This window comes from Argopecten irradians, chromosome 7 (assembly GCF_041381155.1).
Source record: "Argopecten irradians isolate NY chromosome 7, Ai_NY, whole genome shotgun sequence".
Taxonomy (NCBI): Eukaryota; Metazoa; Mollusca; class Bivalvia; order Pectinida; family Pectinidae; genus Argopecten; species Argopecten irradians.
The window spans coordinates 38,061,835-38,206,013 of record NC_091140.1 but is presented as its reverse complement, the minus strand read 5'-3'; the positions used below and the strand labels follow the sequence as shown (position 1 = coordinate 38,206,013).

General features: G+C 34.0%; 5 protein-coding genes and 2 pseudogenes across 21 annotated transcripts in view; 3 read left to right on the top strand and 4 right to left on the bottom strand.

Annotated features, from left to right (window-relative positions):
• Nucleotides 1-7,090: 7,090 nt before the first annotated feature.
• LOC138328356 (uncharacterized) lies at nucleotides 7,091-19,303 on the bottom strand. 2 transcript variants are annotated; one of them, XM_069275131.1, is made up of 13 exons: nucleotides 18,800-19,303; nucleotides 16,911-17,417; nucleotides 16,309-16,555; nucleotides 15,693-15,855; nucleotides 14,235-14,584; nucleotides 13,761-13,914; nucleotides 12,961-13,088; nucleotides 11,693-11,852; nucleotides 10,602-10,939; nucleotides 10,115-10,194; nucleotides 9,349-9,412; nucleotides 9,006-9,113; nucleotides 7,091-7,601 (listed from the first exon to the last, which is right to left on the bottom strand). In XM_069275131.1, exons 2-12 carry the CDS (start codon nucleotides 17,405-17,407, stop codon nucleotides 9,006-9,008), a joined length of 2,289 nt encoding a protein of 762 aa, XP_069131232.1. In that variant the 5' UTR covers nucleotides 17,408-17,417; nucleotides 18,800-19,303; the 3' UTR covers nucleotides 7,091-7,601. The 2 variants fall into 2 exon arrangements, with proteins under 2 accessions (XP_069131232.1, XP_069131231.1); XM_069275130.1 differs by having other exon boundaries at nucleotides 7,091-9,113; nucleotides 18,980-19,303.
• A 5,502-nt stretch (nucleotides 19,304-24,805) lies between these two features.
• Nucleotides 24,806-31,181, top strand: LOC138328354 (heat shock 70 kDa protein 12B-like; annotated as a pseudogene).
• Nucleotides 31,182-36,795: 5,614 nt separating this feature from the next.
• Nucleotides 36,796-62,662, top strand: LOC138328349 (uncharacterized). 2 transcript variants are annotated; one of them, XM_069275110.1, is made up of 12 exons: nucleotides 36,796-36,947; nucleotides 41,850-42,359; nucleotides 42,865-43,111; nucleotides 43,846-44,008; nucleotides 45,599-45,948; nucleotides 46,807-46,960; nucleotides 49,515-49,579; nucleotides 50,762-50,921; nucleotides 53,807-54,144; nucleotides 58,164-58,243; nucleotides 58,652-58,715; nucleotides 58,964-62,662. In XM_069275110.1, exons 2-12 carry the CDS (start codon nucleotides 41,860-41,862, stop codon nucleotides 59,069-59,071), a joined length of 2,229 nt encoding a protein of 742 aa, XP_069131211.1. In that variant the 5' UTR covers nucleotides 36,796-36,947; nucleotides 41,850-41,859; the 3' UTR covers nucleotides 59,072-62,662. The 2 variants fall into 2 exon arrangements, with proteins under 2 accessions (XP_069131211.1, XP_069131210.1); XM_069275109.1 differs by having other exon boundaries at nucleotides 36,796-36,972.
• A 3,516-nt stretch (nucleotides 62,663-66,178) lies between these two features.
• LOC138327205 (uncharacterized) lies at nucleotides 66,179-77,310 on the top strand (annotated as a pseudogene).
• A 15,383-nt stretch (nucleotides 77,311-92,693) lies between these two features.
• On the bottom strand, nucleotides 92,694-124,302 carry LOC138328351 (heat shock 70 kDa protein 12B-like). 15 transcript variants are annotated; one of them, XM_069275113.1, is made up of 12 exons: nucleotides 117,499-117,841; nucleotides 114,935-115,004; nucleotides 109,176-113,466; nucleotides 107,571-107,886; nucleotides 106,874-107,092; nucleotides 106,482-106,632; nucleotides 105,166-105,810; nucleotides 100,643-100,773; nucleotides 98,178-98,337; nucleotides 93,883-94,220; nucleotides 93,558-93,621; nucleotides 92,694-93,319 (listed from the first exon to the last, which is right to left on the bottom strand). In XM_069275113.1, exons 4-11 carry the CDS (start codon nucleotides 107,874-107,876, stop codon nucleotides 93,592-93,594), a joined length of 1,980 nt encoding a protein of 659 aa, XP_069131214.1. In that variant the 5' UTR covers nucleotides 107,877-107,886; nucleotides 109,176-113,466; nucleotides 114,935-115,004; nucleotides 117,499-117,841; the 3' UTR covers nucleotides 92,694-93,319; nucleotides 93,558-93,591. The 15 variants fall into 15 exon arrangements, 14 of the variants coding, with proteins under 14 accessions (XP_069131214.1, XP_069131215.1, XP_069131219.1 ...); XM_069275114.1 differs by lacking the exon at nucleotides 114,935-115,004 and having other exon boundaries at nucleotides 109,176-110,837; nucleotides 112,142-113,466; XM_069275118.1 differs by lacking the exon at nucleotides 114,935-115,004 and having other exon boundaries at nucleotides 110,775-110,837; nucleotides 112,142-113,466.
• A 1,500-nt stretch (nucleotides 124,303-125,802) lies between these two features.
• Nucleotides 125,803-133,175, bottom strand: LOC138328350 (uncharacterized). The gene is made up of 3 exons (XM_069275112.1): nucleotides 132,828-133,175; nucleotides 130,439-130,565; nucleotides 125,803-128,881 (listed from the first exon to the last, which is right to left on the bottom strand). The coding sequence occupies exon 3, from the start codon at nucleotides 128,855-128,857 to the stop codon at nucleotides 126,812-126,814; it is 2,046 nt and encodes a 681-aa protein (XP_069131213.1). The 5' UTR covers nucleotides 128,858-128,881; nucleotides 130,439-130,565; nucleotides 132,828-133,175; the 3' UTR covers nucleotides 125,803-126,811.
• An 8,478-nt stretch (nucleotides 133,176-141,653) lies between these two features.
• Nucleotides 141,654-144,179, bottom strand: part of LOC138328355 (uncharacterized) — a 3,007-nt gene continuing 481 nt past the window's right edge. The window contains exons 2-3 of the mRNA XM_069275129.1: nucleotides 143,367-143,694; nucleotides 141,654-142,208 (exon numbers count right to left, since the gene is read on the bottom strand). Of these exons, the coding sequence (XP_069131230.1) occupies nucleotides 141,883-142,208; nucleotides 143,367-143,673 (633 nt within the window). The 5' untranslated portion in view covers nucleotides 143,674-143,694 and the 3' untranslated portion in view covers nucleotides 141,654-141,882. The remainder of the gene's footprint in view (nucleotides 142,209-143,366; nucleotides 143,695-144,179) is intronic.

The window sequence follows — 144,179 nt, the reverse complement described above, 5'->3', positions numbered from 1 at the left end:
TCGTTTCACCATAGTGGGTGAACGATTATTATTTTTTTTTCATATTTTTCAAATATTAATGAATAAAGAAATATTTACAATTCATTCCACCAGTATTATAAGCATAAATTACGAATGCAGGCGGAGGCGCGCGGAGCCTGATCAATTGCACAGAGAGCCAAAATTTCCGTGTTGGTCGTATCAAATCTGTACAGTTGACCAGGCCTTTTGATTGGCCAAAATTAAGATATGGAAACCTTTGTGGTTTTGGTATTCTTTATAACTTAAACATATTTCATCAAAAAATTATTTGATTTTTGATATTAAAAAAGAAACTACTTGTTTCACCAAAGAACATATCTAGTTGTTAGTCATTTTTGTTCGGTTAGGAAAAATGCAAGAATAAGATTTTATCAATGCACTAATTTTATAGTACTGTATATATTTTAGTCTACAGCATTCTATAACTAGTTGTTGTTTTATTATGGTACCTATAATCAATTTTGAATTCACAGTAACCTAGGCCAAATCTTGATTGTTTAGAAACTTCTCTCTGACTAGATTTCAGCCTTTGAAATGCTATTTTCCTGGATTCATATTTTGAAGTATTTGTTATAAGATTATACCTATGTTTTAAAAATGGTTTAAAAACGTGGACAAAATCAATAGCATGTTAGATATTTGCAGCAAACCAAATACCCTTAATTCTTATCTCAGCAAACATTTGAAATTTTCCGATTGAAAAATGAATTTGTAGTCGAAATAATGATTCAATTTTTTATAAATTGGAAAAAAATAAAGAATGGTGTCTTTCATTAAAAATATAATTAAAAAAAAAAAAAAACATGTTCAAAAGTTGACTACAAGGGGTCTCCTTGGGACATACCCAAAATATTGTTACAAAATATCATTATAGACTCTTTATGCCTTTTTTGAAAAGGCAAAATAGATAAAACGCATATTTAATCTAGTAATGTACCTAGACCTTTAACACTGCAAAAAGGAGCGTGGGCGGATTTTTGGATTTTGCAACCCTACCTTTGGTTAAATTAAGACCAGCGGTTATGATGAAGTTTTTTTTGACAGACGGATACCAGGCGCCACCATTTATAAGATCACATTCTTTCCATTCATTAACAACGTTTCAAACAAAGCAAATCAAACTTTAGATTAGATAATTAGTCCAATTTGATGATGATATCAAAATGTTGTTCTGATCAGTCTCATATCGGATACGATATACCAACTGACAAAACCTTAGAATGATATCATTGATAGATATTTTATTCATTTAGTGCTACTGTGCTATTCCTTATAGTCATCCGGATTTACCTTCTGATTTAACTCTTATGAAAACATTAATGACTTGGGTTGATTCATCTTCTAAAACAGAAATAAATAACTTTATTTTTTATATATCTTTATGTGTATGATAACTCGAATATCACGGTTTTTTTATAAAAAGTGTTTGTTATACATAAAACTTGACATACACTGGTAGACACTTACTAACATTGCATGACGGAGTCAACGTAAATGATAAAAGCTAAAACAAAATTATCTTTACTACTACAGAAGAGACATGAAAAGACCTGTACAATTTACAAATATAGTTTTTCTTACCTTATTCGGTATTTGTCGATAGATGTAGATATATTTGCGGTACAACAAAGTCCACGTGTTACAATGTTTGAAAAACGCGTCCTTGGTTGTCAGTTATGTACTAGACGGCCACCTCCTATGATTGAATAGACCTAGTATCGAGCTGTGGTTTAGTCATGATTAAATGCGGTTAATAGTCAAGTATAAAAGATGCAACGATTTAGAAACCTTTTATCCACAAATTTATCTACACTTATTTATCTACATCTATCGATAAATACCGAATAAGGTAAGAAAAACATCATTTGTAAAACATACAAAAGGCTATATTAATTTTGCCATTTCTGTAGTATCAGAAGATAATTTTGTTTTAGCTTTTAACATTGAGGTTGACTCATTAATGTAAAATAACAAAGATGCATTATGAGTTTGTTTCAATCTTTCCTTTTATAGTAAAAACCAACCCAAGTCATACGTAAATTCGAAATAACAACAAAGTTAAATGAATACAATTTCTTTAAATTTGTATCCTTTTATGGTTTTGACATATTGGTACATTGTATCATATATTATATTTTAAGTCTGTTATAGCGAAAAGTAGGATGTTCTGGGCCCAGTTTAAGGAATCCCTTAACTTAAAATTATCAATAGGAAAGCATTACAGAAGTTAAGAAAAATCTGAAGTTAAGGAGCGCTTCCTTAAAATATGTAATGTTTTCCTACGGATAATTTCAAGTTAAGGAATTCCTTACAGTTAAGGAATGTTCATAAAACTGAGCCCTGATACGAGACATTTACGATTAACACACATTATTGTATTCACGGTAGCATGTGCTGATATGTTAGCAGTAAAACAAATGGCAAATATCACTTGACCAAATTAAGTTTATTGTCTAAAACAAACACGTACATGTATATGTTTAGGTCGCGTTCGCTAGGCTGCAGTCTCTGCCTGAAACCCTATCCTTTTTGATTGAACAGGTATAGTATAAATTTGACCCTTGCTGTAAATCCGTAATAATTAGGGGAATAGTTGCTCGAAACAAAATACGGAATTATATCTCTTTAATGATAATTCATAGCATCATAATTTTCCACCTCGCCATTGTCTCCCTTGCGAGTGGACAGGTGGAGCCGCCATTTTGCAATATTACACAAATATACCATTTAAAATTTTACCTAAGTAGTTAAAAGTAGTATGCTGCAGCACTGCGGATGTTTCGTAACGCATTATTTTAAACATCACTTTACCATGTTACATGCCTCAAAATGAATACTCTGTCCAGATAATGTTAATACCAATGATATTTAGGGTGATATTGATTAGCCAATCAAATGTTCAATTCCAAGTTTCTGGATGCGGACGAAATAGTTAGAAGAACTGTCATAATCATTTCTGTGTATATAGTCATTACGTTTAGAGAGCTCAAGGTTGCTACTTTTATGTCTGCACATCTTCGATACCGATCACTTACGATCTCTACACCCCTAGACTATCTCATAGAAAAACTGAAGGCAGCTCAGAGGAAAGAATCTGAGCCAATCAAAGGCAAAAAATTCCTTTATACGGCTCTTTTGATGTGCATCAAAGGACTAAATTACCTCTTCTGTTCTGTTTCCTCCAGTTTTTCTTTGAGATAGTCCAGGGGTGTAGAGATCGAAAGTGATTGGAACCCCCATGGAGTATCGAGGATGATGTTTGCAATAACGAAATGTTGTTTGCAGTCGATATAGCAGGATTGATATTAAATAATTTTCAGGTTACTATTGACATTGAACAAAAGTGTTTGATTTCAACTTTTATGAAAACAAAATATATATCGTACCTTGGTCATTTTAAATAGTAAATTGTTTAATCGTTGAAGAAGAATATTATAAATAAAGGTAAAAAAATATGTATTTGTTACAGAAACACGATGAGAACGGCACTAGTTGTCATTTTACTCTGCCTGGTTGTCACATCCATGACTGATAGTTCTGCGAGGATCAAAACAGATGAAATAAGTAACAGACTTGGAGATAGATTCCGTCGTAGTGTTAATGATATGCTAGATGAGAAGCTTAATGAGAAGATAAAGGCTCCCCCAGGCAGGCTCCAAAAGGGATGAAGACAAGTTGAAATAAACACAATGACAGAAAGCTGGAGAGGAGTATATATATTGTACTTTCAAGTACTTGATTAAAAGCCTAATTTGCCTTATTAGTTGCTTTAAAAAAAAAAACATTTTTGAGCTTTTGCCAATAACGGCATTATTTGTGCATCAAATCTTCCTGATATTTGCTACAGTGAATATGTTTTACTAGTAGTTTGAGTATACAGCATCATATACAGATTGTATCAATAATAATATTCACTTACTATTACATGAATAATAGACAATGACAAATTTTCTTTGCATGGAAAAGAAAGTCACAAAATACACATTTGTTTAGTTCAACGTCCGAAATCGCGTATTGTAGGCTAATTATCATTTTTTAATGTCCTGTGTCTTTTGTAAAACTTTTTGAGATATCGTGTGGTATACCAACTGCTGGGCTATGCCCATGGTAAATCATCACTGATAGCGGTTGGTAGTTATAAAGGACGTAGCGTGAGATTTCATTCTTTTACATCACCTTTTTATCCCCTCTTCATTAAAGTGATTGATCTGGTGCAACTATCACAGAACACAGTAAAAATATTCTGTGAAATAGGTAAGCGACTTTTCATGTCAATATGTTTGCAAAACAATAAAGCTAACAATTATTTTAATGGATTACAAACATATTGATTTACTCTCATTTCAAGCAAAACTGTTTAATTATGTAAAAAGAGAGAGGGGTGAGTTTAGCAATTCTGACAGCAATGCATTCTTTGTCAGTTTTACATTGAGAATGAAGTTCAGGAAGTAGAGAATTTCGTGAGGAAAAAAATGCGATTTTTTCTTTTATACTTTATACTTTTATGAGTAGGAATTTTCGCATATTCTTAAGGATATGTTCTGGTTTTTTAATATATAGATTTTTTGGAAAGAGGAATTCATACCAAAGTTAAACATGAAATATAAATAATATTGTGGTGTGCTTGATTTTGAGCTAAACTATGAATCAAATATGGCTATTTGGGCATACACACGACAAACTAAAGCGATATTTTGCAAAAAAGTTGTCCGATATGTATAGTTATTCACAAAATTGACAAAGCCAATGTTTTCTTGAAGAAAATGATAATACCACACAATCAACTCATTATTTTTACATAGAACAGCTGTATATGTTACCCCTACCCTCTATATTGTGAAGATAAATATGCCCCGTTTTATACAATTTGTGGCAGATTCAACGGTTCAAAGAAAAAGAATTTTTTCTTACATTTCGCATGTCAAAAGAAAATAAGTTACTGTTTCTAAAACCATCATTAAAATAGAGATCAGTGTGCTTGATTTTTTTATTCCAATATAAAATTTTAATTTTCAGCATTTTTTCCTAAAAATTCAAGAAACTCTATTTTCACTAAAATGTAAAAATAATAAACCTAATTAGTTATGATTCCACACTTAAATCCCCAACTCTTTCACCTCAGTAAGCATAAAAAAAGATTAACAGCAAACATTAACTTGATATAACTAAAAATGTTGTTGCAACGACGAGCTAAGTAAAAATATTGAATTTAAAAAGTGTGAAATTTCACTTCTTGCAAAATGTAAGAAATTCACCTTTTTAAAATAGCCGCCAAAATAGCCAGTGCTTAAAATTTGTATAAAAAATTATAAAAGCAATTACAACTATACAATGCATTTACAATAATTATCTTAAAAGAAATTCAAATTTTGTTAATTTTGCAATGAAATAGATACAGGAAATAATACAGTGACGTTTTAACGAGATCATAGTTAAACAAAATAGATAATCATATTTAGAACTTTTATCATTTCTCCAAATTACATTTCCTCTTTCTAAACAAATTTACATGCTTTGATTTAACCTAAAACCTTTATTAAATCATTTCGAAATTCTTCAATTATTTTTGTTGCATTTTTCTCTAGAAGAATAGATAGATTGGCTTTTTACCTTTATGCTGCATAGTTCAATTCTACATTTTGCCAAATTGAAGTATTTCTTCCTATCGCAAATTGAACAATGAACAAATAAAAAAAATCGGAAATGACTCAATTCACAATTTTTAGCTGGAAGAGGGAAGCCTACACCGTTGATAAAATTATCTTACATTTACCAACTTAAATGCACAGATTATACCCGATTCTCAGGGAAAAGAGAGTAAATTCTTGGTCCTGTTTCCTCGGAAAATTTCTTCGGTTTTCATGACCAAATGTAGAAATATAGCACATATGTACCAGTAGACAAACTCCAAAATACAACAAATTCCAAGTGCAGAAGTCCTTGGGTGGTATGAACTGTGTGTCATAGTGTCTGCTAAAGAAAACCTATCCCCTATGATCGAAATGATATGCTGTGACATTTGACTTTGGTGGTTAATTCTTCATGTGATGGTTTTGGGTCTGAGAGAAATACGGAAGTTAATTTTATACTGTAAACTTTCAGATAGAATTTATGGAATTGACTTCATTGACTTCTATGAGAGAATGCAGACGGTGCACGTGGCTCCATATTTGTCGCTCTGTTGAATATAATATTTACATTCACTTGCCACTTCTGTGTAAACTAACCATTTGAGTTTGGGTTTAGTTAGTTTAACATCCTATTTACATCAAGGGTCATGTAAGGATGTGCCAGGTTTGTTAATGGAGGAAAACTGGAGCATCCGGAGAAAAACAACCGTCCAGCGGTCATTACCTGGCAACTGCCATACTTGGGGTTGGAACTCGCGAACCAGATGTTGAGGGCTTATGGTCATATGTCGGGGCATTTAATTAAACTACTGGTTTAGCGCGGCTCGCGTAAACTAGTCAATCCAAAATTAAGTATATGATAGTTTAACACCCAAAACGTGACCATTATCACGTCACTAGTGTTGCATTGTCACTGTCGACATGGCTATTTTGTAGAGTATATAAGAGAGACAGTTTTCCTTGTCCACCTTCGAAATGAGATAGCAATGCAAAGATAAGCATGGAACTATCTTCCTAAGGAATCTATTGTCTATACATAGATGCCAGAGCTTTGAAAAACCACTTCATAATGTCTTCAAAGCTCTGGTATTTTAGATACTGTAGTAAGATATTTCAATGCTTACAAATAATACAACTTTTAACATTCCACGTTTAGCTCGCTTTCCATTTTCAAAAGACAAATGGAATGTGATATCGTCAGTCTAGAACATCCTTGTAAAAAGAAGATGACATTGCATATACGTGTATGCTATATATAGCTTGTGCAACACTAGCTTTTCCCGCTAATTTCTCATCTTATACATGTATGTACCGACCTATATGCCGTTATTTTTTTTCATGAAGTGATATCAAATCAGGTAATTATTACCTCTGTCAAGTAGACAAAATAAGTGATTTTTTACAACAGCAATACATGTTCATGTATTACAAAAACACAATTTAATATTTTAAAATTTAATATCAACTATAAAAATACATTGCATCTCACAATAGGTGCAAATTTTGATATTCGTCTCGTCTTTGAGGAATCTATTGCATTAGTAAAAAATATTATACATTTACATAAATATCTAGAATGTTGACAAAATACATTGTATCACAGGTTGGCACGTACGTATAAGAAAACTAAATACTAATCAGATAGTAATGATATCTATCACTTTGATCTACTCAAAACAAGAGCCATAGGTAAATTAATGAGAAGTAAACAAATAATCATTGAAAGAACAACATATTTAAATGTAAATGTACACAAACAATATGACAAAAATGAGCAGATACACTGACCCTCGATAATCCGGACACTTGCATCCCAAGTTCAAACCGACGACCGGATTGCTTTTTTTCCGGACTGCCGAATTCCGTTTTCTCAGTCAATAATCAGATCTAGTATTTATGTCCGGATTCCGACTTTTCCGGACTATCTGCGTCCGGATTATCGCGAATTCTCTGCAAAGGCACAACAACTGATAAAAGTCTGATCCATAGATGATTGTCTTCTATTGAAATGTAATAATCATAATTTAATGTAATAAAAAATGTATTTGTCATAATGAATTATTTAACAGTTTAATGTGATAACAATACTTTAATGCAATGATCCAGTTAACATTTTATTCCTACTATTTGAACCATATACTTAAATGAAAAATTATATATTTCACAATATTAGTATCCCAGTCTGGTTTTAAGACGCACGCTCGGGCTAACCAGGTTTAACGATAATTTTATGATTCAATAGGAGCAAACTCAAACCTCTTCCGAAATTCAGTTTTTACAGAAATTCTTAATAATACTGCACATCTATGTAATGAATTTAGGAAAGTTTTGATTTCGGTAACACAGCATTACCACTAATTGATTTAATGAAAAGTTAATTAACTGTGTAGGAAATAGATATGAGAGATCTGCTCTTGTTATTTGTATTATTAATAATGACAAATTAAACTTTAAATGTATACAAAATTTAAAACGGGAGCATGTCCATTGACAATGATAAATACTTGTGCTAAGATTGTCTGTCATAAGTTTGCGCATACTAACATTTTGCGTAATACTTTGCAAATTATCACACAAAGAAATAAGAAATATATGAATTAAGTAATATAAAAATAGAATTTAAAAAATACTAAAATACAGTATAAATGTATATAACATATGTTCTCGGTACGCATGGTGTCTCATGACTGGACGGTAAAATTCATCACTACAATGTTTAACATAAAGAGCAATCAGCACTATCATTACATTTTCATGAAAACGTATTATTATATTTTCAAATTACTTTACTATTAACTTATTTCTGTCCAAAATAAGAAAATCCTCGATAATCCAGAGGTTGTTATCACTGTCGTTATATCGTCCCTTGGACTACATCATAGCAAAACTGAAGGTTCTGTGTGCGAAAACAGATCAGACAGGTAGATTGGTCCTTTGGTGTACAATAAAGGAATCTAATGACTGCATGTTGTATGGTTCTGACGTTTATCGTCGTATCTCTGTAATCTCCAACTGAAGTCTTTGTAAGTCAAATATTTTCTCTCCTGAAACGACTTTAGTTCTACTATAACCTAGTCCAGAGGTTGAAGATATACACTGGAATATCGCGAATGAACTGAGACATGAAAATATTCAATAATGGAATTTCCGACACACAGAAAAAATAATTCTTTAGTTAAACACCAACGAACAGGCCGCGATAATTGCATTATGCATGGTACTATAGGACATTATCATGGTGTCAAAAGTAGTTCCAGGTTCTATTTGATAGTATTAGATCCTCATCTCTGGCTTTCATAGTAAATATCACCACTGGCTAAACTGATTGTGTCACTCTCTCCTTGAATCACATACCTACTCTGCTTCAGCCAGTTTTTCTATGGCGTTGCTGACCCTCATCAGTTGTTCCAGACCTTTCAGTCCAACTTCCTCTTTTAGGGATCTATAGAAAAACTCTGGGGCCTGTAGAACATATCGTGAAAAAACCTGTCAACTAATTGTTTTATTGTAATTCAAAACGCATCAAATGGGTACAGTGTAAATACTCAAAATTTCGTTAAATACAAATCGATGATATAACAAAGAGATGATTGAGGAGCCGCTAAAGAAATTTACATATTATGATGACAAGTGTAAATTTCTACTTTTGTATACTATTTGCTTATGGACGGAATAATATCACTTTAGCATTACATACCTTGACAGATATCTTGACTAGGAATTGTAGCTGTTCACACGTGATTTGGTTCATCCCTGCATAGCTGTATAAAAATATAAGATCTGGCTTCAATAAAAACACCCAATATAATCTTAGATTATGAGACCACCATCTTCAATGCTATAATTATCGTACTTATAAGTGTAGCGAAGCGTATTACAGTCAGTGGTCTCCGATATGAAGGGACCAGATATTAATCCTGAGAACTGAAAATGAAATCGCATAGGTCTATATATGGCTTTCTATTGTATTCCATGCTAAAGAAATTACTTCAGTTATTCGTATTCTTCAAACATACGTTGTATGTTAAGTTCTATCTGGAATATCATCTTTGGTGTTAGTTCTTTGATAAATAGGGAATTACTTCTTAACCTAAAATTGAACATTTATTGCATAGTAGATTACATTTAAAAATGTCATCGTAAGAAGGAAATAATTCTCGATACTTTTGGCCTATATCATAGTAAAATTGGAGGCAACAGAACAGGTAATTTAGCCGTTTGATGTTCATGAAAAAAAGAGCCGTTTGACGGTACACTATGGTTGGCTGTGTGGCTTTGATGTTGGGGCGTCGTTCTCTCTGTAGTTTTCAATGAAAATCTTTGCAGGACTGTGATTGGTTCAGATGTTTTCCACTGAGCTGCCTCCAATGTTACTATGAGATAGTCCAGGGGTGTAGAGATCGTAAGTGATAGGAACGCCTGGAGTATCAATGATGCAGGCAGATATAAAACGCAGTACTTACGTTGTCAACCTATTGTCGTTAAGCCATTTATCTTTATCATCCTCTGTCCACGACTTCAACGGACTGGCATTCTTTTTGCCCTGAAAACACATTATTTATATTTAGGAAAGATAATCTACTTATATGACAATACACTGTATCTGGTTGAAAGACTAGTGTTTTCCTCTCCTTACACCCTATCATTTTACTATGTCATACATATTTTCAAAATAAAAATGTGATAATATTCGTTGAAGTAGCCTGCAAGTAGCCCAATATATAACACATTCCATTAAAGGGTATATATAATGATAACTTCAAAAGACCCTACATAATAATGGACCCACCTGATTCTACACCACCGTACTTTAGGTGAACATTTTTTGCGCTGTTTTTTGTTTTTTTTGTTTGCTTTCCTCATTGTCAGTTAATTTCCACGAAAATTACCACGCATTTCAGTTCTCTGGTTATACGCTAGTTTAAGCAATAGGCAGATGATAATGTTTACCTGTTTAGGCTTCTTCTCTTTTGGCTGTTTTGTAGTAGTATCTTGTTCTGTTGTTGGTTTCGCTGTCGTCGTTACTGATTGGTCAGTTTTTCTGTCTACAGGTGGCGCTGTCACTGCGGGTAACGCACTCGGTGGACCAGGTTCTATGTGGTGGGATATTGCTTTGATAACCTCTTCCATACGTTTTTCGAATGCTGGCTGGTCATCTAATCCAAAATCATAAAATTTGTAATACAGGTCTTCCCCAATCATCATGTCCAACCAGCCCGGTAAGTTCGGATTTCTTTGCATCATAAACGGAATGATGATTTTGTCCTTCTTCCGTGCGTACTGTGCCTCTGTTAAATTTAAACCAGCTTTGAATTATCCCTTTGATTTATTTTTGAAAATTGCATTCATATAATACATCGTGTACATCCAATAATGATTTTCGATTTTTTTTTTCATTTTAAATGGAACAATAAAAAGACATTTATTTCATACTTTACAAAGAAGGTCATATTATTAAGTGAAAAAAAGTCAACCGCAACATCTCGGAGAGATTTCCGACATTCCCGGATCTTCCGAGAATGATATGCTTCCAAAGATTGCCAGAAATTTCGTTCGAGGTGATATAAAGATTCCATACTTTTTCAATATGTATCTTTGATTAGAAGGAGAAGAAAAGTATAATTCGTATAAAAATGAATTAATTGAGAAGATGTGGCTCTAAGGAATTCAATGTTAAATGTATTCCTTGTATTCAAAATCAATTAAACCACTCAGTTCCATACCATCTTAAATTTAATGGAACATACACTATAACAAAAACAGGTGTTACAAAAATATATCTGTTTTCGAATAGATTAAATACATTTTGTAATTACTTAGATTTCGCAAATAGTAAATAACTTCGAAATAATTTCACTTTCAATTTGAAAAAAACCCAAAATCGACAGAATCGCTAAATCAAGTCATCACAAATAAAATAAATATTGTCTGTCATGGTCAAGATCCCAGTGATCTTGTAAATTTAATTCTTATTTTCGTGTTTTGAGCTTTGCTCGTATTTTAGCACCTTCTTTAAGATGATATTAACCCATTAAACTGACCTGTTCGGCAATTTTTACTTTCGCCATATTGCTCCGAGACACACATGATGACGACCTTTGACTCCTTGATAGCTTGAGACATTGCATCAAGGAGGTTACCCTTCATGTGATAAACATCCATCCATACTGGGAAACCACGTGTTGTCAGCTTGTCATAAACCTGCAGTGATATTTTCTATCTATAAAATACATACATATGAAAGAAATATATTGAACATCGATAAGCAATTCCTGAACACACATCTAAAACAGATAAAAGCCCATGTAATATTTTCCTAATAAGTCTTTTTCTATCATTTGTCATATAGATTTAATATATATAACGAAAAAATGGAGTTCTCGAATAACTTTTAGAGATGTTTGCGCTTGAACTATACCATCTGAAAATAGAATCATTGATCAGATTATATTTTCTGTAGTATTAAGAAGATTTTAGTTTTGAACTTCTTACGATAGAACAAATTACAAAACTACCCGGGTAATGTTATTTTTCAAATACTAATTTACTTGTTGTTCTTTTCCTGGACAATTTCATTACGCAAAAATAATGTTTTTGCATATGTTTGCCTCTAAATGAATGAGGAAAATTGAAATAGAAAAACTCATGTCAATGTCACAATATTTTGTAAGCTTGCATCCCGGGCTATGATGGGTCATATTTCATTATTTTGAAACGCATGGAATGTCGCGGTGTAACGGAAGCGACCTCCGTAGCTTCCTCTTTATCATCTGTGATACTCCAGGGGTTACTAGCACTTATAGAACATGCATTTTATCTATCCCTGGACTATCTCATATCAAAACTGAAGGCAGTTCAGGAGAAAATGACTGACCAATCACAGGCCTGTAGATACTTGATTTGAAGATTACAAAAAGAGCGACTCCAAACTTCAAAGCAACACAGTCAACCACATTGTACTGTTATACAATCCGTTTAGTATACATCAAAAGATCAAATTACCTATGTCGTTTGGTGCCTTCAATTTTACTAGGAGATAGCCAATCGATGTATATAAAGTCAGTGATAGAAACCTCTGGAGCATCAAGAATGCCTGTTTATCGCCTTACAAATCGGTGTCACTAACTATTAATAGGCGTTGCTTATAAACAAGAGAGACAAAGCGGACGCCCCGGAAGTGATAGCGCTGCTGCTTTATATGCTAATTAACCTACCGAATAAACCAGACCATATGAGAGGAACAAAACGGAGAGTAATCTAAAGAAAAAACCTATTATATTAAAAATGGAAAATACCGTCCGATTTCTACCTTCAGTAGCATCTTTTGATGTGTCCAGTTGTAACTCAGCATGATTTGTTCAGTTATCGGTTTTATTGTAGACAGGGGAGCAGCAGGTGGAGTTTTCTTCTTCTTCTTCTTCGAGACTTTCGAGGAATCTGTTCAATTTGAAATAGCTTTATATAAGTATCATCAGATATCATTTTTTTGTAAATAATTGACTTACATTTTGATTGGGATATCAATATAAAAACGTCGAGTTATAAGAGAAAAAACTTTTTATGCTTTTATATATGAATATAACGGGTAGTGATATTCTACTCTCGGGATCACAATGTGTTGTAATACCCTCGACAATCTACATTATGTGACTATCGGTAAAAAATATCTGTTTTAACCAAGGATTCATTTGTGCATGTATATGTAAATTTCCAATTGTTAATTAGACATTGATAGGTATTATAAAATCATAATAACAACAACTTTATCAAAATCCCTTAACTATGAAAAATCCCGAACTTAAACTTTAATTACGTTAAGCTACTAAACATCTTTAAAAACTTTATATCACTAATAAAATAAGTTAAATACACCATAACAAATTTTGGGTAAAACGTGAAAAAGTTGAAAGTGATGATCAAAAGTTGAGAGAGGGACATCCTGTGTAAGGCTATATGTTGTGACAGGGCTGATCCAAGGGCTTCCAACCCTGGCAGCTATCCGGAAACTTCTAAGATAATAAAATTGTGTTTATTTTGGAAAAAAAAGAAACTTTCTTAAAGTTCAAGAAAATTGATGAAACTAGGATTGTGCGAACAATGGCTACTAACCTGCAATATTTTGTCCTAATTCATCATCTTCAGACTCCGTGTCTTCGTCAGAGTCATTGATCACAAAGTAAGTGTATGAGGCTGCATTGGCAAGGTCGGCATTTCCAGGATGTCTTCTTAGCTCTCTTAACCTCTTCATTAAATCCGTACTGGCCTATAGGTGGGTGAAAATACCAAATATAAATTCCATATGAAAAACAGCTATAAATGTAGTTTCGAGAAACACATTGATATATCAAATGTACAAATTATACAAATGCAGCATAAAAATAGCCAATAAAAAACGGACGACATTTTGTTTTCTCTGCACAGCAACATACCTTAACAAACGACGTACGATGTAAAATCATGTATATTGAAAACTTACCATGTATAGTAGAACATCTAGTTATTGACATGCCATATGGCCACTAAGATAAACTTCAGATATATCCCAAAGATTACGGGATCCATTGTTAGTGCATAAAAACCTACCTTGATCTTGCCACAATTGGTTTTGTCGAATGCAAGTTCCCAGATGATTTTCACTCCAGCCAAGATTTCTGTTTCGACTTTGCTACCTATAATAATTTCTTTGAGCAGCCCAAAAGCATCTGGAATTTCCATGATTTTTGTTTTGTTGCTATCGTTTCTAGCTATTCGGGATAGCCCATCTAAAAGTTCCTCAACTGAAAATCCTTGCTGTCGTCTATTTTCTGATTTTGTAGCTGCCCTGATCATTTCCAGGAGGAAGTTTAATATCGCTTTGTCAGTTTCCAGTAACGCCTTGCTCTCTTTATCGTCCATCATATGCGCCAGAGCCAGCAATGTAAGAAGTTTCACAACTGAAATATCACATAACTATACATTATTTTAGAGCCATTTGAAATGCGGATTTTAAAACAAATGAAGGATAAGACTAACGTCAAAGCTGAACAAACATTATATATACCTACACATATGATATGTATTTGAATCCTTGATTTGATATAATATTAAATTGAATAGTCGGGCAATGAAACCAGTCCCAATGTGTTCATTAGCCTTTCAAATGTCATTTTATATTAAAACAATGGCCAGGTTTAGCTTACATTGACCAGTTTTATGGAAAAGCCACGTGAAAATTTAGCACAGTTCTAAAAATAAATTCTGAAAGCGAGGCTGCGTGGGAATATCAACACGGACATAGCCAGCCGGGAGGACGTTTTAGGGTTCCTATAATATAAATTTATTTCTTTGCATGCTTAGCAATTTAGACAGGAAATTTAATTTTTCTATTTCATAAGAAATTATACTGATATATCAAAATAATTTCTACCGACTTTAGCCTCCCTTTGTCCGACTATTCATTTTAAATATTATATATATGTAAATTATAATTATAGTATATGAATATAGTGATAACAATTAAACTTCTTTTGTATGCACCCATTGCAGTTTCATCAACGTTTCTTAACTTATTAACTTAAAGGAACTTCTTAAAAGTAAGGAACTTTGATAAAATAGAGACATGATACATGGTGTATATCGTAATTGAGGCATGACAGTCAACAAGATTTCATCAATCTTGAACATCAATCTACGTTCGTAACATGCATCTTCTGTCGAAACAGTTACAAAATTTGTATTTGAAAATACGAAGATATAGTCTGATCGTTCATGTGTATGTCATGACAGTTCTTTTAACCTATGTATATGTAAAATTGCCCACAAAAACAGGTAGTCTATGGCTGAATTGCTAATGATCTAGATTAAGTTAAAATAAAAAGTAAAAAGATCATAAAATAATATAACCTCGGAATAAATAGCAATATTACCGTTAAAATAACAATTGATTTTGGTAGGCTTTTAGGACTATTTCAAATTAAGATTAAGATTATTATAATGGAACAGTTAGAAACATCACCACAGATGCATAAACTAGTCTGGTAAAAAGATGTTTGATATACGCACATGTATCGTCTGAGCGGAGAAAGGGCTTAAGACACGTCAGGAGAGATACCGTCTGACCTCCGCCAGGCTGCGGTTCCACCAAATACATATCCTTTGTGATATTGGCACTTCTGGCACAGTTGTGGATGATACTCACAGCTGATTCGAAAGGATATGACCTTCCCTTGAATACGAAATAATAATAATATTCAACAAAGCATTAAGTAGATCTATGATTGAGACACAAATTGTTCCACTGGAGATATATTTCACAACAGCCACTGATCATTCTGTATTACCAAATGCTTTGTTTGAATTTCAAAACTCAATATTTATATTTTCACTGCAACCCGCTATGTAACCTTACCAAACGCATTTGACGTTGATCAGCGCATGCATTGTCACACGGACGATGGCTGTTGCAACGGCTTTTACTTTTACGTCCTTGACATTAATGAATTATTTTATCGTTTTTTCACTAATTAAATGTAAATATAAGCATTGAACTGCCAGTCGGATGTTTAAGAATACTAAATTTATTTCACGTCTTAGTAAGATAAAATTGTACATAATTTTTATTCTACACATTCTTATTATTATACTAACAAGCGGAACAATGTTATAATATTTACCATACCTTGATTTGATCAAATTCGTTTTTCTCCATTTCCATTAAATCTTTGGCCAAGAAACCAAACATAAGTCGTGTTTTGGCAATGGCATCTTTAAACTTGGAACTCTGATCTGAGAAATTCCATAGAATTCTTCGGATTTCTTTAAGTAGGTGTTTTTCAATGCCTTCGTCATTTAATGTATCCAGAGTGAAGGCCTCATACATGTCGTCTATAATGTACTTGTACAATTCCACCAGAGTTCTCACCAAACTGCAACAATATAAGTACAAGTATGTTGGTATTGGCATACAATTGTAGTTTATAATATATTGCAGTCAGGTTCTTCTGTTAAATAACCTATACACTATTCAAACGCAAACCCTTTAACCACTGTATGGCACCATCTCTTTAAATATTTCTTAAATTCCTGTTTGTTTAAGTGAACTTTTGAACAGTTTAAACAGTTTTACAGGTAAATTGTTCTGAACTGTAAGCATTGTAGTTGGACCATCTCTTGCTGAAGTTTTTGGAATAAAAATGATTACAAGGCGATAATATGGTATCTATTGCTGCATGTTTTCTTCCTTGGGAATAAACACTATAAATTATTATTGTGCATTCTTACCCAATCTCGGCCATAAAATTCCCAATTGTTTCTCTGTCCGGTGGAGTTGTATATTCTTCAAACACGTCAGAGATATCTCTTTTTAGGACTTTCCGAATCGGATCAAAATTAGTCTCCGAAGTTTTATTTTCAATTTCCGTAACAAATAATTTCTTGGCAGTTTTCATATTGGTGAATGTTATATCCATTTGTGGATTTCCCGGTTTTGTTGTGGACATTTCGTCACCAGTTTCTATGGGAACCGTCACATTTGCCGTGGGCAATCTGGCCGGCATTTTGGAATCCGTTGTATCAGGTAGAATACTATTGGTTTCTTGAAGTGATGCTTCGCTAGTGCTGATGTACCCAACTCGTCCTTTCACGTCTGTAGGCGTTTGTTCTCTTGGAGTAGTGTCGTGTTTCGCGTACAACTGTACTACACTATCACACTGATCAATGGCAGAAGGTGGATGCGAATCTACGGCTGTACTAGCTTTACTGCTGCATATTGCACCCATGTCATTTTAGCTGAAATCATATTAGATTCATTAAATAACGTATAGTTATGAAATATAGATCAAAATCTCTAACAAAAAACCTTGTTTTCCGTTTTTCCAGATTCGTGGACATTCACGTAACATTCGATAAATATGACCCGAAAATATAGAGAATCAAACTAAGAAAGGTCTAATTTGGTAAAAATGTCAATGAGACTGTATTGGTGGAAAAGTTTATGGCTTATATCATACAGATATATGAGGTTACATAATAATATACATGAGCAACAGTTGAAAGAGTAATGCTATATGTTGTGAGAGTGTTGACCCTAGGTACTATCAATACATATTTTTAGTGTCCTTGGTGTTGAAATGTAATAAGACATTACTTACTGCTATGTCATTTAATGTTACAACAGTACATCAAAATGTTTTATAATAATAGGTTTATTGCTTTATAAATTGCATTTTTGATCTTTTATATTATATAAATACTGAATAGAACACAACCATGCATCAAAGTTTGAATTGTATCTCAGCTAGAATCAAGAATTAAAAATAAAGAAACGAAAAAAATTAGGCTATGTACCAAACTTTTGCAATAAAATTAATCATAAATGATAAAAACCAAATTAAATATGCTACTACCATATAATATTGATATATTAATGCTGAATTATAGAAAACAAAATTTGTTGATAAATAAAGGCGATTTTTTTCGCCATTTTTTAAAAAACGACAAAGATAATTTTATCGGTATACCATTTTCGCGATCTTCCTTAATGGTTCAACTATTTATCAATATATCGTGGATCAACTTTTCGTGATTATAGCGATGTCGCGCGACAGTGGGTAAAAATATTATCACCGCAAAAGTACCGGCTTAACGAGTATACGGTATTACATGTATGCTGGTTCATGTATTCGTATGGAATATACATGTCCTTATGTGAATAAAGTCACTGTTGCTCTTCTGTGCTAATATATAGCACTTCAAAGTATTTATCAAAACATCTCGGTGACGATTTAATTCTTTCCTCGCGCATGCGTAGTTTACTTGTTAGAAAATTAATTTCATGCAGGGCAAGAAATTGATTTATCAATCAACAGTCAGCGAGTCTTTACAGACCACAATAAAATACGTCAATATTCTGATTATATTATTTATACGTAAATGTATAAGGCTTTATATGTATACTTTAAGAGGGTCGAATTATTTAATGTGAAGAAGCATATACAATGTACCGCTATTTTTGGAATCAAAATAGACATAGGTAATACACACTGTCTTTGACAAACACCACGATATGCCGTTAAATATTATACACAATGCCCTTAACGGATAATCAAACATTATCACAAACGTATAACTGAGGTATATAAATACCTGTACCGACCGAGACAGTCGCTTACCCGTGAAACCTAATCCTAGCGAGGTCCGCTATTTTACCACTTATAGTATTATCCGCTTCCTTCCTTCTTTTTCACAGTCCATACTATATACTGTCATATTATACTTTGTTTGTCAGTATTACTCTACTAACACCGTGTGTGTCCAAATTTTGAATATTATCCTGTCCTTCTGAATCATACCTAACTCCGAGTTCCCTTAAAAACCCTTAGATTTTCCAGCAGGGCCTTGCTAGGTGATCCACTTGTCTTGTGAGACTACACACGGGGAATACCCCGATACATAGTAACGTTAAGTTGTCACCGACGCTCTGTCTGGTCATAACAGCGTAGAAGTTCGAAGGTCTGGAAATCCAAATATTTGCTAAAAAGCAGGGTTTTCTTTGACCACGTAGTAGTGCGTCCTCTGTAATCCAAGGAATAGTTTCTAGTTTACTAGTCGTAATTTAAATGTCTTTAGGAATTGTCAGGTGTATGCATATGTAAACATGTACCTTTTATCGGGTGGATGTCGATCGATAAGTTTTATACATGTGTGGGGAGTCTAATATAGACGCGTAAGGCATTTAAATGTCTCTGGGACGTTATAGTTCATCCTGTTACCGGAGGTACGCGAGTAGACAAGTACACAAATGCTCGTGTGTGGTGAAGTTTATAACAGAGAAATGAGGCTTCCAAATGTGGCTTTGCATAATGATACCTTGCATGGATAATGAAATTGGACATTTCACAGAAATAACTATTATTTTTTAAATGTTTTTCCCATCTTTATACATAGAAACTTAAAATAATGTGGAAGCTTATGCTGCTTCGAATTTTTTTCTTTTGTCAAATTGAATTGAACAAATAACGTGTCTTAAAATGAAGAAAAACCGATTATCCAGTTTTTTTTTACAATTGATTAAAGCGCAAGGATGATCACTGTAATTAGTAGTAAAGTAAAATAAGTCTAAAATATATTAATTAGGTATTGCTATTTGTTTTCTATATGTATAAAAACACAAAATGACAACAACAAAAAGCTCAGGTTAAATGTATTGTTCTGAACAAATTAAATATTAAAAGTTATATGTGCCGTATTGTTCATGCTCATGAATCAAGATGAGCTTTTAACATGTTATTAATTACCAAAGGTTACCAACATTTTGAGAATTAAATACTTTCAATGCATAGGTTTTAATTTTACAAGTACAAATAAGGGCTGAAAATGAATTTTGGCAGTACTGCCAAAATCATTATATTTACATATATAGTGAAGGTTATTGGGTACATACGGTCAGACCATGAAACCAAATTGTAGTCCACAATTATTTTTACAGTGTTATTAGTAATTGTAAAGTGATTTCTGCATGTATGTTTCCATTTAAACATACATAAGGTATAAAAACAACAATTTTACAGCACATAATTTCTGTGTTGTAACTAATGTTTATAAGGCATCTGAAGCAATTTTGGTGGTTTCTACAGCTTAATTCATCAAACCTTAGGGTTTTTAAAAGATTTATCAAGAAAACATAGCATGTCAAAATTTTCACCAAGTTACGGCATATATAACTTTAATGAGCGGGAATTCACATGCTGTAGTATGCCGCTTCTTGTCATGGTTGTTCAGAACGTTCATCGGATATAATGACAAGAATATGTCAGTGTCATTGGACTATCAATGATGAGAATTAATATGTAGTATTTCATGGTTACCGACTAATACTTGATTGATTACTTAGGTATACAGGTATTTGTGAAGACGAGCAATCATGGTAGGTTTTTATATAATTTAAATCCTTTTGTATCCAATTAAAATCTACTCACTATTTTCCTACCTACAAAGCATACCACCTTTCAGCCACTATAATCGGAAATAGGATATAACAGGTACATATGCAATTCTGAGAACCGACAAAACACATCCACGAAACGTGTAAAGATTGAAGGTAACTAATGGGGAATGACTAATATGGCTGCCAGAATAGTGAAAAGAAGAATATGAAGCTGATGACATAGTTTCGGATAATGCTTTCTTTGAAAATCTATTTTTATTTACACAACTTAAACTATTGATCGCTTGAAAGCGTTATCCCAAGAAGTATTGTTCTCAAATTATTTGCATATTGGGGTGACCGCACTGACGTAGACTATGGAAGTCCCTGGACATTCTTGGGAAAAGCCCCCAGATGATGGTCCCGACCAAACATATTTGAAATTAAATCCAATAACAGCTCTTAATTGGTATTTTAAAATACGTCAACTTTTAACAAGGGAACTTTTTTCACATTTTATTGTAAACATCCTTCCTCCTTTCATTTCATGCCGACAAGCACAATGTTGTTCGTGCCGCCTAATAAATAGTCTTTAGACCCTTATAAGATCAAAATTTTTTTTATTTTAACATTTAATTAAACAAAACTGTTCAACGGTAAAACGTATGCTTCAGAAAATCGATGTAGGTTATATTATACCGTAACATCTTAGCGAAGCATGCAGTAAAAGTAATCCGGTCTGGCACTGGGTTTGTATTCATACAACATTGCGATTACGTTAAATTGAACGCAAATTCTCTTCCATTGACTATATGGCGGTATATGCAAATATAAAGCTGTATATGTTTTATAACGTGCCAAGTTTTCAACAATCTGCATAAATAATAACTTAAAAAACTACATTACATAATGCTATGTGCCCCATGCCCTTGTTTAATTATGTCGAAGAACAAAGCTGTTGTTCAGACTGATATGTACCCGGCACTTACCGATGATAAATATTCATGTCTATTTCGTTGTTCAAGATACACTATTTTAAACTTATATCTATTAAGCTAAAATCTAATGTTTCCAGATATGACAACATAAAACTGATGTCAACGGTAATGTATTATTTCAGAAATAGTTCTCGATGTCCTTTGGGTGTTTCCCTGGGACACAATGTAGCGTTAGCGCTACATGTAGAATATGTCTGTATCCCATTGCGTTCATACCACCTTTAACGCAATCAAAACACTGTTCAATCTATATATTTACATAAATAAATCCACTTTTACGTCAAATCTAAAACGGTGATGGTTGCTAGGTTGGGTAAATTCTACGGTAGTCAGGATGACCGAAGATAAAGTTCCGATTGTTGAATATTATAGCTGCAGTTTGGTTTGAAATACAACAATGACACATCAATTATGTCCATTTCGAATAAAAATTGAGATAACCAATGCGGAACGACTACCGGTATGTATCGTTGTCAGGGTAGTGATGCGGTCCGAAGTGGAGCGAGCCGCCATATTTGATTTTCAACCGAGGAAAGTTACTGTGATATAGCCTATTGATGGAATGACCGTTGAGCTGCTGAATGTTTGTCATGTATGTATCGGTCTACGAACGCGATTTAGACTAAATTCTTCATAGTCATGACTGTTATTTTATTTTACGGAAGATTAGTGTTTCCCACAGGAAAAAAAAGGGCATGGTGCTGGGTTTTGAAAAGGACACCTTGACCGCGATAAATAACCATCAGAGGGGCACAAAGGTTATATCGACAACTTCCAATACAAGGGGGAATCTTTAAAACTGTCTTGTTGTTTATTTAATTCTGGTTCAACTTAATATCATTTAAATGCTTTAAACTCTCTGTGTTGCTAAGTAATATCAGGACATCTATTTAATTATTCTGAGTGAAAAAAATGATTTTGAAAATTGTAATCTGCAGATCATATGATCATGACTATAATTGATTCACAATAAAGATCTAAATTTCATTTATATTAATAAAAAGAATGGGAAAAATCAAAATGTATTCCTTTATTTCAATCCAATTACCTTTATTTTAATATATATTTTTATTTAAATATTAAAAATACTGTATTGATTTGAATGAGATAACATGTTTCATAATAATGGACAATTAATTAAAATAATATTCTAAATTTACAAGCACTAAATTAAGAAAATACAGATAAGTGTTAGAGTAGTATGCAAAATATTTCAATTTAATCTGATAGAGAAAAAAGTTGATTTCTTTTTAATTTGATTTATTTTAATTACTTTGCTATTAATAATTTTATTATTATTAAGATATCTTTTCTAAAAATAAATTCACACCGAAATTCTAAAAAAAAATAATACCGTTTTCATTTTTAAAAACGTGAATATTAGTAAAATCCTGAAATTCAATACCTTCGATCCGGATCTACTATTACAATACACCCAAAATGGCGGCCATTACGATTGCAAATCTTGTGACATCCATCCGATATATATAGGCCTATTTAACATTAAAAACGTGAGTAAATCATTTACAGTTGTAAGCAGTATTTGTTTTTGAAGTAATGCTCACTAGCTGTAGTGATAAAACCTTTTGAAAGGCCAGCTGATTGTTTTCTAGGCTGCCGATCGGCTGCTTGACTTCAGCTTACGTAATACACAGACCTGAAAGTGACACCACAAGCCAAGGTGGAAATAGCCCAAGGCTGCTAATTAGGGCCACTGGGGTGTTGGTCAGGGGGTCAGGGAGTGGTCACACTTCTTTTGTTTACTTAATTATCAAGCCACTACCTGGTATTTTGGTAGTTTAGTAGAAGTGTACTGGGGACAAACAGGGCACGGCGTTAGGTCATAGGGGCATGGCGTCAGGTAAAAAGGGCACGGCGCGGCGCCATGCTAATCGGGGCTGTGGGAAACACTAAAGATAGAAAAGTGTTTCGTGTGTGTAGGCCTTTTTTGAATGAAAAGACGGGGCTATTTAAAACTAATGATACTGTTTCGGATAGGCTACCTGTAATGTTTTTTTTCTTTTCTTGAAACATGTATATCATCTGTTAACCTATTGTTCGCTTAGACGCTCCCAGAATTGTTCACCGACAATCAGATGTTCTGTATATGTAGGTGAGATGAGTGACCGTAACATGTAGGCCAACATCTGACGTATAACCATTCTTTGAACACTAGGGTTGATTTAGTGCACATAGCATGTTGGGTCGAAATAACCCGCCGTATACATCAAACGGGCCGAGACATTTCGCACCTGCACACAATAGATGTAAACAAACATGTAGACGAACACGTTGTGTTAGTGTTATTTCGGACTGAAGAAGGCCCTATAGTGGCTGAACATACATTCCATAGAAATGATTTTGATTTTACTTTGAATTTATTTTGGCTTTTTATTTCGGATTATTAATATACTAGCTTTATACCGTTTTTCCTCATTACATCTGACGTAACTATGGGATTCCCCGAACATTCCTGAGGAAAGCCTCCCGGTTGTAGCTCCGACCAGCGATTTGTTTTGTAGTTTATTACCGTTACAACGCTTGATCACATCTTTTGTTTTGATGTCAAATACATATTTAATTGGATCTAATAAAAAGTCTTTATTTTTATATTGAAATCCGTCAACTTATGACGCAAAATCTTATCGAAGCGTGAACTAGAAGTAGTCCAAACCTGCACTGCGTTTGTATTCATACGTCATTGCGATTACGCTAATTTGAACGCAACTCCCCTTCCTTTTACAATACAGGGACATATGTAAATATATAAGTTTACTAGTAACTTGTGCCAAGTCCTTTGCATTAATGCAATAAAATAAGTTAAACATATTGATTTGCATTTCATAGATATTCTACATTTACCTACTGTTGTAGATGAATAAGAAAAATTGTTAATACGAGGCAGATGATACTTTTTCTGAGGCCATGTGGTTATGGCCCCATCATGGAGGTTCAGCTTTGTTTTGTTTTATTATATATTACTACTTTTAATGTTTTAATAACATTGGTTTTAGGTATAATTAGTTTAAACAGTACTTTGATTGGTAAAATTGGTAATTGATTAAAAAATCAATCAAGCAATACATTAAAATATACCTTAAAGTATACATATATGATATGTTTCCCCGTGTATTGAAATGTATATAAACATCGCAGTACCCCAGTTTTGTTTTTTCGTAAACAAGTGCAGGCATTTGGAACAGCTGTGAATGCAGATAATCTAGTTTTCGTGTATACACACCTGTCGGTGAGAAGCGGCCGATACATACCTCATCGGTGGCCGACATTGTCATTGGTCGTGGGCTGTCGGATGAATACACAAAAGTAAGTACATTTATGCATCTACACATTGTCGCAAGAATACCACAACGATGAATATGAATGAAAATGGCCAACCTAAAGTAGGCTGACATAGAATTTATTAATATGTATATTCAACACAAAAAACAATATAATCAAAAATACATGGTACAAATTTAAGAAATATACATATTGAAAAAGGGGGCCAATGTGGGGTTACCAAAAAGCGCCACAAAGACATGAAATGGCTTCCCCAAAATCAGATATGAAAGAATTTATTAATGGTTTTAATATGACGATTTAATCAATTAAACATATTGAACATTTTGTTTGTAAATTATATAGATTTTCAATACATGTTTTAAAAAGAAATGCGTAATTTGACATCGATTTTTTGTTTGATATTTTTATGAAATACTGAGAGTGAATAGTAAAATGAAAATTTTCTCTCATCCTTTTGTTTTCTAATTACATCATATATGCTATCTAAATCAAAATGAGACAGGTTTTTCGCTTTCCAAACGTGTATACAACTATTAATCTTATTTTTTGTCTCTCTATATTGCTGTGAATCTAGGTAGATTATTATTCCATCTTCCAAGATGTATTCCAGTAGTTTTTGTAGATTTACTTTTGAGCCTGATGCTTTTTCATATCGTCCTAAAATTTTAAACGACCCCGTAATTGACTTTTCATATCTAAGAAACAGTTACCTTTCATTAGCAAACTTTCAATTTGACCTGGAAGTTTTAAGCCGTTTATACTATTGCTTTTGCGAATTGAACAAAGGGTCTGCTTGAATAATGTACACAATTGGTGCGATTGGCCTTGTAGATATTGAAAAGCCAAAGTATTCCAAGATAAAACCATTTGACTTAATATATGTCTTCGCATTCACTCGCAAACAACATTTGTACCTTACCCAGTAAATTTATTCCAAATATTAAATCGCTTGAGACATTTGTTTATCAATCATCATTCAACCTATCAAAAGCTTTTTGTTGATCTATTTGTTTATCAATCATCATTCAACCTATCAAAAGCTTTTTGTTGATCTAGAAATATAACATACCCCTCTTCATTCTCTAAATCAGTATATTCAAATACATCCTGTATCAATCTGTTCGAGTCAGCAATGTTTCATCCAGGACAAAACCTTTTTGATCCGGATGTATGATATCTAGAAGAACTTTCTTTATTCTGTTTGCCAATGTTTTTGCAATTATCTTATGATCTACGTTTAGCATTGTTAGTGGTCGCTAATTTTTAATATCTTTACTCTCACCTTTTTGTACAATAAGGTTAGTATTCCTTTTGTTTATGATACTAATAATTAATCAGTATTACGTATTTCATAAACCAGTTCAATAATTTTTGTTTTTAATTATGTGCCAGTAAATCTGAAAAAAAATCTGAAACAATCCCATCTTCATTCGGGAATTTTTGTTTCATTTCACTGATACTCTTTAATATTTCTTCCTTGCTTATCTCTTGTCCATACATGTTCTTTGATCATCTGAAATTTTGTTCTCTACATTATCTAAAGGAATATCCGCAGCATCTCTGTCCCATCCTTTCGACGTAAAGGTTGCTTATAAAATTTAATCTGTTCTTTTTTAATATAATTTTTGTCATTTTTATAATCTCCTATTGTTGTTTTGATTTTATGCCAAAGCTTTCTCAGGACACTGTTTTTTGGGTTAAAAAAAGATTTTGTTGATTTATCATGCTCTTCGAACTCCTGCACTCTCGCTCTCACTCTCATCTCTGTTGCTTTGTTACTATTAATGCTCTCTCAGAATGTTATTTTTTCAATATCTGGGTTAGTCTTTGTTAATTCATCCAATTCTTTTTCAATTTCATCAATATACCTGTCGGTCTTATTCAGGCACTTTGCAACCGAAATTGTTATTTCTTTAATCTTTATTTTGCTATGTCCCACCAGTCTTTCAAATTATCATATTTGTTCTTTTTTATAGCCCGTTGAGTCCAAAAAGCTTGAAATGCATTTTTGAAAATATCGTTTTCAATTGTATTAACGTTCATTTTCCACCTCCCTGGACCAATTATTACCTTATCTGTATTGATTTTTAATGTTATCATTTATTGGTTGCTATGAACACATGATGTAATATCTGTTTGGCTATATCATTTTCAATGTATTTAGTCTTCTTTGTATTCAGATTTTCTGAAATGAAATGAATCAATTAAAAAAATAGACTTGATGTTGTGGAGTCATACATTTGTATGTGGGTATCTATATATTTGATTGTTTAGAGTAAAATTAAGATCACCAGCATATATATAACTATTATTAAACAAGTGATTGTTAATAACATTTATTATGAATTGCTTTCGTTCAGAACTATTATTAGGTGCATACAGGTTTGCTAGATTGCATATATTTCTTTCATAATTTTAAAATTAGATGCTAGCCGTCCATCTTTATCTCTGCTTAGTTCTTTCTAAAACAATTTAGTTTTCCCATTTGTTAGGATTGCGACACCTGTTGAGGCGAAGGTACCATTGTCCCATAAACTATTGCCTCCGCCTAGATGGTCCCATTCTTGAGACCAAATGAAGATATCTTTGTCAGTACAGTGGGTTTCCTGTAACAAATGTACATCAATTTTCTTTTTAATCAACCACAAAGAAAAAAGGCATTTCTTTTTTCAACATCTCTTAGCCCATTAATGCTATAGATATAGACATAAGTTAATATAAAGTGGTTAAGTTGATGAATATTCCTAAGTGGTCAATGTTTAGAAGCATTCAGTTGTTCTCGAATGTTCCGTACTTTTGGATTTGATTGTGTTGTCATTCAGTTGATGGTGGTGTTGCCGAACTCATAAACCGTTTTCTCTTGTTTGGCGTACCAAGCATTGGTTCTACAGTTGCTTGCATAAAGACTGATAATTTCTCTCTTAACTTGAACGCTCCTTGTTTATTTATATGTACACATGAGGTGTCAAGACCGTTATATAGATGATCAACAACCGTTCCGTCGCTACGAAAGAGAAGCGGGGTATCAATGTATTCTATATGATATTTTGTTTTACATATTTTTTTTCAGCGAAACTATTGATACTTTTAGTTATCTCGTTCAGGAACGAAATTTTCTCGCCGTTTCCTTTTCGACGCGCGAAGTAATAGAGATATCGGTTGATTTAGCTTTTTTTCTGTACGGAATATCTAACTAAAGAATTGGGTAGTACGTCATCAGTTTTGTCATTTTCGTTTTTACGACCTTCTGTATTTTCTTTCGCATAATCCCCGTATTGGTCCGAATCACGTTGTCTACATTCAGATTGAATGTGACCGGACATGTTACAGTAATTACAGACAGGCGTTTCTTTTTGTGGACGGTTCCGAGCAAGATGGTCAGTATTTTCACAAATAAAACATTTTCTTTGCTCATGCACTGGTTTGTTTGAACATTTAAATGATGGGTGGTCCTTTAAGTTGCAATGATAACATGGCGTTCTATTGTTATTTGCAAAAACAATTGTACGTCAAAACGCCCAATTGAAGTTCGCAACGGGAGGGTAGGGACACATCCTATATAATGTTCAAACACATTTGCCGTTTTCAATGTTAGAATCACAAATTCTACCTCTGCGTATACTACCGGATACGACTTGGCCGTATCTTCTTTACCTAGTGCGTATGGCTCATCTTTAATTGTAACATTTGTCACAGTTTTTCGACTTCAAAAAAAATCACCGTTTGATGTTTTATTTCCGCTCCATTAAGTAGTAGCGCATGTTTTGTATAATCGTTTTGACAAGTAATCACAACTCTGTTCTTTGTTATTTGGACCGCTTTCACTTGATATGTGTTTCTCAGTTTTTCTAAGCCATTTAACACATCTTCATGCGATACACCCTTTATAAACTTGTGATAAAAGTGTACTGATGGTTTTCTTTGGAGTGGTTTGAGAATATATTACTTATCTTCACCTTTCACATGACAGGATTGAATTGAATAGTATATTGAAATGTTGCTTATTTTAGAAATTTCAACATGGCTTCCTCAGAGCATCTATTGGTTGCTGCTATTGACTTTGGAACTACGTACTCGGGGTACGCATTCTCTTCGCTAAATGACTATAAGCGAGACCCATTGAAAGTTTCCGCCAACAGCTGGACCGCAGGACTAGGGGAACTAATGTCGTTGAAGACATCCACATGTATTCTCTTTGAGCCTAACGAAACATTCCATTCCTCTGGCTACAAGGCTGAAGACAAGTATTCTGATCTGGCCCTAGACAAGAAACAAGACGGATGGCGTTACTTCCGACGATTTAAAATGGAACTTTATGAAATCGACGTAAGTAGATTATTTCTCCTCGTTTAAACCCTCGTTTTTATGATACATACTATGTAGGTATATGTCTTTTTGTTTTTAAAATAAAAAAAAACATGTGTATTACCATTCATTGCTTTCAACGAAGCTTTACGGTAAAAGACGACCAGGGCTAGTCAATGCAGGCGATCAAGGTGTTTACAGCAGAAATATAGTATCTCAAGGACCATATGATAAAGACTTGTAATAACTAGCTGACAGGCATAAAGCCCAAAGATATCCTCTGGGTCCTCACTGTCCCGGCAATCTGGTCCGACGCCTCAAAACAGTCATGCGGGAGGCTGCCGAGGCGGTAAGAGTTTATACGCGTAATTAATATCAATTGATAACAATCTTTTTTTTTTGTTTTTGTTTGTTTGTTTGTTTTTTTTTGTTTTTTTTGCTTTAACGTAACCAAGCTCTTAATATCTATTCAATGATTTTCATAATTTTCTGAAAAAATCTCGAAATATCTCGCCTTAAAAAAGAAATAAAAAATCAGTCTTCCTTTGTTTCAAGGCTGGTATCAGACGGGATCATCTAAAACTAGCTCTGGAACCGGAAACTGCTTCTCTTTACTGCAAGTACCTCCCTTTTGAACGGAAAGGAGAAGGTGAAATGAAGGCATTTACTTCCGGGTCAAAGTACGTCTTGTTAGACGCTGGAGGTAGGTGAGATGTGAATGTCTTTGACTAAATGTCGCCACCCATTCTTTTAAATCATTCACCATTTTCCATCGACTTTCCGTATAATGACAGCTTGCTAGAGTCTCAGTGAAGGTCTGTCATGAACTACGAATTTATAATTACTTGACGACAATCAGCGAGTAAATTGGTGTTTGGAAGTCTGTATGAGAGTACCAAACAGGTTCCAGATGAAATCCTTGTTTTGAATTTTGAAAATTATTTTAACATTAAGGGAAGCATCGATAATGGTTAAATATGGTTAAAAATCAATACAACTGTGGCTGTAAAGGATACAAACAATGCATGATTGCGCTCCTAACATTGCTATTACATGTATTAAATACAAAAAATACATCTATTTTCAGGAGGGACTATAGACATTACTGTACATGAGGTACAGCGAGATGGAACGCTGAAGAAAATCCACAAGGCCAATATGGAGACTAGGGAGGTACCAAGGTGGACCATGCCTTCCAGCTTCTCGTATCAGGAATCATTGTTAATGGCGCAGACATGGTCGATTTCTTTCGAGATTTCGAAGTGAAAAAGCGAACAATAAAGCCCGATGCATATTCGGATGACAAAACTACCTTCAAGGTTCCAGCCGCCATGAATAATGCTTGTAAAGATGAGAACAATCAGGACATCGCTACGATTGTAAAATCGAAATCAAATCTCAATGATACCATGGTTCTTGTTGGTGATAAACTGCGGGTGAGCGGCAATAAAGCAAAGGAACTATTCAAGGATCCGGCACGGCACATCGTAAACCATTTGAAGAAACTTTTAGAAACGCCTTCTGTGAGAGGAGTGACGAGTATACTAATCGTTGGAGGATTTGCGGAGTCCTTCGTTCTTCAGTCTGAAATTAAGAAAAACTTACCAATCCTCCGAATAATTGTGCCGCAAGATGCAGGGCTGGCAGATCTCAAGGGAGTTATTATCTACGGGCACGAACCAAGGGCGATCAAGTCGAGAGTTTTGTAAATATACTTACGGGGTAAAAACGAGAGTTGAGTTTGAAGAGAACTTGCATGGCATTTCTAAGCGTGTTGTTGACGCAATTGGAATAGCAAGATGCGTGGACATATTCAGCGTACATGTACGGGAGGGGGATTCTGTTAATATTGGCGAACCACAGTTTAAACAGCCGTATACTCCCGCAAGACTCGATCAAACTGGTATGGATTTCAATTTGTACAACTCCAAGAAGAGAGACCCGACCTACCATCTAATTCTATCTACTATGCAAACTGTATATTATCACTGTTAACGGATGTTGTTTCATTTTTTATTCTGAAGTCTGTGTTATTTTCTCAATAAATCATTTCACAATTTTTGTAACTGTTTTGTTTTTTCTTTTAAAAATGGTTTTACGGAACGAATTCTGGTAAAATGAAAGACTTTGAATTAGTTTCACCTAAGATTTATTCTAAGAACCAATGCGAAATGTGATTCAAACAGCACAATACAATATTTGGACCAATATTCCAAACCGGAAGTATATTAAAGACATTGAGAAAATCGAGACAAAGACAAAAATCATGTCGGATATGATAATTTACCATTACACATTTAATAGCACAACGCTTCTATCATAGGGTATATTAACGTTCGGACCTCATCAATTTACTATATGATGTTAGCTTAACATACTTTTATAAGAAGAAATATGAAGATTACATGTAGTTAAAAAATACAATGACATTCAACAACAACCGGTTTTTTGAAAAAAAGCTTAGGCACTTGTCTTCAGTCAATCGGTTTGCTCCATGATGAACTATGTATACTTTTTTTGCCATTTTTGCCCCCCCCCCCCCTTCCAATAAAAATTCGTCCCAAACCTGTTGTTTTTTTATTAAATTTCATTGGTAGAATTTCAATTATGGATTTCATCCTCGATATGATACGAATGAGGCTGTGTATTAAAGGTAGGTTTCGCCCAACCTAATAATATTTTTTTTTCGTAAAACCCGATAAACGGAAGAAAAGATGAAAAATCATATTAAAATACCGCAATTTAATTTATTTTATATTTGATATTGAACAAATGTGTCTTGAATACAAAATTGAAGGAAATCCTTGATTTATTACGATGTCTAACTGACTGGATAGTATGCAAATGAAGCTGCAATGGATTGGGTTGTCGAAGTTTTGCGCATGGGCATTGTTACGTGCTAAAAGTAAACAAAATAGCTGAACGTAAGCGTGTGAAAAAAATATATACATCTGAATCGGCAACAAAGAGGAAGAAATTAGAATGGAATCGGCAGCACCCTAGGGTATATCCTGGGAATGAAAGTCAGAAACTCAGAGATGGCATGCAGGAAAAAAAAGAACAGAAGCCACATTTCATGCGGGGCTTGCTTGGTTTCAGTTGGACTCGTGTTGCACGTACGCGTGGTGTGTTAAATTTCAACACATGCTAGCGAACATGTTGTAGCAGACTACATATATCTTTGATGCACTATGCTAGCGAGCGTATGTCAGTAACAGGATGTGTTGCAGATTATTTGATATTTATAAACAATTCATCGCACTTCGAGTTTTTACTAAACATATCGTGTCAGGACTGTCACTGCTATCTGGCACTGGCATTTTCCGTTTGTTGATGTGGCCTCGTTTTGGAAAAAATACGTCATTGTTCTATGTGGCTTTGCTCTATTTTCAGAGGAGTATTTTCCTGGTCAAACAAGGCAACTGACCATCTATATTGTTCATTGTATACATTGAAAATTGTCTGAAGATTATACCTATGTACAGGATAATTTTTTTTATTTTGTAGTCTTTATTATTCTTCGGGCGAAACCTACCTTTAATTATCATTATATATGTCACAGTACCGAAGTGGTCTTTATCAAGTCTCAGGAATGAGGTTGGGAAATATAAATAAAAAACGATACAGTTGATACATCGTTGTCCATTGTGCGACGAAATTTCATGAAAAATTCATCTTGTTTCGACAAATCTCGGATACAGAATGATAATTAGAAAAATGACAGAAGCAAAAACATGTACAGAAACACAAACAACATCTAGCCATGCACATCGAACATTGTTTAAGCAACTTAAAACACTAGGTTTCAGTAGTTGAAGATTTTAATTATTTCTAAATAAAAAAAAACCCACAGTTATCTTTGAAATTCAATTGTATTGTATAGTGACTGTATTGCTATGTTTACATCATTTCTAAATACACTACCACATCCGTCGCTAATGCGCTACATTGAGCATGACTGTATGCAAGACGTTCCGTTAAACGTTGGATTAATCCTTAAACTACCTTTAAGTTATGTGCCGTAACTGGTCAAAAATTTTGACTTGGTAATTTTACATAAATAATCTATTGAAAACCATGACATTTAATGAATAACGCTGAGAAATTCCCTCAAATGGACAGACAACATATATGATGCCTTGTAAATGTAAGTTAGAACATAGATGTTATGCAATGTTCTTGTTTTTATGCTACATCAGATGGAAACATACCTGCGCTTTCAAAGTTACTACTAATAATAAAAATGTGAACTGAAATTGTAGATAACAGCTTTACTTCATGGTCTGACCATACCTACTCATTTCACTGCACTGGAGTTGTCAATATAGTGATTTTTTGGCAGTACTGCCAAATATCATTTTCATCTCTTATTTTCACTTGAAAAATCAAAACCTATGCATTTAAAGTATTTTAATTCTCAAAATGTTGGTAACTTTTGATAAGGATTCGTTTGAATTTTGAAAAATACGGCTCATATAAATTTAAATGTTTAGGAGAGAGATCTAGAACATACCACTGGAGCAGTGATGGTAAAATGGTTAAGGTGTTCCGACATACCGCTGGGGCAGTGATGGCAAAATGGTTAAGGTGTTCCGACACACCACTGGGACAGTAATGGTAAAATGGTTAAGGTGTTCAACATACCACTTGGGCAGTGATGGCAAAATGGTTAAGGTGTTCCGACATACCACTGGGGCAGTGATAGTAAAATGGTTAAGGTGTTCCGACATTTCACTGGGGCAGTGATGATGAGATGGTTAAGGTGTTCCGACATACCACTTGGGCAGTGATGGCAAAATGGTTAAGGTGTTCCGACATACCACTAGGGCAGTGATGGTAAAATGGTTAAGGTGTTCCGACATACCACTGGGGTAGTGATGGTAAAATGGTTAAGGTGTTCCGACATTTCACTGGGGCAGTGATGGTAAAATGGTTAAGGTGTTCCGACATACCACTGGGACAGTGATGGTAAAATGGTTAAGGTGTTCCGACATTTCACTGGGGCAGTGATGGCAAAATGGTTAAGGTGTTCCGACATACCACTAGGGCAGTGACGGTAAAATGGTTAAGGTGTTCCGACATACCACTAGGACAGTGATGGTAAAATGGTTAAGGTGTTCCGACATACCACTGGGGTAGTGATGGTAAAATGGTTAAGGTGTTCCGACATACCACTGGGGCAGTGATGGTAAAATGGTTAAGGTGTTCCGACATACCACTGGGGCAGTGATGGTAAAATGGTTAAGGTGTTCCGACATACCACTATGGCAATGATGGTAAAATGATTAAGGTGTTCCGACATACCACTACGGCAATGATGGTAAAATGGTTAAGGTGTTCCGACATACCACTGGGGCAGTGATGGTAAAATGGTTAAGGTGTTCCGACATACCACTAGGGCAGTGATGGTAAAATGGTTAAGGTGTTCCGACATACCACTACGGCAATGATGGTAAAATGATTAAGGTGTTCCGACATTTCACTGGGGCAGTGATGGTAAAATGGTTAAGGTGTTCGACATACCACTGGGACAGTGATGATGAGATGATTAAGGTGTTCCGACATACCACTGGGACAGTGATGATGAGATGGTTAAGGTGTTCCGACATTCCACTCGGGCAGAGATGGTTAAATGGGCAAGGTGTTCCGACATACCACTGGGGCAGTGATGGTAAAATGGTTAAGGTGTTCCTATATACCAATGGGGCAGTGATGGTAAAATGGTTAAGGTGTTCCGACATACCACTTGGGCAGTGATGGCAAAATGGTTAAGGTGTTGCGACATACCACTGGCACAGTGACGGTAAAATGGTTTAGATGTTCGACATACCGCTGGGGCAGTGATGGTAAAATGGTTAAGGTGTTCGACATACCACTGGGACAGTGATGATGAGATGATTAAGGTGTTCCGACATACCACTGGGACAGTTTGGTAAAATCGCTATGGTTTTCCTACATACCAATGGGACAGTGATGGTAAAATGGTTAAGGTGTTCAGACATATTAAGGTTACCACCAAAATAATCGGAACATCTGAATATGTTTTATAGAAAAACAAATAGACCAATATATTAGGTTTCATCGGCCGTCAAACCTGTTATTATGTTAAATAGTTTCCATTCATCTTCAACAAATTTCCTGTTTCTGTATAATCTGTGTATAATTTCGTTTTGGCATACACTCAATTTACCTCATTTAAAAAGTAATCGAAGCTATACCACGCTACTCGCGTTCGTATGAAATAAGTTTGTAATATGATTTGTGTATAGGTTATGTGTAACGCAATACATACACATGGTATTTACATAACAGTTTATTTAAATAGCACTTCGCGCTGTGGTAACATCCCTTTTCATATTCCAGTTCATTGACCCCTCGGATCCCCGTCCTGATGAAGCTGCCTTGCCCCTTATATTCTGGAGATTGTCTACCCCGAACTCTCCCTAACATCTTAACCTTCAGTATATCTAACAACTTAACACCTACTGCAACCCGCCTGTTTGTGCAAATATTAAAAAGGCATGTACGGCCAAGAATATCTTATCCTAACCCGAACCTGAATTCTTACCGCTGACCGCTTTGATATACTGCACGTCAGGGTCCGCCCTATCTATCTACATATAGTGTAGCTATCATCTCCCAAGATGACAGACTACGTGATACCGCGCTAGTCTACCCTCCTGCTTCTGTCAATCAAAGGCTATACCTATTAATCTATTGTTTGTTTTACTTTCCCATACATGCTATATCAAATGTACTTTTAACTTAGTGTTTCGTAATAAATATATATTTTGTTACATATGTCTGTTTATATGAACACGTTTTGTGTACCTGGAGCCACTGGTTTCAAAAACATCTCAGGAGAGAAAAAAATCAAGGTTTGGTGAGTTTCTATTTGTGGTATTAGCTGTATTATATTATGGTAAACCGGTCTAATTATTAGTCTCAGGTGATCTAACTATTGCCTTCACAAACTTTAAATGTACATATTGTAGCTGATAGGAAGTGGCTTTTAATTGTATTTAAATGGAAATGATTTTTTGTCAAACGTTATAAGCCTGCCCTTAATGCTTCAATGGCCCCTGAAAGTAACTACACTAATATTATGTAGCCAGTTTTATTGTTTGAATTTATATGAATAATTCGATTCTTTTTTCATAAATTGAGATTTCAATGAAATCCAAATAAATATGGATGCCTCTATACAGCGATACCTCTCTTTTTTGTTCTGAGTATACTAACAACTAATTACTTACGTCTAGATATTGATTACTGCTTTCAATATAAAATTTACCAGCATGTCAGCGATTGATAAAATTTATAGACCGGATGTTCTAAACTCTAATGGCAACCAAGAGATGTATTTGGAATCGTGCTACCAGAATTATGTATATTGTACAAGAGCTTATGGGTATTTATTTTTAAATATGACATATGACAGAAATATGTATCGAACCATGTGAACTTACTAAATTGAAATGTACATTTTGTTGCATATATTGCCAAAAATAATAAACAACACAACAATCTACGAGTCAGCAGTAATACCTACGGTTAAGTCTGATGCATACACACTTTCTATCAACTTAGGTATGTTCAAGTTTACCTGAGAAGTTATATATAGGCATGCAAAATATCAACAGTTTACAAAAGATCTAATACCTTAAACATGTAAAGACATGACGGGTAGAATTCTCGGAATTACACATGCACAGCTGCGATAAGGAAAGCCGACACCCGGCTCATCGGTGGATAACATCGGTCATTTTTTGAGTGAAGCGGTGAACAGTGAGTATATTTTGCGATTTTATTGGTAAGTAATACTAACAGAGGTTTGATAGACCTTGTAAGCACTTAATTCGTGACGAAAATATCATTTTTATGTTAAATTTATAAGCATTTCCCCTGTCAATTGAATATATTCAGGACATGTAACAGCTGCGTAATTGTCTTGGTTGTGACCTTGAATTTTCTTTCGATAGTTATGTGGAATATGGTTAAAATGGCTATTAATTCATACTTTTATATCAATTAAACCGTTGTTCAGTAGGCCAGGCAATTAGCAACTTGGGTTGGACAATAATGTTAACAAAGGTTTACCAACTGTAAGTTACACTCCAGAAAAACAATTCCACCCGAATCCCTCCGTGGTAAACCTCGTTTACACTTCAAATCCAAAATGGCCGCTTTAACTATGCTATCAAAGAAGGTTTAAGCATATTATTGGAACTAGTTGGCCAAGAAATATGATTGAGAAGTTACATCTAACTAATTTGAAATGAAGCAATCCTTTGGTACCAACTGTAAAGCCGTTTGAAGTCATTTTAGGTCATAGTGATCTATAGTTGGACAATTGTATTGAATAATATTTTGTCCGTCGTTATGGATACGATATCGTATATAAATATTATATAAGCTGAATGAAAAAATTCATATTTTTTTCAAGCGATAGTTTTATAAAATAGTTTAATGGAACTAAGTTTTCGGAGTTTGTAACTTATTAAATTGTCACTTACGGAGTTAACGCCCTTTGTAATAATGTCATGGTTAGACTTGTTAACACGATAACATTATTTAATAATCATCGAACTTAATGGAACTTTGTACGCAGCCATAAGAAAGATCTCTAACAATTTTTACAAATTCGATGTATTAGAAAGTTATTGATCTAGATGAAACATTTCATACATTTTAACATAAATGTAGAACTTGCTTTAGTTCAAATACATCTTGGATTTAAGGTCAATAGAAGATTTATATTAATTTTAGGCTGGCGTTTTATGTACTTGTCTAGATGACCACCGAACCTCACGTAACAAACAGCTGAATTTGTACTTCTATGTAATAATTATAAGTATATGTCAAGTTGATGAAGAGTTGGTTTTCTTTCTGATAAATGCCATCAACGTGGTAAAACTATCTATAACTCATGAGTTCAACAAAAATAAAAACAAACGTAAAAAGTCTTTCATATGAACATAATGTCGCAAAACTTACAAAATGTCAATATAAATAAAGAAAACGGTAAAATAGGAAAACGTAATGTGCTGTGTCAGTCTTCTACAAGACACTTCTTTCGATGGTACAAAAGCTTTTTCGGTTTTAATTTATATTTTTTTATGCTAATCATAAGATAGATGTGGTTATATAAGGATGTATGTATCTATGACATTCAATTTATGACTTGCTATTGATCTGTTTTCTATAAGCAAAGGGATCCCATTCAAAATCGATCGTCATCAACGGCAATGGTCGATTAGTTTTCTTGTCAACTCACCCTGGTTTAGAACAAACAGAAACAACTGGCATTGTGGTGGCACAACTTACAGTTGGAATAGTTGACAGGGTTAGTACGGCACAAGCCTCATGCTTGTTAGTATAGTAGGAAAGATGGGAGAATGTAAATAAAACTTAGAGTGAATAGTCGGAGAAAGGAAGACTGAAGTCGGTAAAAATGGTGTTGGTATATGTGCGTCCAGTATAATTTCTTATGAAATAGGAAATTAAAACTTCCAATAAAAACTCTCTGCATGCGCAGAAATTAATTCATATTACAGGAATCCTTAAACGTCCTTCCGTGTTGACACTCACACTTAGCCTCGCTTTTCAGAATTTATTTTTGGAATTGTGCTAAACTTACACGGGGTTTTCCATATTTTCAATGGTCAAAATTGGACAACCTAAACAGAACTTGACCGTCGTTTTGATATATGAGGACTTTTGTTAGGCCAAAGAGCGCATTTAGACTGGTTTCATTGCCGGACCACTATTCAGGTTAAATATGTTTGACAACAAAACAGAATGCGTGTTTGGGTAGTCTTACGGCAATTCAACAAAATGAATCGCTGGTCGGGACCATCAACTGTGGGCTTTCCAAAACAATGTCCGGTGAATTTCATAAATCACGTCAGTTCCGTCACTCCAATATACAAATGACTGGAGAAAATCGCTTCTTAGGATAAAGCTTTTAAGCGAAAAATAGGTTTGGTTTTGTAAATTCAAACAGATTACGTAGATTCTCATAGAAACGTTTTGTCCCATTCCTGACAGAGTTATCCTGCGGTTGCTAGGGAAAAGATAACTCTGTCTTTTACCGGGGTAAAGAAAAGACATCTCACACACGCTTGACAATGACATCATCGTTACATATGCGTGGATTATTGTCGAGGACGCCATTAATTATCAATATTATATAAAAAAAAATAGTTCCTAGTCGCTTGTTTTTTTTAATATGACCCTCGTGAAATATTTTGACAGCCAACCCTCGGCAAGCCTCGGGTCGACTAGACAAAATCTTTCACTCGGGTTGAGATATCCCTGTCCACATGACAGACCAATGTAAGATTCTATTAATCTTAAACTATATCATCAGCCTTATACTTGTCCTTTGCATTTACTGCATCGCTTAGTCATTCCTCCTTGATTATCTCTTGACTTTTTCTGAAATGGACTTAACTAATACATGATCAGAATTTAAAATTGACAAAACTTATTTTTAAAAACAAACAAATATTTGGGGATGTTTTCATGTAAAAGCCGTATCTAAATGAAACCACTGTATAAATACCAGATGCGATTGCGATTTATACAGTGGAGTTCGCCTACGGTGGTTTTAGCAAATGCATTATGGTAAGACAAGAGTACATAAAAATAAGAAAAGCTTATAAATGTTCTGCTTTGCAGTCCAATGAGTGGAAAGCTCCGGTATATCAAACAGATATTATATTTTAAAATCACACTGTGGTTTAACTAGTATACAGATTTTGCTGTGTGGATAAATGGGTGGCGCCTTCAACAACATTGACTCTTTTAATAAATTGTTCGATCGATAAAAGGTGTGTTTGCTTCAAGTTTACTGACCTTCTCAAGGGATTTGATCTTTCTGTCGGCCTGTTTACTCGTTTTCGTTTCTTGGAATGTTTAATCGGTTCTCAGAATTACATATGTACCTGCTTTATCGTTTGTTCCGTGATTTGTATTATATAAAATAGCTCCTCTTTACAAATAGCTGTATACAATAGATAATCAATCAAGTAGAAGAAGGTAACTATGAAATACTAACATATAGTTGTCATTATGTCCACTGAACGTTCTTAACAACCATGGCAGGAAGTAGTAAAACGTGTATACATATACCCATATTGTTAATTTGAAATATACTGTGTGCTGTAAGATAGTTTAGATAAGAAGTTTCTATGATGAAAAATAATGAAAAAAGGGAAAACAACTATTATATTAAGATGAATTGTCAAATAGTATAAAAAAAAACTACAGACTATAACATGGCTTCCAGAGGACATGATACTACGTAGCCAGAGAGACCCTAGCTTTATTAGAAAATTATTGGATTTCAAGACCTTCGAACTTTTACACTGATATGATCAGACAGAGCTTTACTGACAATGTTACTATGTATCGGTGTATTCCCCGTGTATAGTCTCTCAAAACAAGTGGATCACTAGCCAGGCCCTGGAGGAAAATTTGTGTTTTTTAAGGAGACTATGGTTTAGGTATGATTCACAAGGACAGTATCATATACAATGTTTCGACATACACTGCGATCATCGTCTGAGAGTAATACTGGCTTACAAAGTGTAATATGACATATATCATAATTCGATATAAATATAACAGTATCATATGGTAGTAGCATATATACTTTAGCGGTTTTTATCATTAATAATTTTATTGCAAAAGTTCGGTACATAGCCTATATTTCTCTTCATTTCTTTATTTTTAGTTGTTGATTTTAGCTGAGATACAATTCTAACTTTGAAGTATGTTTTTGTTCTATTCAATAATGATATAATATATAAGATAAAAACTGTAATTTACAAAGTATTAACCCAATTATCATAAACTATTTTGATGTACTGTTGTAACATTAAATGACAGAGCTGTAAGTAACGTCGTATTCCATTTCAACACCAATGACACTAAAATTATGTACGGAAGTTTTGAACGTTTATCAGAATTACTTCTTTATACAAATCTGTGTTTTATAGAAAGATGGGTTTAAGAAACAGAGGATAGCTATTATCAAAAAGTATTCATGTCTGTTTTAACGTTGACACTGCATTTATATTTTTTTTTTCAAAAGAAACACAATTTTACTTCCACTGCAGTTATGGAAAGCTGTCAGGGAGCGCTAGGGTCAACCCTCTCATAACACATATACTCACTCTTTCAACGTTTGCTCGTGTATATAGATATATAACCATATAACCTAATTTCTAATTTCGGTGTTATATTGATTAACAATTTGTTTATACCACACGTTCTATAAACTCTGTACGTATTCTGATTGGCTGACACGGTGAACTTTGACCAAATTACTTATTTCTTAATGTCATGTCATCATTGTCAACGTCATCAATAATCAAATGACGTCAATATATGTTGTGATCTCGACGGATACGAATTTCACCGATGAGTTTCGTAGATTTAACGTGTATGAAACGAACTTGATATTGAGGGTAATATAGGCCATAGCCATTTTTTTCACCAATAAAGTCTCATTGAAATTTGACCAAATTCGACCTTTCTTAGTTTGAATATTTATACTTTCGGGTCATATTTATCGAATGTTACGTTGATTTCCACGAATTTGCAAAAACAAATAGAAAACTTTATTTTTGTTTGTTTGAGATTTTGATAAATATTTCATAATACATTTCTGAATGATTTCAGCTAAAATGACATGGGTGCAATATGCAGCAGTAAAGCTAGTACAGCCGTAGGTTCACATTCTCCTCGTGCCACTGACCAGCGTGATAGTGTAGTACATGTGTACACGAAACACGACACCGCTCCAAGAAAGCAAACGCCCAAAGACGTGAAAGGACAAGTTAGGTACATCAGTACTAGCGAAGCATCACTCCAAGAGATCAATAGTGTTCTAGCTTATACCACAGATTCCAAAATGCCGGCCAGATTGCCCAAAGCAAATGTGACGGTTCCCATGGAAACTGATGACGAAATTTCTACAACAAGAAAACCAGTGAATCCACAAATGGAAAAAACATTCGCAAATTTGAAAAATGCCGAAGAGTTATTTGTTACAGAAATTGAAAATAAAACTTCAGAGGCTAACTTTGACCCGATTCGGAAAGTCCTTAAAAGAGATATCTCTGATGTGTTTGAAGAATATACGACTCCATCCGATAGAGAAACAATTGGAAATTTTATGGCCGAGATTGGGTAAGAGTTTATAATAAAAATAAAAATAAAACATGCAGCACTAGATACCATATTATCGCCTTTTAATCATTTTTTCCCAAATTCTTCAGCAAGAGATGGTCCAACTACAATGCTTACAGTTCAGAACAATATGCCTGTAAAGCTGTTTATACATTCAAGAGTTCACTTAAACAAACATGAATTTAGGGAATATTTAAAGAAAAAGTTCCACACAGTGGTGAAAATGGTTATTTAACAGAAGAACCCGACTCTAATATCTTACATAGATACATTTGACCATTATTTTCATATTACAGTGTTAACGCTCTTTCGGGAAGCCATCTTATGTGACGTCATACCTAAAACAAATTATACCACTTCTCTGAAAATATGTCATTACTATCATAAAAGCGTTTCGTAATAACCAATGCCTACCTGCAATGGCACATAACTATTTAATATGCAAATACAGAATTAGATCTACGATTGTGCTTATACCTATACACTTGTACTTTTATTGTTGCAGTTTGGTGAGAACTCTGGTGGAATTGTACGAGTACATTATAGACGACATGTATGAGGCCTTCACTCTGGATACATTAAATGACGAAGGCATTGAAAAGGATCTGCTTAAAGAAATCCGAAGTATTCTATGGAATTTCTCAGATCAAAGTTCCAAGTTTAAAGATGCCATTGCTAAAACACGACTTATGTTTGGATTCTTGGCCAAAGATTTAATGGAAATGGAGAAAAACGAATTTGATCAAATCAAGGTATGGTAAATATTATAACGTGTTCCGCTTGTTAGTATGACAACAAGAGTGTATCCCATACAAAATTAATTAAAACTTTATAGAAGAAAATTGAGAGACTGCAAAATAATATGAAATAATAGAATAACAATATGTACAACTTACTAAGACGTGAAATAAATGTAGTATACTTAAACGTCCCAGTGGCACTTCAATGCTTATATTTTCATTGAATGAGGAAAAAAATCATTACCGTCAAGGATGGAATAGTCATTTCAACAGCCATCGTCCGAGTGACAATTCATGCACTGAACAATGCCAAATGCGTTTGGTAAGGTTACATAGCGGGATTGCCGTGAAAATGTAAATATTGAGTTTTGAAATGCAAACAAAACATTTGGTAATACAGTATGATTAGGGGCTGTGGTAAAATATATCTCCCAATGGCAATGTCTATCCTCTTCAGGGTCCTAAACCGAATGATAACATAATATACCCTTATATCAATAAAGGACAAGGGTTATAGCTTCCGATGAGGTTTGATTACATTGTTCATGTTTAAAGTTGCCTCTTCATATTTGGAAATGGGAAAAGGTTTTTTATATATGTTTTTGTTTCAATATCATCTTGTTCGTCGAATGCTGGACAAACAAAAATGAATTTTGAAAACCGAATACATACCAGACAAACAATATATTCTCAATCGTAAAAATGCTGAATACTGAGCCTATCTTCTTTAAATTTTCGTTTTCAAGGGAAGGCCATATCCTTTCGAATCAGCTGTGGGTATCATCCACAACTGTGCCAGAAGTACCAATATCACAAAGGATATGTATTTGGTGGAACCGCAGCCTGGCGGAGGTCAGACGGTATCTCTCCTAGCGTGTCTTAAACCCTTTCTCCGATCAGACGATGCATGTGCGTATATCAAAGATCTTTTTATCAGACGAGTTAGTGCATTTGTTTAGATGTTCCTAACGGTTCCATTATAATAATCTGTTGATTTTGAATAGTCCTAAAAGCCTACCAAAATATATTGTTATTTTAACAGTAATATTACTATTTATTCCGAGATTATACTATTTTATGATTTTTTTTTTCAAATTTTTAATTTAACTTAATCTAATCAATTAGCAATTCAGCCATAAACTGTCTTTTTGATTTGTTGATTTTATGCTACATTGAATAGTTTGAACATATTTATAATTTTACATGTATATACGTAAAACGAACTGCAATGACATACACATGAACGATCAGACTATATCTTCGTATTTTCAAATACATTTTTGTAACTGTTTTGACTGAAGATGCATGTTACGAACGTAGATTGATGTTCAAGATTGATGAAATCTTGTTGACTGTCATGCCTCAATTACGATATACATCATGTATCAGGTCTCTATTTTATTAATGTTCTTAACTTTAACAACATCCTTTGTTAAAACTTTACATAGAAAAACATTACAAAAGTTGGAAAACTGTTCCTTATCATACGATTTGTCCGTAACGTCTGTATTGCTTTCCAATGTCTAACTGTAAGAATGCCTTAACGTTAATGAACGTTTTAATAGTAAAAGCTATATTCATATAATATAGTTATAATTTATATATGATATTTAATATTATATCAAATCAAGGATCCAAATATATATCAAGTGTGCAGGTATTGTTCGTTCTCTTTGTTCAGCTCTAGCGTTAGCTTTGTCCTTCATTTGTTTATAATTAATTTTCTCTTTGTTTCTGGCTTTCTGATTGGCCTATTCATTTTTTTCATTCCACGATAAAAAAAATCAAAAAAAAAAAAAAAAAAAAAAATCCGAGAATGGCGCGGAAACCCGACGTTATCGTGACGTCACAATAGAAACATTGACGTTGCGTATCGATTTGGAAAAATAATCCTTGGAAAAAATCAATGGAATCGTTTGTGTAAACGTATTTCATTTTTATTAGTGAATAGTCGGGCAAAGAAAACCAGTCTAAATGCGTTCATTGGCCTTCCAAAAGTTCTCATATATTAATACGACGGCCAAGTTCTGCTTACGTTTCCCAGTTCTGACCATTAAAGTAAAGGAAAGTTGAAAGTATTGAAAGCGAGGCTGCGTGTAAATGTAACCACGGATATAGTCAGCCGGGAGGACGTATTAGGATTCCTACACTTTAAATTAATTTCTTCGTACGCAAACAGATTTTGGCGAGAGATTTTATTTTTCCATTTCATAAGAAATTATACTGGATACATTCACACCATTTTTACCGACTTTAGCCATCCTTGCCCGACTGTTCACTTTAAGAAGCCTGGAAAATTGATTATAAGCATTAAAGTCACTATTTTTTTAATTTCATCGGGGTATGAAATAAATTTTGTTTGCAAACTGTAAGAATCAAAAGTTTGCAAACAAAATTTATTTCATACCCCGATGAAATTAAGAAATAGTGACTTCAATGCTTAATTAAATCCGCAATTCAATTGACTCTAAAATAATATATAAATATGCAATATTTCAGTTGTGAAACTTCTTACGTTGCTGGCCCTGGCACATATGATGGACGATAAAGAGAGCAAGGCGTTACTGGAAACTGACAAAGCGATATTAAACTTCCTCCTGGAAATGGTCAGGGCAGCTACAAAATCAGAAAATAGACGACAGCAAGGATTTTCAGTTGAAAAACTTTTAGATGGGCTATCCCGAATAGCTAGAAACGATAGCAACAAAACAAAAATCATGGAAATTCCAGATGCTTTTGGGCTGCTCAAAGAAATTATTATAGGTAGCAAAGTCGAAACAGAAATTTTGGCTGGAGTGAAAGTCATCTGGGAACTTATATTCGACAAAACCAATCGTGGTAAAATCAAGGTAGGTTTTTATGCGTTAACAATGATTTTTGTTACTTTATCTGAAGTTTATCTTACACTGGAAGACCATAAAGGCCAAATTTAGAACATAATTAGAATAACACGAATTCTTGGAAGTATATTGGTATAGCTATAAAGCTGTCATAATAAGATAAACACGGTGTAAAGATAGTATATTAATTATCCAAAATAAAAGGTCATTACATATATTGCGATCGTAAGCTACATAAGAGACCATACACTTTAAGACCGGTCATATTTAGGTATCTACCACAGATTCTTTTATTTAGACCTGGCTATAACTTATGAAGTAGAATAGTGACGGTAAGTTTAGATAAGGTCGTCATAATTCGACCGGTCAAACATATTTTAGACTTGACATGGATAATCAGTGATGTTTTTAGAACATGGTGTCAAAATTCAAACTAATAGAGAAAGTTTAAGACAGGATTAGGGAATTTGGACTCCATTGAATAATTAGTCAGACACATTCTTGTTTGTCACGTCGAGATCTAGTACGCGGTCCTTCAATATTTGACTTGGTCAGACCATCTCTATAATATAGTAATATAATCTCTATAATATTAGACATCAACTTTAGTCCCGGTTGCTAAAATTAGACCACCACTATAAAAGTAGACTTAATGGTCTTCCAGTGTTAGTGGCGCTTCGACATGTCAATAATTACATGTTCTACTATACATGTAAAGTTTTCTATGTATTATATTTGCTATTATTTTTTTTCTGTTTTTCTGTTGCATTTGTATAATTTGTATTTTTTTTATTTAATGAGTTTCAAACTACATTTATAGCTGTAATTTCAAATGGAATTTATATATTTTTTTTCATACACTTACAGACCAGTACTGATTTAATGAAGAGGTTAAGGGAGCTAAGAAGACATCCTGGAAATACCGACCTTGCCAATGCAGCCTCATACGCTTACTTTGTGATCAATGACTCTGACGAAGACACGGAGTCTGAAGATGATGAATTAGGACAAAATATTGCAGGTTAGTAGCCATTGTTCGCACAATCCTAGTTTCATCAACGTTCGTGAACTTTATAACGTTTATTTTTTCCTAAAAGAAAACACAACTGTATTTCCCCAGCAGTTTCCGGAAAGCTACCAAGGTTTGAAGCCCTAAGATCAGCCTTTTCACAACATATAGCTTTACACAGGATGTCACTCTTTCAACTTTCTCACGTTATACTAAATTGCATAATGGTGTTTTTATTTAACTTATTTCATTACTGCTGCAACACATGAAGGAGTGTCGCAGATTAAATGAAGAGACTTGCGAAAGGGAGATAACTCTTGGAGCTATTTCATTATGTTAGGAATTCTTATCACAGTTTGAAGTATTACATGAAGAGAAAGAGCGATAACGAGTTATCGTTCTTGAACGAAATACTTAAACGACTAATTAAACCTACCAACACGCTTATAACCTCGATTAGGGTAATAAGAAAAACGAAAGAACGAGTTTGCTGAAATTTTGAATGCAATATATTCTATATGTGTTCATTGTTTATGTTTTTGTGTACGTCCGTGACCGTCCTTAACATGTAATTTTATTTGTTCTTTGCCCTATATATATATATATACATGTACACGTGTAGTGGAACGTTGTATTGATTATGATAAATATTACACAATCACTATTGTATGTTAAGGATGAACAAACTAATTAGTAGGCCTTCATCCTAGCTTATCACATGTAGTTATCAAATGACATCATCAGTATGTATGGACATATCTATGATGCAATAATACTCAATGACATCACAAATATCAGCACAAATCCTACTTACACTGGTGTTCTGCAATATATAAACTTATTCTGATATATGAATAATGACATAATATCGAAGAAATGGAAATATTCTGCATATGACATCACAAGTTTTGAATACTTACCCATTTTCATAAATAATCATTTAAGAGTCTCTGCTACCCACATTTCATCAAAAAGAATCTGTTGTATAAATAAGAAATTGATAATAATATAGTGTTATTAATCAGCTGTTATGATATTGGCCCAGTTATTAGGCCGAGGTCTGTGATATTGGACCGAGGCCGAAGGCCGAGGGCCAATGTGACAGACCAAGGCCTAATAACTGGGCCAATATCATAACAGCTGATTTATGACACTTTTATTAATTAACTATCTATGTCTGCATACATTTAACATTGTAATTTGTAGGTCTAGATATCTGATTTATAACTTAGTCTAAGTGTATTACAAACTGCACAGTCAGTGATAAATCTACGTGCGCATCCCGAGTCCTAGATAAAATTGCATACCTAGTCATGTCATCCATCAAAACACCAAGCATATCTTCGCCGTTTTATGCATATTTGTCCCTGGCCCTTTTGACAGACGACTCGTCAATCTCCATGTTGTTTGTTGACTGATCTCGTAAACCCTCTAGATGCTAGGTCAAATAACTTAATAACACCGAGAACTTCCGAATGACGAGGCGCGTTCGATTTGGCGCGTTTTTCAATATTAGCCGAGTTCAAAGTCGGCCAATACGAGAAAAAGTCGGCCAATATCATATTAGACGAGTTGCGTCAATTTGTTTCAATATTGGCCGAGTTTGGCCAAATACAGCTCGGCCGGAAAATCCATACTAGTGTAATAACATAGATAGTTAATTAATAATCGATAATATCGGCCTGACTTAACACTCAATTTCTTACAAATACATACTTTTAAGAGAACAAGAAACAAAATCTGTTTTCCATCCAATATAAGGTGGCAGAATACAGTATATTAGGAAAAGTTATGAAAATAAGGCACATGACTTAGAAATCTAAATATAGCCTTTTAACAGTTCAATTTGTTCAACTGTCTCAGTATATACATGTCGATCACGCCTGGATTTGCCTTAGTCCAAAATGTCATCACATTATATGCGTCTGTTTCCTTATTACTTAACTTGCGATTATACGCGGGTTGATACTTAAGATTAAAGTTGTCATATTAACATTTCGTTCTGAAGGAACGATAACTCTAATTATCGTACCTTACGTCTCTTCATTTAATATCAATATTATAAAATTTTAAAAGAAGTTTCGTAGCTTAAAGTAATCAAAATAAAAAAGTTCGGATTTTTCACGGTTAAGGAATATTGATGAAGCTGTTTTCTGATTAAAATTCATACGAAAGCTTGTACGAAAGCCAATTGGGCTCATTTTGGTAGAAGAAAACAATTTTTCGCGTAATTACGCGAAACTTTTGGCGTTATTACGCGAAGCTTTTAAACATTTTTTTTTATTTCATGATGTTATACCACCCCGATTTACATTATCGGAAGTCTTTATTTATATTTTACCGGGGCAGTATAACACCTATATGCACATAAAATACCACCCTGATGAACTCTGTTTTGGACAGTGGAATTTAAAAGTCCAATATCTATGCGACTTTGACGTTACAACACTAATATACAACTGATATTTCTTAAAATAATCCGAGTCTATATGCTATACATCGACCTCCGCTTGAACATGGGATTTGTGGAATATTTTGTCTTATATATTTGAATTTTTACTTACAGAAAAATCGAGATCTGAACAAATCATGCTGAGCTATAACTGGGCACATCAAAAGATGGTACTGAAGGTAAGAATCAGGTGGTACTTTCCATTTTATAATACAATATGCATTTTCTTAAGATTATTCTGCGTTTTCCCCTCTCATCTAGCGTGGTTTATTCGGTAGGTTAATTAGCAAACAAAGCAGCAGCGCTTATACTTCCGGAGCATCCACTCCAGCTTTTTTGTTGATGAGCAACCCCTATAAATAATTAAGGTAGGTCCATTCTTTTGAAAATGGCACCAATTCAAGATGATAAGCGGGCATGCTCCAGAGTTTACTATCACTGACGTTACATACACCACAGGACAATCTCATAAATTGAAGGCTAGAGAAGACAGGTAATTTCATCTTGTTATGTACATAAAGGGAATTGTTTTACGGTACTCTGTACTTGACAGTGTTGTTTTGAAGTTGGGCGTCGCTCTTTTTGTAACCTTCGAAGGAAGTGTCGGCAGGCCTGTGATTGGTCAGTTATTTTCTCTTTGAGATAGTTCATAGGTAGAAATACCGTTCTAAACGTGCTTGTAATCCTTGGAGTATCGAGGATGATAAACAGGAAGCTACGGAGGTCGTTTCGAATTCCAGATGGTTTCCGATATACCGCGACATTCCGTGTATTTAAAAATAGTCAAATATGATCAATCAAAGCGTAAGATGTAAGCTTACAAAATTGTGAAAAAATTGAGTGAAAACCTCATGTTTTATATAATTTTTGACAATAATATCACCTTGTGTATCTCATATGTAAATATTGTGACACTGACATAGGTTTTCATTTCATTATTTATTGATTGTTTAGTGGCGAAAATATGCCAAAACATTATTTTTACGTAACGAGACGGTCCAGAATAATAAATAAAGTTTGTGAGTATTTGAAAAATTACAATAGCTTTGTATTTTGTTCTATCTTTAGAAGTTATAAGACTATATTCTTCTAAATATTTCAGAAAATATAATCCAAGCTCAAATATATCAAAACGTAGTTCTTGGACCCCAATTCTTTCGTTAGATATAGGAATACAATATACTTGACAAATGCTTTAAAAGACCAATAAGGAAAAAACACATGTTTTTTTCTTAAAAGCATAAAATTACCTTTAATCATTTTTTAACAATGTTAAGAAATTACTTTTCGATATACACTTAATTTATTCTATATATTTCGTTCACATGTATTCATTTTATAATTGAAAAATATCACTGCAGGTTTATGACAAGCTGACAACACGTGGTTTTCGAGTATGGATTGATGTTTATAACATGAAGGGCGACATCTATGATGCAATGTCTCAAGCTATCAATGAGTCAAAGGTTGTCATCATATGTGTCTCGGAGCAATACGGCGAAAGTAAAAATTGCCGAACAGGTCAGTTTAATGGGTTAATATCATCTTAAAGAAGGTGCTAAAATACGAGCAAAGCTCAAAACACGAAAATAAGAATTAAATTTACAAGATCACTGGGATCTTTACTATGACAGACAATATTTGTTTTATTTGTGATGACTTGATTTAGCGATTCTTTTTATATATTGTATTAATTTTTTTTTCTGGCTTTCTGATTGGCCTATTCATTTTTTGCATTCCACGACGAAAACAAATCCGGGAATGGCGTGGAAATCCGACGTTATCGTGACGTCACAATAGAAACATTTACGTTGCGTATTGACTTGGCAAAAAATATTCCTAAGCGAATCAAATGAAGTGAGATTGTAATAGAATAAGGGAGTTAGAATAAGAGATATATGAACAATGAAAGGAATGTTAGGATGATTATATGAATAAGTAAGAAAATTATGGCTATGTTCATGTTATGCAAACACTTGTAGTCCAGTAAAGATAGGGTGTTACCCCAAAATAATTGCAACATATTTTTTTCTTTGTTTTTCATACAGATCTGACTTTGTTTTTTACAAGAAAAAAAGTCTCCACAAATAAAAATTTGGGAAAGTGTTTTTCTTGACCCCCAAAAATCAGAAAAATAAGGATATTTGCATAATTTGCCAACTTTGAAGCCAAATATAAACTTACATGGTTATAATTAGATACTAGAAAGTTACTGTATGGCAAGAACGTTATAAGGACAGAACATATTGCCAAAAACATAAGTTAAAATCAACACATGAAAATTGCATAATTACATGTATGTCCTTGTAACAGCCAAATGTGCTTTTACTGGATTGTTAAGATAAAAAATTGTTAATATCAACAATACTATTGATACTCATTTTTGTGGAATCTTTTTAATAAAACTTGATGATTAAAGGCTTTAAAAGTAAAACATTTTACTTTCACTACCTGAGATAACATGGTTACTCAAAGTTGGTCTTTTGGCCTTTTCCAACGATATTTTGAAGTCCAAATTACATATTATGTCTTTTTTATTCAAAAATTATTCAGTAAGTACCGTTTCAAGTGTTTAGATAGTTATCAATTCAGATTCTATGTAGGCTATACTCACCTAAAAGAGACAACTATATCAAGATATCCCCAAAAATAAAAGACGTGATGTCGATCAAATCCTCATTTAGTGCCAATTTGACTAAACTTCTCTAATTGGCTAAGTCCCTAAGTTTAAATATAAAAAATGTGAATATCTATTTTGTGACTAATCATATTGCAAAATCCTTTGGCAGATATTACCACCATAATGGAGCGTTCTTCATAAAGTGGGATTAAAGTTTCTTTTTGATCAAATATTTGAACAGGACAGTTTTTCATTTTTCCATAATGGAACCGGATGGGGATTACATAATTTTCAATGAGATAAAGGAATAAAATTAAAGTTCAATTTCAATTTTATAGCTGAAAATCATCACAGTTCTGATTTATTTACTGGCAAAATATTAAGACAAACGAATAAAGCATATTCGAAAAAAAAGAAGATTTTTGTATCGCAGATTTATGGACTAAGACATATTTTGGTATTCAGCCAAATTAACGTGATAGGAAGTTTTTAATACTTGATAAGATGTGCATATTTATACCGTTTTTACAACAAATGATCAAAATAAAATAACAAGTACAAAATATAATACACAATATATAAATATAACATATTTGGAAGCATTATAAAACATACACTGATATTGTTCAGGGTAAGTTTTTATAAATATTTGCATTTAAAAAGAACAAAAACGGTAATGCTAGCTAAATTCAAAAGGTTTTGAGCCGTTTTCTTCCTTCTTTATTTCTTTGATTGATTGGAATTATTATATCATTTCAACTTATTTGTACTAACCTAATGGTTGTCTTACTTTATACCCGATTTCATATTTCAAGTATAGCAAAAAATAGCAGATATTGTCCTTTAAAAGTGGTCAAAAGTGTGATTTCTTTATATTTTCATATTTTTGGGGTTTTGAAAAAACGACTTTCCGAACTTCTAATTTTTGGCGACTTTTTTTTCATGGTAAAATACTTACACCCTCCAACCCACAAAAGCAGAAAACAAATTCTGTTGCAATTATTTGGAGGTTAGGCCTCTATTTTTCGTATTTTTACTGGACTATTGTCTATCCCCCGTACAAGAAAAGGAAAGTTATTACTATGAAGAATTTAGATCTATATCGCTTTCGTATACCGATACATCCATAACAAACATTTAGCAGCGCACAGGTCATACCATAAATAGGTTAATATCACAGTAACTTCCCTCGGTTGAAAATCAAATATGGCGGCTTGCTTCACTTTGGAGCGTATCACTACTCTGACAAGGACATAACAGTTGTCGTCCGCCTCGGTTATAACCATATTTGTTCGAAGTGGATATTATTGATACATGATCACTTTGAAAAAAACCCAACATATTTTACAAAAACATATTTTAAAAATAATTGAAAGGTGTCATTGCTATATTTCAAATCAAACTGCAGCTATAACGTTTAAAAATCGGAGCTATATATTCGGTCATCCTGACTATAGTAGTAACCCAGCTTAGCAACCAACACCCTTTTAAATTTGACGACGAACACGTAAAAATAGGCTTTTTATGTAAATATATAGATTGAACAGTGTTTTGATTGTGTTAAATATGATATGAACGCAACTGAATACAGACATATTCTAAAGGTGGTATGAACGTAATTGGATATAGATATATTCTACATGTAGCGCTAACGCGCTACATTGAATATGTCTGTATAGAAATGAGTTCATATCACCTTTAACGCAATTAAAAGACTGTTCAATCTCTATGTGAATGCAATTTACAAAATTACTTTAGTCCTTCAAAGCTGGTTTGCATTTAACAGAGGCAGTTTTAGCACAGAAGAAGAACAAGATCATCATTCCGTTTATGATGCAAAGACGTCCGAACTTACCGGGCTGGTTGGATATGATTCTTGGGGAAGATCTGTTTTACAAATTTTATGATTTTGGATTAGATGACCAGACAACATTCGAAAAACGTATGGAGGATGTTATCAAGGCCATATCCCACCACATAAAACTTGGTCCACCGATCGCGAGTGCGTTACCCGCAGTCCCACCTGTAGACAGAAAAGCTGACAAATCAGTAACGACGACCTCGAAACCAACAACAGAACAAGATGCTACTACTAAACAGCCAAAAGAGACGAAATCTAAACAGGTAAACTTTAGCATCTACCTATTGTTTAAAATAGCTTAAACATCCAGAGAACTGAAACTCGTGGGAATAATTGTGGAAATCTAATAAAAGTGAAAGAAGAAAAAACTTCCAAAGTATGATGGTGTATAAGTAGGTTTTGTCCATCATTATAGTGTCTTCTGACGTTATCACTTTATATACCCTGTTATGGAATGTGTAAAACATATTGAGCTATTTGCTCGATACTTCAACGAAATATTATTAGATTTTGATTTTAAAGTAAACATATCTTTGACAAAACAATAGGGTTAGGCCGGGATCTAGGGGGGGTTAGGTTGGTCTTATGACCCACTGATAACGAAATCGAGAGGCAACATTGTATAAACTGGGATGAACTTCCGGTTATGACGTCATCACTAAAGATTGAAAAACAGTCATAACATAAATATTTTTCAACCGAAGAAGACAAATGAGGCATCAAAATGACCACAATAGACCACAAAATACATATCAGGACCATATAATCCAATACATGTAGTTATTTCTACGCAGGAAATGAACAAAATCGGATTTTAAGCTCAAAAATGGTAATTTTTAAGCAAATTTTTCATATTTGGCTTGTCGCAGCAAAAATGTTTGCCAACAGCAAGCTATTATTTCTAATCAGTTATTTGCCCTCTTATCAATCAGTAAAAACAACACCAACGAAAAACAATGTTAACATTGTATAAGCTTCGGTTATGACGTCATCAAGATGGCCGCTATTTCGAATTTCACAGAAAAGTTAAAATAGTCACAACACATAGACATTTTTCAACCGAAGTAGACAAATGAGGGATCAAAATTACCTCAATCGAACAACAAATACATATAAGGACCAAATAGTCCTATATAAATAGTGATGTGTACGCAGAAAATGAAAAAAAATAAGATTTTAAGGTCAAAAATGGTAATATTTTAGCAAATTTTTCATATATGGCTTGACGCAGCTATAATTGTTTCCCAACAAGAAATTAATATTCGTAATAAGTTATTTGACCTTTTATCGATTAGTAAAAACAACACCAACAAAAAACAATGTTAACATTGTATAAGCTCCGGTTATGACGTCATCAAGATGGCCGCTATCTCAAATTTCACAGAAAAGTTAAAAATAGTCAAAATTACCACAATGGAACAACAAATACAGATATAAGGACCAAATAGTCGTATATATATAGTGATGTGTACGCAGAAAATTAAAAAAAAATAAGATTTTAAGCTCAAAAATGGTAATATTTCAGCAAATTTTTCATATTTTGCTTGACGCAGCTATAATTGTTTCCTAGCAAGAAACTATTATTCGTAATCAGTTATTTGACATCTTATCGATAAGTAAAAACAACAATTATTGATATACCATCATTTGGTTTATAAAACATCACCGGGTGAGTATACAGGGTATATGATTGCTGTTTTTTCCAAACCGCTGACACTACAGCTTCCGGATGTCTTAGAATTTCCTGAAGATAACATTGGCAATTGACGATTCATATCTTAACACATTTGAATTTTTAGTTGGCTTAATATCTAAGTGGGACTTGACAATTTCCTAACATAATCCATTTTCATGTTCGAAAGCGTCTCAAAATGAATTTTTACAGCACAACGCCAACTAATAGGGTATCAAATTAAAACTGAAGAAAGCATTTGATTCCGTTAATACCACGACACTTTCCGAAATTTGTTTCTTTTAGAAACATCCACTGACAACTTTATTTTTCTGTGAATAACGTAAGGAAATGTCAGATGGTTACTACAGTATCACATATTTCTTTCAATAGTTCTCAATGATAAGCATTTTCGTTGTGCGTGCTTTCTCGCCAGAGTGTCGATGAGCTGATGTGACATTACATTACCGGTTTACCATCGTGGTTCTAACTTGTCAAACGTCCATGGCCAGAGGTAACATCAAGAACATCGGGTTCGCGGATGTGGGAGCTCATCCTGTTTTCAATCTGGTGATTCACATATAGTATATGATGTTTCGGACCTCTCCGGTAGGATGGAAAAGACACCAGAGCCACATTCTGCGAAGGGTTGAGTTGCATCTCCTTAATTCGTATGAAGCACAATTCCTCATTCTTTTCAACCTTCAGTGACCATAGATGGCACAGGTGAATTTTTTGAGGTCATAAATGAGGTCTACAGTGAAGTTCCTTTCTTTGCCTAGTCTGGAGAGCACTGTAGAAAACTTATTCTGGAGAGTCTTCAATGGTGTCTCCACGCATACACCAGATGTGACACAACCAGTACCTTCAAGGGACTGGGGAAAGACTGACAAATGAAAAACATTTAACATTTATTACCTCATTAATGACCTCGAGGATATCACCTGTGCCATCTATAGTCGCACGAGTGTCCAGAAGGTTGATGAATGGTGCTTCATACAAATCAAGAAGTTATGGAATCATTCCACCATTCGAAGAATCTGGATCTGGTGTAATTTCCTGAGAAGTCTGAAACAGCATATACGATATGTTAGAATCTGAAGGCGATCCCACATCCCTGAACCTGTTGTTCCTTATAGAAATTCTGGCCATGGATGGGCCATGAAAGTTGACAGGCTAGAACACCACTGGTAATGTAGTGTCACATCAGCTCATCGACATCGAAGACGACGCTCTGGCTTTCGACGAATTGGATACTGATAGCTCGATTACTTTGATTCGGACTGCATGTACGAGCTACCAGACATGCCGAGTCACGTCAGAGGATAGTGTAGTGAGGCGGGAAAGCACGCACAATGATAATGGTTATAATTGAGAACCAGTGAAAGAAATATGTGACATTTTGGTAACCATCTAACATTTTGCTTATACTATGCATAGGAAATAAACGAAACTGTGACTTGTCCTACCTAGATATTCTGTCAACTTTACACTCATGTTTTCTACTTATAAATCGCCAATAGTCAAATCTATTTAAGGAACTTATAATACACCAGGAAACTGTAGTGTCAGCGGTTTGGAGTTAGAAAAATAGCATATACACAGTATACGCACCCGGTGATGTTTTGTAAACTTAATGATGGTATAACAATAATTCTTTTTTGTATTTCTATATATTTTATTGTTTTACTGAGTGATCAGAGGTCAAATAACTGTTTACGAATATTGATTTGCTGTTGGTAAACATTTTTGCTGCGTCAAGCAAAATATGAAAAATTTGCTAAAAAATTATCATTTTTGAGCTTAAAATCCGATTTTTTCATTTCCTACCTAGATATCACTACATATATTGAATTATGTGGTTCCGATATGAATATTTATTCTATTATGATCATTTTGATACCTCATTTGTCTACTTCGGTTAAAAAATGTTAATGTTATGACTATTTTTCAACAGTTAGTGAAATTCGAGATGGCGGCCTTCTTGATGACGTCATAACCGGAGCTTATACAATGTTAACATTTTTTTTTGTTGGTGTTGTTTTTACTGATTAATAAGAGGTCAAAAAACTGATTAGAAATAATAGTTTGCTGTTGGCAAACATTTTGGTGCGTCAAGCCACATATGAATAATTTGCTTAAAAATTACCATTTTTGAGCTTAAAATCCGAATTTTTTTTTTCATTTCCTGCGTAGCAATAACTACATGTATTGGAGTATATATGCCTGATATGTATTTTTTGTGGTCCTTTTGATGCCTCATTTGTCTTCTTCGGTTGAAAAATGCCAATGTTATGACTATTTTACAATTTTTATTGAAATTCGAGATGGCAGTCATCTTGATGACGTCATAACTGGAAGTTCATCCCAGTTTATACAATGTTACTTCTCGATTTCGTTATCAGTGGGTCATAAGGCTTCAGAAAAACATTGGTTCGTTAAGTTGTGTGTGTGTGTGGGGGGGGGGGGGGGGGGGGGGCCACGAGGACTCCCCCCCAGATCCCGGCCTAGGTAGCAGGACAGACAAAAATAAATCTTTCAAACTCTTCTTTATTAGGATTTTGTCATGTTTGCATATTGACGTTTCTTATATAGTTATCGTGTTTTCAGGGCAACAAGAATGTCAGTCCGTTGACGTTATGGACAGAAGATGATAAAGATAAATGGCTTGACGACAATAGGTTGACCATGTAAGTACTGTGTTTCGTATTTTTATTTTTTATAATATTCAAATTTTTAATGTAATCTACTATGTTGTAAATCAATTTTTGGTTAAGAAGTAATTCCTTGCTTATCGAAAAAGTAACACCAACGATTATGTTCCAGATATAGCTAGACATACAATGTATGTTTGCAGAATACGAATAACTGAATAAGTAATTCTTTATTATGGAATAAAACAGAAAGAAATATATAAGCCTATGCGATTACTTTTCAGTTCACAGGATTTATATCTGGTCTCTTATTGTGGGAGACATTGATTGTATTACGATACGAAACACTCATAAGTAATAAAAGTGTAGCGTAGATGACGCTGGTCTCGTAACCTAAGGTAATATGGGTTGTTTTTATGGAAGATTTTATATCATTTTATTCAGATACGCAGGGATGAACCAAATCACATGTGAACAGCTACAGTTCCTTGTCAAGATATCTGTCAAAGTATGTAGTACAAAAGTGATATTAATCCGTCCATAAGCGAATGGTATACAATAAAATGAATTTTACACTTGTCATCATAATATGCAAATTTCTTTAGTAGCTATATAATCATCTCTATGTTTCGATTGCAGTTTGTAGCAATATAATCTATTTGTTTTGAACATAATATATTGATTATTTACACTGTACACACTTTTGAATTACGATTACAAAGTTAGTTGACATTTGTTTAATAATATATTCTGCAGGCCCCAGAGTTTTTCTATAAAACACTAAAAGACAAAGATGGACTGAAAGGCCTGGAGCAACTGATGAGGATCAGCAACGCAATAGAAAAACTGGCTGAAGTAGAGTAGCTTTGTGTTTCAATGAGAGAGGGATAAAAACATTTTAGTCGGCGGTGACATCTACTATGAAAGTCAGAGATAAGCATCTAATATCATCAAATAGAACCTAGTACTACGTTTGACACCATGATCATGTCCTATATCATGCATAATGCAATTATCACCGCCTGTTCTTTCGTGTTAAACTAAAGAATGATTTTTCATGCCTCAGTTCATCTTCGATATTCCACAGTATATCTTCCAGCTCTGGACTAAGTTATAGTAGAACTAAAGGCATTTCAGGAGAGAAAATATCTGAACAACAAAGACATCAGATGGTTATTACAGAGAAACGACGATCAACTTTAGAGTCATATAACACACAGTCATAAGATTCTTTTATTGTACACCAAATGACCAATCTACCTGTCTGATCTGTTTTCACACAAAGAACCTCCAGATGTAGTCCAAGGGTCGATATAACGAGAACATATATTATTTACATTTATATCGTATTTTATAAATGTTTTTTTTTATTAAAATTCTAGTTTTGTATTAATTGATTGTTATAACTATTAGTTCTTCATACGATAATTTGCAAAGTATTGCGTATTATTCAATTTTTTCTGAAGAATTTTACCGTCCAGGCATGGGGAAACCCTTCCTCGGAAATCATGTGTCTAAACTCCACTACGCTCAGTTTATAGTAGGATAAGTAACGTGAGTAAACGACGATGGAGGAAATCCTGCTTACCGAGAACATTTATTATATACATTTATGTATTTATTAATATGTTTTGATTCCATTTTTGTATTAATTAATCTATATGTTTATCAATTCTTTATTTGATAATTTGTAAATTATTATTATACAAGTTTAAGTGTGCGCAATATCGTATTACAGACCAAATAAAGAAAATCCACTTATCAAATGTCTGTAACTTTGTAATAGAAAACTAAAAGAACCTGAAAGTGTTAAATATATCAGATCACGCTTTATCGTTCTGTTTTAGAAACCGTAATATTTGTTTTGGTAAATATGGTTTAGTGCTAAAACTCTTAAATCATAATTGTAAGTTAACGAGAACAAGGAATTAGATTCATATTTGGATAGAGATGTACCGGGAAATAAAGGGGGGGGGGTGTCATGTAAACTTTCCTAAAATATTAAGTAGATGTCCAGTACTATATGCATTTCTGTAAAAGCTGAATATAGGATGCGTGGTTTGAGTTTGCTGCTGTTGAATCATAAACCGGGCTAGCATGATATCCATAGTCCATATAGTCTTAAACCCAGACTTAAATACTAGTACATGTATTGTGAAATGCAAAATTTTCTATATGGTTTAAATAGTAAGAATAAAATAAATATAATTTTAAAGGGACTAAATCGTTAAAAAAATCATGTAATAAAAGATAAAACGAATTATAGAACTGAAAATAATTGTAAAGGTTGTGTATTTTGTTTTAAACTGAAAATAAATAGAAACGACCTAATCACTATTTCATATTATTATCTTTCGGCGAGGTAAACAATCCCTGCGTGCATGCGCGATGTGGAATCATTTACCGCAGGAAATCTCATCTGTCTTATGGACATACTGTACTGTATCTGCTATCGACTGAAAACGCCAATTTATCGACTACAAGTTCCTGATTACTGTGTTAAATCTAATAAACGTTGAAACGCATGTAGAAGTTTTGTTAAGAGTTTTTATGTGTAAATATTCATATATTGTACAGGTTTTTGCAGCTATAAAGAAAAGTTTCATTATATTATATGGTTTTATACTTGCTTCTACCATTATTTTATTTTCATTTGTCATGATATTAGGTACTAGTCCGCTAAACCTGTCATTATCATTAGGTTTAAAAAAATGGCCTAATATATAAATTTTATATTAAGGAAAAACTAGTAATATACGCGTACTAAGGTTTTATTGAACAGTCGGGATAATAGTTAAAAATATTCTACTTCCTCAAATATAAATTGGTATTAACAAACTATGTAATAAATATATCTAGTTATAATGTCTATCCGTCTTAATGACATTCCCTATATATATCCCTACTTATAATGTCTATCCGTCTAATGGACATTCACCCACATCTCACTAGCTATTTAACCTTTTTCCATCTGATTTACTTAAGATGCTCCACCGCCGACAGAGCATAAATGATAGTCATCATTTGAAATATAATTGGTGTTTTATCGTGTACATATGTCTAATTAACACAAAAAAATAGTATAGAATAATTTCGTTTGCCTTTGGTGCATGCGCAATCCGTACTTAATTCCATATAGGATATAGTGCCACGGAATTTTTCGGGATGCAATTAATTATTTTTCATATTTCTAACTTGAAGTAAAATTTGAAGCTCAAACTTTTCAATGGTGGTAATAATGTAAAGTAAGTAACTTTTGTAACTGAAGAAAACACTAAATAGTCTGATCCTGTTTTTAATAGTGAAAATATACCATTTGTCGGCAATGAAGCGTCTTAAAATATCAACCTAACTAGATATCTAAATTGTATGTGTATTCTTATGTATTCAAAACAAAACATACCTTACATATACATTGTAGACCTATGTACATGTATAATTATGTTTGCTTAATAAAGTACATGTACACATGTATACATGTATGATATATACGTAATTAACGGGTGAAAATATCTCTCACTTCTTGTCATATTTCCATCACATACTCTAAAGCTTCATAGAACGTATGCTGATTTACTTGTCAATGTATGCATCGGCTATTTCACTGAATCATACCAATATAACCGATAAAAAAAGTGTCCTCTTATATTGGTGTTATTACATCTATATTCATTAGCCGGATGAGATTTTCAGCGATCCCGATTTTGAACTCAAAGCTGCGATATTTTAACGATGATAAACATTGCCAATATTTCAAATAAGATGTTGTAATTTTAAAAACTTTCTAATTTCAGGTATAAGAACGTTTGTAGGAAGTCAAAAACCCTAAGAAATCTATGTAAATCTAATGATTTAGTCCTTTTAAGATCTTTCGTCAAATAACGTTTATTGCATTAATAATGACTATTACATTTCATTAGAAGACCATCACCAATTGATCAGACTTTACAATCAGTTGTTGTGCTGTTACAGTGAATTTGCGATAATCCGGACGCCGATAGTCCTGCAAGTCACAATCCGGATATATATACTAGACTTGATGATTAACTAAGAAATCGGAATCCTGCAGTCCGACAAATTAATATTCCGGACGGTTTGAACATTGGGACACAAACGTCCGGATTATCGAGGTTACAATGTATCTCCTAATTTTGGACACATTGTATGTCTACATTTATATATGCTGTTCATCTAATTATTATTTCATTACTTCTCATTCATCTACCGTTAGAGCTTGTTTTGTACAGATCAAAGTTATAGTTCTTATTACTTTATGATTAGTAAATATTTTTGCTCTACGTCTATGCCAACCTGTATTATGTCAGCATACTTGATATTTATGTACATGTGTAATTATTTTTTCTAGTGAAATAGATGCTTTAAAGACGAATATCAAAACGTACACCTATGATGATATGCAATGTGTTGTATAGTTGCTATTAAATGTTAAAGCCACGTTATGTTTTTTGTTATTGTCAAAAAATTATCTTGTATACTGATAAAACGACATATGTACAAACGCTATTGGGTCCTAAAATCCCGAGGTACTGATGTATATGATATGTGCCCGAAATTTCAAATTTATTGCAAATGAATAACAGTCAAATGTCTATACCTTTAATGTCTAGGGTTTTATTACCATCTGTAGTCTTTAAATCATATAGTCTGTGTTGGGGTATTGCACAGTTATCTGCCCTTTATTTATTGTAACGATTGCGAGCGTACCGGCATACGTTTTAGAGCAAATGATGTGAATTTCGCTTACAAAATAATGCTGTTACAATAGATACCCAATCGGATCACCTCGGAGAAATTTTCGGCAACCTTCGGAACTCCGGTGATATATTTCCGATGATTGCCGGATACTACTCCGAGATGTCGCGATGGAATAGATACCTACCCGAGAGGGAGATAACTCAATAATAATATGCAAATACAGAATAGCAGATAACAAACATCAAACATCCATAAATTTAAAACTGCGGCATGCATTGATTTTTCTTCATCCAGTTTACATCATATGATGAGTACATTCTTATCCCCCCCCGCCACACCAACAGGAGGAGATTAATTCAACTCCCAACCATATAATATATGCTTTATGTACATTTTTCATATATCACTAAATTTAATTCTTGTACACATTTATAGACAGTGGGGTCGCTAAAAGGAAATTAACGAATACGCAAATTGGCCAAATTAGCGTGTGAGCGTCGAAGGCGCGAGATTTTGGTGTTTTATTAGGGGTCTGAGGGTGACCCCCGGGATGAGTTTTATGTATTTTGATGATTTTGCGATCGCCCGAAAGCGCGAGATTTTGGTGTTTAGGGGGTCCGGGGGTCTCCCCCGAGAAAAAATTACGATTTAGAATGGCTTAGATGAGTTTTACGATGCATTTTGATGAATTTGCGAGCGCCCAAAGGCGCGAGAATTTGGTGTTAGGGGGTCCGGGGGTCTCCCCCGGTAAAAAAAAATACGATTTAGAATGGCTGAGATGAGTTTTACGATAAAGTTAAGTGATTATAAAGTGTTCTTAACATGGTAAGTTTTCGATTTAAAGCTACCTGCATTTAGAAATGATAATTGTGTCGTCATAACATTATGCAACCCTACTCGATCTGAATATACCGGCTTCATACCATCGGCACATTGTTGTGTAACATAAAAAATGAATTAATTGTCTCGCTAAGACATATAAACAAATTGATCTTTTAAGAGACATTTTTTAAATAGTACATAGAATCCCTTGATGGACATTTTTAGTCTAGTTTGTGTGTATTGAATTTTTACTATTTAAGGTTTGACATTATGTGCTTGAACGTTTTAGGAAATGCGCCGCGCAGCGGAAAATTTTCTTGAATGAAGTACGAAAAATGTGCAGAAGGACCCTTTTTTCTTTCAAATAAGCTTTTTTAGAAAATTTCAGTCGGCGAAAATGGGGGGGGGGACAAAAAGACATGTTTGCCCCCCCGTCCTGGGGAACGGGGGGGGGGGGGGGGGCAGTTGCCCCCCCGTCTTGCCCCCCCCCCCCGCGCTTCCTACGCCCCTGCATCTGAAACTTGAAAGTATAAGAAAAGTTTCCGTACTTCTTTCAGGTCCAACACTGGTAAATGATAAATTAACCACCAAAGTCAAATGTCATAGCATATCATTTAGATCATAGGGGATATGTTTTCTTTATCAGTCAGTATGACTCAGATAGTTCGTACCCAATGACAGCTGCACTTTGAGCTTGTCTACTTCATTGGCAATTTATTTCTATTCTTACTGAAGTTGGATTTAATGAAACTACTTAATAAATTCTGTTCTATTTGCTTTTGAACTATGTTAGCATCGGTCTTCCCGCAAGGAAATACTGTAAACCTACCTTTGCCTAAGTAGGCATATCATCAGCTAGGCCTAGATCTTAACAATGGCTATTTAAAAAAGTGCAAATATCACGGACATAGTTTCTACATTATAGGAATATTTAAAGGAACTTTCTTGCAATGTTTTAGCATTGATTTAGTTCTCGTCGTCAGCAAGGAGAGGCGTGTTACTTTGTTAGAAGGGGTGATGGGGCTTGTAGGCCTATTCTTTCTGTCTATTCTATACATTTTTAAGGTTCAGTTATGCTACTGTTGGTCTACGTGAGAACGTCTCCGTTACAATAAAATGTTAAAACCGAAGCGATGATAAAAAATACTATATAACAGTCAATAAATGATGATTTACATTTTAATAGGAAATGAAGAGGATACAGGGGTGGGACAGGTAGGTACTGCAAACTTGGGCATATTGGGGATATTTTCGCTGAGTCAGATTTTCACTGTTCGTGGTGCCATGATTTTCACGCTGTGTAAGATTAGTTACATGTCAAGATATTCAATTTTCGGAGATTTAACAAGAGCGAGATAATTTAAAAGTCCATACTCTGTGCCGTATATGTGTATCTGTGAGCTGCATGATGTATACTTTCATTGATTTAAACCGTTATATTTACATTTCCGTTTTTTTCTTTGCTATTTAACCTTACCAACCGCTAAATCGTTTACACTTGTGTAAACGCAGTCGGTTGTCGCACAAGAATACATACACTGGAACACGGACTTCAACAAGTAGTGTTAATGCGCATCAGATTTGGTCATTTTGTTTTTGTATTTCAAATTCTTCAGTTAAACAATTTAACTGAAATGAATATCTTAAACAATATTTCAGAAAACAAATATCTAAGAAATATTGCATCATCGGAAAGAAAAAGAAAGTGTTTATGTGGAACTATATTTTGTGTCCACTTTGAACTTGACAACATTCCCTGCCATATTGGAGCCAGCTATTCCAGAATTCCATCAAATGACCGGCTGTTACATCAATGGTATAACATTGAAAAAACGAAGTTTTATTTTATCAGAACATTAGATTTAAAAATATAGTCGTTTGAGATGTAAATATAAGGAAAGCTTTTCATTTTTGTTGGACAGATATTTCAACATGATACGCTAACGCGCGTAATTAGAAATATTTGTTATGTTGATATTTTGAATGCCCAGGGTGGTAAAACCCGGTATTGATTTGTGTTACACTTGCATTTGACTCCACCTACCTTATTAGGGGCAGTAACTCTGCAGATCTATGTGTCGTGATGTTTACCCTAATATATTGCGACACAGATACAATAGCAAATTAAATTGAAAATTAAATTTGATGAGATTTCAATGAAATCCAAATAAATATTGATGCCTCTATACAGTCATACCTCACTTTTTGTTCTCAGTATACTACCAAAGTAATTACTAATGTCTTGTTGTTGACTACTGCTTTCAATATTAGCTTTACCAGCATTCAACGATTAAAAATTATAAACCGGATGTTCTTAACTCTAAAGATAACCAAGGGATTAATCTATTTTGAATCGTGATAGTAGGAGTACAATATATGTATATGGTACAAGAGATTATGGGGATTTATTTTTAAAGCATAATTATTTGGTGACAGAAATACATGTATGTACCGAACTATGTAAACTTACTAACTGAACTAATGTGTACACATTGTTGCACATTTTGCAAAAAATTACAAACACAACAATCTATGAATTAACAGTAATAATAAGGTATGGGTATACCTTTACTATCCACTGAGTTATATTCACGTACACCTACGATATCAGCAGTTTAAAAAGGTTCTAATACCTTAAACATGTAAAGACATGAGGAGTAGAATGCTCGGAATTACATTGCTGCGATAAGAAAAGCCAACACCCGACTGATCGGTGGCTGACATTGTCATTAGCTGTGTGAATCGGTGAACAGTGAGTATATTTTACGATTTTATTGGTAAGTAATACTAACAGAGGTTTGATAGACTTTGTAAGCACTTAATTTATGACTTATATAATGACGAGTATATCATTTCTATGTTAAATACTTAAGCATGGCCCATGTAATTTGAAGATATTTAGGACATGTAACAGCTGCGTAATTGTCTTGGTTGTGACCTTGAATTTTCTTTCAATAGTTATGTCGAATATGTACATGAAGATGGGGTGGTAAATATAGTTATCAATACGTAATTTGATATCAATTATACCGTTATGAGTTTTCTTGCAATTTTTTCAATTAACAAACGTTGTTCAGTAGGCCAGGTAATGAGCAACTTAGGTTTGACAATAATGTTAACAAGATGATACGTTAAATCAAACAATTTTATTGCATTTTAACAATCCTTTGGTAACAACTGTTAAGCCGTTTGAAGTTATTTTCGGTCATCTGACCTAGGTCTATTTGTACAATTCTATAGGATAATATTTTGTCCGTCGTTGTGTATACGATAACTTATATAAATATGATATAAGGCTCGATGAATTTTTTTGTTTCATTTTTTTTCTTTTTTTTTTTTTTGAATTTTTCCAGCGACATTCTTATAAAATAGCAGCTAAAATGATTAAACTAAGATCAATTGTCCAATTGGAAAAAATACAGACTATTCTATGTCTTCAAGAGGACGCATTACTACGTAGTCAGATAAAACCTAGCTTTATTAAAAATTATCTGACTTCCAGACCTTCGAACTTCTACACTGTTATGATCATATAGAGCTTTGTTGACAACCTTAATATATATCGGGATATTCCCCGTGTATAGTTTATAGTGAATCACCTAGCCAGGCCCTGCAGGAAAATCTGAGTTTTTCAAGGAGAATATGGCTCAGGTATGATTCTCAAGGACAGTATAATATACAATATTTGGACACACACAGTGATAATAGTCTGAGAGTAATGCTTTATAAAAAGGGTAATGTATTTTGAACTGTGAACAAGAAGGGAGGATACTATTATATGTGTTAAGATAGGGGACACCGCTGCACTAGAAGCAGGTGTCAGAGATAAGCGACTATCTCGGTAGGTACAGGTATCTACATAGTAATACGTTTGTAATATAATCTTTAAGGACATTTGTGTATAGCATGGTGTTATCGTGGTGTTTCACATATACCATTTGTATTGCATGTGTCTATCTGGATTCCAATGTTGTCTGCAAAGACTCGTTGTGACTTTAATAAATTAATAAATTACTTACCTATCATGAAATTTCCAACAAGGTAACTACGAATGCGCGGGGAAGGAATTTAATCATCACCGAGGTCTTGATAACTCCAAATCTGTGTTTTATAGATTGATGTGTTTAAAGAACATATGATAGCTATTTATCAAAAAGTATTCATGTCTGTTTTAACGTTTACACTGCATGTATATTTTTTTCGAAACAAACACAATGTTATTTCCACAGCAGTTATGGAAAGCTGTCAGGGTTGGGAGTTCTGGGGTCAACCCTCTCATAACACATATACTTACTCTTTCAACGTTTGCTCGTGTATATAAATATGTTACCCAATATATCTGTACAATATAAGCCAATTCATTTTTTCTTCCAATACAGTCTCATTGAAATTTGATGAAATTCGACCTTTCTTAGTCTTTATACTTTCGGGTCATATTTATCGAAACTTTATTTTTTTGTTTGAGATTTTGATATATATTTCATAAATATCCGTTGTTGAATGAAACTCGTATGTTTTCAGCTAAAATGACATGGGTGCAATATGCAGCAGTAAAGCTAGTACAGCCGTAGATTCGCATCCCCCTCCTGCCACTGATCAGTGTAATAGTGTAATACAGGTGTACGCGAAACACGACACCGCCCAAGAGAGCAAACGCTCCCAGACGAGAAAGAAAGAGTTGAGTACATAAGCAATAGAGAAGCATCACTTCAAGAGACCAATAGTATTCAACCGGATACAACGGATTCTAAAATACCGGCCAGATTGCCCACGGCAAATGTGACGGTTCCCATAGAATCTGGTGACGAAATGTCCACAACAACAAAACCAGGGAATCCACAAATAGACAAAACATTCGCAAATTTGAAAAATGCCGAGGAATTATTTGTAAGAGAAATTAAAAACCAATTTTCAGCAACTAACTTTAAACCGATTCTGGAAGTCCTGAAAAGAGATATCTCTAATGTGTTTGAAAGATATACGACTCCATCGGAGAGAGAAACAATCGGGAATTTTATGACCGAGATTGGGTAAGAATGCATAATAATAATTTATAGAACTTATTCCAAAGAAATAAAACATGCAACACTACATTCCATATCACGATTTTTAATAAAATTTTTTTCAAATTCTTCAGGAAGAGATGGTCCAACTACAATGCTTACAGTTCATAACAATATGCCTGTAAAGCTGTTTAAACGTTCAAGAGTTCGCTTAAAATAACAGGAATTAAGGAAATATTTAAAGAAATGCTCTTTCGGGAAGCCATCTTATGTGACTCCATACTATTAAAAATGACGACACTTTCTCTGAAAATGTGTCATCACTATCATAAAAGCGTTTCGTAATAATCGTAATACAGAATTAGATCTACGATTGTGCTTATACCTATACACTTGTACTTTTATTGTTGCAGTTTGGTGAGAACTCTGGTGGAACTGTACAACTACATTATAGACGACATGTATGAGGCCTTCACTCTGGATACATTAAATGACGAAGGCATTGAAAAGGACCTGCTTAAAGAAATCCGAAGTATTCTATGGAATTTCTCAGATCAAAGTTCAAAGTTTAAAGATGCCATTGCCAAAACACGACTTATGTTTGGATTCTTGGCCAAAGATTTAATGGAAATGGAGAAAAACGAATTTGATCAAATCAAGGTATGGTAAATATTATAACATTGTTCCGCTTGTTCGTATATTAATAAGAATGTATTCCACACAAAATAAATTAAGATTTTATGCAGGAAAATGGAAAGACTGCAAAATGTAGAATAAAAAATAAGTATAGTTGTATCTTGCTAAGACATACAATAAATGTAGTATACTTAAACATACTAGTAGCAGTTCAATGCTTATATTTTCATTGAATGAAGAAAAACGATAAAATAATTCATTAACGTCAAGGACGGAAATGCCATTTCAACAGCCATCTTCCGGGTGACAATTCATGCACTGAACAATACCAAATGCGTTTGGTAAAGTTACATAGTTACATGAAAATGTAAATTTTGAGTTTTGAAATGCAACCAAAGCATTTGGTAACATAGTATGATTAGGGGTTGTGGTACATATATCTTCCAGTGGCAACCACTATCCTCCTCGGGGTCGTAAACCGAAGGCTAACTTAATATACCCTAATACAAGCAAAGGACAGTGGGTATGACTTCCATAAGGGTTGATTACATTGTTCATCTTTCAAGTTGCCTTTTGTAAATGAGATGTTCTGTCTGAATATATGTTTTTGTATCAATATCATGTTCGTCAAATGATGGACAAACCAAAATGAATTTTGAAAACATACTAGGAAAACAATAAGTGTCTCAAACATAAACTTCGAATTACTGAGCTTATTGTCTTTCATTTCCGTTTTCAAGGGAAGACCATATCCTTTCGAATCAGCTGTGAGTATCATCCACAACTGTGCCAGAAATGCCAATATCCCAAAGGATATGTATTTGGTGGAACCGCAGCCTGGCGGAGGTCAGATGGTATCTCTCCTGGTGTGTCTTAACCCCTTCCTCCGCTCAAACGATACATGTGCGTATATGAAAGATCTTTTAACAAAGTAAATGCATTTTTGTCGATGTTTTTAACTGTTTCATAATAATAATCTGTTGACTAAGAATAGTCATAAAAGCCTACTAAAATGTATTGTTATTTCAGCGGTGATATAACTGTTTATACCAGAAATTACTTATACCAAAATTTATTAGATAATTTTTTTGAGTGATTCTGATCAAATGCATGTTAAAGCTATATTTCAAGTTAATATATTCAAAGTAGCAATTCTACCATGAACTTCCTGGTTTTTGTTGTATTTTTTCGTTTAGTTTTTAATATTTTGATTTTAGGTACATGTATATCTGATCATAAAAAACACATCAAAACTATATGTTTTTCTTCTAGGATTGCTTAAAGATATGTACTAATGACTTAATATTCTAGATTTTAAGGATTTTCAAATAATTAATATTTCCTTCCTGCATGATCCCTTAACAAATTAAGAATATGCCCATATGAGGTTCATACCTTCAGCAGGTGATATAGAATTCATAACTGTATCAAATATGCTGGGTTTTCCGCAAGTGAAATATCGTAACTTAAAATTACATTCGGACCCAATGCATAAAAAGTCATATTTTCTTTTTTTTTCCTAAAAAATGATCCGAAGAAAACTCGATTTTTTTTAGAATTTTCATGAGGATTGACAAATCTACCTCGCCATTGACAAATCTACCTCGCCACATTAATTTTCAAAATATGACTGATTTGCTTTCTAATACCGCGTAATAATTTTATATCTTAAGGATGTTATTTACATTGTATTTATATGTACAGTCAGTGATGAATTGATAGTATAAACCCCGTTGATTTCAACCAAGGACAATTCAACATTATTTCTCAATAGATTGAGTATATCGCGCAATTGCGGGATGGTCCGCATAATAAAATGTACTAGTAATTTCAGTACCGATCGGACGATCGAGGAACATATAGGCCTATCAAAATATGTTGAACACATTATGTACATATAGTGTATCAGGTATATCAAGTGTGCAGGTATTGTTCGTTCTCTTTGTTTAGCTCTGATGTTAGTCTTTGTTCTTCATTTGTAATATTTCAGTTGTGAAACTTCTTACATTGCTGGCTCTGGCACATATGATGGACGATAAAGAGAGCAAGGCGTTACTGGAAACTGACAAAGATATATTAAACTTCCTCCTGGAAATGATCAGGGCAGCTACCAAATCAGAAAATAGACGACAGCAAGGATTTTCAGTTGAGGAACTTTTAGATGGTCTATCCCGAATAGCTAAAAACGACAGCAACAAAACAAAAATCATGGGAATTCCAGATGCTTTTGGGCTGCTAAAAGATATCATTATAGGTAGTAATTTCGAAACGGAAATCCTGGCTGGAGTGAAAATCATCTGGGAACTTGCATTTGACAAAACCAATCGTGGTAAAATCAAGGTAGGTTTTTATGCACTTTTAATGGACCCTATGATTAAAACATATCTAGGTTTATGTTAGTGCCCTTCCGACATGTCAATAATTGGCTTTTCTACTATACATGTAGAGTATTCTGTGGTTTTACATTGTACATAGTTGGTTCTTGTACATTGTAAAGTCTGTACAGAGAAAAACATGTGTGTGTGTTCATTATTTTTTTCTTTTCCTCAAATCATAGTTTACCGATTATTCTGTATTCTCTTTAATTGGCATAATTTGTCCTGGCTTGAATTTTGATTTTATTTTCAAACTATATTTCAACTGTTCTAAACTGTTAGTATCTCAAATGGAATACATGTTTGTTTTTCACCCACTTACTACAGGCCAGTACAGATTTAATGAAGAGATTAAGAAGGCTAAGAAAACATCTTGAAAATGCCGACCTTGCACAAGTAGCCTCATACACGTACTTTGTGATCAATGACTCTGACGACACCGATTCTGAAGATGATGAATTAGGACAAAATATTGCAGGTTGGTAGCCATTGTTTGCACTGGCCACAGTTTGTTGAACTTTAAGAAATGTTCTTAACTTAAACTTCTATATGATAAACATAATAAAAGTTAAGAATACAAAAAAAAAAAAAAAAACGTAGGTGGATGATGTTTGCTTCAAAGGGAGTTTTCATAGTTTTCATAGAAGAGAAATAAAGTAAATATCTGTAGCTGTATGTGGCTTTAAAGAATGGGGATATTTTAACCGAAGATCACATTTTTTTTCTATTTTACCTCGACATCGTTATTACAATATCACAATTATAATGTCCAACAATTTTGGAAGTACATTTCTGTACATGTAAGTAAATTCTCTATAGGCAGAATTTGTATGTTTTAGATGTTTAAAACGCTTTTCAAATTGAATAGATTCGACGAAAGTTCCGAGAGAAAGGAGCGGTAACAAGAGTAGATTGAAGCAAACTCCACCTGCTCTTACTGAACAAATCATGTTGAGTTACAACAGGGAACATCAAGATATGCTACTGAAGGTAGGAAACTGATGATATTTTCAACTTTGTTATACAAAATCTATTTTTTTTATTATTCTGCCTTATTTTCCCTCATCTGGCCTAGTCTTTTTGTTATCTTAATAAACGCTTATATTTCCGGAGCGTCCACTTCAATTTTCTTTTGGAAATGGCACCAATTCAAATGACGCTAAACAGGAAGGTGCGAAGGTCGTTTCGAATTCACTAAATGGTTTCTGATACACTACGACATTCCGTGTAAGATGCAAGCTTCTCCCATTCTTCAAATGTGTTCACTCCTGAACACAAACCAACCCTGGTTCTGTTTCCAACCCATGGGCCGCGGTGACCGAGTGGTTAAGATGTCTTGGCATATTACTACAAGCCCTCCACCTCTGGGATGCAGGTTTGAATCCTATGTGGGGCAGTTGCCAGGTACTGACTGCTGGTTGGTGGTTTTTCTCCGGGTACTCCAGCTTTCCTCCACAAATAAACCTGGCACGTCCTTATATGATTCTGGCTGTTAATGCACTGTTAAAAGAACATATCCCATGGAAAGTTCCAAACACCGTATTTTTTTTTATCGCGACAGGGAGATACCGAATATCACTGTAATCGGTATTTTCCGCAAATGGTGACGTCACGCAGTACGTCATGAACGACGCCAAATGATATGCCATCGATTCCTGCGTATATATTTGCCCGCATTCTGTTTGTTTACACGGAAAATAAATAAGCCTTTATTACGATAATTATCTGTGAAGCATTTTACACTAATGATCAGTTAGTAAACGTGACAGTACATTGTAACTAGCCTATATTAGCAAAGCCAACACATAAAGCTGTAAATAAGGCCTTCGCTTGTTAAAAATCTACATATTCATGTATGAGGAAGGAAGAAACGTCATATTTTACTATATATAGCCTATATGATATTCATGCATGTTTGACTAAATTTTAATTGTTTTTTTTTATTGTGTATTCGTTTTTCAGAGACAATATTTGAATGTGGTGTGAACATAAAAATATTTATAGATTTCGAAGATAATAATTAAAACCATAGGTGACTTATGCTATATAATTTCATAAATTGCGGCAGTGAAATTATGAAGTATTGACGTTTTTGTTACACTGCAAGTCTATTATTAGAAACATATTTTATGAATAAAGGCGCTGGCGACATATTTAAAAACATATCCATATAAACAAAGAGCAAGTATTTTTCTACAATTTTTTGCAATTTGAAGATATCAAAAATACCATCACTCACATGCCTGCATGTATATGTTAAAAATCATGAAAACGAGAGACATAATTTTTCTGATAAAACATACGTTTAATGATGGTTTTTTTTTGTTGAAGAAGAAAGTATTTCCAATTATTCTGCAGCGGGATTGGACTGTGTCGATTACCGGTGACCAGATAGCTTAGCGGTAGAACATTCGGCTAGTATTCAGAGATCCCGGCTTCGATTCCCAGTCTGGCCGCTACATTTTCTCCTCTCCCGTTACAATTCTTTATTATTGATAAAATAAACAAGTTACACGTAGCGATAAACGAGAAACACATATCCATCCCCGGAACAACTTCTATATGAAATGCTGAAAAATGGAAAACGACCGTAGTGTACATAAACATGTACGTTGTACATGGATATCAATGCACATGTATATCCTACGTAAACTACACTAAATTTATCCATGTAAAAGTTTTATTCGGGTCAACAATAAACAATATGAAGATACATGTAGGAATACTGTACTAGAGAGCAACCATCTAAATAATTTTACATAGACCACAGTGTTAAACTTTGTTAAAGTTTTGTACTGTATTATTAAAACAAAGGAATATTAGTTAGCTATTGTGTTCTATAATTAAAGTCTAGGTTCTCATATAACACTAGATAGAAAAAAAAGTTTGGGTCCTTCTGCTCAAACTCCAACCAGGGTAGCTTTATTGAAATCAGGCGCCATTTTGCACTAAAAAATCCTGAAATTCTAATGTTTTTACCTATTCATTATCAAAATTGATATTTTGAACCTAAATCTCAATATGAATTTCCAAATTCATATCATGGTTATCTAGGAATAATTACCTGTCAGAAAACATTTTTACTTTTGAAATTCACAATTAGCCAGCCAATCAGCGGCCGGGTTAAAATTCTATCCTGGGCTCAATCTTGTATACACAGGGGCCTTTTCGAAGGTCTTTTTTATTTAGTTGGTTGATCCCTACTACCATATAAAAAGGAATGCAAGTTCTTATGAGCTGCGCTCTTACAAGGCTGTGCCTTAATTTATGTTATCGCTCGACATGTCTTTCTACGGCGAATGGATTATCGACACTGCTCCGCTTACTTAGCTACCTGGTCTACATCTTTCAGGTGTTCTTTAAGGCGAATTCCTTACCAACTTGAAGAATATGTTTCAAAAACCATGTCATGGGTTTTTCAAAAGTAAGGAGCTACCTTTAATTGTTTTTTTTTTCTTATTTATGTATAGGAATTGCTAATCGATGTTCCATATATGTTTTTCATACGTATGTATTTTATTGTTGAAAATGTCATTGCAGGTTTATGACAAGCTGACAACACGTGGTTTTCGAGTATGGATGGATGTTTATAACATGAAGGGCGACATCTATGATGCAATGTCGCAAGCTATCAATGACTCAAAGGTTGTCATCCTGTGTGTCTCTGAGCAATATGGCAAAAGTCAAAATTGTCGAACAGGTCAGTTGGAACTGTAAATATCATCTTCAAGAAGGTGGAAAAATACGAGCAAAACTCCAAACACAAACATAAGAACTAAATTTATAAGACCAGTAGGACAACATCGCGGAGAAATGTCACTTTCGGATATGATATTTGCTTTGTAATATGACTTTCTTTGTACAAAATTGAATACTTCATTTGTTTCAAAATTGTGTTTTCTATTTTGTGCTTGCGTTAAGATTATGAAATAAACGTATTTCTTTTTTAATATAAAACCGAAAATTATAGTTGTGTCATGATGCATTATATGAATGCAATTTTCAAAACGATATTAACCATTCAAAACTGGTTTGCATTTAACAGAGGCAGTGTTCGCACGAAAGAGGAACAAGATCGTCATTCCGTTTATGATGAAAAAAGACCCGGACATACCGGGCTGGTTGGATATGATTCTTGGGGCAGAACTGTTTTACAAATTTTATGATTTTGGATTAGATGACCAGCCAGCATTCGACAAACGTATGGAGGAGATTATCAAGGCGATATCCGACCACATAGAACCTGGTCCACCATGTGCGTTACCCGCAGTGACAGCGCCACCTGTAGACAGAAAAAACTGAACAATCAGTAACGACGACCCCAAAACCTACAAAAGAACAAGAAACCACTACAACACAGCAAGAACTTACAATGTATAAACAGGTAAACAGTGTTGTCTGTCTATTATTTCAACTAGTTTGTACACCAGTGAACAGCAATGCGTGGTAATATCAATGGAATTTGAATGACAGTGAAGAAAGCAAATAATCACCACGGATAATTTTCACAAAAAGTATGGTGGAGTAGAATCGTTATCATTATAGGGTAATTTGGGTTTGTCACTATCTATACCCTGTCGTATATTGTTAAACATTGTATAAGTAAATCATCGTTCCTAAATATAACTATTGTGCTTTCAGAGCAAAAAGAATGCCAGTCCGTTGAAGTCGTGGACAGAGGATGATAAAGATAAATGGCTTAAAGACAATAGGTTGACCACGTCAGTACTGTATTTCTCTATAACGATGTGGTTTTTTTAATGAAATCTACTATATTAAAAAATTTAAATTTTGGGTTAAGAAGTAATTACGTATTTATTAAATTAATAACACCAACAGATATATTCCAGATAGAACTAAACATACAACGTATGTTTAACTGAAAATTGTTAATATTGTGCGAAGAAATACTATCTGTAGTATGGTATACAACAGAAAGCCATATATAGGCCTATGCCATTTTATTTTCAGTTTAGAGGATGGTCTCGTCTTGTTTGGGACCACTGATTGTACTACTTTACGCTACACTATGTATGATAAGTATACCATAGAAGATGTTCGTCTCGTAATCTACGGTTATATGATTTGTTTTTATTCAAACAAAACTTTATATCATTTTATACAGATACGCAGGGATGAACAAAATCACATGTGAACAGCTACAATTCCTTGTCAAGATATATCTGTCAAGGTATGTAATGCAAAATGTGATATTGTTAATCCGTCCATATCAAACGGATAGTGTACAAAAGTTGAATTTTGCAATTGTCATCATAATATGTAAATATTTTAGTGGTTTTCCAATCATGTTTGTTTCGATTGCATTTTTTTGTGAATATCATCGATTTGTATTAAACAGAATATTGAATATTTACACTGTACAAAACTTTTGAAATTTCGATAAAAAATTAGTTGACAGTTTTCATAATATGTTCTACAGGCCCCAGAGTTTTTCTATAGATCTCTAAAAGAGGAAGTTGGACTGAAAGGTTTGGAACAACTGATGAGGGTCAGCAAACGCAATAGAAAAACTGGCTGGGTAGCTTTGTGATTCAAGGAGAGAGTAACAAAATCAGTTTAGCCAGTGGTGATATTTACTATGAAAGCCAGAGATGAGGATCTAATACCATCAAATAGAACCTGGAACTACTTTTGACACCATGATAATGTCCTATAGTACCATGCATAATGCAATTATCACGGCCTGTTCTTTTTATTAAGTCCATGGAGCTAAAGCCACACTATACGTAACTATCAACAAAAAGTCAAGTTAGATTCCACCCCGATATTGTTAGTATTTGTAGATGTAGTTGAAATTATGTCTTATCAAAGAATTTTGATTTCCTAATAACTTTAGTACAGCAGTTGCTGAAAGTCGATACATGTAAACATGTCTTCATTTTAAACTGGTCGCCATAGAAGTTACGGTTATTGCCGAAAAGAAGTCGGAAAGTTCATGACCCGTTATCAGAAGAGTTCGATCAGACGTTACGTAGTTACGATAGTCACATGATGTTCTTGGCAACGACGTTACAATGTCGACTCGGCTTGTTTGACTAAATATGACCTATCTAGCGATGTTCAGTATTTATTCGATTTTTATCAAAAGTTTCCGAATCATTTTTGCTCATCTTGACTGCGATTTAGTCCTGTGTCTGCATGATTTACAACAAAATTTGTTTTCAATATTCTTCTAAATTATAAGATATAATAAGACAGATATAGATATCGGGACTTTAAACTAAAGAATAATTTGTTTGTGTGTCAGTTATTCTATAATTAAACATTTCCAGGCCTCAGTTCATCCTCGATATTCCACAGTAAATCTTCCACCTCTGGACTACGTAATAGTAGAACTAAAGGCATTTTAGAAGAAAAAAAATCTGACTTACAAAGACATCAGTTGATGATTACAGAGAGACGACGATCAACACCAGAGCCATACAGCTTACAGTCATTAGATTCCTTTATTGTACACCAAAGGACCAATCTACCTGTATGATCTGTTTACACACACAGAATCTTCAGTTTTGCTATGTAGTCCAAGGGGTGATATAACGGCAGTTACAGTAGCCCCTGGATTGTCGAGAATATTCTCATTTCGGAGTTAAGTTAATTGTAAAGTTAATTGAAAATATTCTAAGATGCTATTAATTGAAAATGTGATGAACGTGCTAATTGTTCCATATGTTTTACAGTGTTGTGATGAATTTTACCGTCCAGGCATGGGAGACCATGCGAACCGAGAACATACATTATATACATTTATATCGTATTTTATTATCATTTTTTATTTAAATCTAATTTTGTTTTAATTGATTGATATATATATTATTTCTTCATACGAGAATTTGCAAAGTGTAACGTATTATTTACTGTTGTTGGGAAGAATTTTACCGTCCAGGCATGGGGTACCCCTTCCTCGGAAACACAGTGTCTAAACTTCACTACGCTCAGTGTATTGTAGGATGAGTAACGTGGGTAACCGACGATGGAGGATTTTCTGCGTACCGAGAACATATATTATATACATTTATATTGTATTTATCAATATTTTTTTAATTCTAGTTTTGTATTAATTAATGTATATGTTTATTATTTCTTCATCATAAAGAGCTGGGAGAATAAAATATTTGTACTGTAAAATAATAAAAAAAAATTCTTCATTTTAGAAATTGCAATTTATTAATACGAAAAAGTTGAAGTATGCGCATTATCATATTACAGATAAATAAAGAAAATCCATTAAGCAAAAAGTTTGTAACTTTGTAATAGAGAAAGAACCTGAACGTGTAAAAGATACTCGATCACGCTTTATCGTTCTGTTTTAGAAACCGTAATAGTTTCAGGTAATTATAAGTTAGTACTAAAACCCTTAAATCATAAATTGTAAATTAACGAGAACAATCGAATTACCTTCATATTTGGATAGAGATGTACCCGGAAATTGAGGGAGGTTCATACAAACTTTCCTAAAATATTAAGTTGATGTTCAGTATTTTGTGCATTTCTGTAAAAGCTGAATATAGGAAGTGGTTCAAGTTTGTCCCTGTTGAATTATATGGTTAATCCAAGCTAGCACGACATTCATAGTCCATAAAGTCCTAAAACCAGCCTTAAATACTATTTGCAGGTATTGTGAAATATAAAAAAAAATTTATATAGTTCAAATTGTAAGAATAAAATAAGTGTAGTCTTAAGATCGTTCTATGTTAAATTACGATTATTGCATTAAATTATGATTATCACGTTAAATTGTTGAAACAAATTATGACTATAACATTATTATTTTTTATACTTTTATTACATTAAATGATGAATATTACATTTCAGTAGAAGACAATCACCTATTCATCAGACTTTATGATCAGTTGTTGTGTTGTTACAATGAAGTCGCGATAATCCGGATGCCGATAGTTCGGAAAAAAGTCACAATCAGGTCATAAATACTAGATTTGATTATTGACCGCGAAAACGGAATCCGGCAGTCCGAAAAAATAGGAATCCGGACGGTTAGGACACAAGTGTCCGGATTATCGCGGGTCCATGCATCTCCTTATTTTGGACACATTGTTTGTGTACATTTATGTCAGCTGTTCATGTAATAATTATTTCATTATTTCACATGCATCTACCGGTGGCGCTTGTTTTCCTCAGATCAAAGCGATAATTCTTATTACTCTATGATTAGAAAGTAATTTTTATACGTGTGTGAAAACCTGTGATACCATGTCAGCATACTAGATATTAATGTATATGTGTAATTATTCTTTCTAATGCAATAAATGCTTGCAATATTTTTATTGTGAAAAACACATTTTTATATACTGATATAACGACACCTGTACAAACGCTATTAGGTCCTAAAAAGTTAGACAGGAACATACCAGGAGGAAATCCTGAGGTACTGATGTACATGATGTGTGCCCGAAATTTCAAATTTATTGCAAATGAATAACAATCGAATGTCTTTACCTTTAATCTCTAGGCTTTTACTACCATCTTTAGTCTTTATATCATATATTCTGTGTTTCAGGTATCTGCCCTTTATTTATTGTGACGATTGCTAGCGTAAAGTCATACGTTTTAGAGAAAATGATGTGAATTTCGCGTACAAAATAATACTGTTACAATAGATACCCGATCGGATCACCTCGGAGAAATTTCCGGTAACCTTCGGAAATACAACTCCGGTGATATATAACCGAAAATGCCGGAAATTACTCCGAGATATCGCGATTGAATATAATACCTACCCGACAGGGAGAAACCTTAGTAGTATGCAAAGCCTGAATAACAGGTAAACAAGGTCAAGCATCCATATATTTAAAACTGCGGCATACGTTGATTTTTCTTCATCCAGTTGACATCATATGATGAGTACTTTCACATTCATTAATTGTGATATATCTAACCGAGCGATGAATATGGAGACACTGTCTTTCTCTCAGAGAATTCGATTACATTGTATTTTAACTCTATACAAACGGTCTGAAACTTTAAAGTTTAAGAAAAGTTTCCGTACTTCTTTCAGGTCCAAACTTGAAAATAATAAATTAACCACCAAAGTCAAATGTCATAGCATATCATTTCGATCATAGGGGATATGTTTTCTTTATCAGTCAGTATGACTCACTGAGGTCGTACCCAATGACAACTGCACTTTGAGCTTGTCTACAGCTGTATTGTGGGTATATATTGCCCAGAACGAGGTAATCCTCAGCAATTTCTTTTGGAAACAAGATCAACATGTTTTTTTTTCTTTTTCTCTGAGAATTAGTTATAATATGTGCATTCAAGTCTGAGACAATTTTATCAATTATGTTGGTAATTTCCTGCTAAATATTATGAATCGAATATTTTCGATAAAATAAGCAGACCGCCTATCTAACAGATCTTTAATTTGTAATATAATGTAAATACAAAATATTTTTTTCTTGTTAGAAAGACACCATTTTAAAATTGTATATGGCAAAATGATCTCCAAGCTCCTCCGACACCCCCTCCCTCCCCCTCCCCCCTTAACCTTAAATCACAGATCCTTTACTTTTTTGTTTTTATATGCATATGTTTGTTATCCTCCAGTATAAAAGATTCATAGAAGATAACTTTGAACGGCGCTGAGAAATTAGAATGCTAGATTTGTATGAATATGTGTGTGTGATTGTTGATGCTATGTCTAAAGCTTATGTATGTTTTGAAAATCTTTGAAAGGTATAAAAAAATATATAAAATTAAGCAAACCGTTACAAACTTTCGCAAGAGGAAGAAATTCTTTGATTTCGCGAAATATAAAATTAACATATTGGTTGTAAATTAATTATAAAGAATTTTTGTGTCTCTAGGCTAAAACCAAGCGATTTGTAAATTAATTGATTATTTAGATTAAACGTAGAATCAGGGAGCGGTGCATCAATAATAAAATATACAAGAAAAAATATACTCGAAAGTTCTTACATTTCACAAAGTTCCCAAATCAGACATTTCGTACAATGGTGTGATAATAACATATGATGTATCGAAAGGAAAATAAATCCCAATATTTTTAATTGGTTGTGTTTTATGTTCCTCCCGAATATAGTAAAGTACTCATCCAGAAGATGCCTTCCAAGGAAATCGAGGACATGAACTTATATTTTTTTGTCTTAATACAAAACAAAATATTATTCGCTATAGTGGGGTGATTTTAAATGCTTCTAGAACTGCTACTTTACCAGGACTACATTGTTCCAGATGAAAACCTTACATAATATCCTTGATATTAATGACCAAGGTGATGTTTGAAAATGTATATTTATGCATGTGAAAAAAACTTACAAGTCAAAAATAAAGTCTTACCCGGGTATAGTGAAAGACACGGCGCCGGGCGTCCCTAATAGATATGGTACAAAACTGTTAGAATTATGTAAAAGATGTTCTTTATTTATTGCTAACGGCCGTATTTACAGAGATAAATGTGTTGCTGGTGTGACAACACTGTAAATGACACTCGTGGTCGTTTGATTACCTGCTGATGTCTCCAATAGAATCATTTCGATTAGTGTCTGAAAATTTCGTAATTTGTTGATTTTGATCCCTTTATTCTCTGATGGTACATAAGTCTTACAGGTTAGTATTTTCCTGTAATTTACAAATCATGCCAAAATATTCCAGTACCGGTATGCTAACGGCGTATTTACAGAGATATATTGTGTTGGATGTGAAACCAAAGACACTAGTGTCGTTGATTACTGCTGATGTCTGACAGATTCATTTCGATTAGTGTTTCTGACTTCGTAATTTGTGGATTTTGACCCTTTTTTCTAGATGTACATAAACAATAGAATTATTACCTGTAAGTTACAATCATGCCTCAAAATATTCCAGTACCGGCTATCAGCAGAGATGACCAATTTCGTATACATACTGATAATTTTAAATGGGAAACAGGTTAAAGTAAATTTGTTTTCTGAAGCTATTCAGGACAAAAAAACAGGACAGTCTCCGTAATATAGAGAACACGTTAAATGGACTACAATCAATAGATTCTGGTTTGATTACTAATGATCAAATTAAAAAAACAATGTATAGTAAAAAGTATATGTTCTGTTGTCTAATTACTTCAGCCAAAGATATTTTTGGGAGTTAAAAAACCTCGAACATACAAACATAAGTAAAAGACAGGCCCATGGTTCAATAAAGAATGTAAAAACTGCTCGCACTGAATTTTATACAGAGCCTAAAAGTACATAGAAACGTACTTATTAATCGACTTATTACTAAAAATCAAATGAATAAAAAGGACACAGAGTATAGGACAAAAGAATCCGTGTAAATCATTTAGATAATTCAAAGAAAAACATGTGAAAAGATATCGCCCTGAATTTCTAAAAATTAACCCTAAACTGTTTCTGGAATACTCTAAATAAAAAGTTCACTGTGTAAGAAAAAAAAACTGGCGAGAAATTCCAATAGAATACTTTATTTCAGTATTTTAGAAAATTAAACGAAAACCAGACTGTCGATGATAATGAAATATGACGTAACTATATACAAAATAATGAGATCATCCCAGAAGAGAAATGACGCTATACTTATAATGTATGATATTCGGAAGATGAGCTTAAAAAATGCTATTAACCAGCTCTGAAAAATAGTAAAGCGCCTGGCTGTAGACAACATTCTTTAATATGAATTTAATCAAATTTTTCGTTCCTCCCGAATTTAATGTCAATGTATTGTAAATTATTTAGAATATTTTATTTTGAAAAACTGGTTTAATACCAGAAAGTTGGACAATCGGCAATGTGTGATCAAAACCCCATTTATTAAAAATAAAGCGAAATCCGGATGACCCCGATAATTACAGAGCCATTACTTTGATAAGCTGTTTAGGAAAACTATTTGACACGTATAATTTATAATAAGGTTAACAAATTCTCCGCAGAACTAGTTAGTTTACCTATCAAAAAATCAAGCACGGGTTTTCGGAATAAAAAACCTACTCAACCCATGGACAACCTTTTTTATTTTGCCATACTTTGATTTCTCTTTTATACATCAAGTGGTAAATTACTTTATTGCACATTCGTTGATTTTCGTAAGGCCGTTTTCGATAATTTCTGGCGAACAGGACTTTTGAAGATAATGTTTAAAAGTGGTATAAAGGGTATAATGTTTCCAAAATAATTTATAATATGTACGATATATATCAAATCCTGTGTGATATTCCATGCGGAAAACCAACGACTTTTTCCCTTGTCATAGTTGGGGTGTGTTATGCGCCAAGGTGGAAAATCTCTCTCCATTTTTGTTTTTCTGGTGTTTCTTAATGATCTGGAGGAATTTTTGATATCTAAAGGTCTGAGTTCACTTTCTCCTCATAAATACTTAATGAGATTATAACCAGGAGGAAATTTACGTATTTTATTTGAAGTATTTGTACTATTATATGCTGATGATACTGTTATTTTTGCGGAAAGTGGTGTGTTTGAAGGTATGCATGCTGCACTGAATAATTTCAGCGAATATTGTAAAGTGTTGGATAGCTAGAAGTAAATGTTAATATAAAACTAAGTAATGGGTATTTAGCAACGGGGGGTGAGAAGTGTAGACGGCCCAAAACAACTTTAATACTCGATAATGAAATATTGGAAACTGTAGACTGCTTTACATAATCTCGGGACTTACTTTTTAATTTAACCGGAAATTTTGTGGCGGCATCTAGACAGAAGCCTTATAGAAAAGGCACAAAATCTATATTTTCACTTTTTTAAAAAAATCCGAAATCAGGCAATTACCAGTTTTGAGAATATTCTATAAGTAGATCTTAAGCCTTATTTTTTGGACTCGGATAGTTGAACCGATTCTGTTATATGGGTCAGAAATTGGGGATGGGGTTACGTATATTTATAGATTTTTAGATACAAAACCAATCTTAATTTTGCAAAAAGTTATTTTAAATGTTAGGGCTTTGCACAGCCCTGGGTTTATGTATTTATGGTGAATTGGGAAGATATCCGTTAGTAATAAAGGTAGGCTGAGAATATTAAAATTTTTGGAACTACCTTTTGTTAAATGAAAATAAATTAAGTAATATTTTATAATAGACTAACTGGCAGAGTTTTAAGTCGCAATGGACAAATACGGTTTAAATGGATAGATGTGGTTAAACAAATTTTTAATGATACTGGATTTACATATTTATTTGATAATTGAAATACCTATGAATGCAACTATTTCTTATAAGCATGAAGTTGCACAACGTCTACGTGCACGCTTCTGTATTACAAAATGGTTCGCAGACATGAATCCTCGTCCAAAGGTCGGTTTTATTCAAAATTTAAAAAAAAGAATTATATTTTTCGAAAGTTATTATACAAAAGTTATCGGAACAAAACAGGAAGATTACTATTTACAAAATTTCGTACCTCAATTATATAAAGTTCCCTATTGAAACTGGACGATGGGTCGGTAATCCCAAAAGAAATAGAATATGTAATTTATGTCAAGTTGATTTCGGAGATGAATTTCATCTATCTTTTCAAATGTCAAAAAAGGGAAAATAATAAGCTATTAGAGAAACATATTTTGCTCAGTACTACACCAAATATCCTACATTTTTAAAATTAGAACGGACTTATTGAATATCTGCAGTATTCAGTTTTAAACAAATTCGCATAAATTTTTCTAAGAAAGTAATGAAATTACTTTAAACATTATTTACGATTATAACTCTATGTATTTGTATATCTTGTACATGTATATTCTTGTGTCCATCTTGTCATGTATATGTTTATGTATATCATTATGTCCTCATGTTAACACATTTTCATGTGTCTGAGTGTAACAATAAAATCTTGAAATCTTGAAATTCTTGATTAGACAGAGAAGAAAAGGTAAGTTGGAGATAATGATAAAAAGTTCTATATATGTTTATTATCTCTTTTGTAAAAAGTTTAACTATGATCTCGTTATAAACTTCACTGTATTATCTCATGTGGTTATTTCATTACAAACATCAATAAATTGTAATTTGACTTACAAATTCCCGCGAGTAATATGGATAGGTTGACAAGAACGATATCGCTTTAGAGCGTTATTCATGTTTTAAAATTGACAATTGCGAGAATTTCTACGCCGACATATGAGAAAATCATATGTTGTTGTTCCAGAATCCTCTACCTCCTGAACTTTATTTAGCAATATATTGCAATTCTTAGTAAAGTTGGACTCAATGAAAATATATATTATTTTTTTTTACATTTGCTCATAAACTATGGGTATATGCTTAACATAGGTCTTCCGCAAAGAAAATATTCTAGACCTAAGTTGGCCTAAGTAGACATTGCTTCTGCTAGGCTTGATCTAATCAGTGGTTGTTTAAGCAAAGTGCAAGTATCACGTACATAGTTCTACAGTTATAACGAACTATCTTGCAATCGTTTAACATTTGTTTTGTCACGTCGTCAACAAAGGAGAGGCATAGTACTCTTTTTTTCGGGGGGGGGGGGGGGGGGAGGGGTGTTTGAAGGCCTTATCATTAGGTCTATTCTATACATTTGTAAGGTTTAGCTATACCTGATTGGGGTATATCGGATCAATTTCTGTCCTTTTACCGTTTTATTGACCCATGTTTATCGTTCGAATGTTAAATGTTAAATTATTGTTTCTAAATAAATGTATTGGAAATTGTAACAATTGCGCTATTAATTTTAATCAGTTGTATTCTAATTACGGACTATTTTTACGTCTCTCGTTGTAAACTTGCACAAGCCCAGAGAGATTCGCAAAACGTTTTAATAAAACATAATAAAAATTAAATACGATTGAATCTTGCTTTGGTCGATTTCAACGACTGCTTCACAGTTCATTCAATTTGCTTCAAGAAGAACTCAATTAATCACCCCATGTAATCGACCAAAGCAAGATTCCACCCTTAAGTAAAACAGAACGCATTTCTATGTGACATAACACATACACATGGTATTTCGTTAAAAGTTATTTTAAAAGTACTTCCATTGTGTCTTACAGATCTATTTTACCTACTCCCCACTTTTTGCCCGGCTCCTCTCACACCTTAAAATCCCAGTATATCTATCAACCTCACACCTAATGCTCCACGCCCCTTTGTGCATAGATTAAAAAGGCATCTACAGCTTAAAGTCCCATCTCCAGAGGAACAACTTAATTCGCCCTGTGAGAAGGCCTACCCGATAATGTTATCAGCATATCCCAATCATCCATTTTTGCAAGTGTGAGATGTTCAGCATGTGCCTTATTGATTGTTCCGTCACATTGATTCTTTATCATAAACAAGGTACCCATTCGGATATCCTTATAAAGTTGTTTGTATAAATTTTGCCAGAAATATTTTTGTTTAATGGCGTCAAAGGTTTCATTAATGCACATATGCCCATTCTCGTCATGGTATTGCGCTACCATAGCATCCCTAATATGTTCGGGGACGTACAACCTGAGATTTGCTTCAGTTTGGGTTTTGTACTATAGTACAATACCCTCTCTATTAGAACATGTTTTCGTGATAACGATCCCTGCAATTTATTTTTCGCAAATTCCGATACCAATTCACTAATTATATCGTCTTTCGATTGCTCATACAGCATATCAAGGTCATGTTGGTCTAACTCGATCAGTATCGTTATCAGGTACTACACAACTAACAAAATCCTTGCAATTGAAACGATTAGAATTCAAAACTTATATTCCATAAGTTTTGTCTGCAATGTGTGGATTATCGTCAGCTTTGTTCGCATTGTCATTGGACTCATTCAGATAAGGAGACCTTGATAAGAGATCGGCACATGTGTTTTCTGTTTCATGAATATACTCTTCTGTAAAAGTATACCCCGCTATTGCTAGAGCCCTTAACTGGATATTGCGGTTTTGCATAGGGGTTTCAGTATGTACTTTAGAGGTTTGTGGTTAATGCGTATGACAAATTCAGCATTATGTAAGTAATTACTTAGTTTTTATAAGTCATAATAAATGGCATTCTTCTTCTCTAGTCGACCACCGTTTCCGGGTGTCACTTAACCTATGTGATAAGAAATAAATTGGTTTTTCGTTCTTCTCGTTTGTCAACATATTCTCCTTCTATATTGCTACTGACTGCGTAAGGCAAGCTCCAAAGCATTTGTCGCTGGCATCGGTATATAATATGTAGAGCAAATTAAGGTCAGGATATGCCAAATAAGGCACTTCCGTAAGGCTGTCTTTTAAGTAATCAAACGCGTTTTGATAATCTGGTACCCATTTTAATTTCGCATACTTCCTCGTCAGTGCAATAAGTTGCGCAGCAATGTTTTGAAAAGTTGGGGATGAACCTACGATAGTACCTGGTGAATCCTATGATGGATCCCTGGACTTCTCGCAAACTAATTGGCCATACCCCTATAACTATTGGGAATGACCATGGAGACTTTGATCGTCTAATAATATTGCTTACAACATATCTTTAACCGCTTTGTCAATAAATTTCTTTCTTACGTAACGGCGGGCGATATGGTTTTAATTTGATGGGTACCTTATTTCCAGTATTTTTCATAGTTACTGTGTCCGTATGACTTAAGTCTTTATCATTTTTTCATAAACAATTTTAAATTTTTTTTTTTTTTGTATATTAGCTCTGTGACAACGTCCCTGTGTGGCACTCTGATTTCTCCTAAACTATCCTTCCCTACTGTGCTGTATCTACTTTTTTGGGACAATGGTATAGACCTCCACTAAATTTCCTTGGCATATAGACTCTGTCCTCGCTTTAGCTTTAGTATTTGTTAACAATCAAGACTGTCCTGACTGTGATGGTCCTACAAATAAACTACTACTTGAAGATATACATTGCTTTATTGGAAAAAAATCGCCGTTTTATTGTATATATGACTTAAAGCCAGGATGGTAAAAATAGAATGAAATAAAATAGATAAATAAATAAATAAATGGTAAAATGATTTTATATCATATTGATTTGTATAAGATTCAGGTTGGGTATGACTATTGACAGCACCTGTACATTCAATATTATCCTTAAATTGTAAATAAAAAATATTTTTGTAATTTCTTGATTAATAATATTTGCTGGTAGCAGTGACCAGTGCAATAATTGCATATGGACTTTTGGTCCAAGCTTGCCACTGAATATATTTTTAATATTTAGGTACTATTATAATCTAACTTTTTTGTACATCTACAAATGTAGGTGTGAATGTAGTGTTTATAAGGTGTGTGAGGTATTCCCATATGAGTTATTTCCCCTTACCCATGTTATGAATTTTTAATTCCATATTTATGTCTTATTTGTTTCATTGTTTTTCTTCTCACTTTTGCCACTTTTGGAGAGAACTTATATAGGCTTTGCCTGTTGTTTAATCCAGTTGACATGTACAATCTTTGTCAATAAAATTTGATAAAATGAAATGAAATCAAGACTGGCATATGTCCATTATAAGATACTTTGGTGACAACATGGCTTACCATGAGGCCTGGCTATGTGCTAAAATACCCTGAATCCACAGGTTTAATCTGCAGGATTTCTCTTAGTTCTAGGGTTTGCTGGTCCTAACCTACCGACACACAGAGTTGCTGTCTGTGGTTTGAGAACGACTCTTTTCCATAAGTGGACTAGGGATGAAATGTGAATGTCTTCTTCTAAGGGTATATATATTGATTAGCAATTTTGAGAGATCCAAAACCAAAATACAACCTTACTCCATTCTTTGTCAACCATTCTCGACCTCTGATAAAGTTTCTATTCATGGCCATGATTACATAGAACAATGGAGTGACTGTTGTGTTCCCTAACTTAAAAGTAATGTTAACACAACCCTCAACTGATAATGCCCACCATTTACTGATTGTAACTGGACTTTTGGATGTTTCATACAAGGAGATGGTTGTAAACAATTCAGCACACGCCTATGTATTAACGACACCTCCGCTCCAGAGTCCATAAGTGATCTATACCTTTGTTTACCAATTTTAATCACACAAGTACTGCGATTCCCTGCTAAGTGTATCTTCTAAACCTCCCTCTTCTCTATGGTTTCTTTTTTAATGAAACAAACACATGAAATAATAAAAGTTTTAACGAGATTATAGTCAAACTTTTACAAAAGAGAAAATCATATTTAGTTTTTTTATCATTTTTCCAACTTACCTTTTCTTTGTCGAACAAAATGTTAATTTATATTGCATGGTTTTAACCTAAAATCTTTATTCGATCATTTCGAAAAACTAAAATACTTTTTATTGTATTTATTCTCTAGAGGAGTATGGTTCCATGTAATTAACTTTATGCTGCAACCAATATGTCAATTTCATATTTCTCGAAATCAAAAGAATTTCTTCCTCTTGCGAAAGTTTACAACGGTTTACTTAAAAGATTATCAAAACATACATTATATTTAGACAAAACATCAACAAACACACACACATTCATACCAATCTATCATTCTAATTTCCCAGGGACTTTCAAAGTTATCTTCTATAAATCTTTCATTCTGATGGATAACAAATATTATACATTTAAGGCGTAAATAAAGAAAGGATATAGGATTTAAAGTTAAATGAGGAGGGGAGGGGGTGAAGGAGGTGAGAGATCACTTTGCCATATACAATTTTATAATGGTATATCTTTCTAATATGACAAATTATTATGCATTTACATTATATTACAAATTAAAGGTATGTTAGGTAAGCTGTTGGCTAAGTATATCGGAAAAAATGATTCACAATTTTTAGAGGGGATTTGTCAACAAAATTGATAAAATTGTCTCAGACCTGAATGCACATATTATAACTGATTCTGAAGGAAAAGAAAAAAAAAACCATGTTGATCCTATTGCTGAGGATTACCCCGTTCTCGGCAATAAATACACACTACAGCTGTAGACAAGCTCCAAGTGCAGTTGTCATTGGGTACTACCTCTGTCATACAGTCATACAGACTGATAAAAAAGAATGTATATTCTTATGATCAAGATTATATACTATGACATTTGACTTTGGTGGTTAATTCATCATTAAAGAGTGTTGGACCTGAAAGAAATACGGAAGCTTTTCTTATATTGTAAAGTTCCAGACCTTTTTTATAGAGCTAAAATACAATATAATCGAATTCACTGAGAGGGTGCAGACGGTGGTGCCATATTTTTCGCTCGGTTAAATATATTACATTTAATGAATGTGAATGTACTCATCATATGATGTCAACTGGATGAAGAAAAATAAATGTATGAGGCAGTTTTAGTTATATGGATGTTTGATGTTTGTTTATCTGCTTTTCCGTCCTTGCATATTACTGAGTTATCTCCCTATCGGGTAGGTATCTATTCAATCGCGACATCTCAGTGTATTATCCGGCAATCATCGGAAATATATCACCGGAGATTGCCGGAAATTTCTCTGAGGTAATCCGATTTAGTATTTGTTGTAACAGCATTATTTTTTAAACGAAATTCACATCATTTTCTCTAAAAACGTATGCCGTTACGCTCGCAATCGTCACAATAAATACCTACCGGCAAGGGCAGATAACTGTGTACTCAAATACAGAAGATATGGTTTTAAGACTACAGGAGGTAATAAAAACCCTATATATTAAAGGTAAGGTCATTCGCCGGTTATTCATTAGCATCAAATTAAAAATTTTGGGCACATATTATGTACATTTCTTCCTGGTATTTTCCTGTCTAACTTTTTAGGACCTAAAAGCGTTTGTACATGTGTCCTTTTATCAGTATACACGATGTGTTTTTTTAAAACAAAAACAATATTACAAAAAACATAATGTGGCTTTAACATTTAATAGCAACTATAAAAAACACATTTTATATCACCAGATGTGTACATTTTGACATTCGTCTTTTAAGCATCTATTGCATTACTTTCACATACAAAATGTAATACATAAATATCTATGTTAAATACATTGAATCACAGGTTGGCACACACGTATAGCAAAATTATTTAGTAGTCACAGAGTAATTACAACTTTGATCCGAGAAAAACAAACGCCCTCGATAATCCGTGTCGAGGATTGTGTCCCAATGTTCAAACCGTCCGGAATGCTAATTTTCCGAACTGCCCGATTCAATAATCAAATCTAGTACAGTGTATGTATGACCGGATTGTGACTTTTTCAGGACTATCGGTGTCATGATTATCACGAATTCAATGTAACAGCACAAAAAGTCTGATGCATAGGTGATTGTCTTCTATTGAAATTTATAATCATTATTTAATGTAATAAAAGTATAAACAAACCATAAAGTAATAGTCATAATAAATGGAATTATAATTTGATTCAACAATTAAACGTGATAATCATAATGTAATACAATAATCGTAATTTGACATAGAAAGATTTAAGAGTATACTTATTTTATACTTTTCTATTTGAACCACATAGAAAATCTCTTACATCACAATACATGTACCAGACTAAGTATTTAAGTCTAGTTTAAAGACTATATAGACTATGAATCTCGGGCTAGGCCGGTTTAACCATATGATTCAACAGGGACAAACTCTAACCACTTCCTATATTCAGCTTTTCCCGAATTGCATATAATACTGAACATCCAATTAATATTTTAGGAAAGTTTGTATGAACCTCCCTTAATTTCCGGGTACATCTCTATCCAAATATGAAGGTAATTCGATTGTTCTCGTTAACTAACTGATTAAAGGTGAGCACTAAACCATATTTACCAAAAAATTAATAAGCATGAAACAGAAAGATAAAGCGTAATCGAATATATTCTACACTTTCAGGTTCTTTTAGTTTTTTTTATTATAAAGTAACAAACTCATGCTAAAACTATTGCGGTAATTAATTTGCAAATATTCAAATAAAGAAATAATGATAAAGTACAAATAATTAATACAAAACTAGAATTGAAAAAAATAAAATACAATTAAAAATATAAATTTCCGTTCCATTAGTTTTTTTATTACAAAATTACAAACTCATACTAAAACTTTTGCGAATGATTAATTTGCAAATTCTCGAATAAAGAAATAATAATGTGAATATATTAATACAAAACTAGAATTGAAAAATAATATAAAATACAATATAAAGGTATAAATATATGTTCTCGGTACTCATGGTTTCCCTATGCATGGGTGGTCAAATTCATCACAACACTGTTAAATAATACGTTATTCTTCCGTTCTATTATAACGTATTCCGGAGGTGGATGATGTACCAATGAATATCGCTGATGAACTGAGGCATGAAAATGTTCAATAATGAAATAACCGACACACAGAAAAAAACACCCTTTAGTTAAACACCAAGGGCTTGATAAAAAGAACAGGCGGTGTTAATTGCATTATGCATGGTATAGGACATGATCATGGTGTCAAACGTAGTGCCAGGTTCTATTTGATAGTATTAGATCCCCATTTCTGACTTTCATAGTTGATATCACCACTGGCTAAACTGATTTTGTCACTCTCTCCTTGAATCACAAAGCTACTCAGCCAGTTTTTCTATTGCGTTGCTGACCCTCATCAATTGTTCCAGACCTTTCAGTCCAACTTCCTCTTTTGGTGTTCTATAAAAACAAGTCCGGGGTCTTTAGAACATATTTTGAAAAACTGAACAAGTTTTATTTTTTTGTCAATATTCTGTTTGATACAAATCGATGATATCCCCAAAAAGTGCAATCGAAACAAAGATATGATAAAAGAGGTACTAAAGAAATTTACATTGTATGATGACAATGTAAAATTCAACTTTAGTACAATTTTCGTTTGATATGGACTGATTAACATCACTTAAGTATTACCTACCTTTACAGATATCTTGACAAGGAATTGTAGCTGTTCACATGTGATTTAGTTCACCCATGCGTATCTGTATAAAATAATATAAAGTCTTTAAAACAACCCATATAGTCTTATATTATGAGACCAGCATCTTCTATGCTTTACTTATCATACACTATAGCGTAGCGTGTCGTAGTGTAATCGGTGGGCTTCAACAAGAAGAGAACAGATATTAATTAATCATGTGAATTGAAAATGCAATCGCAGAGGCCTTTATATGGGTTTTTGCTCATTTTGCGCCTATTGTGGTAGAAGTTTGTTTAAATAATAGGTAGACGCTAATGTTTACCTGTTTAGATTTCGTCTCTTTTGGCTGTTTTGTAGCAGTACCTTGTTCTGTTGATGGTTTTGAGGTCGTCGTTCCTAATCTGTCAGTTTTTCTCTCTACAGGTGGGGCTGTCACTGCGGGTAACGCATTCGGTGGACCAGGTTCTATGTGGTTGGATATCGCCTTGATAACCTCCTTCATACGTTTTTCGAATGCTGGCTGGTCATCCAATCCAAAATCATAAAATTTGTAAAACAGCTCTTCCCCAAGAATCATATCCAACCAGCCCGGTATGTCCGGACCTCTTTGCATCATAAACGGAATGATGATCTTGTTCTTCTTGCGTGCGAACTCTGCCTCTGTTAAATGCAAAATAGCTTTGAATGACTTAAGTAATTTTGAAATTGCATTCATATCTATATATAATGAACAGTGTTTTGATTGCGTTAAAGGTGGTATGAACGCTATTCGATACAGATATATTATAATTCACGGACAACACAGCACCCTACCTCTCTCCAACCCCCCAACCCCCCCCCCCTCCCCCCCCCCACACACACACATACATACACACTCCCGTGTAAATACAGAAATAAAGTTGAATGTATATACGTCAATTATGAATTAATATCTATTGACTTCGGTACGTTTTTAATTTTACATAACATATGTAAAAAAGTTTTAAAAATTGTATTAAGCGATGATTGAGATATTATTAACTGTGTTATTTTACTATTAGAATACCGTGTATCAATAGAAAATAATGTGATCCAATGCTAACAGTGATGTTCAATCGGATATAATTTTTTAATAATATATGCACCAGTGAGTTATTATGACAAGCAGTACGACGTCCTTTGGTGTTAGTTCACACCTGTCTGTAATCCTTCAGTCCACTTTATCGAGCCCCACGATTTAAAAAAAATTAATTTGTGTATGTTTGCTACATTGTCTAGAACACGTAAATGTATCGGCCAACACCGTCAATTGAATCCACTTTTAGTTTAGCCAACACATGCGCAGTCAACCATTCCTAATCAAATATCAATGAATAACAACCGGTAAACGAATTGGAACGCAAACGCACGCAAACGCACGCAAACGCAAACGAACGAAAGCCCAAACGAATCAAAACGCAAAAGAACGAAAACGCGAAACGCAAACGAAAAACGCTCGACGAAACAAACGCAAACGAAACTAAACGAAAGAAACGCAACAGAATCTAGAACGCGTTTGAGGGAATGTTAGACGCATTAAGTTCTGTACATGAATGTATGTATGCGATTGCGTTCATACTACCTTAAAGGAATTGTGCAGCCAATTTTTTTGGATTAATGAAAAATTAAGTCCCACCCAACGAATCGCCTAGCTTTTAGCGCTATCGGTTGGTTTTGGTCGTGATTTACGGGTAGTGTCGACTACGGTTCAGAGATAATGAGCTAGGTGGTCACGTGGTCTTGTGATGTCAGAGCAGTCCGCGGCTACACAAGGTAAGCCTAGTACTATACATGTATACAGCATATATACGTATACGTTAGATCCACAATTTGAGTTTTTCGAGTAAATGGTTATTCTAGCTTTATGATGTAGATATTTTCGATTTCAAAACATTCCATTTACACCACTTCAAAAATACAGGTGAGTTCGATCAATGGCGTTGTGTACAGGTAAATAACATCCTGGTCAAATTCAAATTCTTTATTTGCATTAAGTTTTTCAACTTATTTGCTTTTTACAAGGAATAATATCAAAATTCAATTAGCATACATACAGGATAAGTGGAGAATGGACAAAGCATTACATTAATGACTTTCTCAAAAGAGTTCCATTATAAATATATTTACTAAGTAGATTTAATTCTTTTATATTTGTAATACTCAAAAAAACATCCAGATTCAATGCACAAGTTATGTGCCGATAACCTTATTTTTGTCAAAACAATACGATTTTTGTTTGGAATAAACTTTGTCAAATAAGTTTGTAAAACAACTTGATTCACCAGGTGACGATATAAATAGCACTTAGAAGAGTTTTCTAATATAGATGACAACTCTTGAAAAGCTATATCATAAATTCTTTGTTTGATTATTGGTAAAATATTTGAAGGAAGAACTTTATGCTGGTTTACCCAAACATCACCAAAACCATTACTGTACAAGGTATTACATAACTATCAAACTTACTAAATGGCTAGTTATATAGCTATAATATCGCTGTATCTACTCGTATATCGATTAAAAATTGAAAGCGACCGCACGGTGTGAAAAAATACATTTTATTGTAGTTTGTTTTGCTTATTATCTCAATTATTTGATCTTTTATAATATCAAAAATAATTTTTTCTACCACATGTTGAAACGTTTTACGGCATTGTAATAAACGATCTCGATTTATTCGGTTAGCAACACACAACACAATGTTTGTAATGATCAATCATCGGTGTGTACGTATGTCAAGCATCATATCCTTGATGCTTTAATCAAGGATTTCTTAAATTGTTACGTAAAATTTCATTTTACAGTCACAAACTTTGCAATTCACAATGTATCAAAGATACAGACTACAGGAAAATGCTATCTAATTAAAGCTTATTCGTTGCTGAACTCCTTGACAAAAAATCTGAAACTTTTATTTCTGTGTGGATTTTCTTTCATAATTACACGAAGATACCTGCTATTAGAGCATAAATTAGAGTATTTGAAACATCGAATTTCTCTCTTTTTGTTATTTATATTCGAGCCAAAGTTATTGTACGATTAACTTCACTCAAAAGTAATCATAAAAGAAACTTTGATCGGCTTTTCCTGTGACCGTCGATGTAAGTGATAGCACATCATTTATATACAGCTATAAGCCACGAACTATTATGACGTCACACGGTTTAGAGCTAGAAAATATGCATAATCGGGTGGTCAGAGTATTTGACCTCGATATCGGCGGTTTACAGGTTATTCCGGTCGCGCGCTGCACGGAGAGGTTTCTACACGATCTAATAAAGCCATTTCCAGCATAAACTGAAATTATCATTTTTGACTGCACAAATCCTTTAAGAATATGTCTGCATTCCATTGCGTTTATACCATATTTAGCGCATTCAAAACACCGTTCAATGTATATATTTTCATAAATAAGTCTACTTTTACGTGTTCGTCATCAAATTTAAAACGGTATTTGTTGCTAAGTTGAGTAACTACGATAGTCAGGATGACCGAATATATAGCTCCGATTAATATCCCGCTGTACTTATCTGTTCTTCGACCTTCCGTGCAAACTACACCTGACGTGATTTCATACGTTTTGTCGAGTCACCACGGGGAAACTTTTAAAATTGATCGTAGTTAACAAAGTTTGACTCGTTCTTACAATGTTCCAACGACTTTGTGTTATTTTACACGTATTCAGTGAGTTTAAGGCTTATTCGGAATCTGTCCTATACATGTGTATGTCATTACAAATTTTTTTGGGGGAAATTCCACTTTTCCTGCCTGCGAACTCGATATGTTTATGCTCTGTAGCAATGAGTCGGAATAACCCCTCTTATACGAGAGGTTTTCTGTTGTTATTGAAAAACAAGGAAACGTTGGGCATTTTTCATGAATATTTTCATAAGGGTATATGCTCTATAATTCAGCTGAATTTATGATGATCACTTTTTCCAAAAAAAAACCATAATGGATCTTTAAAAAAGAAATCCGTTTTTTTTCATATTCTGAACGCAATGATCTGAAATACCGATCGAAACACCTTCGGAATCTCCGAAGATTTCCGGGAATTTTCCGAGATGTTGTCCAATTGATCTAAGATGACATAAAACACTTAGGATCTTAAAAGCTTTTAAACACATTTTATATAAAAATAATCTGAAAACTAAACAAATGAATAAATGGGAACACTACTTTAATAACGAGGTTATCAATCGGGAACTTATTTAGCAAACAACCAAATATTTTCAATGCAAACTTTTACAAGGAATAGTCATATTGAAAAATATTCAAAAAATGAAACACTATGGCAAAAAATTAGAATTAAGTCTATTAAACTTAGCCCCAAATTATATTCTGGAAGAAAACTACATTATGTTAGGACTGAGTATCAATTTCGACAAAAAAAACCACCAAACCATTACCAGTTGCAATATAATGACAACTGCATCAAAGAGGTGAAGGGCTTGTGGTTATATCGGAACATCTTAACCACTCGGCCACTGCCCCCTCCCCCCCTCCCCCCCCAAAAAAAAATAAAAAATGATGACAAGTTATTTATATGTAAAATGTTTTATGTTATACAAAAATATGATATGTACCGTTCACACTGACCTGTTCGACAATTTTTACTTTCGCCGTATTGCTCCGAGACACATATGATGACAACCTTTGACTCATGGATAGCTTGAGACACTGCATCAAGGAGGTTACCCTTCATGTTATAAACATCCATCCATACTCGAAAACCACGTGTTGTCAGCTTGTCATAAATCTGCAGTGATATTTTCTAATTATAGAATGCATACCTATGAAAGAAATATATGGAATGGGACATAAAGTTAACCCCACTAAAACTGAATCATTAATATTTTCAAGGAAACGAAACGTCATTCATCACGATACATACTTTGACAATAACACGGTTCATACAGCTAGCACACATAGACATTTAGGAGTTTTACTTTCTGACGATTGTAAATGGACTCATCACATAGATTATGTATACCAGAAAGCATTTAAAAGGATAAATATTTTAAAAACATTAAAAAAAAGAGTGTCACGTAAAACTCTTTTAAACATTTATAAAATATTTTACCTATTTTAGAATATGCTGATGTTTTATGGGATAACTGTACTGAACAATGTAAACTTCTGTTAGAGTCTGTCCACTTAGAAGCCGCTAGGATTATAACGGGATTGCGCAGAGGTACCTCCCATGATATACTTTATAAAGAACTAGCTTGGGAATCTCTCTCTGATCGGCGTCAAAAACACAAACTTATTCTTATGTTTAAGATACTCCGTGGATTTGCTCCACAGCATTTGATTGAAACTGTACAACCATTTTTATATCAGCCTGAAAATGAGAGATATCCACTAAGGATGACAAGATATTTTTATATTCCTATGTGCAGAACTGCAAGTTACTATACTAGTTTTTTCCAAGTACCTTTAGAGAATTTAATTCTTTCGCTTTAAACTTTGACTTATCGAATGTTAATACTGTTGCACAATTTAAAACACTCCTTTTTAACATTAATAAAATGGAACCTGATATAACAAATACCTTTATAAACAAAGGTTCTCGAATTATAAATATTACTCTGTGCCAGCTCAGAAATTCCTCTAGCAATCTTAATTCTGACCTATTTCGCGATCTTCTGAGAGATTCTCCAATTTGTTCTTGTTGCCTTGGTAATGAAACAGCCGAATACTATCTTTTCATATGTCCTTTATTTAATGAACAAAGATCATCACTCAGAACCAACATACATAATTCTAATATCCCCCCACTCGCATTTTAACACAAAAAATCTACTGCATGGTTGTGACAATTGTGATGAAGAAAAAAAATACATATTTATTGCAATGCATATCAGAATATATATCTGAAACTAAAAGATTTTTTTTTAGATTTTTCTACTATGATAGGTTGGGGAGATACACTAATAATAATATTCATTTATAATGTAATGTTAAATGTTAAAATATTTTGTTGATAATTGTACTATACTGGATTTGTTTGGAGATGGCTAATATAGGCTTTGCCTGTTGCCAAATCCATTTGCATATTTTTTTGCAATAAAATTTGTTGAAATGAAATGGAATACATTACGTGTATATCGATAAGTAATTTCTTAACAATAATAAAAAACTGATTAAAGGTAGTTCCATAGTAATATCTAATGGAAAAATTGGGGTCCTCGAACTACGTCTAGATATATTTGAGCTTGAATTATATATGTGCATATTTACAAAAAAACTTCTTTTTTATTATCCTGGACCGTATCGTTACTTAAAAATAATGTTTTGGCATATGTTCGCCCCTAGACAATCAATAAATGAGGAAAAATGAAATGAAAACCCATGTCAGTGTCACACTATTTACATGAGATACACAAGGTAATATAATTGTCAAATATCATATAAAAACATGAGGATTCAATAAGATTTTTCACAATTTTGTAAGCTTACATCTTTTGATAATCTCGTGGAATGTCGCGGTGTAACGGAAACTATTTTGGAATTCTAAACGACCTCCGTAGCTTCCTGTTTATCATCCTCGATACTCTAAGGGTTACTAGCACTTATAGAGCTATGAAATTTCTCATAGTTAAACTGAAGGCAGTTCAGGAGAAAAAAATGACCAATCGCAGCCCTTCAGACACTTCCTTTGAAGATTACAAAAAGAGCGACGCCCAACTTCAAAGTAACACAGTGTACATTTCATTTGATGTACATAAAATTATGAAATTGCCTGTTTTCTCTTGTTTCCAATTTTGAAATAGTCCGGGGTATATGTTACGCCAGGGATAGTAACCACAGGAACATCGAGGATGCCTGCTTATCGTCTTGAATCGCTGCCATTTTCAAGAGAATGGACCTACCTTGACTATGATTAGGCGTTGCTCATCAACAAGAAAGCTAAAGCGGACGCTTCGGGAGTATAGAGTATAAGCTTTGTATGCTAATCAACCTACCGAATAAATCACGCCAGATGAGAGGGAAAAAACGCAGAATATTATAAAGATATTGCATATTGTATTACAAAATGGAAAATACCACCCGATTCCTACCTTCAGTACCATCTTTTGTTGTGTCCAGTTGTAACTCAGCATGATTTGTTCAGTTTTCGGTTTTTCTGTAGGTAGGGGAGCAGCAGGTGAAGTTTTCTGCAATCTACTGCTATTACTCACTTTCGAGGAATCTGTTCAATTTGAAATGAATCCCTTAATAACATCTAAATCGTAAATGTATCATCAATGATCAAAGCTTGTAAAAACTGACTTATTGCAAATTTCGTAATGGCGGGGCATTTTCTTGCAAAACCATTACGTCATTATTAGAGGAAAAACTCTTGCATACTTTTATATATGAATATGGATATTCCACCATCGGGATCACGACGATCTTGACAATGCCCATTTTGTGACCAACGGTAGGGATGTTGTCATTCTTCATAGACACATATGAAAGAGTCTTGTAATACTTACTTTATAATTTATATAGTTTTACTAAGCCGATAACACCCCCCCCTATAATTACTTTTACGAATTAATTAAACGAATTGCTTAATTAATGAAATCGGTTTGGCATTGCAAAGAAGTTACATTTAATCAAGAATTTATTTTGCTGTTTTAATAGAAATAAATTTCGTTTTGTATATGTAAATTTCCAGTTGTTAAATAGACATTGAAAGGTGTTATATAATCATGAATAACATATTCATCATAGCAAACTTAACCTGAGTTTTAATCAGAAATCAGCTTCATCAATATTTCTTAACTATGAAAAATCCTAACTTAAATTTTATTTACTTTAAGCTACGAAACTTCCTTTAAAACTTCGTATTATTAATATTACGTAAAGTACTTACGATAACTAGAGTTACTTACGATAACTAGAGTTATCGTTCCTTCGGAACAAAATGTAAACAAGACAACTTTTAGCTACCTACCCGCTTATAACCGCGATTTGAGTAATAAGGAACCTGACGCATCGAATGTGATGAAATTTTGGATTTGAGCAAATCCAGGCGTGATCTATCTACTGAGATATTTGAAAATATAATTTCAAGGAGAAACTTTTGGTCAAACGGTCAAAAATCAACATTTTCAAAGATAGTTTCTGTTTACTTCGCCCTGGTCAATTTAATAATCCATTAGATGTACAGAAATTATCAATAGTAGAAAGGTGATTTTACATCTATTGTCTGGTTTAATTCCCATTTTATTCTATGGTTGATTCTGTATTGGAAATTCTTCAAAACTATAAAACGTTACTTCTTTTTTGACAATATCATATATATACATTACTCCTTTCCTGAACCATTCTTTGTAAAAAACAGGTTTGTTGTTTATTTTGATGTTATAATTATACCACAAAGGATTTCCACAAATTTTATCATTGTAAGTATTAGACCTATCTATTATTTTATACCATGCTTCAAGAACATCTTTCCGAAACAAGTTTGTACATTCTCTCAAAGTAATTTTGAGTTTTTGAAGTCCATAATTCACTAATGAAAATTTATCCATATATTTATCTGCAATATGCATCCGCCTTACCCCTGTTGCCTTGACACCTGTTATAAAAGATTTTAAATTGATCATTTTTAGCCCACCTTCTTTATATGACTTAATTATAACATCACGTCTAATTTTGTCTGTTTTGCCGCACCAAAGAAATTCATATTATATATTGTTAATTTTATTTATATAAGAATCATTTGGGTTTGAAAGCGCTATAAAGAGGTGATGGAATTACGAAGTGAGTAAGGTTTTTATGATAGTTATTTTCCCTATTGGAGTGAGATTTCTTCGGTTCCACGAGTTAATGAGAGATTTCAGTTTAATAAGTTTCTTGTCGAAATTCAATTTTACTATTTTATGCAAATCAACATCTTATGCTATACCTAAAAGATTAAATTTTGCGCTTCCCCATGAGAGATTGTGTGCTGTTCTATATTTATCATTACTTTACGCTTTGCTACCTATCCAAATAACCTGGGTCTTGGTGAAATTCATTTTGAGTCCAGAAACTCTGGCAAAATAATTAAGCTGTAGTAAAGTAATATTTAGAGATTTTTCTGCATACAGTATCATCTGCAAATTGAGAGAGCAGTAATTCATGGTTATCAACTACAATACCACGTATGTCTGAAATATTTATTCTAATTATATATTGATAAAATCTCCGCACATAATATAAAAATATATGAAGAGACCGTGTTACCCCCTGTCGGCAACCGAGCTCAATATCGAAAAATATTGTCAAGTTTTTGAAATAAATTTCCAAGAAACAGAGTTAAAGTTGTATTTCTTGTAATTTTCACTGTAACGATATGTCGTTTTAACATTATTAAAGATTTGATTTCTGAATATGGACATGCAACTTGATGATTTAGACTCCCAAAACCATATGTCAGTCTATAAAAGAGCCGAAATCTAGTGATAATATATTCCTGGTTTTGAAATAAAACGCCTTCAATCTCCGCCATATTCAGTACCTTCGGATTTGTCGGATTGCTATTCCGAATCGTATCACGTGGACTGAATTTCGTCAATCACGTGGTGATCCAGGTAACTAGCGTAAGCGCACAAGTGTTTGTTTACGTTTTCCTTGTGGCTAAAATGAGCAAATCGTGCTGGTTTATGTCCAAAGAGCGAATATTTGAAACATCTAATTAACACATTGCCGTATTTCAATATTGTGTGTATCAAAAATTGTAATGTGCGAGCATTTCTTTGTAGATCCAGCCTGCTGAGGTCGACCACGTGTTTTGTTTACGAAAAATTGTTGACATTTTTCTTGGTTTCACAACTCTCGTGTTACTTCGAGATTGTCGCGACGATGTTCGGAAGAGTTCGGAATAATTCGGCATCTTTCGAGCCTATTTTTTACGTGTACACGTTAAAAAGATTTTTTCACTTTTATAATTAAAATGCTTCCAGTGCTGCAACTTAATAAAAAGTGGTAAAAGTAGAAAGTTTAAACCTCGGACAGACGGAGAAAAATGTCTATAGGAACTATACAGTTTTTACTATGACAAAAAGAGCAAAAGTGATAGACCATACAACTTTAAACGCTTTTTCAAAGTCAAGTAACAAAAGAAGACCAGGCGTATTATGTTCATCAGTATATTGCATTAAATCATAAATCAATAGTGTATTTTCGGCAATGTATCTACCTGGAATAAATCCAGTTTGGTTATCACTAATTAATTTGGCGATAACAGTTTTAAATCTTTCCGCTATATATTGTGCCAGATGCCAGTTTGTAAATAGTATCAAGCAATGTAATAGGGCGCCATTTTTTTAACTGATTACGTGGTTTATCTCCTTTGGGAATACACGTTATAATTCCTTGTTTTTGAGTAACAAACACTTCAGATATAGAGTAACCATAATTAATTGACCTGACTATGAATTGACCAAGTTGCTTCCAAAATACTTTTAAAAATTCAGATGAGAATCCGTCAGAACCAGAAATTTTATTTTCTTTCATTTTTTAATGCTTTCCCCATCTCAGCTATGGTAATTGGTCCTTCTAAAGATGGAGATTCAAGGGGAGATAATTTGGGTACATTATAATGGCTTCTAAATCAACATTAAGGATGTCATCATTTCTTTTGTATAGTGTTTTATAAAAAAGTTCAGTTTCTCTCAAAATCTCTGACTGCTCTGTTATAACTGTTCCATCTTCTTTATCTATTCTAGGAATAATTTTACATGTAAAATTTCTAGATTCCAGTCCACAAAAATATCTTGTTGGTTTTTCACCTTCACTTATCCATTTAGCTCGAGACCTAATCATATTACCTTTTACCCTTAAGCATCTTAACATAATACGTCCAAACGTGTAAAATGGAAGGTGTACAGTAACTCGACGGAAAAATGCAGGTACTGAATAATCCCCCAACATTGACAAGAGTTCTAGCTTTACTTGAAGCAGAATCCATGGAACGGGTTCAGACAAAATTATTGAGAAATATTGGCCAGACATTTTTTCACAGTTTAATGACTATATTCAGATCTCTAAATCGTGTGCCTTATTTTCTTATTTTTCCAAGTATACTGTGTTCTGCCACCTTATAATGGATGGAAAACAGATTTTAGAAAGATATGGGATGGGTAACGGGAGGTAATTGGCTTATTTGCTCAATTTCATGATATGTATGCAAGCTGAACGTAAATAAATCAGCTGTTTCAATCAAATGTTTGTTTTATTTTAAACTAGCCAATAAATATTATTGTGTGTCATTCAATCAATATTGCACAGTTATTCTAACTTGATTAATTGATCAATTATCCGGTTTACATGAAAACGTATAGCAAAAGTGTTATTTTGTGATTTTGTCTGTAAACACACTATTCAACTTTTCTTGTTCTCTTAAAAGTATACATTTGTAAGAGATTGAGTGTTCGGTCAGGCCGATAATATCAATTATCAATTTCTTTCTTATATAACTGAATCTTTTTGATGAAATGTGGGTAGCAGAGGCATCTTACTCTTCTATCTGATCTATTAACACATATAGAACTGTCATGCAAGGCCTCGTCAAAATCAGCGTTCACATCTACCCCGTAAGTATACTTACAAACTCCTGACTTGATCGCCCCAGGTTCGTACCCGTAGATAACAGCTCCCTTAAGTACTGCCAGACCTGCATCTTGTGGCACAATCATTCGGAGATCTGGAAAATTTTTCTTTATTTCATCCTGAAGGACGGGAGACTCCGAAAATCCTCCAACCATGAGGATGTTTGACACCCCTCTAGTTGAAGGCTCTCTTAAAAGCTTCTTCAAATGGTCAACGATATGCCTTGTCGGGTCCTTGAACAATTCCTTTGCTATGTCTCCGCTTACTCTTAGTTTGTCCCTGACGAGCGACATATTGCCTTTGAATTGTGGTTTCGATTTCACAATCGTAACGATATCCTGACCATTTTCTTCTTTACATGCATCAGTCATAGAAGATGGGATCTTGAATGTACTTTTGTCATCAGAAGGAGCATTCGGTTTTATTGTTCGCTTCTTTACTTCAAAATCGCGAAGGAAATCGACCATATCAGCTTTGTTTTCCATGAATCTGCGAAATGCGCCATTACCAATGATTCCTGATAAGAGAAGTTGGAAGACGTCGTCCACCTTGGTACCTCCCCAGTCTCCACCATTGGCCTTGTGGATTTCCTTTAGTGATCCATCCCGCTGTACCTGATGTATCGTGATGTCTATCGTACCACCTAGAAATTAGCATATTTAAAAAAAATATAAAATGCATCTAGTTGTGAATTGTTACTAAAACAAACATTGTTAAGAGGTACCAATCGTTAGCATAGCACTAAGTTAACAAATGATAAAGTTAAGATCAGAGTTAATTGAGGCACATTGCTGGCACTAAAGCATAGACCAGTACAGCAGGTCAATTTTCCATTTCGTTTCAATGCTTTATATAGCTTAAGAAAAAATAAAGGATTAAATAAAACAAATAAATGTACTGGATATGACACCAAATAAATTGTACTTAAAACCAACATCCGGTTTTTTTTTATAAAGCTGTCAATTCAGTTTTTAGAGATATTTCATCGCCGAATTTTTTCTTTATCAAAAACAGGAGCAGGCGATTTATTGTTTTACCTTCAGTTACAAAAATACTTACTCTTGACCATTGTAACTATTGAAAAGTCGCAACTGTCACATTTAAAATATATTTTTAGAAGTATCAAATTTTAGAAGGAGTCAGTCATAAACTACCGTACCTATATCGGTGACACTCTATACAATGTGTTTGTATCTTTGGAAGTCAGTATTTTACTATGTTTGGGGTTATAGTTATTAACAACATTGGCACATAACTGCCGGCGGGTTAAAGAAGAAATAAACAGTCATGTAACGTTCATCACATTATACCTACCTCCAGCGTCCAGAACAACGTACTTTGACCCGGACGAAAATCCCTTCATTTCGCCCTCTCCTTCTTTTCTTTCCACAGGAAGGTACTTGCAATAAAGAGATGCAACTTCCGGTTCTAAAGCGATCTTTAGGCGATTTCCAGCAATGCCGGCCTGAAAATAGGAACGATACAGCCAGGATTAACTAAAAATGTAAGTGAGGAAGGCATCGGTATTTTGAAATCTATCTGACACAAATGTGTGCTTTCTATAACATTCATTACATGCATTTACGTAAAAAAAATCCAATTGCTTACGTTGTAATAATCATGTAATCTTTTTTTATTAATGTAAGGATTCATCATGTAGTTTTTAATTGTTCATACGTTCATAGATTTTCACATAAAATATTTACCGCCTCAGCAGCCTCTCGCATGAACTGCTTTGAGGCGTCAGACCAGATTGCCGGAACAGTGAGGACCCAGAGGATATCCGCAAGGGTTATGCCTATCATCTGGTTACTACATGTCTCCATCATATGGTCCTTGAGATACTTAATGGCTGCTGTGAACACCTTGATAGCCTGCATTGATTGGCCCTGATCATCTTCCAAGGTGAAGTTCCGATTTAAGCACTAGAAATATATAATTGTGGTTATTTATATATCAGAAATAAACATAAGCAAATGGATGGAGTAGAGCATTCCTTTAGGGGCAACGGTGGCCTAAAGGTGAAGATGTCACGACATTATCCATTCGGTCACATGTTAGAATTGTCTTGACATATTATTACAATTCATCTCCCATTTGGTCACATAATTAGAAATGTCCTGACAGATTATCACAAGTCATCTCCCATTCGGTAATATATTAGAATTGTCCCGAAACATTACCACAAGTCATGTACCACTCGTTCACATGTCAGAAGTGTCCCGATATATCACCACAAGTCATCTCCCACTCGATCACATATTAGAATCACATATGTGGCTTAGTTGCCAGATTTAGATGACCGGGTACTTCGGCTTTCCATTACTATGTAAATCTGACACGTCCTTAAATAAAGGGACACTGACTAATAATGGGACGTTAAACTAATCATTTAATACGTACTCTTTCTTCATAAAGTTTCATTTTAAATCGTCGAAAATATCGCCATCCCTCTTGTTCCCCGTCTAGGGCCAGATCAGAATACTTGTCTTCTGCCTCATATCCAAAGGAGTGGAAGACCCCGTCAGGTTTAAACAGGACACATGTGGACGTCTTCAATGACATCAGAGCTGATCCCGTTGCCCAGATGTGCGAGTAAACTTTCAATGGATTAAGTTCATAATCATGGCGGAAGGAGAAGGCATACCCGGAGTACGTGGTCCCGAAGTCAATAGCAGCAACTAGCATAAGTTTTTCTGGGGAAGCCATACTGACGATTCTGAAACAAAGATGAATTGGGTTTGAAATAATTTAACTGAATGATAGTGTCTATAATATTTTTTTTTATTTTTTGTTTCGTAAACAATTTGAATTTGCATTTTCACGTGAATTTCACATGAATTTTGCATATAACATACACTTGTTTGCCTCAATCCAAGTGAAATTGATATGAAAAAATATTGATTCAACCATTTCCCCCATTTTTTGTGTTTATAGCAATGTGCTGCGAAATCGCGAATATCATTTCTGTCGAAATAGCCAGGTTATAAGCTTATGTCCCTCCCTTCTCCCATTGCACATGCCCCGATTACAAAATAAAATGATTGTCTTTGTTACATCATTTAATAATAATTATTTTTCCATTTCTTCAAATAGTAGGCACTAACATCCCTAGTTTGTGCTTCCTACCACAACTAACTGGCAGCAAGCTCTGTTCACTCAAGGAATTAACGCAACAAGGATATGGCGAATACTTGGCACATCTTAATGAAAAAAGATGGCCGATAAGTTTTATTATATGATCTTTCAATTAAAGTTTTCAATAAAATAAGTTTTAACAAAAAACTATGAGTGAAGGTGCGGATTTAGAATCGCCACAAAGCTTCATATATATATAACCTATAACACGATATATGAAGCTGCCGCCACCCTTGCACCTGACTACAAGTTAGAATTATTATAGAAAAAACACCAGTGGGAAACATAAAGCAAAGTAGGAAAGAATAAAAAAAAATCTATAACTTACTGGAAACAGTGAAGCAAGTTAAAACTTCAGAAATGTAAGTTAAATTGGTGAAAATGGTAAGAGAATATAAACTATTTTGTTAAAACTTATTTCAAGCTGACCACATAATGATAGTTGTTGATTCAGACAAAGAAAATAATCCACAAATTGAATCAATATAAATGTATAAAACAGCAAACTGTTGTCAGAAAATGTTGAACAAAGAGGAGTACTGCCACAAAAGGTGTGTTACTAAACTGGTATTAAGATAGCCTGAGTATGTGTATTACTACAATAACTGAATGCTATAAATTATATTGCAAAAATAGAAAAAAAAAACACCGGAGAGTGTGTTGCATGAACAAAACAAAACTATTATGTCCCATAAAATTGGGACCACTTAATGTAGAACTTGTATCCCATCGAAGGTGTAGTCTAGAGCTAGGGTGTACCGCCACAAAAGATCCGAGCATTACCTTATACAATAAAAAAAGTATATTACTATATAATGTAAGGTTACAAGTTTGCAACATTTGTAAAAAAAATAACTTAATATGTCTTACTGTTCAAATGTAACAGCACGTGCAAAATCTAATTAGAAGAATATCAGCCAGATCCAGGGCGTACCGCCATAAAGGATATCTAACAGATAATAAAAACAAAATAAAACACAGTTATCTAAACATTAAAACTAGAGCAGCTACTATTCTCAAATAATAGGTACATTGAAAATAACATTTGACCAGAAAAATCTTAACCGGGGCGTACCGCCACTATGGATCAGAAACAGCTGGACATGGTAAAACACTGTAATCTAAACATTAAAACAAGAGCAGCTTCTATTCTCAAATAATAGGTACATTAAAATAACATTTGACCAGAAAAATCTGAACCTGGGCGTACCGCCACTATGGATCAGAAACAGCTGGACATGGTAAAACACTGTAATCTAAACATTAAAACAAGAGCAGCTACTATTCTCAAATAATAGGTACATTGAAAATAACATTTGACCAGAAAAATCTGAACCGGGGCGTACCGCCACTATGGATCAGAAATAGCCGGACATGGAAATAAGATACATCAACTATCAAGCACTAGACAGAACTGGGGCGTACCGCCACAATAATTCCTTCTTATGATAAATACCGAACAACGTAATATCCTAGCTAGGCAGATACATCGACAGGGGACCAACCACTACAAAGTACCCTACGTTACGGAATGTTTGCCAAACCTTGTGAACGAATGTAGACCTTAAAAGCGTCGCTTTTCCAACGACCTAGAGATCGGATTTGGGAATCAGAAAGACCTAATGAATTGCAGCAAAGGATGCCCCCCCCCAATTCTGAAGGAGTGACCTTTGAAACGTGACACCTCAAGGTGGCACAGTGACAAACATTGTTGGACGAGGGAATCAAAACGTTTTCGCGGGAAGGGAAGTCCTTGGCGTGTTAGAAAGAGGCATTCTGGTTTAGAACCACGAAGTTTTAAATAATTGATAAGGTATAACACTGGACAATGCTTCTGGGACATGGATTTGACTGGAATAAAGTGAGGTTTCCCACTGATGTTGTGCTTAGAATGACGAAATGTGATAAATATTTGATTTTGTCTTTTGTCTTTAAATTCAACATCAACATCTGCTAACTGCATTGATTTCTTAGCTTGCTCTGAGGTATATGCTAGCAATTCCCCTAAACGAGCTAACGCAAAAAATGCTAGTGTAAAGACTGCTGCTAAGAGAGACTGCTCGTGTGGGCAACTAGTAACTTTGCAGATTTGTTCACAAAGTGAATGTAAAATTGGAATAGTTATGGGCAGTCTCGTGTCGAAAGAAGGGGCCAGACGTGTAGCACCTTGAATGACCTGGAGAACAAAAAAGGATTTGGTAGGGTCGTTTAAACCATTTAGCTTATGTACATAGCCTAAAGCTGACAACTATGACGTTATAGTACCAGGTGTCTTGCCCATTTGGTAGGCATGGGCAACATATAATGCTACTGTACTATGAGGTACTGGTAAGCAGAATGGTTGTCCTAGTATGACTGTAGAAAATTGCGAAATCGCTGATAAAGCTCAATCATATATTCTTCTTGATGCTGGGGCCAGAGAAGCATTCAGGAGGGATGACAAAGTGGGAAGAAGAGAGTTTGGTCCACCTGAGGATGCACTGGAGTTGGCTGAGGATTTGAAGAAGGCAGCAACTCTTTGAACCGCTTTATCTGTAAACGAGAAAGAGCATCAGCCAACATATTTTTTCTACCTTCAATATGTTTAGCTTTTATCAAAATGTTATGGTGTAAACATTTTAGGACTAGAGCGCGAACCATTGTCATGATCACAGGGTCTCGAGAAGATTGAGAGTTTAAAACCGAAACAAGACTCATGTTATCAGTAAATACCAGATAGCCGTGTTTTCTACTTGATGACCCCATGTATATATATCAGCGACAATAGGATATATCTCTAGGGCATTGATGTGAGGTTTTGTAATATTGGGTGCCCAAACACCATACAACCATTCATCCTTGAATACAGCCCCAAAACCAATAGAAGCTGAGGCATCAGTAAAAAGCTGAATTGTCTCTGAGGTCTCCCATATATCTGACAAGAAGTAGTTTTTTCCATTAAATTTGTCTAAGAATTCAGCCCATAATGCCATATCAGCTCTCCCACCCGCGTTAAGTCTAATTTTATGACCCGATTTCTTTATGCCCTTGGTCAAGTCTATCATCCGACGCAGGAAGGGCCGACCTGGTATCACGACACTAGTTGCAAATTGTAATGTCCCAATTAAAGATTGTAATTCCTTAAGGGTGACTTTTTTGCGACATTTGAAATCGTGGCATAAAGCTTTACATTTAGATAGTTTGTCTTGTGGGAGACGAGATTCCATGACAATAGCATCAAAAGTGATTCCTAGAAAGGGGAGGATTTTATCCGGCCCAAACGTTTTTTTCTGTTGCCAAGGGAACCCCTAACTGTGAACAAAGAAATTGGAAATCTTGTGAACTCGAAAGGCATTTCTCATAAGAAGGTTCAATGAACAAAAAATCATCCAAAACTTTGACAATGGCTGATGTTCTGTCTCGCTGACACATGATCCATTCAATAGCAGAGCTAAACATCTCGAAAATTCTGCAACTTTCTGGAAGGCCTTTATCAAAATAAAATTGACCTTTCCAATGAAAACCAAGCAGATGGTGTTGAATGGGGTGAATTGGAATAATCCTGAAAGCTGATTCAATATCTGATTTTGCCATAAATGGGGTTGGAGTACGTTTCAAGAAAGATATTGCGTCCTGGATTGTTTGATACTGTACCGAGGTAAACTCCTCATGAATACCATCGTTAATAGAAGAACCGTCTGGAAAACTAAGATGGTGAATGAGTCGGAATTTATTGGATTCTTTCTTAAGAACAACCCCTAAAGGGCTTAATTGAAAAGTTGAAAATGGTGGATTTGGAAATGGGCATGCAATACGACCTGCTTGTATTTCTTTAGCCAATTCATGAGATGGCTCACCTTGAAAATGAAATTTAAAACCTTCAGTAAAACCATTCACTAAATATGAGGCTTTGCCCTGGTCATAACCCTGAATGGCACGAGCAAGAAATACTGGATCAACCTGCGAGATTACTTTATTGTCCGAAGCGCCATTGATGCCCGCGGGCATTTCCACGATAGGGGAAGCGGTAGTTGGATGGATTGTTGAATCTTTGGCCGAAGCGTGGCCCACGGAAGCGAAAGTGAGGGGGATGAAAATTGCCATGGGTAGATGACCCTTGGTTGCCCTGATAGCCCCAAACCGGGCAATTAGAGCTGGCATGTTTCGCCCCACAAACTCCACATTTGTGCAGAAATTTGCACCCACTGCAATATTCACCACGCGCGTAGCGATGACAGACATTTGTATTTTGAGACAGGTTTGCGCGACGCGACATAGCCTCCTGCCACAATTCCATTTGGCATTCATCCCAACGAAGATGACATGCAGGGTTGGCCATTAACATTCCAATTGTTTTGTGATAATATCGCCAGCTGCATGTTTTGCTGCCAGATGACGGACCATTGACATGTATTTAAGCAGTTGGGGAAAAACCTCTTGGTTAGCATCTATGCTACAAAACACAGCAATAAATATATTGAAATGATTTGTCCATTCATCTATTGATAGAGTCTTGGGTGGTCCAGATTTCCTGACTAGCTGAAAGGATGGTTTGTCATCAGTGGTGTTGATGACCATAGTCCTGTTCCCATCAGTTTCTTTATCAGTTAACGTGCTCATGTCCACGAATTTATTCGCCAAAATCTTTTGTCGAACAATGTCAGAAACCATCAAATGTAAGGGTAAAGATTGAGACACGAAATGCCTCGAATTGTCATTGTCTGTCTCTACGTCATCCTGAAATGCGAGAGAGTTGGCTGGAAAAATGCCCTCACCAATGGCCATTGTTGTGGATGGGGCACTTGGCATGTTGGCAGTCACAGTTGTTTCAGTAAACTGGGTGCTGGGTTGGGTTGTGGTTTACTCGACTGTTGTTGGTGTTGCTGATGTTTGAACAGCAGAGGCATTGGGCACGGGCACATCTATTGGCTGAGCAGGGGGATGAATGTGTGCACGAGCCTCCTGCATCCCGGCTTCAAAGGCTTCTCTGATGAGGCCCTGTAATTGTGAGGAGGCCATCGTGACCTCTGGTGAACTGGAGACAGGAATAGTGGTCTCGGCCCTAGAAGCTGATGTTGCTGTAGAGGCTGGCATCTGGTTGATTCGACTCCGTTTTGAAACTGTAGCATCGACATATTGGTTTTGCAGGGCAGCTCGACGCTTAGGAGGCATTATGGTGTATCTGGAATTAAATAAATGTGGCCAGCAATAATGAAGTTCACAAGAATTCCTTAGTTAAAATTAAATCAAGATTGCGTGTAAAATAACATGACGCTATTGTAGACTGAACTTTGATAATTCCAGAGTAAGTTCGCAATTATTAAGAACAAAGTAAACAAACATTGAAATTAATAATGTAACTGCGAACTTGTAACCTAAAATAAATAATTGGAATTGTAAGTAACATTATCTCTATATATATATAGTCAAAGAACTGTTATTATTCAATAAAAATTATATCAGAAATTCCAATAATAAAGGGGTAACAAATTGGTGCTCTTAATGTAAAAAGAATAAACAAAACAAAATTAAGATTATAATGATAGTATCTTGAATCCATAATGACAACAAAACAACTAATAAATGTACGCGGGCACTTAGGCAAATAAAATTATAATGTTTTTGTGATGAACGCGGACACAAAGGCAGAATAACGGGTACACGACAAAGCAACCCAGGGTTTACACCTCTGCCTAAACAGATATATGGCGTATATGTAAGCCAAAATGGCGAACAAAGTCCCGAGAAGCTGTGTACAAACACTTTGTTTTAATTTGTATGTATTTTATTTATTTATTTATTTATTTATTTATTTATTTATTTAGATCTTATTTTTATTGATAGATCTTATATAAAATGTGGTATGTCTTGATTCTTGAACAGAATGATACATAGATAAATCAAATTGTCTTAATATTGTAGTATTTAGATATCAGGCCAAGTGCCTGTTGCAAACCAACACAGGGGGAAGGGAGGCAACTCCTGATAACTAGGGCAAACAAATTAACGTTTGAGGGAGTATAAGATACAACCTTTGATTGATCTATAATATGGCTTCATATTATGAAAATGCACACCATCCGGACACAGAAGTTCGTTTTCATTCCAAATCTCACGTGTATGTTGCCAAAATACTACTCCAGGTATCTTCAAACTACGAGCCAGCAAGTCATTAGTCTCGGCCACCCGCGCATTGTAAACAGAAATAGGAACATCCCCTTTAACCCGACGCGTCCGTTCACGGCGAAATAACTGACACACAGCAACTTTTTGAACACCACAACGAGGAAGACTATGCACGAAATCAATAATCGCAGCGACGACTTGGTTGGGTAACCTGAAAGTTCGGCCTACTGAGATCATTACCGCCGCATTGTAAACAAACAAGCTTATAAGAACTGGAAGCGGAACGGTGAAAACGGGAAACTAAACGAGCGATATTAGCACCCGGAATCCCAACCAGATGAACAACATCGTTCGAGAAGCCAAAATTATCACGCGATGGGGATGCCTGTATAAACTTTTCCAAACGAGCGATAAAACTGTGGCCGAGTACCAAAACATGAGCTGGGTCAGACATAACAGATGTGGCCTTGGCCTTGTGACCTGATTTTGAGCTTAATCAAGCGAAGAAAAGTAAACAAACTTACGCGGAAACGAAAATTGATGATCACTGCCAAATAGTTACATGTTGCTGACAGATATGTAGTCGAAAGGGTACTTGAAAGTGCAAATAACGAAATATTGATAGAATAGATTAATGACACCCGTGAATTTTTTTCTGTCCGCTGAAATGAGTAGTGCGCAAACTCATAAACAAAGCGTGGTCACGTGAACTGATAAGCCAATCGGAAGTAATCAAATATATACGCAGAGGCGGTAAATTTGAATCGACTACAAGGAGGCGGTAAAATTGAATCGTGTAAAAAATCGTCTATTGCATAGACTCTTTATTTTTTTCTGGCTTTCTGATTGGCCTATTCATTTTATTTCATTCCACGATGAAGAAAACAGTCCGAGAATGGCGCGGAAACCCGACGTTATCGTGACTTCACAATAGAAACATTGACGTTGCGTATTGATTTGGAAAAAAATAATCCCTTGGAAAAAATCAATGGAATTGTACATGAACGTATTTCATTTTTGAAGTAGCCTGGCAATTAGTTTAATTTTAATTAAAAAATAGTGACTCCAATACTTGAACATTGTCAGGATTTTTATGCAATTTTAACATTGTGTCAGCACAATTCTGATAGTCAACTCCAACTGCTACTCTATAAAAACTAAAAAATAAATGCTATTTTCATAATATATTTCTTAGTTATTTCATAGGTTGAAATTAACTGTTACATTTTCAATTTCAACAATATTTTATTGATATTATGTACATCAATAGGATCGGACATCAGGCTACGCCTATTTAAGTCCTCTCCTGTTACATTTAAGCAAACGTTAATTAATATTAATCTGGGGAAAAAATTGAAAAATGAATAAAACTTGCGATTGAATATAAACAGTTCCTGATATCAATAATTCCTGAATTAAGGAAAATTCGCCTGAATATGTTAACATCAATGTAAAAAAATATGGTTCCGATAAAAGAGAATAATACCCTAGTTTAAGCTTGAATTACGCAACATGCCTAAAATATACAACATCCATACCGAAATTACAATTTAATTACATTTTTATCCATTTGCGCAATATGTACAATGACATATTCACAATTTATCAAATAACTGGCCCGTCATGCCATGTCATACGTAATTATCGTAATAACACTAATATGACGTTAAACGTAGCTTTGTCATCATCATCTATATATGACGTCGCAGAGAAAGGAAAATGTATAGTTCGTTTATGTTACTTGGACATATTGAGAAGGAAACCTTATTATTTGAAAAGTAAAAATAATAAAAGTAAAATAAAATAGGAAACATTGTACACTAAACGGAACGCTTGTCGAATATAACAATTACGAATTTCATTTAAGACGATTAAATCAATCGAAATTTCGATATGTATTAAATTGTTTGTAATGTTTAGTTTGGCGTGTAAGGCGTAAGATTGCATTATAGCATTAATGTAATGTAAATTGTTAATCATAAAAAATCATTTCTCCTATATCATATTTTAAAATTTTACCGGGATTAACAAGACTATTTATCACTACCATAAAAGCGATTTTATAATTAAAAATGATAAGTCAAGCTGCAAAATAAAACTTTAGTTTCTGAGAAAAAATATGAATACAATGACAAGAAACGAATAAAAATTTGATAATCTTAAACATTAAGCTTTCACTGCTTCATAGACAGCACGTGATATATAGAAACGCTGTTAAAATGAAGGATAAGTCGTATATGCAAATATATATTTAAGAATTAAACTACTGTACCTTCTTATGGAATATAGGGTCTATACAGATACTACAGCTTTACGGACAATCTTCATAATGGACGCTAGCGCATGGTAAGATGCTATCGTGCATTACCAGATGATTGTCTGCAAAGCTCACAAGCTTTCCTACAATACAATATAACTTGAAATCTACTTTCGGTTTAGATATAGATAACACAAGCAAATAGTTTTTCGATGTGTACACAGCTTTTTGTATCAGAGTTAATACTAATAATGTAGCATAACTTTTTCGGCTCGATAATCAACGTTTTGATTTTAAAGTAGCACGTACATACATGTATACTAAAGAATGCTGCTATAAAACATACATTAATCAGTTATACTTGAACGTAGATAGCATGCATTGTTGCAATAGAGTTGTTGAATAGAGTGTAAACAAAGTTTTATGTATTGCAGTATTAAAGTATTTCATTAAACATTTTCGGTTTGTATAAACGTAATACTGTGATCTGTATTACTTAGTTGTAACAACCGAAATGGCAAATCTGGATAAAAGCTAATAAAGCTGAACAACTTTTAAATCATATTGTTATCATGTAATAATGATAATGGCCTATTAATTTATGTAAAACGATAATCAAATGCCGTAGTCAGCCTTTATTTAATGTAAGATGTTCACATGAATAACGTAAGAAAAATCAAGGTCACAAATAAGACATATACCCAGTTCTTACATAAATATATTGTTAAAGTAATAAAACAAAAATGGTAAAATCGTCATAATATAAGTGCGAATGAATTCTGTCAAGTCTTTGTTGGTGTTACTTTCCGTAAACCGATACAATTGACTTACCGTTTAACGATTCACACGACAAATGACAATGTCGGCCACCGATCAGTCGAGTGTCGGCCGCTTCTTGCCGGCAGATATGCATTTCTGAGAATCTCGTTATTCATGTATATGTCGCCACAGGTTTAAAGAACGACAAAGGTGTAGTATATGGAAAGTTTTATCACATGTGTACACATGAGATACACTGCAGATATTTTACCATAGTTCATATATTTACACTTGCTAGGCTTGTTCACTATACGCAAGTACTAGCCGATTTTGTTTACCATAACTGCATGGTAACATTGAACTTTGAACTTGCGTATGAAAATGTTCTATGCAACGTAAAGGGGCTACTTTTTTTTAAAGAAGCACATGGCTTTGTTTACATTTTGACACATTACGTGTATATTGTTGTTTTTCGTAGAATTTTGGGAAAATGTAATACATATATGTTTTATATTTATATATGATACCAACATTTTTTAAATTAACATTTGTATAATGAGACGGGAAAAATATCCCGACCGGGGCGACGTGCAGTGCTGTCAAATTTAAACATTACCTCTGTTTCTGTGTTCATCCTACGATCGCGTCTTTTGGGTGGACGGGCGTGAGACACTCTGACAGAGGTCAGTTATAAACATCTCCTCTTGTCTTTGTTCTTTGAGAATTTAATCAAGTGTATTTTAAAACATGCACCGCTAGTTATCCACGTATTGACAGTTAGTCCTACGCGTCACCACAAATACATTGTACCCATCGAACACAAGTGAAAATGTTCCGTCTGTAGATGGCGATGGATCTAAGCGTAGATTATATAATCACATGGCTCCCAAGGATGTAATATCGTCAAGTCAGACGACAATCTCAAACACGTTGAGCTACTTGAACATCGGTTTTTTGACAACTTCGGCAAACTCCAGTGTGTAAACGTGCGTCAGCTTCGCCTCGCTGCACAAAAACGGTCCCCGAATTCACACATGTGGTCGAGTTCAAATTCTTTGTTATTACGCTATATATTAACTTTTAGCAAAATTTAATATATATTTAAAGTTCTGATCTGATGAAATAAAATTTTCTTTGAAATTTAATTTGTTTGTCATGTTTATTTTACAATGAAATATTGAACTTTATTGTCGTCGCGGATGAATAATTCTACCGTACGTGAAGAGTCATCTTTCGCTGTTCAATTCAGTAAGCTCCTCCCACTTTTGACCGACTTTTATTGAATAATTACGTAAAGGACAAAAGCATTAAAATCATTCAAAGTTTGAAAAAAGCATGAAACTTTGCATATGGCTTCTTTAGGAAAAAATTACGGCCCCCGTATTGGTTTTTAAAATGGCCGCCAAAAATCAACTTCTGCGATCCATATCTCACGTTTCTATACCAGCTAGATCCATACTTTAAACGTCTACACCCATATTACTGATATTTTAGAACATTCTGGTAGTCCTTGCGAAGATAGCCACATTACCTCAATGCCACAGCTTTACAAATGTTAGTTGAGCCTTCTAGCTGGAACTCTCGATCTCATTACTGGCTTCGGAGATAAAAATGACACAATCAAGACAAATTATAGTGTTGAATTAAGAGATGAAGCGCTATACTAGCAGTGCAGTATATGCAAAATAAATCCACCATAAACCCATAACCAGAGTCACGGCGCCATTGACTGCGTGAAAATAAATTGCAGCGACGGAGAACAGGAGAACAATAAGCCTTCAAAGAGAAAGTACATATGGTCGTTAAATCTAAGTGCAAACTGTGGAGATGATAGAGAGTATAAACACAATTTGTGTAAATGATTTGGAATAAATAAAAGCTATTAATTATAACGAGTTAACATTCCAATACATATCCATGCATGCTATTCGAATACATTACTATCATATAGATTAATGATATTACAAAATAGCAAAGGGGGAAGATCGAACAAATCACACTGAATGTGCATTCTTGACCAAGAAAAAATCAATCGTATACCACCAAGTTTGGTTTTGTTCAGCAATCTATTGGAAAAAATGTTTACTAACAGAAATCTTAAAAAGGAACTTGTGTCTTCGTAATTAACAATCGAGATACTACAAAATGATATACCAAATGTGCAATAATGTATAAGAGTTGGCATAAAAGCTTGTATAAACAATTTCACTTTCAATATTTTCTCATCGAAATTACGTCGGATTTTTCTCATGTTCATATACTTTTGACAAGTATAATACATTAATATAAATTATAAGAATTTTTACCTGATAAGATCGGATGTATTTACGGAGGAATGGATACAGAAAGCGATCCTAAATTTGCTACTCACTATTAAAGACCTTGTGAATAGTAATAAATATATGATAAATAAGTAGTAAAAGAAGTAGAAATTATTTGCTCTCGAATCTAATCACTATTCACTGCAATTCTTTAATGCAATTTTAATCTTTAAGTAGAACGAGAAGAACCCAAAACTAATAATAGAAAACAAATCTGATTATTCAGTTAGAGAATAAACTCAAGTCTGACGTGCAATAGAGTGGAAAGGATTATGATCTGAGACATGAGTATGTATAGCATTTAAAAATGTTTTCTTTACCTATCAAACTACATACAAATATAACAGTTTGAGCTCCCTTTACAGATAAGCGTCAACTTCTGGGATGACATGAAAGTCTTTAGTGGAAATTGACTATTTTGTATGTCATAGATACTGTACATATAGCCTTATATAACCACATCTATCTATTGATTAGCATACTTCGCACTTAAGCTTAAATTCCTGATGGGTTTGAACTCAAGCAAGCTTTACATTAATGTTAGAATGTATGATATGTTTTATCAAGATCAATAACTTTCGAATACGTCGAATTTTTCAAACTTGTTTGATATCTTTCTAATGGTTTAGTACAAAGTTTCTGTGTTGCGTACAAAGTTTCATTAAGTTCAATGATTATTAACTAATGTTATCGTGTTAACAAGTCCATCAATGACATTATTAGAAAAGGCATTAACTCCGTAATATACTGTTGAATAAGTTACAAACTCCGAGATTTTATGTTTCATTGAGCTGCTAATTTTCAAGAATGTCGTTTGGAAAATTAAAAAAAAAATGAAAAAAAAAACTTATATGACATTTATTTACGTCATCGTGTCCACAACGACGGACAAAGTTTTATCCTATGCAATTCTACAAATATAGATCACGATGACCTCGGCCATATGACCTAAATTGACTTCAAACGGGTTTACATTTGTTATCAAAGGATTGCTTAACCTGAAATTAGTTTGATTTAAAATCTCAATCATATTTCCTGTATCATCATTGAACGTATAGTTAAGGCGGATATTTTGGATTTTTAGTGAAGACGGGGTTTACCATGGGGCGATTCGGGTGGATTTTTTTTCTGGAGTTTGATGTATCTTTGCTGAACAGAAAATACCTGATAAACCTCCGTTAACATTTTTGTCCAACCTAAGTTGTTCATTGCCAGGCCTACTGAACAATCTTTGTTAATTGAAGAACTTTAAGAAAATCCATAACGGTTTAATTGCAGATATGAAATTATGTATCAATACTCCATCTACAAATGTACTTATTCCACATAATATAACTATCGAAAGAATATTCAACTACGCAGTCGTTACATGTCCTAAACATATTCAATTTACGGGGGCAATGCTTAAGTTATAAAATAAAAATGATATAATCGTCGTGACATAAGTGCTACCAAATTCTATCAAATATCTGTTAGTATTAGTTTTAAGGAAATCGTAAAATATACTCACTGTTTACCGACTCACACGACCAATGACAATGTCGGTCACCGATCAGTCGAGTTTCGGCCTCTATTTATCTCAGCTGTACATATGTAATTCAGAGAATTCTGCTCCTCATGTCTTTGCATGTTTCAGGTATTAGACCCTTTTTAAACTGGTGATATTTTGAATTCCTATATATCACTTATTATGTGTACTTGAACATATCTCATTTGATAGAAAAAGTGTATGCACCAGGCTTACCTTATTAGTATTACCATTGATTGTGTTGTGTACATTTTGACAAAATATGCAACATTTTATGTACATATTAGTTTCGTAACTTCACGTGGTTCGGTACATGTTTCTTTCACCAAACAACCATGTCAAAATAAATCCCCGTAATCCCTTTTACCATATACATAATCCCGGTACCACAATTCAAAATAGATAAATTTCTTGGTTGTCCAACGTCCAATTTATAACTTTTATCCAATAAAAATCAATCGTTTACATGCTGGTAAAGCTAATATTGATGCTGATTTTGGCGGGAACGTACTCGCCCACTAAGGACATTCCAAATGCACTTTGTAGGCGACTGATCTGAGAATATTGCTCGCCAGTCCAATACATTGACACTCCTCTTGGCTAAAAGTTGTTTAGTCAGTTGGTTGGTATGAGATGTGGCGTTGTCTTGTCGAAAAACAATGCCTGTTCGATTTTGATGCAGCAATGGTACAACCAAGGGATTCAGAATTTCATCGCGATATTGAATGGCATTGAGGTTCCCGTACACAATTACGAGTGTGGTACGTCGATCGCCACCTATGCCGCCCTAAACCGTTATATTTTCGCGCCGATGCAGTCGATTTCTTGTACACAGTAACATATTGTTTACTGAGCCTTTATCAAACTCGAGCGTATCCAAGAAAGAATCGCGATTCGCTTCCAGCGGTGATGAGCCCAATTTACGCGGTTTCTGCGATGACGTGCAGGTAGAAGCGGTCCTCTGGACGGTCTTCGCGCTTTGTGTCTTGAGAAGCCGTAACGCGAGGACGCTCGGAGCGCGGTCGGTCGTCGGTTTTCCCAATTTGATTGATTAATCTCCAGAGAAGGCATATTGGCTTTTAAGACCAATTCGCCCTCTACTACCAGATGTCAACATAACGATTGCCCTTTTCCAAAGTTCATTCGAAAACAGCCCCATTCTTCATACGTTGAAACAACATACGATTAGGTGTTTCCCCACACCCTGAACATCTGAACAACACGTTAGGAATAACACGTATACTTTCTTGTCAGTAGAATGGTAGCGAGTCTACGCAAACCTCGTGCACGATGTGGAACGAGAGTTTCATCACGAACTAACGCACGTGGTTCTAATCATCCGAGATTTGCACCTTAACCTTACACAATACACATGCAGTAATTGCCAAATTAGTTACATTTTTTCAAAATATTTTACTTTAAAAAGAAATACATTTATTTTTGTTCTCAGTATACATCACCAGATATATATCATCTGCCAAAAATACTGAAATCATCTTTCATAAATTTCATATGTAAGCTCCACTTGGACACGGGAATATGTTTTACAATGAATGCATGTTGATATCTTACACCAACAAAATCTTCATTTAAACTACAAAACTCCAAGAAACATTTGAGATAATAATACATTTTAGGATAACAGGAGCACCCTGAAAGATTAAGCGGTTTTTGGGTCATACACATCATCAGGCCCTTGTTATCGAAACAACTTTCAACCTCAAGCACGTTTCAGAAACAACAATTAAAAGTTTATCAATTACATGTTATAATACCAGAACGAAGCTACAACACCAAACAACTGTGTAATCTACGTAAATAATGGTAGTTCAATTCGCTATTATGCCGCGAGGAGAAGTGGTAATCAACTTATGTGAGGCAATTACATTGACAGCGGAAAACATTATAATACCCGCATTATAAAAATAAGCATTAACTATTTTCTTCTATAAATTGTTTATATATATATGATAAGTGTGGTAACATTTGGGACTCTACAAAATATTCATTATCGTTTCAAAGTTAAAAAATAAAATATACATGCTTCTGATGCAGTGTGTACAACGGAAACATTTATTTAAGAGAAAATTGTGCCAGAGTTTTGCGATTTTTCCGAGAAATGGGGACTTACATTGTATACAAAAATAATTCTAATAAAGCCCCAATATTCGAACAACTATATGTATTGAAATGAAATTAATAATAAGAGAAGCAATACACTATATCATGGAATCTTCTATCGGTTTAGGTAAATATGTACACAACACAAGAACAATATGTGGATTTCCAACCTACGTCGATAGACTTGATCATTTGCTACATATTGATCTATTCTTTGGTATTTTCGGTTTTACATATTCTTCCTGATATTTTAGTGACACACCTGTCTACCAAAACAAAAACTTTCATTGATTATTGGTGACCGAAAATACGAGTCGAAAATTCGTGTCAATAAATTCCATCGGTTAATAAATGATGTGTACGATTAGGAGAGTTACAATTTACTTATTATATAACAATTAATCTAATAATTGATTATGAGAGAAAAAGAGGCGGGGGAGAGAGGGAGAGAGAGATAATCTCAAATCTTAATATAAAGCTATAAACACTGAACAACTTGTCTTAATTGTAACCTTTTAAAAAATCATAACGGTTAAATTGATATGAAATTATATATTGATAACCATATCTACTATATCATTTAAGTATTCCACATAAGTATCGGAAGACAAATCAAGGTCACAACCAAGACGACTACGAAGCTGTTACTTGTCCTCAATATATTCAATTTACATGGGCAATGCTTATAAATCTACTGCATATAATGATAAATCGTCATGATATAACTGCTAACAGATTCAAACAAACTCTGTGTTACTTTCCATAAAATCGTCAAATGTACTCACTGTTCATTGATTCACGCAACCAACGAGAATGCCAGACACCGAAGAGCCGGGCCTCTTCTTATTGCAGCAGTGTAATTCCGTGAATTCTGCTCCCCATGTCTTTACACGTTTTAGATCCTGTTTAAACTGCTGATATTCTGTATGCCCATATATCACTTCTTAGGTGAACTTGAACATATCTCAGTTGATAGAAAGTATGCGTGCATCATACCTAACCTTAGGTATTACTGTTGACTCGTAGATTGTTTTGTTGCTTGTTAGATTTGGCAATATATTCAGCAGAATGTACATTTCAGTCCAGAAACTCAAGAGTGGTCGAGAAAGATGTTAAATCCAAGACTCTGAGTCCATTTCAACTAGTCTGCATGATTTGCCCCAAGTACAACAGTTGAACATTTTGTTCTCGAAACTAGTCTCCGTGTCATGTTCAGTGTACCGTATAGTATATATTGGGAGTATATATTTGTGAAGATTAAAATGCCTTCCTATGTGCCATATTTAAAAGGCGCTCTATTACATTGTACTGCACTATGTATTGTTTAGATCGATATATTAATAGTACTTTACGGAGGTAAAAATCATTTACAAAAAAAGTGTACACAATTTGATATATTTCTGTGAGTAAACTAAGGTATGATATATACCAGCATATTATATATATGCAACAAAATCCTCTATCAGACGACGTCTCTCGTTTGTTCACACTTCTGTTTTACTATTTACCCGCACTTTCCTTGAATTATGTTTTTCTCACCTTAAATGCTATTAATCTGTACTTATTGTTGTATATTTCCATTTGTTCGGGAATAAAACTATATATGATGGGAGATTCCGTTGTTACGCTCTGTTGGTGCCACAGTCAACACGTGGGTAAACATCACACATGAGAACCACTTTGTATAGCCTTTGACCCAAGGTACATATGTATGTTTGTCAACTGATAGATGTTGACAGACGACGCTAATGATTTGTCATCTTATATTCTTGTTTGTTTTTATAAATGAGTCTCTTTAAACATTTTTAAAATCATACTTAAAATCTTCAATTTTTTTAAAAACTCTTATCAGATATTGGTCACATGACAACAGTTAGGGGGTTAACCAGGAAGTATTAAGCGGACCAAATAGTTTTGCACGTGACCATACAATGCACACTACACAGGTAAGGGGGCGGGTACACGCGCTCGATTAAGAGGCAACTGAGGGAAAATCTCTACTTGGTAATACTTCGCTCTTTTGTAGTTTTTGCTTAAAAGTGCTTGTTTAAAGTCGTCAGAATGGAGTATATAGTTCTACTGAAGTATTGTGTTTTTATTTTGGAAAAAAGACCCATATATTTTAAGGATGAACATTGGGAATCATTGAATAAATATAAACATGTTCTAAATTTCCCCGTGGTGTCCCTGGGATTTACCTGGTGATCAACCGTGTACGTACAGGCACAAAGGCTATTTTCAGACATACATATTTATAGATATTTCCAATATGCATTTTTGTCGCAACTATACATATTTGAACAAAATTAAGTAAAAATAATATCATTAGGATCATCGATGTTTACTTTGTCAAGCATTCATAAAAATATTATTGGGACTTTAAAATTCGTCTTTTTAAGAATATACAATGTTATCCCAGTTATACTGTTATTGTTCTCGTTGACTGTCTAGTCTCATTGTGATTTAGAACAAAATCCAACAGTTTCATTAACTCTATTTTTATTAACATGTTTACTTGATGTTTTATTCGTTTTTAAATGATAAAAAACAACACGATACTTAACATGTATGAGAGGAATTCAAAGATGTTACATTTGAATAGTTATTTTATATTGCATATTAGGCTATATTGTATTGCTCTCACAATTCTATAAATGTAACACAATTTACAATACAAATGATTAGGGCTACATTTTTCACACTGACCTTGACTTCTGTGGTAATGAATTGTTTAAAACGGCATGTTGAAATATTCACTCTTTTCGAAATGTTTTACTGTGAAATAGAAAAAAAATAAAACAAACTATCCCGAGCTATTTTGTTTATCAGCCAAACAATGTTTTGTATGATTCTTGCTTTTGATTAGAGAGCAGCGAGTGATTCAGCCATTATAAGCGGAAAGCAACGATCGTTTCAAGTGCTTATGGTCCACTATGATATATGACGTGTTTTTTTTAACCAGTCGGTCTGCGTATGTCTGTGTTCGAGGCGGTTATGTTTGTTGTTGTAAATGTGTAGCGATGGACAGCGAGGGGTGTCCTTTGTAAACTTGTAAACCTTTTTTGTGACTTATTAATAAATGTCTAAGTTTGTACATGTAATTTGGAATCCTAGTTCTTTTTCGGAGGGTGTTAGAACTATCCAATGAATTAATGGTGTAACTAAATCGTCAATGGTTAGGGTAGTTAGGCAAGAGTCTTCTACCCCTCAAATACTTATGTGGCGGTAGCCACGGTACCACAGGTTATAGTCAAGTTGATTCAAGATAAAGAGTCCTTACCGCTTGAACGTCATTATATATTCAAATATTTCTGGTAACCTTAGTTATTATATGTGTCTGTTACAACATTTCTTTCCTTTGTCTGGCAGGGTTCTCATATTGAAAAGTCCTTCAGTAGCCATAGACTCTGTGTACTCATGGCAAGCCCTTTCTTTGTCCCAGCATTTCTTTCCTTCGTCTGGCAGGGTTTTCATATTGAAAAAGTCCTTCAATACCCATAGACTCGGTGTACTCATGGCAAGCCCTTTCTTTGTCGCCGATCATTTCGTAACAGATCCCCAAGAGATTGTGGACAATCCACCATTTACTAACTCCCTGGTGTTTGTCATACTTCACGGTCTGGAGTTGGATCAGAGCAACGTCACGTCTTCTGGTATCACCAAGCTCATGGTAGCACAGAAATGACAGGAATATGGCGTATGGTCGTGGCGGGATGATACAATAACTTGCCAATTGCAGCTCAAGATGCAACTGGGATGGGCACATCAGACGAAATGTCCTTGCCAACAAAACGCATGATACAAATGCCTGTTGACATTTGTATAGAAGGTTATATCCACGCCCGCAGTAGAGATGTTCATACCTGTCTTTATCTTCCTGACTTATAGAATCATTAACAAAAACTTTCCATGACGAGATCACGTGTCCACATATTTCCAGTGTTTTGATGTAATTCCCGGTCTGATAGTGATATGTTGCTAACATCAGTTTACTGGAATACACTGAGGCAAGTGGTTCCATATATTTCCTAGTTTTCCTAAGGTGTTTGTATTTATCTTTATTTCCTCTGGAAGGGGGTTGATTTTCAAATGTTTCTATTCCTTGACAGGATAATGCATCAAGCAAATTGTAATAAGCAACATACTCATCCATGTCCGATTCTGATTTACAGAGGAGATTACCAAGATATTTGAATAATCCAGGATGCGTCTCTGTTATAATGATGGACATGGTTTCCTGTATGATTTTCAAATCATAATTCCTTTCCAATCGTTGCGGTGTTGCTAGTACTATTTCCCAGTCTCCATGTTTTACACGACGGATACACTCTCCTATTGACAGTTTGAAGAATGTCCCTATGTACAGACACCCCCACGTCATAGTATGTAAATCTACGAGAAAATGAAGGAGTTTTTGTTGATTTTCACCGTTGACCTTTCCGAGGAACATATTGTATGTTTTGATAAAGTAATTAGGGCAGCATGCTGCGTTCACCCAAGTGGTCAAAATATTCAAACACAATGTGAAACACAAAAACAGGTTTTTTTCTTGCCAAAAAGACGATGGTGTGAACTCTAAAGCATAGAATAAAACTGTTTTGATTACATACGATGATAAAATATCTGTATCACCATATATCTGTTTCAGTATGCCAGATATCTGTCTTTTAAGGTATTTGAATAGACAATATACCAAAAACTGCACATGACTGAGAGAATGAATGAGTTTGCGTTCCGCAGTTACGAACGAAATTCTCCATTGAAGGAATGGGTCGGATGATGTTTTGTCTCCTACAGGGACAAGATAACAACCACCTTGCGCTATTTGATCCACCAGGCCTTTACCTGGCCATTCATGTAATCGGGGTCTATTAAGCCATTCATCAGCCTCTTTAGGCCAACTTCTACATTTGAATGCACTAACGTAATCACAACCTGTATTTTCATTTTCCAGCACGACAGTGGTAGCTGGTCCACTTACATCCATCGTACGTTGGAGCCGATCACTCAACTCATCTGTAAATGACCGCCTATACTTCGCACTGGATATGAAATGTAAATCCCCTTTAGAAACGATTGATTCAATTGTTGGTCTACAATCCGCATGTCCCCATTTTATAAGCTCTAAATTTACATATCCAGGTCGGCTGTTAGTGTCTCTCATAATAAATACAGTTTTATCAGCAATATCTGGTGTGGTAGTAGTGTCATGATCCGGACATATAACTACAACGTCATTGTCAATAAACATCTGATCCTTATCCGACCCCTTTATGAATGCTCCTTCTGCTGAACTTCCTGCTACAATCATTTTAGGATTTTGTTTTGTGGTATTCCATATCTGTTCCCTTATAATTGTCACCTTTCTCTTGATAGCGACTCTTTCCTGATTCCCCATGATACTGCTAAGGACGTAATAGAGAATCCATGAATCTTCGTATGGTTCCCCCTGGTCCGACATGTTTTCTTTGTTAGTTCATATGCCCTATAAACAAGCAAACAAGAGTTAGTTCATTCATGTACATGAACAAATAACAAACAGTCCTAACCCCTGGGTATTTGTAAACAAAAATAATGCTTATCGGTCATGGCCACTAGAGGGCTCAAATTGACTCTCCTCCTTTAAGGTTAAGGATACCAAGGACAACTGAAATTAAATCATTGAAATAAATATACGGGGTAATGAATTTGTGCAGCTAAAGCAGTGACAATTTTTTACAGTGATATATTTTGATATTCTGTATAACTCAATATAATACGCACAACTACGGCCCTTTTATACAGTAAAATAAAATTATACCCATATATCAATAATTTACGTTCATTTATACGATTTTTTTTGCTATGTATTAATTTGGATACATGTTATGTGATAAAACTACTATCAATCGTTATCACAGTTACTAACATAAATAAGCTCACTGCCATTACAAAAATACACTTAAAAAGCCATTGTATCCACTTCTAGCCACAAGTTTGGTATTCAGAAATTTATACTATATTGGTATCAACTTGGGAACACTGACTTTAAGCAAAAGCGTATGAAAGTTATGAGACGGGCAAAACATTAAAATTATGAATATATTAATAAACCAATCCTTCAAAAAAGCACATTATTTGTTAATGTGGTCCATTTATTGTCCATTTGTATATTGAAATGTACGTAAAAATGAGATAATCGATTGTTTGATCTAGAAGTGTTGTGATTTAAGCCATACATGTTTCACTTAATTGTCCGGGGTTTATTAACGTCACGGACGTGAAAACGTCACCGGACTTATCATGTAGGCTTTCTCCGGGAACTCCAGTTTCCTCCAACACGCGCGCGTCACGTCCGGTCCTCTTAAAGTGATTTGCATTAGCTGTATACGCTTTGTTTCTAAATCGGTATACTCGGTATACCAGATTTCGGCCTATATTACGCAATGCTTCTTGACCTCCTAATCTATATTATGTACAAAATTATAATTATAATTGCGCAATAATCATTAAAAATCAAACCTTGAACAAATAAAATCTTGAGCACATTGAGTTCTACATCTTATATATAACATACATACTACACATGCATATGTCCTTTGTTTTCTAGCCTGTTTATAGCAATGTAATAACAGCTAGTGTAAAAATCAATATCACTTTTCTTCCAATACCTGATTATGAGGGTTCATCACTGACTTGGCATTTACAATTATTTCCAAAAATAAGGAGTTCCATTCGTTGAGCACTCTGATTGCAAATGAATGTTTCCGAATGTTAAATCTCGTGTGAGGTTTGAATAATTGTTTATTGTGTCCTCGTGTACTTAAATAATCCTGTATGAACAGCAGGCTTCGACCTCCATCACTGGTCAATTCTATAATTCTGAATTCGCGAGGTCAAAATGTCGTATACAAAATGATGCCGGATATTGTTGGTATCTCATCACATCATGACATACAGATGGTGACGGATCAAAGTTCACATCTCGTAAGTATGGATTGCCGTTTGTATGACATGAGCTCCGATTACGGTATATACATGTAATTCGTTAGTGATGTCTTACCTATGTTACCATCATTGGTTTATGCAGAATTCCACAGTTCCAAATTAAAGGATCCACGTTACACCGTAGTCTGTCATTGTAGCTGTTACGGTGTCGCCGATAGTTGCTGTACATGTCTATATTATTTCTGTAAAATATCAATACATGGAAAACATTTTTATTTTAGAAATATCGTACAATAAGGTATAAACCAAATTAAATGCAATGTTTGAAATAAACGTGAACTTTATCACTCAGATTACGTGAATATTTTCATAGTTGAAATTCTATGAATTATTATTTTTTATATTTCAACATTTTCTAGAATAGTAATGAAGGAATGAGACACCAGGCAAAACCTATATACGTTTCCTCCCGTACATTATCCCATTTTTATACATGAATTATGTTGCTCCTTCGATGTGTATATAGTTTGATTTGTCTTTGGGGGCTGTAATAAATAATTTTCTGTTAATTTCTTTTAAATGAGAAAATACATCCGAATTCAATTTCCTTTAACAGTTCATTGCCGTTACAATATTTGTATATACACCTTAAAGCATTGACGGACCCTGTGAGTCTCTTTATTTACGGTCGTTACTAGACACAACCTTTTACAATAAGACAAAAAAATTATTTGTTTTCGTATTCTAGAACAAAATCGCCAAAGAAAACAATACAATAATGAAAGGTCGAAACTCTATATTGTGACCTTATGAAACTCTATTTTTTCCTTGTATAAAAATGTTTTTGACTCTTCATAGATATATACAATTATCCTTTGAGTTTATATTATTAGTTATTTAATAGGATACCGCTTGTCTACATTTTATTATATTTCCTGCTTTTTTGTTAAATACTATATTTACAGGACGTTGTTTGTCATCAGTATCATATAATTGATATTTACAATATTTTAAAACGCGGTTCACTTCATCTATTGTTTAGTGCTAGTGACCATACAAGCCACAGTCGATGGTAATTAATCTACCAGTTACAATGCCAGTGAGGTTACAGCATTAATTTGCTAAAGTTAATCCTTAAGAATTTAGTATACATGTAATTTGTTTTTCGTTATCGATTTTTAGACATGACGTTTTGAAGCGGCTATTACTAAAACTCACTATGCTGTTTATTTCGTTGGTAATACTAGTCAAATTGATACAACCTAGGATCAAGTCCCCGCATACACTCCTGTGGTCTTTTCATTGATACACTCAATACGTTTTTTTTAAATATGACAGTACTATTTATGGAATAAAAAAACTTTTTATGAATATATGCTACAGTATCAATTTACAGCTAGGGGTTTTCATACCGTATTTGAGAAAAACATATTGTATTGGTCGTAATTTGATATAGTTATTCACGACGTTGACGTATAGCATTTTTGTGGGTATTTAGACTAGTGATTACTTTAAGGTATTATTTCTGTATACATTGCTGGCTACCATACACACATTACTTATATGCTCAGGTTTCTCGATGTGTCATTTCGTTTCATTAACAAAAGGTTTAAAATACAACATGAAAAATTATTTTTGGAATATTCGTCTTACCAATAGGACACAACACATTAGATTGATCAGCTATACAAAACACGTGTAGCTGCCAGACGTTTGTAGCACTGCTATTGTTATGATTCAGATTTGTATATCAATACTATCCGATATATATCACACAGTCCACTGTTATCACTCCCAAGTACGTAACATTCGTCTTTGTCTCCATACGTATTGAATAATAGTAATTTTATGGTTGGAAAGATAAAAACATTTGAACCATTGTCACAGACAATCGCTGTAAACCAGGTCCCCATATTTTTGATCGCATATGTATTACTAATACAACAGTAATGTCGTGCTTTTAATTATGATTTTGAATACCATGGCCGAGGGATTGATATGTCCGGTCGGTTTGAAACCCTCCAGACACCGACTTGGTGTTACTGTCTTGAAGACGTGGTAGAAAACAAACTCACTTAAAAAATTTGCAATATAGCGATATTGAAAGCATGTGCGATTTTTCATATCCTTAGTTTTAAATTAAATGATTATTTTTACTGTGGTCAACATTGATGCTACTATTGTGTTTCTAAACTTCATTGAGATATGAAAGAAATTTCTTTTGCAATTTCTTTCATTTTACATAGAAATTCAAAACAAAATAGTGCTATCAATGCTTAAACTATCTTTTAAAATTATTTCATGAAATCTAATACGTTCAAAAATACAAATCCATTGATTTTGCAGTTTCATATTTTTTTTTTAAATCACAACGCAACGTTTCGGTAATGTCAGATTTTCGCGATATTCTCGGATTTCTTTCAAGCAATCGGATTTAGTAAGAAAGTGATAGAACAATATTAAATAACCCAAACGTTGGATATTTATGTGAATCGATGACTTACCGGTATCTCACCAAGCATCCATGTTTTATTCAATTTAATTTGATTTGATTTACATGTCGTCTTGGAGTGTCCATGTAACTGTGACGAACAGGTATTCTTATCGAATACTATTGGACAAATACACAGTACTTCACATTTTGATAAAAGCGTCCAGATTTCCTTCATAAATAATTAAGCAGTTATCGTCTTTGTTGTCATCATACGAACAAAACTCAACACAGTCAATAAAGCTACAAAAAATACTAAAATTCCATTTTGTAGTCTATTTTGCAAGTACAATGTTATCATTTGTACGACAGACCGACAAACGAACTAGGTCCATGCACACTCTCCCGAGGTTTGCTGACACTCGTTGCTATACACCCATGTAGGTGTTTTGATATGACAGTATTATCTATATAGATATGGTATTCTACTTTCGGTTTGGATATATAATACACTATAAAGTCAGAAATTGGATTTTCCATATTTTAGTTGAACGTTTCTAAACGTGTATAAGACACCCAGACTGCATTGGTCGTAATTTGATTTGGTGCTTAAGAATAACGATTATGTGTTTGACAAACTGTATTTTCTTTTGTGATAATTGAGAACAGCAATCGTCTCACATTCTTATCACCCGATGGAATATTTGTCAGTCCGAAAGTCTGTTAGCCCGACAAAAATACAGAAATAGATATCTGTCTATTTTGGCAATTAATCTCTTTTTGCAACTTTGTAGAAATGGCGAAAATGCAAACTTTTTGGCGGAAAATTCTACTTTATTATGCGAAAAACATATATAAGAAGATATTTTCCAATATCTTTTTTATTTTGGGCAGATCAGACATATTTATGCCTCGTGTTAGCCCAAAGTATTGACTACGGTTTCTTTGACAGGTAAAACTCCAGCGATATCACAAACAATCAAAAGAGCTTTATGAGAACAGCAAAGCACGTCTCGGGCAGAATTTGAATATTCTGAAGAGCTTAATTATGCGAGTACATTTTACGCATTGGACATCTTGCCATTCCTTAAAAATATATGGTTTAGCCATCAACCCACATATCAAGGCAGAGGTCAATGCTAGTTGTAGCGGAAAAGTCAAGTACAAATTGGACAACTTGAAATTCTAAAAATTCTATTTGTTATCCTTAAAGTATTTGTTCATTCCGAAATCAAGACATATAATCCAATATTTATGCAGAATTCAATGTTAGTTTTTAGATTACAACATTTCAAACACGCAATGAAATCTTAACCTGCTAATTTCAGCTCATTGGGCTTCTTGAATTACAATTGGACCAATACACATTTTCTTCATAAATGGATGAAGAAAACTAATCAGCCATTCAAGAAATCGGATTTAGTAAGAAAGCAAAATCAAATTCATCATACATGTGTATAAGAAATATGATTTTTTATAACCTGATGTCAATTTTGAATGAAAAAATATTGAGCATATTATTTTTTGCGTAATAGTATAGCCAACCAGCTACACATATTAATATCTTGCCAGTTTTTCACAGAAAATTCATTATCATAGTTTCGAATTGATTGATGTTTTATTAACTAATTAAAGGTGATAAAAGCAATATTTAACAATCAACATGTTGATTTTTTTTATTGTGAATCGATAAATTACCGGTATCTCACCTAGCATTCATGTTTTATTAAATTTCATTAAATTTAATTCACATGTCGTCTGGGAGTGTCCTTATAACTGTGACAAACAGGTATTCTTATTGAATATAATTAGACCAATACTTCACATTTTGATAAAATCGTCGAGATTTCCTTCAGAAATTCAACAGTTTTCAACTTTGTTAGTCATCATACGAACAAAACTTAAAGCAGTCAATTAATTTTGGATATGACGATTTAAATAAAGCTACACCTATTACTGAAATTCCACTCTGTGGTCTATTTTGCAGGTATAATGCAATCTTTTGTACGGCAGACTGACAAACGAACTAGGTCCATGCACACTCTCCCGAGGTTTGCTGACACTCGTTGCTATACACCCATGTAAGTGTTTTGATATGACAGTATTATTTATATAGATGTGGTATTCTACTTTCGGTTTGGATATATAATACACAATGAAGTCAGAAATTGGATTTTCCATATTTTAGTTGAGTGTTTCTAAACGTGTTTAAGACACTCACACTGCATTGGTCGTAAATTAATATGGTGCTTTAAGAATAACGATTATGTGTTTGACAAACTGTGTTTTCTTTTGCGATAATTGAGAACAGCAATCGTCTTACATTCTTAATACTCGATGGAATGTTTGTCAGTCCGAAGGTTTGTTAGCCCGATAAAATACAGGAATATACATCTGTCTATTTCGGCAATTAATCTCTTTTTTCAACTTTGTAAATTTTGTGAAAAATGTTAACTTTTTCTGCGGAAAATTCTACTTTAATGCTGCGATAAACATGTCATCAAAGATATTTTCTAATATTTTTTTACATATTGAGCAGATCAGTTATCGTGTTAGCCCAAAGTATTCTTTATGGTTTCACTGAAAGGTGAAACTACAGCGATATCACAAAGCATCACAAGAGCTTTATGAGAACAAAAAAGCACGTCTCTGGCAGAATTTGAATACACTGAAGAGCTTAATTATGCGATAACATTTTACCCATTGGGCCTCTTGATATCCCTTTAAAATATACGGTTTAACCATCAGCCCATATATCAAGGCAGAGATCAATGCTAGTTGTAAGGGAAAAGTAAAGCACAAATTGGACATCTTGAAATTCTCAAAATTCTACTTGTCTTCCTTAGATTATTTGTTCTTTCCCAAATCAAGACATATAATCCAATATTTATGCAGAATTCCATGTCAGTTTTTAGATGACAACATTTCAAACACGCAGCGAAATCTTAACCTGCTAATTTCAGTCCATTGGGCTTCTTGGAATTCTAAAATCCAGTATTTTCTTCCTTCTCAGAATGACTGTTCATACCCATCCCATTCCAAAAACATTGATGCCATTTGTGAAAGTATTTCAACACCTGCACTAAAATCTTAACCTAGACATTTTGGCCCAATGGGCCTTTTGAAATTCTCAAAATCTAGCATTCCAGAATTTCAATTTTGAATGCTGTCATTTTAACTTGAGTGTTTTTCCTTTTTTCCCTAGTTTTAAATAGTATTCCTTTTCATTTTATAATGTATAACGGTTGTAGGGAATGCTAGAGTCATCCATTTTGTTAGTCTTCGAATGAAAACACTTATGGTATTAACCCCCGTTTAAGCTATGTCCCGAACCCTGTGGACTTGTTTTCCTAAATTGTACATATTTTTTACACATTTTGCCAAAGTTTAGAAACTGAACAACACTATACCGATCAACAATAATACGTTATGTTAGTCCAGGTGCATACAAATATTTCATCAACTATGTTTAAATACACCTAATAATTGGTATATTGGCATATCAAATCACCCATTTAAATATGGGCTAATACAGTTTATTAGTTTAAGATATTAATTTATGTATAAATTAGTTATCTTTTGATGCATTTTATCACTTCTAATGTGCACTTGAATATAACTTAGTTGATAAAAAGTCTTTAAGCATCAAGCTTAACCTTCGGTATTATTCTTGAGTCTAAAATTGTTGTGATGCTTGTAAAGTTAAAAAAAAAAAAATGCAATGAATATACAATTAATTATCGTCAAGAACGTAACAGCCATTCCCCGGTATCACCTGCACAACCCTCGTGACGTCATAATGATAACGACGTCAAAATAAGCAGATGACAGTTTATACACAGGTGAATTCCAACTGCGTTTGGTAAGGTTACATAGTGGGTACGCAGTGAAATTGTAATTACTATTTCTTTACTATGCTCTCGGTTTGCAGTGGGTCCAAATATTTTGTAGTTTTTATTCCAAAAGCTGCTTGAATAACATATCGCTTGGGTGTTTCAGCCTTTATTTTATATACTCATTCTTAAAATGAATCCAAGGTGTAATCAAGTCTTCCTCGTTCCGTAAAACCAATTTAAAAAGAAAAAAAGACTTTCACAAAACATTGAAATTCTTTATTTAAGAAATAAACCGTTCTGAAAATACTGATGGTCAAAAAAGTTTACTAATTATTCTTAGTTAGGGATTTTTATTTAAGATGGAAATTACCATTGCTCTGTTTTTCATCTTCTTATCTTTTTTTTCTTTCTTATTTTCACAAAATATTGTTAGTAGGATACATGTACTTCACGAACGAAACAAGCTATAATGCTCCACTTTGGACACGTTATGTACATACACGAGTTCAGGAATCATACGTTCGACATTGTACAAACACTTTCAAGGTCACGTTCACAGGCGTAAAAAATATGTTTAAGAACGTACTTTAAACATTCATAAACGCATAACCGCACGTTATACAACATTAAGTCTTCCCGTTAGACTGTAATATTACACATTTTGTCTCACTGCACGTTATCAGATATCATTTCAATGTCATGAGTTCGCTAGGGGCATAAATGAGGTCAAACAAAGGTCCAAAATGAAACTGAAATATGGTGCAAATGAAAGACCGTACTCTATCGCACGTGTAATAACGAATCTCAAGGTCAAATCATTCAAAATGACGAGATATTTGACATCAGATATTGCAATTTAAACTTCGTTGTCATAACTGGTATTTTTGCAGCGCCTTTAAACTAGATGTTCAGTGTTGATTTAAAAAAATAATGTATTTACTGTGGCTACAAAACTTATGAGTTTTAATACAATATATCGAAATGGCGGATATATAGCCTTGCTAATATGTCAATTCGTATTGGCGGTGATACAGGACATTCTTTTCAGATATCGTTTGAACTTTGTATACAAAAGTTATGGGTTCTCAAGGTCATATACATAAATGTATTGCAAAATGGAGGAAATATACTCCTGCGAATAATGCGGTTTGTTTGTTTTCCGTAAATTTTACCGTAAATTTGGAAGCTTCATGTAGTTATATAGAGTGTTGATATTTCGTACACATATACTCTATGCAAAATTGTCTACAACAGCAATTTCACTTTAAACTCAAACATTTAAAAATAATGGAAATGTAACCCTGAGAATATGACTATTCGCTTGTTTTCATGAATGGTTCAAAACTGGGGCTCCTGCTTCATAACAATATAAAAAGGTGGCCAGGCTGTTATTGCGGGGTTAGGTCACTCTTCTCGGACCAGGCCGTTCTTCCGGGGCCATGCTATTCTTCCGGGGCCATGCTATTCTTCCGGGGCCATGCTATTCTTCCGGGGCCATGCTATTCTTCCGGGGCCATGCTATTCTTCCGGGGCCATGCTATTCTTCCGGGGCCATGTTATTCTTCCGGGATCATGCCGTTCTTCTGCTTAAGTCTCACGCAATTAAATAAGCTACTATATTCTATAACTATTAATTTGGGTCTTTAATTAATTAATTTTAAGTTTATTTAATGTCACATATGCCAGGAATTTTATATACAAACCTGATACAGAGTAGAAAAACAATAACATCTCTCTCAAGTGTAAATCCATTTAAGAATATGACACAGCTGTCACCTGTGATACCGGATGTTTACATGTCAAGCACAACCGGTGCTTTCGCATTGTGGGGAACTACCCTCAGTATAATAACATCAGATGTTTCTGGTAGTTTTAAATAGGTCTTCAAATATAAGATATAAAAAAATATATATACCAGGTTTTGCATATGTGTGTATCCGCCAGGATGTGCATACCTTATCTCAGTATAATAACATCAGATGTTTCTGGTAGTTTTAAATATAGTCTTCAAATATTAGATATAAAAAAATTCAATTCAAATCCCATTCAAATATGGGACTTGATTTTCTCACCAGACAGACTACTTTCGAACGAAACACTTTCTGATTGGCTGGTTTAATTACGTCAGAGCGTTGGGCGTGTGCACAGACATATATACACACAGAAGAAAAGATGAACACGTGGTACCCATATGCAGCTGGATATATATAATCCCATTGTATTCGTTTCGTTTGTTCATTCTTTCTTTCGTTCATTCGTTCAAATTAAAGCGACTGGAAAACGTATTAAGCGATCGTCTGTTAAATAAAATTACTATTAACATTACTTGAATATTTTGTATGTTTTATCTATTTTTATTAGAGTTGCTTGTTATTTTGTCATGAATAACTCTTAAAATAAAATTGATTACTATCTATGTCCGCCTCACCTGTTGCGAAATATAGATAAAGATATATGTAGAAAATTCATTAAAATATCATCATACTCTGTAGCTATTTTTCATGGAAAATTTAAATATTATATCTGTTTGTTACATATAATTTCCCACATTCTTACCCACTGTCGGCCACATATTCCCCAGCTGTTTCCTCATCCGACGAGCATGTTTTTTCCTCTAACACGCCCATTTCCTCTCCTTTAAGGACCTTTTGAGAAGGATCTGTAAGAAGTGATTTTTGGGCTATTTAATGTTAATATTACCTAAAACAACCAATTATTTTTGATATTACTTGTGTTAACAAATAACCATGTTGTTTTGCAATTCCTTTTTCTAGTTTGATACTCCATTTCTAGGTCGATATTTCAAGGACCTCTTTCACAAACAATGGAAAGGAGGAGTGTCAGATTTGGGCCCTCTGGTAGCTATGACCAATAAGCATTGTTTACGGATACTCTGGGGATAGGAAATCATGATATGACAAATACTTAAGGTAAGGTCAGAGTCCCTTGTGAGTTATGAGGGGTTAAATGGGAGGGGCAATTTTCTGTTTTGTTCAGTTATGTTGGAACCAAATTATATTTTTGAATGATTTTCCATTATTAATAATGCATTTATATGTTGAAAATAAAACATTTTGGAAAATATAACTTAGTGTCAAAAAATAGGTCACAGTGACCTATTTTTTTAAATGTCAAGAATTAAATTCATCTGCTGCCATAATATCCCAGACAAAATGCAATAAACATTTATATCAAACTGCTTTGAGCAATATATTTGCATACAATAATCTTAGGCAAAGAATATTGTGGAATAGAAAGGATTTGGGGAGGGGGAGCAGGGGGAGAGGTGAGGGGGATTTTTTAATTTTTTAAACTTTAAAACACCAATAAATGTTTTTCTTATGTTCAGATGGTCTTACACTCGCTAAAATACTTTGGTATAAAATTTTGAAATGCAATAAAGTTTTTTGTAAATGTTTTAAATATGCATTGTATTATATATAGTTACGTTCTCTCAAAATGCGATTCATTACAGCAAAATAGTACTCTTTGAGTCAGTTTATTTTACTTCTGATCATAGCAATACATTTATCGAAGCTTTAAAGTTTAAATAATAATAATAATAATAAAAATCCTCCAACCCCAACCCAAACCCCCCTGCCCCCCTCCCAAATCACATCTCATTTACAATATTTTTTGCCTCAGTTTATGATATAAAAATGTATTGCTTCTTGCGATTTAATAGAATATATAACATTTTTTGATTATACAAAACTTAATTTTTCTACCAAGTATCACTAAATAAATCAGTTTGAAATCATATCAAACGTTACAGATGAGTATTGGATTATATATTAATGTTGACACCGTTAGATTCGTGATTAATGATCCAAAATAAGCATATTCATATCATTATGTAACGTTACTAAAATAGACCTTGTCATATTATAACCTTTAAACGACAAATTAACCGGTAAATTTTCACTACATTTACTTAATTTACAATGCGATGAGCCAAAATTTTAGAAAAAAAATGTTTGGTGCACTCAAACTGGAAGTGGGTGAATCATCATTGTTAATAATTGACATGGCCATACGTAATTACATTGTATTTGTACTCTTCAGAAAATAATACAGTTTTATGACATAAAGCATTAATTTGATATCTTCTTGGATCAAAAAGGGAACCCTGTCATATACCTCTACTTGGCAACTTTAATTTTGCCATATCACAGGCCCCTGGGACCTTTTAATTTTTTAAACGTATCTCAATGGTTTGCATTTATGTTGCTACATTTAACATTTAATCTTAATAGAATTTGCTCGTGGGCAAATTTCCATTGTTCGTGAAAGTGGTCCTTCGGCATTAAAACAATATTAACTGTAAAAGAAACTCACAATTTTATAAAGGATTGATGTTTCATTCAATTTGACTGCAGTCTTTGTATTTCGTCTAAATTTCCTTCATCAGTTTTTAATATACGTTTTTAAATCGTAAAAAAATCTTAGCTGGACGAGAATCGGGTCAACATGTACGTGTATAATTTCATGAAACCCGTTTTTTTATTCATTTTTACGTATTTTTATTGTTTAAACATGTAACTACCTACGATAAAAATCTCTTGAACATAAGTTTGATTCTTAAATAAGCAATTTCTGAATATAAGCATGTTTCAAGCAATTGGCGAAAATGGTATGCATATAATTCGGGGACGGATTATTCCGTTTTAAAACAAACTCAGAAACAAAATTGTATATAAAAAATACTGGTTTATTTAAAAAGAAATATATTAACTTTGTCCATGTTATAAAAGATAATAATTGTTTGTTATATTAACAAATAAAAAACAAAATGTAAAGGAGTTAACTCAAACAAAAAATTAATAAAATCCTCGTAAGTAAGCCTTTCCGCATTTAACTTCCGCTACAATACTCTGGAAAGATACTTTATACCCAGGTATTTGAAAATGAACCTGTGATATCTTATATTCAGAGAAATATGCCGCGTGTTATTGGCAAGTTTTTTAGGGTATCTTGTATTCAAATGATTGTCACAAAAGATTCGTTTGTATTATAAAATTGTCCTGTGTTCTTACTAAAGACTACATTTTCGGCTAATAACATAATGACTCTTTTAGTTACTGAGAAGCAAACTATATATTTGGTTGTAAAGAGTTCAAAATACACAAATTCTTCATATATACCATGGCTCTGCGAAGAAGCAAAATGTTTAGTCAATGTAATGAAAGATATTTTCAAAAAGAATCGAATCCATTCAGAAAGGGATTAGCGTTTGAGCAAGCATCTCTTTGTGGTCTACAGTTTTGAGTTAATGTATGGGATTCTCTAACTTTAATCGAGCTCTTTCTCAGATACGTTACCTGTTACCTGCAGTTGAACGACTTTGCCAACTGTTGTTTTTCCTTTTGCCATTACTGTGCATTGGTAATGAGCTTCATCAAGTCGTTTGTATGTATCTTTTATAACGAGTGTGGGCGCTGCGATGCCATAGAAGTATTTGCGATTGTCGACTGGAACTAATTCACTCGGTTTAGCTGATTTGGATTTTTTCCAAACAATATGGTCTGGCTTTGGGCATACTGAGCACATTAGGAATGCGACGCCCCCTTCTTTTGCTTGGTAGACCGGTTTATCCATGGAAATTGTTACGTCTGCCACTAAATACAAACAATATAAATATAAATAAAATTATTATTTTCATTACAAGTCCAAAATAAAAACAAAGGTTATATCAAGCATTATCAATCATAGTTACTATTTTTTATGTTTTCGAGTATTTAACAAATTTTCGATCTCAGTGATCTTGACGCTTAACATTATTAGACACTTTACTTTTATTTCCCACTAGTTTTTATTTTCTTTCTCTCCTAAACATTTGATAAACATGAGTAGCGCGATATAAACGCTATATGCTCCCGAACTAGTTTTGTCCGTACGATGGGATAAGAACTACGTGGATTAAAAAAACGAAAAACGAGTAAAAATTCAGAAAGTTCTTTTCAGTACGTAGTAACAAATATCAGTATGACTTTTTAGTCTTGTTTGACATGGACTATGCATATTTAAGGGGAACATTGGGATTTGTGTAAATCTTTCAGGGTACAAAATGGTAGAAAACTAGTCTAATTCAGGATGTCTGTGTAATGTAATCCTGCTATAATTCCTCATTATTCTAAGAAATGAAATATGAGCACCTCAGGACCAAGGTGAATATTTGAATTATTTCAAAGAACAATGTATGGTTTGCGCCCTTTTAAGCAAATGTGTTATTTACTGATTGAATTATTGAAATTCAAATACAAAGTACCTCATTTATACAATAGGTATGACGGTAGTGTATCGTAGCAGTAGCAGGTGCTGTGGTAAGCGTCCTAATCATCCATCAATTTTGAAAAATGTGAATAGTTTTTCTGAGCTTTTCATCATGAACCAACATCCTTGAATAAACTGTACATTTTAACTAAAGATGTAAAACTGCACTTTATTGACTCTTAGACAAATACTATAAAACTAGGCGCAAATATATTTATATATATATATATATCACAATTACAACAATTTGATTAATAAAAAAATGGTTTTAAATCAGGTAGGTACTAATGGAAACATCAGATTAGGTTGAAAATGATTGAAAAAGTGGTCTTTATACACAAGGTAGTCGTTATATAAAGTTTCTTATTGTGAATTATAATTTTATGTCTCGTATTGCTGTTAAGATTACTTGAAATAATTTAATTATTCCCTATGTTGCAATTCCGGTGTCTATGATAAAAAGCAGTATGTATTAGCAACCTGTGCATATAATCATTACTCACTTGATTGTGTTGAATATTTGTTGATATCCTTTATGTGCCTGTCTGTGATTGCTCGCAGTGAAGGTTTAACTAATATCAATTTTGGAACTATTTTTTCATAATCTCCATAGCTAATGAATGCTTTGTCCATCAGGCACAAGAAAAGTTTCTGAACTGTTTTTATTCTGTCTATATCTTTCGCTGTCAGTGGGTCGTCCTTCAGGAGAAGTTTAAGCTTCTCTAACTCCGTAGGCAATATACTCTCGTCCAACCTGAGTACCATATCGTTATGAACACTTATAACCGTGTCTGGTATTTTTGAAGCCATGGTGAATGCGGCTTCGAAATCCTAAAGCAACAAAATAAAGTTATTGTAATAGTAGACGAGAAAATGTAGCGACCAGACCGGGATTCGAACCTGTGACGTCCGAGAACTCGCCGATTTTTTTTAAATGAAACGTTTAAATGCATCTTTATGGCTTAACTAATATAATACTAAAATAATGCCAGAAGTGGTCGAATGTTCTACCGCTGAGCTACCTGGTGACCGATGAACGACCAAGTCCAATCCCGCTACATTTTTATTTATCAAAATCATTAATTTTCATTCCAATTGTCATCAATATGTATAATTTATTATTTCCTTAGCAGGTAAACTATTTTATGTAAAAACTAACTGATAAATGTAGTATATTCAGGTGTCAAAATATATCAAGTAAGGGCTGGTCATTTATATGAGGAAGATGTATATGCTGTCATCCTAGTAACCAACACGTCACATTGATTAATGCGTTAATGTTTTGATATGTACATGTAAGTTATACATAACTTTGA

Excerpts from the sequence above, each read along its gene's own strand:
- LOC138328356 (XM_069275131.1), bottom strand. The coding sequence starts at position 17,407 with ATGGGTGCAATATGCAGCAGTAAAGCTAGTACAGCCGTAGATTCGCAT. Across the intron at positions 11,853-12,960 it reads ATCAAAAGATGCTACTGAAG|GTTTATGACAAGCTGACAAC; the intron begins GTAGAAATCGGA and ends ATATCACTGCAG. Across the intron at positions 9,413-10,114 it reads AACGACAATAGGTTGACAAC|CTATGCAGGGATGAACCAAA; the intron begins GTAAGTACTGCG and ends ATTTTTATACAG.
- LOC138328349 (XM_069275110.1), top strand. The coding sequence starts at position 41,860 with ATGGGTGCAATATGCAGCAGTAAAGCTAGTACAGCCGTAGGTTCACAT. Across the intron at positions 44,009-45,598 it reads TCTCCGATCAGACGATGCAT|TTGTGAAACTTCTTACGTTG; the intron begins GTGCGTATATCA and ends GCAATATTTCAG. Across the intron at positions 58,716-58,963 it reads TTGTCAAGATATCTGTCAAA|GCCCCAGAGTTTTTCTATAA; the intron begins GTATGTAGTACA and ends TATATTCTGCAG.
- LOC138328351 (XM_069275126.1), bottom strand. The coding sequence starts at position 107,876 with ATGGCTTCCCCAGAAAAACTTATGCTAGTTGCTGCTATTGACTTCGGG. Across the intron at positions 98,338-100,642 it reads AACAAAAGATGGTACTGAAG|ATTTATGACAAGCTGACAAC; the intron begins GTAGGAATCGGG and ends ATATCACTGCAG. Across the intron at positions 93,622-93,882 it reads AAGAGACGAAATCTAAACAG|ATACGCATGGGTGAACTAAA; the intron begins GTAAACATTAGC and ends TATTTTATACAG.
- LOC138328350 (XM_069275112.1), bottom strand. The coding sequence starts at position 128,857 with ATGTCGGACCAGGGGGAACCATACGAAGATTCATGGATTCTCTATTAC.